The 144,179-nt window shown below is 40.3% G+C and overlaps 2 protein-coding genes across 6 annotated transcripts; both read right to left on the reverse strand.

Moving 5' to 3' along the window:
* Window positions 1–9,770: 9,770 nt before the first annotated feature.
* Window positions 9,771–12,996, reverse strand: CHST2 (carbohydrate sulfotransferase 2). The gene is made up of 2 exons (XM_060149153.1): window positions 12,211–12,996; window positions 9,771–12,119 (listed from the first exon to the last, which is right to left on the reverse strand). The coding sequence occupies exon 2, from the start codon at window positions 11,935–11,937 to the stop codon at window positions 10,345–10,347; it is 1,593 nt and encodes a 530-aa protein (XP_060005136.1). The 5' UTR covers window positions 11,938–12,119; window positions 12,211–12,996; the 3' UTR covers window positions 9,771–10,344.
* Window positions 12,997–56,302: 43,306 nt separating this feature from the next.
* On the reverse strand, window positions 56,303–112,161 carry U2SURP (U2 snRNP associated SURP domain containing). Of its 5 annotated transcripts, none has more exons than XM_060149684.1 (28): window positions 112,081–112,161; window positions 103,374–103,418; window positions 101,912–102,043; window positions 94,221–94,319; window positions 92,041–92,155; window positions 91,344–91,477; window positions 88,756–88,823; window positions 88,120–88,214; window positions 88,004–88,036; window positions 87,829–87,911; window positions 86,293–86,458; window positions 85,900–86,111; window positions 84,914–84,957; window positions 81,736–81,840; window positions 80,379–80,445; window positions 80,135–80,298; window positions 78,646–78,808; window positions 78,151–78,230; window positions 77,125–77,212; window positions 75,982–76,104; window positions 74,753–74,909; window positions 73,807–73,902; window positions 73,034–73,100; window positions 68,735–68,894; window positions 65,746–65,856; window positions 63,223–63,341; window positions 61,805–61,981; window positions 56,303–60,650 (listed from the first exon to the last, which is right to left on the reverse strand). In XM_060149684.1, the coding sequence occupies exons 1-28, from the start codon at window positions 112,123–112,125 to the stop codon at window positions 60,512–60,514; spliced, it is 3,087 nt and encodes a 1,028-aa protein (XP_060005667.1). In that variant the 5' UTR covers window positions 112,126–112,161; the 3' UTR covers window positions 56,303–60,511. The 5 variants fall into 5 exon arrangements, with proteins under 5 accessions (XP_060005667.1, XP_060005664.1, XP_060005665.1 ...); XM_060149681.1 differs by having other exon boundaries at window positions 88,001–88,036; XM_060149682.1 differs by having other exon boundaries at window positions 80,135–80,294; window positions 80,375–80,445; window positions 88,001–88,036.
* Between the last annotated feature and the right edge of the window lie 32,018 nt (window positions 112,162–144,179).

Consider the following 144,179-nt stretch of genomic DNA (forward strand, 5'->3'; position numbering starts at 1 on the left):
GCCAAGATGGATTCCAACACAGAGGCCTGAGAGAAGGTTGACACCACTTATTATGGGATGGTGAACCCTCCCTTTTTGACCCCCAAGGAGCCTTTCTGCGCATGTGTAGTCAGGAGGTCTCCTTGACCTCCAGAATGACAAATATGTCGTCTCTTTTATCTTCTATCTCGGCAGGACTCATCTCCTCCTGGCTCCCGCCATTATCTTTATCTTGGAGTATCTGTCCACAGGGGACAGACTTCAGCTGCTCAGCCTGGGGCCCATCTATCTCCTGCCTCAGTGGGACTGTCAGTCAAGGTGCCCTGCTCAGGTGCCCCAACCTCAGCCAGTGCAACTCTCTCTTCCTAGACGTTGAATTCTGAATGTGTGAAGCAAGGCAATTGAAAGAGAGAGAAAGGGAGAGGGAGAGGATGAGAAGAGGGAGAGAGGGAGTAAAAAGGAGTGGGGGGGGGAGTGGGGGAGGGATAAGGGGAGGGAGGGAGGGAAGGAGGGAGGGAGAGAGGGAGGAAATAAGGAAGGAAGGAAGGGAGGGAGGGAGGGAAAAAAGAAAGAAACAAGAAAGCCAGTGTATCCAGCCTTGCTTTTTAGCTGTTCTTCAATTCTGTGGCCTCCCAATATATTTTCCAGCTAATTTCCTGTTTTGCTTACTGTAATTGAGTCTGTTTTTCAACCAAAGAACCTTGACTGGTGCCTATGAGAATGACACTTGCAGACCACCCAGAAACTCAGCTCTCTGCTTTGGATTCAACCTCATCTCCTACTAAAACTTGACCAGAATCCCAAAGGACACTTCTTCTCTGATTCCCAGACATTTTATAGAGATATTGTGAAACACTGGAGTGGCCAAAAAACTGGTAGGCGCCAAGGAAATAAGTCTTAGGGCAAGGATGTGTCAGGAAACCAAGAGCTGTGATTTCTAGTTTGTGCGATTTCTCTGACTAGAGACACAGAGGACATCTTCCAGCCTCTCTGCACCTCGATTTCCACACCTGTAGATGACTGAGCTGTCTCTATCACATCAACCTTTACGACATGCCAGTATTTCCTAACTTCGCTAGGTCTCCACCTGCCCACTGAGTCCCTACCTGCAAAGCCTTAGAGTCACAAGCCATACATCCACCTCCTGGACATCCCTACTCCTTGAGCAGTGCTCACACCCCCTCATCCTTGAAATTTTAAATAAGATTGCCCAGAAGCTCCATCTCACAGTGGGAGAGAAATGTCCTTCCCTGCCCAATGCCTCCAGGGAGTCCTAGGGTAAGCCCACACTCCCACAGGTCAATTCTAGCTTGAGTTCCTGCTTCCACTGAATTTGCAATTGCCTCCCTGCCTTTCACCTCCTGTAGTTTTTTCACCCCATGTCATCCTGGGTGGCACTACTCTGATCCCTTCAGCCTGCAAAGCACCACCCACTCAAGGCAAAGCATGTAGCAGCCTTGCTGAAGGCTTGGAGTAACAGAGGCTACTACACACTGCAGCTGAGGAAAGCAAATACCTCCAGGCTGAACATGGCTCTTCCTGTTACTGGCCATTCCCTTCTCTTCCAGGAACATCACTGCAGGGTCCCCTCCTTGGGCTCCAGCATCCCATCGTGTTGCTTGTATCCTCCCTCCACCTCTTCCCCTCTCCTTTCAAACTCTTTCTCCCAATCCCCAAATTTCCTGTTCAGATTTTCCACGCCTTCTTCCCACCACCAAAATGGCCTATTACATGTTTTGCTAAACAAAGGTCATTCCAAGAGGAATTCTGACCAACAATTGCTTCTTTCTTTCTGCTGCAAAAAACGCATCTCTAACAATACTGATAACACCTGTTCCCTGGCTGAAGGCATAATGCCTCCAGCATTTAGGAAGCATTTCTCGGAAAGCATTTGGCTGGAATAAAAAGCTTTGCTATTTTGTTCGTATCCCTTATATGGAAATAGTGTGACCTCTCATGTACCAAGCAAAAAGAAAGAGGGTCTGTCACTTAAATAGCTGCGTGACCTGAGGAAAATTAAGCATCTAAACCTATATTTCCCTTCTGTAAAGTGGAGACACTCATCACAATGAAAAAAAAATCTATTTCTTTGTGTCTATATGAGATGATGGACGCTCACTAAACTTATTGTGGTAATTATTCCATCATGTATGTAAATCAAATCACTGTGCTGTACATATTTAACTTATACAGTGCTATATGTCGATTACACCTCAATAAAATTGGAAGGAAAAAATGGAGACAGTAATACTTATTCCACAGGATTGTTACGAGAATCAAATAGAATCATACATATAAAGTACTTTGCACAGTGACTAGCACATAACAAATGCTCTACAAAGGGTAAATGACAGTATTAGTATTATTATCACCATCACAATTAGGGCATTTGAAAGTGAAACTAAAATGGTGATAGAAAGTTATAAAAAGCACCACACATCGAGAAGTCACTTGGGAAATGTAAAAATATAAATGAAGACTTAACCTAAAAAAGTGCACTCAGAGCTCACAGCCTGGAAGGATACTGGTCTCACCAGCAAGTATGGCTGGTTAAATAACAGGGCTCAAAACTATAAATGTGAATGCCCGTTCTTTCAGAAAGAAAATGTGCTTCATTTCTATTTTTCTTTTAGAAAGAAATAACATAATACCCTCCTTTATCTAAAGATGCTGAGCACGAATATGAGAACATCAAATATTTTAATTCCTCCCAGGAGCTAGTTCAGTCCTAGAGAGAATAAGAGTTTGCCAGAGTAACTGGGACATCTGAAAATGGAAATGTAATATTCAGACCTCCACATTGTTCCTTGAAACCTTTCCAGTCCCTGAAAAAGTCAAAAGATGATCATACCAGTCATGAGCTCCACATGTCAAAATAAATACACGGGCTCAGCCTATATTACCGCAATACATTTTCCTAGTGGGCCCTTAAAAATTGTGTCATTTCTACAGGCACCCCCCAATGTTCATAGCAGCACTATTTACAAGAGCTGAGATATGGAACCTAAGTGTCGATCAACAGATGAATGGATAAACTGTGGTATATATATATATATTCCATTGTGTATATATCTATCTATATTAGAGATAGATTCCATTGTGTATATATATATTCCATTGTATATATATCTATATCTATAGATAGACACAATGGAATACTACTCAGCCATAAAAAAGAATGCAGTTTTGCCATTTGCAGCAACATGGATGGACTTTGGAGGGCATTAGGTTAAGTGAAGTAAGTCAGACAGAGAAAGACAAATACTGTATGAGCTCACTTATATGTGGAATCTAAGAAATACAACAAACTAGTGAATATAACAAAAAAGAAGCAGACTCACAGATACAGAGAACGAACTAGTGGTTACCAGTGAGGCAAGGCAAGTGGGGAGGGGCAGGTAGAGGTGGAGGAGGGGGAGGGGCAAACTATCAGGTGTAAGGTAGGCTCAAGGATGTATTGTCCAACACGGGGAATAGAGCCAGTATTCTGTAATAACTGTAAATGGAGAGTAACCTTTAAAAATTGTATTAAAATTTTTTTAATATGTAAAAAGAATACATATATATTACGTGCATGGGTAGGACCAAAAGAATTGTATCATTTCTATTGACTGTAATTCAGTTGTTACCTTTCTTTGGGAGGCTCCAATTTATTGTTCCTCTGTTTCAAACATTAATATGGAAAGACCACATTTGAGGCCTTCCACAGGAGTTTTGGGAATTCCTTTTCGTCCGTATTGATTTGTCTGGCTTTTTCCGCCTTCTGTCTGGCACACGTATGAATCTCAGACCATGGTGAAGTGTCACATCCCAACTCAAAAGCCTCTGACAGTGTCTGCTCCCCTCAATCCCTTCTGCTGCAGTGGCTTCTTGGATGATCTCTTTTATTTAGCACTCCACTTTTTTTTTTTTTTTTTTTGGCTGTGCCGGGTCTTAGTTGCAGCAGGCGGGCTCCTTAGTTGTGGCATGCAAACTCTTAGTTGCAGCATGCATGTGGGATCTAGTCCCCTGACCAAGGATCGAACCCAGGCCCCCTGTTTTGGGAGCACCGGAGTCTTAGCCACTGCGCCACCAGAGGAGTCCCCAGCGCTCACTTTTTAAAGACCTACGAGCAAGATGCTGCTTCAGTGTTGGGGAGACACACACACAGATAGGATCCAGTTTCTTTCCACTCGAAGGACCATGACTAGAAGAGGAAGTGGATTATAAACAAAGAATCCCAATCTGCAGGGATACATACCGATGGATCTATGCACGAGGCAGTCAGAGGGAATAGGAGACAGAAAGACACGTCTGCATCTTGGAGCAGGGCTGATAAATAAAATCTTCAAACATATCTAGGCTCTTAGATAATGAGTAGGAATTTACAAAGTAGAGAAGAAATGGCAGGCAGGAGAGGGTAAGAAAGGGCAGAGAAATTTCCCCAGAGAAGAGCGGGACATCCCACACTTATAATGAAATAAACTTAGCCAAACAGACTGGGCACAATAAGGAGGCTTAGCTGATGGCTTAGCATACCCTGCACCTTTACTCCTTGCGTTCACTGTAACTTGACCTGCTGCTTTTCTATACATAGACTCTCCCTCTCTATTATACACGAAGCAAATGCAGAGAGTCCCACAGTCGTTTCAGAAGGAAGGAAATATTGTTGTCAGCAGAAGTTGCTAGTATCCCCATGCTGAGGGCAAGGAGGTAAGCTCTGCATCCTCATGGAAGACTATCTGATGTGTTCTTGCCTGAAGGATTCCCCTGACGGCACAGGCTATATATTTATTTATTTATTTATTTATTTATTTATATTTATATATATTTATACATTTATATTTATATAAAGTTATAGAAAATAACTTCTTGAGCTTAGGAAGTAAATACTCAGATCAAATGGGCTTGATGAATACTAGACAAAATTAACATAAAGAGACTAGCTCTTGTGGTAGTTTGAAATTTTAATATTTCATAAAAAGAATTCTAGAAGACAGGAAGAAAACAAAATAAAACAAACAAAAAGAATAAACAAGTTAGCTACAAGGGAAGAAAAATCAGGACCAGAAGTTAATAAAGCAATATCCACCCTGAACAGGATTGGTCCCAAGTTGTCTCAAGCCCAACTGATGACTCAGAGGGCCTTGTCAGTCACTTGCTACAGTGATCAAGGATTATTTGTCATGTGCACACTCACCTCCTTAGAACTCCATCATGCAGAGTGCACTTGTCTCGCTAGGATGTCTGTGCTTTAATTATAGTTACACACGATACCCTGCAGCCACTTTCCAAGAAATTGTAGGCCACTGTTATTTATTCTCTCCTATAATTAAGCATTTCGTTTCTGTATCTGGATGCAGGACTGGCTTCGTGGTAAATACCCGTACAGTTTGTGGGCCCTACACTCAGAAGGGCCCATGCTTGATTTAATCCTCTGCTGCTGCAGAATTGAAACGCTTAAGAATTTTCTAACAGGAGGCCCTGCCTTTTCATTTTGCACGGAGCCCCACAAATTATGTAGCTGGTCCTGTCTCGAGGATTCACTGCCTCAAGGTGAATTTCTATCAAGCCCTGTCTACACACTCAGGATGGGAGCCATTACTGAATGGTTCTGAGTATAGCTTTTGGTTCCAGTGATCATTTTCACAGTCATTTACTTGGCAGGATGACTGTCACCAACCTGAAAGTTCAAACAGCCCCAGAACACATTTGATGTCTGATTACAAATAACTGGCTTGGTCAAAAGTTAAGCTTCGGCCTTGGCCATCCTCTCTCATCCTGCCAGGTATACAGACAGGCCCTATTTCTTCAAGGCTCCTTCAAGTTTATAAACAATACCACCCCCAACACTGGTTCATAAAGTTTCCCATTCTACAAACTTAATGTGTTATTCAGAATTGAACCATTTCCTTAGCATAATTTGATGAAGGGTGTGCAGAATTGTATCAGATGTAATAAAAGTCAAGCCCTGTAATTTCAATTATTAAACACTTGTACCAGAGCCCATACCCAAGCAGCTCAGTGGCTTGTACTTGAACTGCAAAAGTAGCAGCTGGATTGCCAGAAAGAAGGGAAGGTATGGAAACCAACTGTGTTCTTAGCCGTGATGGATTTGAAAGGGTCCTTCTCAAGGTGAGTGACAAAAGGGGTCTATAAGCTGTGCATTTACCTTGGGACATCCCATCACCTACCTCAAGCCGTTCTGCAGATTGCAACGGTCATTTTCTACCTGTCCACACTGGATCCTGACACAGAACTGTCACTGGTTCTGATAGAATCATCACCCACGAGCTCTCAGAGGCCTGCGATCAAACAGTGTCCCTCCCCACACACCCATTAGCTGGTATAAAAACATTCTCTCTTCCAGACCTCAAGACAGTGCACAAACACACTTGTATGTGCAGGCGGGCATGTGTGCTGTGTGTAGAGAGGGAAGGGAAGGAGGTCAGGGGAGGGTGGTAAAGTGACACCTCATCTTTATTCACGACTACAGATAAGACACGCCTTTTTACTTCCCTCTTAGTCTTTCTGAAGTCATCTCTAGAGACTGGGCTTCCAACATGTTTATTTCATTGTCCAGACCGAGGGAATATTCATTTAACGGCCTCACTCAGATTCCCAGTAATTTCAAACAGACAGCGTAATTCAGCCACAGCTCTCCAGCGTGCAACAGCAATCCTGGACAGAACTGGCCACGGCCAGGCAGGGGATGCATGGGGACAGGCAGCCATTGTCTCGTCCACTGTCCACAACAGGACTCACTTCCTGCAAGTAACTATTCTCTGCCTGGGTGAAATTCACAGCACTCGAAACCATAAATAAATATCACAGGCTTCTGCAATCATGAACAACATCCCTTAGGTACCAGGGCAGCATTTATTCTGCCGGCATGTTCTGATCCCTGCCTTTTATCTTGTTCATGCCGTTGGAAAAACAAATAATAGAAATAGAATTCCTCATTTGGAGACTTTTACCTCTCCGTGTTCAGAAATTCTAATTCATCAGCGGGAAATATTGAACTAAACACAGATCCTCCTGGAAAGCTTGAAGGTGTTCCTAGTGCCTATGCCCCACATCTAAATAGAGCCGAAGGCCCATTCTCTTCAGCAAACTTTGAAGAACAGCCTGGCACTTTCTCCAAACAGGTAACTCGTTTTGCCACTCTTTCCCTTCTGAGCACTTTCAAATTTGGATAGTTACATATTTCACTCACTTAATAAATAGTTATCAAGTACCCACTGTGTAGTAGACACTGAAGGGTGCAGGATTTGCCCCCATGCCCGCCCACAGGGTACCCACGGGTCAGTCTGAATGAGGCCTTTGAGTGCCCCTGAGCTCCCTGAAACTCAAGCACCCAGCCTGAGCTGCTGCCCTTGTTCCAAATTCATATTTGTTGGCTAAATGCACTGAGTCGACTTGGTTTTACAAATAGAGCTCTCTAATTAACAAAGGGATTCCAAAGTCAATGGGGTAAATCAGGCGTGCTATCAGTCAAGCAGAATTTGAAAATAAAAATCACTCTGATAAGCTGCTCTAAAGAATATGTCCTCCTGCTGATGGACATATTGCCAAGTTGGGAACGGTGAAAGGAACTCCTTCACGTTTGCTGCTTCAGAAATGGTCACAGGCTCTGTCACAAATTGTTGTGGCACAAGTCTGCTTGCTCCAGGGGCTGACAGAAGCTGATTAACACCCCAAACTGCTTCTCTCCTTCTCAGACTTGTAGAAGGAGAATGTCACTGATATGACGATCTCGGCTGTTTGTGGGAATTACACCTGTCTCGCTTTCCTAGAATGCAGCGAGGTACAAATCTTCAGGAGCAACAATTCACCCTGTCAAATTCCCGAGCCCAGGAGTGGCAGAGTGGAGAGAAGGCAGCTGCTACAAAACAAGGATATTATGGGCGGAAACCTCGTTCAAACACAGCAAGGGGAGAACTGTTGGTGTTTAGCTTAAAATTTCATTGGAGCAGAGACCGTGAACGTGCTGCAGGCTACAAAGCCTCTACGTGGCATCTCACATTTTTTAAATACAAGATCCAAAAACATCGTGATTCCACTTTAATGCAATCAAAGTCCTTAGCTATCCAGAGAGAAGAATGAATTCAACTGCCTAAAGATCCTTCACTCAAACACTAAGCATGAATTTTACTGTGATTAAGTGAAACGAGTTGATTCTAATGTCACATGAAATTTGTTTTTAAATGGTTCTTTAATTCAGAGTGGTTGCCTTTTAATGATGCTGCCTTAATTTCCCGCTAAACCTGTTTCATCTCTAGTCATCCAACATTAATATTTATTTTGTTCATTTACTTTGAAAGTACTCTTAAATTAAAGTTGTTACAAATATTCTACTGCTGCTGAAGATAATTCAGCATAGGCGCTACCATGAAAATATCATAGAAACCATGATCAACGTGTTATAGCTGTAATCTGGATTAATAAACACAATTACTATAAAAAATTTTAGTAAATTAAGAAATAACCATTCTAGAATGTGTTATAAAATCCACTGCTAAATACATCCCTTTTTTTAACCTCTGTGCTTTTAAACTCTCGGAATTCTTAACAGTGTAGTTAGATATCACATTGTAATAAAAATTATACTTAAAGTATTTCCCATGTACATATTCCTTTTCATTATATTTGCCTTAAAATGAAATCCTCAGCATTTAACCTATACAGATTGGCTTGCACAAATCTCACAATAAATTACAGTAAAATAAAATTATGATGAACTTGAACTTGTATCGTGTTTAATGTAATGTACAACTACACTCTCTTGTTCCTATTTAGCTTCATAACTTATCAAAATACAACATTCTGCAGAACGCTTCAGTACAAATGGGCTCAGGACAGCAGCAACACCATTACCACTACAGGAAAATTGCAATGCTTTTTTCCCTGGAAAATACCAAATCTCAAAATCCAACATACAAACTCATAACTCATTTTCATTTCCTCTTTCCCATAATTTATTTTCATATCTAAAAGAAGCTCTTGGTTGAAGACTTATACTGTCAGCAACACGTAGCTTTTTTGCAATTTTCTACTTTCAGAAAACATAAAAAGAAAAGCAATGTATCCCCACAAGCAACCTAAGTAAACCATTATAAATTCACATTCTCTTTTGCACTAATTTGGGTGGGCAGCCAGGAATAAGGGGGATAACCTGTGGGTGCCCTTACAGTTCCCAGATCAAACTTCCCTTTTCATATGCCTCCGTGGACTGTGTCAGAGGCAGAAAAACGCTCCAAACTCAAACACTTCTGTCACTTTTCTAACCAAAGAACTTGCTACCGTTGCCAACAAAACGTTCACACTAATTTTTGAGGTTTGTGTTCTTATCATCAGAAGTTTTTTGAACTACATACTTCTCTTTTTTAAAAAATCCTTTTTCTGAACTAACCTCAGGACCAAAACACTGGTCTCTGCTTCAAGGTTTCCCAGTGTTAACTCAAGAGTAATCAAAACCGAATGCCTTCAGATCCTCAAGGGGTTGCTTCTTCCTTTCTGTGCTCCAAGTGGAACAGGAAAGTAGCGCTGTGCTTTTTCCTCCACTGCCCTGCTTGCTTTTTGCCTTTAGAATCTGAAGATTTGTCCCCATTCCTGGGCACCTGACAGGCTGTGATTTACATGGGAGAACACAACTCCAAGGCTCTTATCAAGGAGTCTGAAGCTGCTCCCACCCATCTTAGCTGTTTTCTAGGAAACAGACAGGAAAAGGGGGTGGGGGGAGGAGAAGCAGATTCTGTCTGAAGCTGCACAGGACAAGGAACACAGGCAAATCCAAGTAATGGAGGCAAATATAAAAAAGAATATTATTTATTATTTTCTTTATTAATACTCACATATAACCTTTGCTTTTTACACAAAAGTCTACTTAGAAGAATGCCTCCTTGGTTTAGCGTGCCCAGTGGGGCTTTTGCTCCTGGACCACTTCCCCTTTCTCCACCCTCCCACACCTCCCACCCTACCCCCGACATCCAAATGACTCTTCTACGTGTTCACAGATACCACGAAAATTTTGGAAACAAGATTTGGGTTACTGGATCTTGATTTAATCAACATCCCACTTCAAAATGGAAGGCAGGTAGGGGAGAGGGTAGGAAAAGGGAGAAAAGGCAGGGGAGAGAAGAGGAAGGGCGGCGGGTCAGCACTTTCAAGCCTTGCCTTTTCTGAGATGTGTGTGTATTGTGGCTGTTCCTTGAAATTCAATGACTCAAAACACTGACAGTAAGTGCCTGTGTGGTTATTTATATTATGTATCTATAACAGAATGTGTGGGCTTCCTCAGTTTGGATCTGGGCTGTTTTTGTTGAAACACACCACAATCCTTCTGTGGGTGTCCCCACAGGGAGTCTGGTCTCCCGGGAACCCGTCTCAGAGCCGGGGTTTCCGGAGCAGGGTCTTGCTGAGGTCTCTGACCTCTTCAGGGCTACTGACCCGCTCGTAGCCCAGCACGGCCATGGGCTGGTAGCAAAACTCCTCCACCTGTTTGATCTGCTGGAAGGTGAGGGCGGTCCGCCAGGCATTGGCGGCCTGCGTGGCGTTGCGTGCTGACACCACGAAAGGCTTGGAGGAGGAGCCTGAGCCACTGGTCATGTTGAGGGCAAACTGCTCCATTTCAGGGCTCACCAATAGCCCCACAAAGTCATACACCCTCCGTAGGGTCTTGACGGGGTCTCCCACCAGGTCCTCGTACCGCACCACCAGGTAGTGGCCTTGCAGCCAGTCAGGGGGCTGCAGGGCCGTCTGCAGCGTCTTGGCCATGCTGTGGCAGATGACCTCCATGGCGCCAAGGGCGTGGTAGTCTGCAGGCCCACCCATGCTCTCCTTCTTGGCGCCCAGCTTATGGCCAGCGGCCTCCAGGAAGGGCATGCGGTGCGCTCGGGGGTCCCGGCTGCGCACCACCTGCAGGCTTTCGCGGATGAGACCATGGCGCGAGCGGATGCGTGAACTGGCCACGGCGCGGGGATCCCGCACCAGGTGAATGACCTTGAGGTCCAGGGCCGGGTCGCGCAGAAGTGGCGCCAACACGGCCACGTCGAAGACGCGCACGCCCTTGATGACCAGAGTGCGGTACTTGCGGCACTCCTCCTCGAAGCGCGCCAGGCGCTGCGGGGGGCACTTCTTGCACACGCGATCGTCTACCAGCCCAACGACCTCCTTCCGGTAGGCGGGGCAAAGTGGCGACGAGCACACCACCTTGTTGGTGGCCGCGCCGAAAATGCCCAGCGTGGTGAGGTTGCGCCCCCCGCTGCCAGCGGGACTGTACAGCTGGAAGACAGAGAGGTCGCAGCGGTAGAGAGCGCTCAGCATGTCCCGTGCCGCCCCTTGCAGGGAAACGGCGTCCCCTGGGTACAGTTTTTGCCACACGTGCCACACTGGCTCGTAGAGGAAGAACACTTCGGGGTTCTGGTTGAAAAGCTCGCCGAAGAAGGACGAGCCCGAGCGCCACGTGGTGAACACGTACACCAACTGCCTCTTGTCCCCGCCATCCCCGGTGCCCCGAGTGCCATTACCCGGAGGGGCTGCGGCCCCCGCCGCCCCCGCCCCAGCTGCCGGAGCCGCCCGGACGGGGGCGACGGGAGAGCGGTATGGGGTACGGGGGTCCAAGCGGGTGTGTGCGCGGGGCTGCACGGCCGGAGGAGGCCCCGGATGCCCCCAGCCGCCCCCAGCCGCCCCCGCCGCGGCACCGAGTGGCCCGTCGGGGCTGCACTGCTGCAACGGCTCCTTGTGCCACTTGTAGTCCAGGAGGTTGAGCATGGTGAGCACCAGCAGCAGCGCGTAGCCCGCGCACAGCACCAGCGCCTTCCTGCGGAACACCTTCATTCCGAGCGGGGACGGGGGCCAGCGGCGACCCGGGCGCCGGGGCCACGGCGGGAGCAAGGCGCGCGGCCCGGCGGCAGGCGCGGCCGCGAGCAACCGGGGGGGCGCGCCCGCGGGCAGGGCTCGCGGCGGGCTGCGGCTCATCACAGGCACAACCCGGGCCGGCAGCGCGGCGGAGGCGGCCCTGCAACCCGGGAGGAGGACGCAGCGGCCCGGATTCGGGCGCTGGGACTTGGGCCGCGACTCCGAGGCGGGCGCGGCAGCAGCGGCGGCTGGTCCCCGGCGCCCAGGGTTGGCTCTCCCATGGCAGCGGCTCTGAGAAGGACCTGCGAGGGGAAGCGGAGTAAGCTCGTGCGCCCCAATCCTCCTCCCCCTAATTAACGCCCACCCTCGGGTCTGCCTGGCTACCCCGCTAACCTGGAGCCGCGGGCGCTCCCCGGAGCGGCCCGGGAGCACGGCCCGGCGGTCAGTCCTGCTGTCACTCGTTCCCCGCCTTCTCGAGCGCTGTTTTCCGCCCGGGGTCCGCGCGCCTCCGAGGGGGCCGAGGGACTTGGCAGCCCAAGCCCTGGGCAGAGTTTGCGGGCAGCGGGCGCCCTGCGGCTGGGGAAGGGAAACTTTCACCGGGCCCGAAGCCCTGCTCTGCGCTCCGCTGAGTCCAGTGCGCCCGGCTCCATCGGCGTCTCCGCCGCCCTCTCGGGACTGTAGCTTCCTTCCTCGCTCTGGCGGGGTGAAGCTGGCCGAGGGAGGGGAGGGGGAGGGGGCTTATACGGGACCCAGCTCCCGGCAAAGCGGCTCCGCCTCTCTTGCTCTCGGCCTCCGCGCCCCGAATCTTCCCATCTCTCTGGTGGTGGTAGATGGGGCGCAGCGCGACTCTGCAGCGGCGGCGGCAGCAGCTGCTTCTTCCATCACCCGAAGGATGCCCGGGCGGGCATTGCCGGCAGCCCCCGCCGCTCCTCAGCCTCCGACTGGCCCGGAAACCCCCTACACTCACACACACAGCTCTAGGCAAAGGAGCCGGGGTCCGCAGCGCTCCCTTGCCCGCCTCCCCCGCAGCACCAGCCTCTTCGGGTCAACGAGGCACCGGGGCAGAGAAAACCCCGCCGCCGCCGCCGCAGCCGCCGCGCGAAAGCCGGCGCCGGGGAGGATGCTGCTACCCGACTCTCCCTACGCGGAGCGGCTGCAACGCGCTCCGTCCAGCCTCTGCGCGGCTCCTGCCAGCCGGCGCCGGGTTGGTGCGCGCCGCCGTCTGTCGCTGCGGCTCCTCCCCTTCGGCGCGCTGCCCTCCTCCTCCGCGCGTCCCGCGCCCGCCCCCCCCTCGCAGCGCCCAGCTCCCGCCGCCGCCACCTTGGGGGTTGGAGATGCGGGGCCGATTTACAGCGGCGCCGCTTGGGCCGCCGTCCGCGCGGCGTAGGCCGTAGCAATCCGTGCGCCAAGCGCCAGGGTACGGGCGCGGGGTTCGGAGCGCTCGGGCGTCCCGACCTCTGGGAAACTTGGATTCTCCGTGCCGCTACCGGGCTCAACCGCACAGTTTTGCTCTCGGAAAAGAGTTGGTGATAAAGTTTGGGCAGAAATCCCCCAGCGGCCTCCCACTCCGCTCTCCCCCCGGGGTCGGCACCGCCGGAGGGAGCGCACCCGCGCCCCGGAGCGCTCCGAGGAGGCCGAGCGCGGCTCTCAGGCTCCCCACTCCCGGCTTGTCCCTTCCAGCTGGCCTGAGGCTTCTCCCTCACCGAGGAAGTAATAAATCTTTCTGACCCCGGGGTCAAAGAAGCAGCTTCAGTTTTCCGGAGGTGTGTGCCAGCGGGGCGTCTTCTCCCAGCTCTCCTCCACCCATGGAGAGGGCCTCTTCGGTTTTATGAGCCCCCAGCAGACGCTCTCCCCACCTCCGATCGTAATGACGCGTCCGCTGTGACTGACGTCCTCAGGAATTGGGGTGATGGGGGTTCGGGGGTAACTCTTTGTTCCAATTTACAGTAAAATACTTGTTTTGCTCCTTGGTGTTAGAGATGAGATCAAACGATTTCACCCTAAAGGAAACGCAGTTTTTGGAAGTAGATCATTTTTTAAGTTAAGGTTTAAGTACTTTTTTTTTTAGGATAATGAGGAACAGCCCTCCCTCCCTCCCTCCCTCCCTCCCCCCCTCCTCTCTCTTTCTCTCTCAGTCTCTCACCAAAAGAGACTAAGCCGTAGCTCAATTTCATCCGCAAAATGGGGACAATTATAATAGCCTCCAGTAATTGAACGGTGATGGGGAGCTAGACGCCCAGATGATTAAACCCCACTCGAGTCCTGGGCTGAATCGCTACGAACTGCGACCGGTCTTGAAGCTCACGGGCCGCTGGTAACAGACTGATCTCCTGGAGACGTTTTGCAGCCTCCTGTCCTGATGGAGTTTTTAGAAATTTGACAAAGTTAACTGCGAATTTATGTTTGTACTATTTGGGGCAGCCTTTCTCTGCAAGATTCTTCTAAATTAAAAAAATGTTGTTTGCGCCATTATTCTTCAGTGAGTCTTACTGAAGTACGAATCTTCGGAGTGCAAGGAGTGCACTTAATTCCATTCTTAATTCCGAAAGTGACTTAATTCATATGAGTTTTCAGGGTAGAAATATGTTCCAAGAACTTGACCTAGCCTCATTTTCCAGAAAAATCCATAATGCCACGGGTAGAGTTCAGATAATATTTCCCCCCCCTCCCGTGGTTCTGATAAAATGTAAGGGTGAGACGTTTCTGGGACAGATTTTGTGCAAATGGAGGGAGAGTAGAGATCGAATTTTATTCACAGCTTTCTCAAGCAGCATGGCATTTCCCCTGGGAGCGTGTCAGGACAGACAGACGTTTTTAATCCCTGTTTACAGACGAAGATGATAGTTTAATGGAGTGACTTCCCATCTCTCCATTTCTGGGCCCACCCACTGCCCTTCCCCCTACTGTCTCTACCCCTCTCCCTTTTTCCCTCTACCCTTTCCCCACGAAACTGAAGTGATATTGACACATTAAAAGACTGGTGGAAGAGAGGGAGTTAGGGAGGCAAGAAAACCTCGACGTCAGTATTCAGCCTGGTTCCAAGAAAAATAATGTCGAATATTTAAAATTTAGTCCCTGGCTTTGTGGTTACTCAGAAAGCCCCTGAATTGCAGTTATTTGCTGTAAGGACCCTTTTCTAAACAATTGTTTGCATAGAAACAGTTTTGTCTGCCATTCTGTAACACTTTCCTGAAGTTGGCAAAATAGTAAATCCATTTGCTGGACACCCCCCCCACAGTGAGTGCTCAGCTAGCATCAATTTACAGGTTCCAGCATCTCCACCCTCTCCTTGCTTGCAAATGTTTAAACCGTTTTGCACAGTGTCATGATTAATTCCAGCCTTCGTCACAACTAATGTCACCCAAAGACTTGATAATGCCTGTCTTCCCACGTGGGTTCAGGATGTCCTTTCATTTTAAGCCACTTATCCCGTTAGCATAGCAATGACCCAGACCTATAAGAAGTCACATAATTTTGTTGTCAGAGGAGTCAGGCCACAGGGCTGTCCTTAATTTCAGCTCACTGTTGAGTTTATTGCAATTCAGAGTCTTTTCCACGAGGCTTCTCAGTCCATCCTCTGCGGTCTGGGCTGTGGAAAGGAAACTGCTGTTGGAAACTTGCTGTGGCATTTACCTAATCCTGGACAGATAGGAGGCCAAACGTTTTGAGGTGCTGTAGGCCCAGGGCCCAGCCTGTGGGATGTGGCAGAGAGATCTTCCCAGACCTTCCTCCATAGTCTGTCGAGAAAAGACGTAAGGCTGGGTTACCCGGCCAGTTTCCATCCAGGCCTGTCTGTGTCACTGTGGACCCACAAGATTCCCCTCTGGGGAATGCCTGCCCCCCCCCCCCCGCTGGGCACCAAGATAGATTCAGTCAGTCATCGTTTCAGTGAATATGCATTGTCAGGGGAACTTGAGTACACAGAATTGGATTAATCATAATCCTTGATTTAAAACACACTGTTGTCATTTGTCCAAGGGTGGCTCTTTTCTTTTTTATATGATTTTAAATAATATAATGAATACTCATGAACCCACTGCAGAGCCCATGAACCTCCAGAGGTAACCGCTCTGCTTAATTGAGTTTAAAAGCTGAAATGAAATAGTCAAGTTTGGGGTGGCGGGGAGAGGCGCTTGCCTTAACTGTCAAAAAAGAAAATAACCTGAATCGTCTGACGGCTGTGAAGGAACTCTTTCGAGTTCCCACCTTCAAATTCTAGTACGTAGCCACCAGTCATCCTGAGGAACTCCAGCCCAGCCTCTACAACAGCACCGGTGACCTCACCGCTCACACCTCTCCCTGGCCTTATTTATCACCAGCTGGATGAGAAGAACCCACAGGTTCCCACCTGTGTCTTTCTCCTCCACAGAACACTCTGCTACTCACTTCACTTCTGACACTCCAGGTCACCAAAAGTGTGGATTCTTTCCCCAACACCAAGCAATTCTGTGGCACCCGCTGGGTGTCTAGCAACTTTACTCAATTCTGACACTCTTTGCCTGGAGATAGTGTCAGATCCCAGAGGTTAAGGGCTCAGTCCCACTAGACTGCCCCCCACTTCTGATGCCAATCGCAAATCCAGATTGCCACCTGGGATTCCGACCAATCGGTCCTAAGTGAGAGGTTTCCCACAACCCCCTCCTCGGGTTCACTTAATTTGCTAGAACGGATCACAGAACTCAGGAGAAGTTTACTTACGTTTATCGGTTTATCGTAAAAGGATACGATAAAGTATATGGGTGAACAGCCCGATGGCAGAGATGCACAGGGCAAGGTATGTGGGAAGGGGCACGGAGCTTGCACACCCTCTCTGGGCTCACCACTCTCCCGGCACCAACACATGTTCACCGGCGAGGAGTTCTTTGAACCCCCTCCTGTTGGAATGTATGGAGGCTTCTCATGTTGTCATGACCAATGATTAACTCCATTTCCCTCGCTGGAAGATGGGGGCTGGGGCTGAGAATTCTAAGTTTCTAATACGGCTTGTCCTTCTGGTGACCAGCCCTTATCCAGGAGCCACTCAGAAACCCACCCAGAGTCACCTCATTAGAACAAAAGATGCTCCTAGTACTCTTATCACTTAGGAAATTGCAAGGGTTTTAGGAGTCCTGTGCCGGGAACCAAGGACAGAGACCAATATATGTATATTTCTCATTATCTCACACTAACACTGATTGGGCTGCTCACTCATAACCCCTGATCTGCTGGGCTCTTTTATTATTATTTAATTATAACCTCCCATTCAAAAAAAAAATAGCAGGAATGTGAGGTAGCCCACAGAGATAAACACAAGAAAAATGATCAAAGGGGAAAATAACATGAAGCCAGGGGTATGGTCTGTACAACAATTCATTTCATGAGGTCCTGTGCAATTGCAAGAGGTGAGTCCAAAAATTGGCTCTGAGCTTCCTAGTAGGCATTGTAAAGAAGGAAAGTTGCTAGGAGATTGAGAGCTTTGCCTGACATAGAGAACTAAGAAAATAATTTCTCTTCTTTGTATTGTAAGACTCATTCATGTGATTTCTTTGTTCACTGCTTTTTTCCTAATACTAGCACCCTATCTGGCATATAAGTGTTCAATAAATATTTGTTGGCTAATTACTGTGGGTCCTTAAAAAGGAATTACGCAGCATGGAAAGTGTACTATGTCCTTAAATATGTCTCCACGATCTACAATTTAAAAAAACTATAGAGTTGGGGCAGTAGGTGCTGGTTCTTATAAGCCCAGTCAATGCAATCTAATGTCATAATATCAATGCTCAGTTCAGGAAAGGTAGACTAGTGTGGGCTACACCTACCACTCTGATGGTCTGGCCTGATGGCTCATCTCAGCACGCTGCATTAAGCTATTTCTCATGCCCAAGTGTGTAGGGATGAATCCCTTCTAGGAAGAGGCTTCTTGGAGAAATGACTGCCTGGAAACAAGAGACTCAGCTTCTGTCAACTCTTTTCACAGCTCCATGCCAAACATCTCCCAACAGCAGTAAGAGCTGTGTCTTGTGCTATCCTCAGCTAGAAAGTGGTCTTGAAGCATTTGGAAAATCATTTCATTTCCCCCTCCCCACCCCCGCTCTCCCCCTCAGTTGCCCAGCACTTGTGAGCTATGAACACACTAAATGGAGTTGAACTGGGAGTGGGCAGCCACTGGGAGTGGTGCCTTGCTGCAGCCACCACCCTCATCCCCAGGCTGGAGCTCCAGTTTGCAGGAATTGCTCCTTGGAGCAAATCTGTTCTCTCCATGGAGAGCCTGTCCCCCAACAGTTGGATGCCTGGAAGTTGGACCTTCCTATAGGCCCTGAGAGATGGCCAACTGCCTCACCGTGGACCTTCTGGACACATCACTCACCTGGCCCCAGTCGGTCAGGAGCAATGACTTTCACTGTATTTTTGAAACACAACATTTGAAAAACTGGAGAAGCTTTGCCACTGGGGTTTTAGTCCATGATCGGAAGTACTTTAAAAGTAATCAACCAGTCACCAAAATCAACTGTCATGAGGAAGAAGAGATAATGTCACACTGGTAGAAACTCCGTGGGACATCCACATGTCTGTGCAGTAATAGAATTCTGCTTAAAACAAATAAAGAGCTGTCTAGTGTAATACCCCCATGCCTTCCATGTGACTTCTACCACAGGTAACACAGTCTCTGATAAAAGGCCGTCAATTGGAAAACCTTCTCTTTATTGACAGAAGAAATTAAGTTCCTTGAGATGGAGAAGCAAGATATAGTGGCTCATGGGGCTTCCCTGGTGGCGCAGTGGTTAAGAATCCGCCTGCCAATGCAGGGGACAGGGGTTCGAGCCCTGGTCCAGGAAGATCCCACAGGCTGCGGAGCAGCTAAGCCCGTGTGCCACAGCTACTGAGCCTGCGCTCTAGAGCCTGCGAGCCACAACTATTGAAGCCCGCGTGCCTAGAGCCCGTGCTCCACAAGAGAAGCCACCACAATGAGAAGCCCGCGCATCACAACAAAGAGTAGCCCCCGCTCGCTGCAACTAGAGAAAGCCTGCGCACAGCAACGAAGACCCAACGCAGCCAAAAATTAAATAAATAAATAAATTTATAAAATAAAAAATAAATGAAAAATAAAAAGATATGGTGGTTCATGTACAGAATTTGAAATCAGCCCTGGATTCAATTCCCTGCAAGTTTACTTACTGGTTCTATGTTCCCAGAAAAAGTATGTCATCTCCTCGGGCCTCAGTTTTCCATCTGTAGTAATGGGATAATAATAGCCGTCTCCTCGAATGGCTAGTAAAAGCCAGGGCAAGTGCAGGAGGAAGACACACAGCGTGGCTCCGAGCTGTTAGTAAATAACAGTCCCTGCCCCCCACCCCAGGTGAAGGGCATCTTCTCCTTGACGTCCCCTGGGCCTTGCTACTCAAAATATGGTCAGTGGATTGGCTGAATCAAGGTCACCTGAGAGCTTGTTAGAAATGCAAAATCTCAGGCCTCCCAATGGCTTCCATCAGAATCTGCATTTTAACAAGATCGCTGAGTGACTGGTCTGCACATTAGAGTTTGGGAAGCCCGGTAGCAACCATTCTGGTGTTAATGAATGAACACCTAAATAAATAACTTAAGGTCACGCAGGTGGGTGACTGGTTTTTCACTCCCTTTTCTGTCGCACAGGATTATCAGGTGGCTAGTACAGGCTCCTTCTGGAGCAGTTGCTAGCACACATATTAATAAGAAATGCTTCCTCCCCACCGTCCCCACCCCAGGTACAGCCCCAGGCCAGGGTGCGCAGCCAACGGAGCAGATGCTGGAAACTGTGCAGAATACAACCTGCACAACCACACGAGAGAATGTTCTTGGCACAAAAATAAGTAAAAATAATACAAATTTCCAGAACTAGTCCTTCACTCTCAACTTCTGTATTTACCTAAAGCCATAGAGATAGCTGCTTTGCTGACATTAAATAGAAACAAAAAAAGAAACTATGCCCGCACTTGATGACGGTAGCAACCCATAGTGACATCAGTTTTTTCTGAAGAAAGATGAGTGCTTTGGGCATGTTGTGAGTCTCAGGGTACTCAGCGCCATGCACAAAAGCAAATTCTATTCCGGGCCAAGTTATCTCCGTCCTTGTAACTTATAGACAAACTATGATGCAGAGAGCCAGTGATTTTCCATGGGTCACCTCCATGCTTATGTGAGTAATTTCTATGGTGTGTCGCTGAATGCAGGGGAATGTAGAATTTCATGCATACATTGTTTTGGCAGTCACAAGATAGAAAATCCAACCGGGGAAAATATCGGAGAAAGAAAGTAGGTCTTAACCTAGATAGTTTCATTCTGCATCTCCTCCGTCTATAGTTGGTCTTCCCCCCTCCCTGCCCCACGCCCTGCTTTCATCTTCTATGGCAGCTTCTGAGTTCTGAATTCCCAAAGTTTTAGGTCAACTCTTTATACTTTGGCTCAGATCTTGCCCAGTTACACGCTGAAAAGTGGGATGCAATTTTGGCTCAGAATGTAACGTCTCATTAGTTTTCAGATGATATATCCTTGTCTTTCGACAGATTTCTCTTTTCTCAGTTGCGACATTACAAGTGGCTTTACTTCCTTCAAAGGAGCAACCTTTTGGCTTAAGCATGGTTTCTGCCACTTCCATTTTGAGAGCACAAAATGTTCTGTTGATCTGTTGAGTGTTTCTTTTCCTTCGCCTTGTTAGCTGTCTATTTTTATGCAAGATTTCATTGTTAGGACACAACTTTTTATGCAGAAAAGTTTCTTCTGCAAATCCGTGCCCCACTTACAGTTTTGGGAGACAATCTACATTTTAATGCCACAGGTCAAATTCCAATCCAATAAATGTCTAAACTCCTAGCCTTCGTACAAAAGTACATCCTTCTCTTCATCTCCAGCCAATGCCCCACTTCTCATTTATTTCAGGATCTAATTGACTCGATGAAATTTCAGTACAACATAAGAAATTAGGAATTTATTATACTAAACTATCTGTTTTGATTTTTATGACAAACATCTGGGTTCATCCAGATTTATTTTTCCATTATCGTTTTAATGATTGATGTTTTGTTTCTTTTTCCCTCAAATCTCCTCTGCCCAGACCATAGTCGTCATGGCTTTATACTTATTATAGAGGCGCAACGTTCAGCCATTGCCACTGCCTGGACTCTGTACCCAGAGAATGAAGATATGATGGACAGCATCATAGCATATGATGATATGCTGGACAGAATGGCAGTACCAACAAAGTGGGAATAATGGTCACTAATGACAGAAGAAAGCCCTCTCCTTCTGGTGAAAATTAATCCTTCTCAATTAATATGCATGGCACTGCTCTGCAAGCTTTTGGATCCCTGGCCTGTTGAACTCTGTCCATAATGACGTGAACGCCACAACATCTTCCCCTATTTGCAGCATTTTTGCCGGTGTCACCACATCAGAGCACTTGGGTATCCATGGCTCAAGTTTTGCCCTTCTGCCTGGTGTGCTGTGTTGGAGAAGAACCCAAGAGAGATGGTGCCATTTGGTATGTTTTGGCTGGACGACATTGTTTCTGCACACAGCTGCATATGTCCAACCACGTTGGCCATCACCTTAAGTATTTATGGCTATTATGAAACTCCCATATCACTCAGGCAGGCAATTGTTTACTTATGTTCTGCGGGAAACCCTTAGAAATATGTACTCAATAGCTGCAGATGTGCCCACAGCTTTCCCACAGTTCCAGCCTGGGTCAGCAATCTTTTACATCCTTTTAAATAACCCACTCAGAATATCGCCTAACAGATTACTATCCATCTGGTAGTTCAAGTCAAAGTGCTGAATATGCACTGTGTGCTTTGGGAGCTCACATTTAGTCTAATCCCATGGTTCCTCCTGATTCGAAAAGTCTTTATTTACCTGCAAGACTCCCCACATCACCAATTCTTGCTGTCAGTAGAAGGTAGATAATGTCATCTGTTTGCATAATCATGGTTCACTTTCAAAGCACTTTACAGAAGCTCGTCCTTATAACCTCCCACCAGAGAAGGATAGAAATTTCACAAAGACTGGAAATGAGGCACTAATTTTACCCATGAATAGCTAGGTCCAGCAGAATTTTAGCATCCTTATTTCATCCTGTCCTCCAGGGACCCAGTACTGGATGCCTAGCCCTGCATGAGGCTTATATAGAAAGCATGAACAGAAAACTCATAGCAGATCTTCTCTCTCCATCTTCCCACATCCAAGCATTCTCCTCCCAATCTCACCCACAAAAACACCACCAAACCGGTAGCAAATATGTGTATAAGCCTCATGGGTCACGTGAGAGTGCTGAAGCTGATGTTAGCCGGGATTGCAGTGAAGACACAGGAAAGTGGAAGCAGCCCAGCCATGTTGCAAGTTTATGACCACAAGAGGGATGCTGACTCAGTGCTCAATGGGCTCTGACCTCCAGGTCTGTGTTTAGTCTCTAGATTCACAGGCCCTCTCAAATTGTGGTCCAAGGACCTGCTCAAAGTGAGGTTTAAACACTCCCCTCCTCCGACCCACAGCATCATTATCTATCTCCAAGGGCAGGGTCCTGGAAAAGCTCTCCAGCTAATTCTGATGCACTTAAATGGGGGGACCACTGTCAACTGCAGCACACGCCTTGACCCTCAGGCTTTCAGTCATTTCCCCCGTTTTGCAAGGCCCTTGGCTCCAATGCTAGTCCCCATCCATAGATAGGCTGAAAAGCCTCCTCCAGGGAGCCTTCCATGATTACTACAGGAAGAAAAGCAGCCAATGCCCAGAGCTCTTTCTGTCTGTAGCTCATGTCTGAAGCACTGAGTTAGCTGAGCAGATATGTATGTGCGTGTCTTACTTCTCCTCTGGCAGGTTACCAAACCTCATTCATTCCTCTTCCACTTTCACTCCTTGTCATGGCCAGATACCACCTGTTTTATTGTTTATTTAATATTTTATTTTATCTGATTCACTGTTCAAGAGCTAACCTATATTTATTTTAGAGAGAAATTGTATATCACCACTATAGATGGAAAACCATTATCAATTTTTACAAATGAAAAGTAACCAAATATAAATGTGACAAAAAACAAAAGAAAGTTATTAAATTCAATTAGATTATAGCCTTTCTTTGTTTTTGGTTTCTTTTTTGTTTTGTTTTTTTGTGTTTTTATTGTTTTTGTTGTCCTGTTTTGTTTTGTTTTTGCTTTTTTGTTTTGTTTTTAAAAGGAGGGGGAAATTAGTAAGTATTAAAGACAGACCAGCCCCAGACAAAGATTGAAAATTATTCCTCATTTTCCTGAAAACAATCTGACATACCATGAGTGGTAGGGTTCCTAGTATTTAATAAACACCATGTCAGAAATTGAAGTTTCTCAAAGACAAGGACTGTATTTTATGGGAAATGTAACAATTTAAAAGTAGATTGCCACTGAAGAAATCTGTCTGAACGTTTTATAATACCATCATGTACATCTTTAAAACTGCTTTAGGACTTAGCACAAGTGCCTTGCTTATGGAGGCACTGAACAAAGATTGAATATTTGTTGAGTGAATGAATGAGGGAATGTACAAACATCTTGACTGTAAAATTTGATTTTACAACTTTCCTCCATTTAATTACTCCATTAACATTTAGGGGTTCAGTTCAGGGTCTTCCTGGTACAATGCAGATTCTACCCCATGAATTCCTTCCCCTGTGTGGTGAGTTCCTGATTTGCATGTGATTAGATTAGGGTCAGAATGCTCATTAACAGAGACTGAAGTGGGGTTTTTTGTTTGTTTATTACACTTTGCATCTGGCATCCCAGATCACCCCATTCACTTATGTTAGGTCATGAACCACACGGTTTATTAGAGCCACTGATTGGTTTCTATGTTCCGGTTTTCGTTTAGGATTGTATGTCTAATATTAATCCTCCAGTTTCTAGCTTCTCCGTTGCTGAGGGCTTGTGTCTACGCCTGTGCAACCCAAAGCAGTTATGCTCAACCTGCAGCCCTGGCTCCAGCTCACTGAACAACTTCATGCTATTTCCTTCTTAACTTAACAGTAAACATTTCCATTCCAGGCTCATGAGCGTTGCAAAAGATTCTGGCAAACTCCATGCACCCCAAATCTGATAATTCCATTGAAACGCTTCTGTCAACTGTATACATACATACAACTGGCTTTTGTTGTTAAGGTTTGGAGTTAAGAAAGACCTTTTTAAAACAATTTGCTTTTAAGTGTATCTCGTTCTTCTTTTCAGAATAGTATATAATCAATTATTTTCAAACATCAAAACCACATGAGTACCACACACATACAGTTACAATGAGAAGGGAAAACACATTCTGCTTGCCATTACACTCGGTATTTCTATTCATACAAAAGATTCTTATATTCAGCACATACTTTTTGAACAGCTACTAGAGGCATGAGGTCAACATTATACCACTACCTAAATTAAATCACAAAACATATAAATGGTCCTTCTCCATGCTAAATCTTGTTCTGACCTGCTTTGGGGGGTGCACATTTGTATCGTGTTTTCTAGAGTGCCATTTGGGGGTAACATATGCAAATCCTTATAAATGTTCTACTCAGAAGGTACTGCTTTCATTAGTGACAAACTTGGTTATTCGGATTAACATACCCACTTACTGAAAGTTCGTGGTGTCAACTGAAAAAAAAATGCACAGCCTAAAAGTTGAGAATTATGTTTTATTTGGCAGAAAAAACTGAGGAGTTAACCCTGGGATGCAGCCAATAGATAGGTCTGAGGGACTGACTGGAGGAAGAAAGGGAGGGAACTTCCCCGGTAGCCCAGTGGCTAAGGCTCTGCACTCCCAATGCAGGCAGCCTGGGTTAGATCCCTGGTCAGGCAATGAGATCCCACAGGCATGCTGCAACTAAGGAGTCTGCCTGCCGCAACTAAGACCTGGCACAACCAAATAAAATAAATAAATAAAGGAAGGAAGGAAGGAAGGACCCAGGATACATAGGGGCTTTTGCAACAAAACACCAGGTAGTTGGAACATCAAAAGATTACTGCTAATTAAAGAAAACCAGGCACCTCAAGTTAATGAAATTAGCACTTTCCTAATGTATGGGAAGATGCAAGAGTCTGGGCTCATTGAAATCATTCCTTTGATATGTATCTCAGCTAGCTAGGTAAGGTCACTATCCTGTGCTTTCCCAGCCCGAGTCCCCTCAGGGTGCACCATAGGGGGTGACTTCATGGGCAGCCTGTTTGTCTCCATCCTGAGTTCCCTCAAGGCTCACCGTCACCGGCGGCTGTAGTGACTTGATGGCTACAGCATCCTTTATTTACTGAGAAGGCAAGCACCATTTTTCATTCACAGTGGATACACAGTGTAGAGGACCAAGCAAAGCCAAGCAAACCTCAAAGAAGAACAAGTAGGGAGACTTGCTGTTGCAGATATCAAGACTTGGTATAAAGCTCTCCTTATTAAGACAGGGTGATATTGGTGCAGGAACAGAAAAATCGAGCATGGACTGGAATAGACCAGGTAGCTCCTTCACAGACTCATACATATATGGACCTGAGCTGTGACGTAGTTGCCACTGCAAAGGGGTAGAACAGAGACAGTCTCTCAATAGATGATGCTAGGGCAATTGAATGTCCATATGGAAAAAGATGACATTGAACACCTATCTCATACAATACATAAAATTCAAGCCCAGCTAAATTACAAACCTGAATGTGAAAGGTAAAACACTAATCCTCTTAGGATATAACATAGAAGAATAGCTTAATGATCTCAATAGAGAAAAAAAAAATTGTAAACATAAAAAAGCACTAACCATGAAGAAAATATATATATATATATATATATATATATGTATTTAACTACATTAAAAATAAGAGCTTCTGTTCAGCAGAAAAATAGCATAAAGGAAATGGAAATACAAACCGTGGAATGAGAGAAGATATTGCAACACATGTAAGTCTCAAAGGACTTCAATCCACTTTACACAAAGAATTCTCACAGCTCGGTAAGAAAAAGGCAGGTGGCCTAATAGAAAAAACTGCAAAAGATTTGAATTGGCTCTTCACAAAGGAATAAACTGAAATTGCCAATATACACGAAAAGATGCTCAATCTTATTAGTAATCAAGGAGATGCAATTAAAGACCAGAAAGCAATATTACTACACACCACAAAAGTGCTAAAAACATAAAAAATCTGGCAGTGCCAACTGTTGGTAAGGAAGGGAACTCTCATTCGCTGCTGGTGGGGATCATAAACTATTGCTACTTTGGAAAAAAGTTTTGACATTATCTAATAAACTTGAAAAAGTTCATTGCTCTGACCCAGCAGTTCTACTCATAGGGCATATTTGCTAGAGCGTCTGTGGACATGGGCACCAGGAGACAGACCAGAAGTGTTTATAAAATCCAAAACATCAAAACAGATCAATAAATTATATGGTCAGACAATGGAATATGACATGAAAAGAAATGAACTAGAGTATAAACAAAAACATGAATCTTACAGACACTGTTGAGTAAAAATGAAGCAAGACATACAGTATTGTCTCATTCCTATGAAGTTCAAGAACAGGAGAAATTACACTATGTTCTTTACATATTTTTTAATTATATATTTTTTAAATCAAGAAAATACTTTCCACTAAAGTCAGTAGTGGTTACCTCTGTGGAGGAGAAAGCAAATGATGATTGAGAAGGCATGTTGGGGTGCTTTCAAGGAGCTCACGATATTACATTCCTTAACGTAGAAGGTGTTTGTTATAATGTATATTTTATGTACTTTTCTTATGTGTGGTATATTTTATAAGAGGGAGTAAAATGAGAAGAAGATAAAGCAAGAAAAGGAAGGAAAGAAAGGAGAGGGGGATGGAGGGGAAGAGAAGGAAAGAAGGAGTGAGGGAGGGAGAAATGAGAGCCATCAAAGGCAGAAAGACTGCAGCTGCAGAGATGCTGGACCACAGACAGGCTGGTGACCCAGCTTTGATTGTGCAGTTAAGGACGGTCCCCTAAGGGATGGCAGAGCAAGATGGAGGGAGCATGGTCCCTGAATGACCATGTGGAGCTCAGCTGGCCCCCAACCTCCCAGCCCACCAGCCTGGGCCACAACCTCAGAGAAATAAATGTCCGTCTTCTTAAAGCCACTGTATTTTGAAATGTATTTGTTACAGCAGCATTGCCTTTTACCATAACTAATACAGTTGTCTACATTGCCAATCCAGAGATTTCACATAAAAATTCAGATTTCTGTTCAAAAATCAGAAGATCTAGCAACACTGGAGTTGTATTCTCATAAGGTAATCTTCCAGAGCTTAGGGGTGGCTGTCCCCTCAGTGGGACCATGTGATGGACAGCTCACCAGAGCCCACACCTGGTGCACTTCATTCGTTCATGGTACCTGCCTAGCTTTGGAGAAATTTGCAATCCCAGCATCAAATGCACTTTTATCAATCCGTTCTCCTGACCCAAAGATTTCATTCGCTCCCCACTGCCAAGATTTGCCTCAGCCCCCTCAGCCCAGCATGGGCAGTGCTGCATTCTCACCCCTCCTGTGTTACCCCTGCACTCCTGTACTCCCGGAGCCCCACTTCCAGGCCCTGACTCGGCAGGTCGCCCTGCCCAGGAAAGACACCCTCCTCCTCTCTGCTCAGGTGACATCCCGCATAAAGCTCCTCGGTGTCCAGTGACCTGGTCATGCTCTAAACTGCTAAGACACAAATTAACTGTGTGTGCTTCTCAAAAGATCATAGAATGTCAGAGCTAGAAAGAACGATAATAAAAGAAGAGAGAGATGTAACGAGAGCGTTTGAAATGAAAAAACTAATTCATGGTCAATTTCTGGATGGAAAAACCTAGACTCCCCAACACCTAGCCCTTTTCACTCCATCTCATTCATTAACTTCTCCAAGCCAGAGTTTTACAAACATTTTTTAAAATCACAACTCACAGTAGGAAACCGATTTTCCATTACAACCCTGTACACAGACACAGACGCACACACACACACAAACTCTTGTGCATGTGTGCCACTCATGAAACATGAGAGGTCCTCTGATATTTTCTAGTCTATTCTACTTTTTTAATACTGTCCTTAACCTCTGAATTATTTTCGTGACCCATAAATTGTTTGTAACACAGACCAAAAAACAGTCTGCTCCATGATTCCTCTTTGGCCAGGTGGCAAAGAGCTCTGCTTGTCTCCAATTCTGGATCAACCGCTTAGGGAGCTCTGAGGCCTTGGGAAAATTGCCTAACTTCTTTGAGTCTCAGTGTTCTCATCTGTAATATGGGATAATAATGTCTACTAGGTTGTCATAAGAGTCAAGATAGTGTATATAAGTATTTTATCACAGCACCTCAGACATAACAAGTTGTCAATAAACAGTGGCTTTGTTGTCAGTTTTTCTTTAACGTTTTTGTATCATTCTTCAACTGCATGGCAATTTTCATTAGAATGTCACGGCACCCAGAGAGCTGCTGTGCACCCGCCAGGATCTCAGTGAGTGCATCAGGGACAGTGTCCTGTCACCTCCTGGATCTTTGCCTTGAGGTCCCAACTTCAGGAATCAACTGGGAGAGTTCAAATGGAAATCAGGGGATGCGGAAGTGTGGGAAGAGGGGAGGAGAAGAGGTAGAGTTGTCCCTTCTCCGATGTGTGTGATGACCGGCCACTGTCCTCCTAAACACTGATTTAGAGGCTGTCAGAACTGCAGTCTTCAAGGTGATCAGAACAAAATTCCTCATGTGGGGACCAAAGGAGACATTCCCTGGCAGCCGCAGGAAGGATGGGTTAGAACAGTGGTACTCAATTCGAGGAGGAGCAATTTTGAGGAGGGCAGCTTTTAGAATTTACACACACACACACACACACACACACACACACATGCACAAAGACACATGTACACGTGCACACACATACGCACACACTGAGTTGTCTGGTGAGAGTAATAGTATAATGTGGTACGACAGCTCCATTTTACAGATGAGGACGCTAAAGTCCACAGAATAACTGGCTGAAGGTCACAAGCTCCCCCCGATCCGCACCCGGGACAGAGTTCTTTTCTCAGCCAACGCCTTTTCCCCTGTGCAACCGCCAGCTCCGTGCTTCCAAGCGTCCCTCAGATGCCCACTCTGCCTCTCTCCCCCGGATACAGTCAGGTTACACATTGGTTTTGGAAAGTCGTGGCCGCTTAACCCTCTGTTCCTGTTTTCCATAAGAACCAAGGCTGGTTTTGGTTATTTTTTGTTTTTGACATTCTCTGGGGGAAGTAACATTGATGATGTGATATGGAAGTATAACCAATCTACTGGCCTCTCCATAAGCAGCCCCAAAGCATCAACAGTGGAAACATCTCTACTGGTGATCTCTTCTGAAGGCATTGCAGTTGGCCATGTAAAAATTGTCTTTCTTCCCATCCTCACATTTGCCTCATTTTTTGATTCCGGAAATCAGAAAATAACTGCTGACCCATTAAAATATGGTTGAATCACTGACTGATGAGGAACCAAGTAATTTCATTGGCAGCTCGCTCTGCTGGCATCCCATCCAGCCTGGGGAAACACCGAATGTTCAGGCCCTGAAGTACAGGCCAGGCCCAACCCACTCAGTCTGCAAAATGCAGGAATTTCTCGTATACGGGAGGCTGAACAACAGCCTGGCCTCTAAGTTTCTAAGCTTTTGTCAGTTTAAGTTAGGACTTTAATGCAATTTTAATAAGTAGTGATTTTATTTTGTATCTAATGAAATCAACGGAGCGTGAAAATAGACATCAGAATTTGGAAGATAATGAGTCTGTTAGCTCGGCTGCCAGCGTCGCTGAGCGAGAGGTACAGTACTTGAGGTACGAAGAATAGCCCGCTTCAGAGGAGGCTTTTATTAGCTTCATTAGGTGGACATCAAATGAATGATTTCATAGCAGATCTAATTAACCAAAGAATGTGCAGAGGCTGCATCTTCTTCCTGATAATTGGGCATCTAGACGCAAGGCATATTAGCTACCTTAGAAATTCAGCATACAGATAAAACGGATAGATTCTTTGTGGGAAAGTGTTCCGTGCCGGGGATGTTTTATAAGCAGAATTTTGAAAAACCCGGGATAAACACTTTCTAACCTTTTGGTTAGACCGAGGACACTGAAGCCACGTTGAGAAAGCGTCAGAATACTTGGGAGTCAAGAAACAGGAACAGAGTCTGACCATCATAAATGAAAGCTATGGGGGTGGTTGGGAGAGAGGGGAGGGCAGTGTCACAGGAGAGAGGAAGGCGGAAGTCCAAGGCTCACAAGGGACAGAGCCAGTCCCGTCTGGTCAGGGGACAGGGGGTGCCCAGGAGACTGTGTTCCAGCCTCCGCCAGGCACAGCCCCGCTGGAGTGAATGACGCCAAGCATTTTCTGTCCCTAGGTCAAATCAAAAAGTGATTCAAATTCCAGGGAGGGAAGTCCCTTCATCCTGCTTGGGTCCCTTGCCCACCTCGTAGTAACTGGTTCAGGTGCAATGATAAAATGGGTACTGCACCATCAAAAAACCCACCGTCCACTCTTGTTTCCTTCTTTACTGAAAACTGCCTCTGCAGAAATATTCATGGGTAGAGTATTTCACCAACTTTATTCTGAAGGTGGAAATACTTTTGTGTCTTTTGCGCAGACTTGGTTCTTTTGGGGAAATCTTATGTTGTTTATTGGTTTGATGTTGGAGTCTTTTAGGAGGAAGATTACATCACAGAGGACATTTAATAACACTATAACTATCCAGCTTTTAAAAATAAATCTGATTTAAATAGGTTAAAAGTACTCTGATCATCACAATCTACTGATTACCTGGACCCAAAAGAAATCCCTTCTGTCTCACATTTCGAAGACCTCCTCATTTAACCAGAAAGTTCAGAGCCAAACTTTGGTCCACGGACGGAAACTGTAGGTTTTAGCCTCACTCCATTTTTATATATTCATGCTTGTTTTTCTTGTTTGTATCACTCCTTCCTAAACTCTACCTACTTCCTTTTACGTCATATTATTCGCTTTTTGTATCCTTCAAGGGTACCTTAAATATGATACAGAACCAGCTGGGAGGTGATGATGACGAAGATACAAATACAATATACACACACAACAGAATGTTAAGATGGGCCTCTTTCAGTCTCAGGTTTGGCCAAAACTCCATATGGTCAGGAACAAATGAATAGGTTGAAGAATACAATATACATTATGATATCGAAGGCTTGTGTATTACTGTAATATTTGTCAACATAGCTCTTTTAAATGTCAAATAAAACTGAAATTTATAAAATTTAAAAAAAAAGAACAAATCAATAAGTGTCAAGTACTCTCCACATTTCACAGGTTGCTACTAGACACCCCCATACAAGACTTGCAAAAGAGGGGCTCAAAAATGGCAATCTTTAGCCCAATGCCACCTTAAGGGTACTAAAGGGGTGAAGCTGAGAGATGATGGAGAAAGCTCTTAGAGAGATGAGAGAATATTTCTCTCCCTCCTCCTATGGGAAGAAGTCAGAGGCTTGTAAGGGACAAGATGAGAGAATAAGTGGTTTCTTAGTCCTCGGCACTCCTACGCTCTCAACACACCAGAAACTCACAGTCGTTTTTTTACGAAAAAGATGCTTCGGTTGTTCTTTTTTATTTCCTTGACTATACATTAATTTTGGTGATTTAGCCCAGTAATTTTAAATAACTAAGGAAGTAGGATTTTACCTATTCAACTTCAGATCATTTTTTCTTGTAATTTATTTGTTTTTCTCTTTTATAGTCTTTTCCATTAGGCTTTATTACAGGATATTGAATAGAGTTCCCTGGGCTATACAGTAGGACCTTGTTGTTTATCCATTCTTTATACAGTAGTTTGCATCTGCTAATCCCAAACTCCCAATCCATCCCTTCTCCATCCCCCAGTCCCCTTGGCAACCACAGGTCTGTTCTCTATGTCTGTGAGTCTATGAAGGCACCGTGGAAGATGAGACGAGCTGGAGCATTTCGGAGAGTGGTCAGAGGTGCGTCTCTGAGGAAGGGACGTCCAGGACACCAAGATGGAAGGATGGGTGGAGCTGGCCAAGCACAGGCTGGGCGAGAGTGCAGGAGTGAGATAGGGAAGAACGCTTGGCATATTCTAAGTCTGTGAGTCCGTTTGTGTCGCAAACTCACAATCTTAACCCACAGAGTTGAGATCATAGGAATCAACTCTTCACACAGCATTGGTGCCAGAGCCCCTGGATACAAGTGTACGGAGGTTTCCACGAGAAAGCCTATCACGGAACGAAATGAAAACTCTTACCTGTAATCGGACCAGAGAACTGGTCTACACCTAGCAAAACGCCACTCCACCAAGATGCCCAGGGAATCTTCGGATTTTGTTTCTTGATCTGGGAGCTATCTGAGTTTTCCCTTGTTTGCATTGGGCCTGCACTGGCCCTTTGAGGCGAAGGACTGGACAGCTCCTCCCCTTTTCTCAGGCAGCATGCTGACAGAGGGCACTGCCCTGGGGCTGACAGGTATGTGCAGAGTCTGAAGAGGGAAAGGGGGAGGGAGAAAGTAGAGGAGCAGAATGGTGGTGGGCCCAGGAAGCAGGGAAATGTCAAGATATAACCCTTAGAAAAGCCTGTGAAATATCTTGACCAGGTCCTCAAGCCGGAAATCGAGTGGTGAGGTCCTTGCCTGACTTCTCCAAGGCTGGGAGGTTCAGCAACCTCGCTCCTTCATGAACTGCAGTAGCTAAATGCAGGGCTCTCACGGGGAACCGACTCAGTTCAACTAATTGGTAAACACTTCGAGATCGGGTGTTTCTACGTCTCCTTAATGATAGGTTGTACTGAATGTTCGATACATGTTCATAGATGCGGTAGGAAGAATGGATTGTGCAGTTGAAACAAGTGGTATGAAATTCTAGCAGATCAATGCACTCTGGGTTAAGTGTTTTATTACAATTACAGAAAAACTAAGAGATTCAAAGAAGGGACTCCAAACAAACTGTTCCTTAGTTTTCTGAGGTTATGCCTTGAGAACATTACCTTTTCTGAAAATAAAAAACACAGCAAATGCGATTCTTTTTCTCCAGTTGTTTAATTATTTTTTGTTCATCCCTGGGATTGTGCCTGATAACTAGAAAAATGAGAGATCAAGGCATCTCAGGGCCCCTTATTAATTCTACACACCAAACATTCCCCAATAACCCTATATAATACACCACTGACAATAAATATTTTAGTCTGAGAAATAAATATATTTAATTATAAATGTATGGTTTAGGGATAAGCTAGCTCTCAGCTTCTTAAGCTTTTTATTGTTTCCCAGAAATTTCCCAAAGATAGATGTTGAAGAACTTTTCAGAAAGAATTTTTTTTAATGAGTTATCAACTCAATAAAGAAATGGGCAAAAGGTATGAACAGATACTTCACCAGCAACCAAATCCCTTTCCCATATTCGAAATCTTCCCCAACATGAGTCCATTCCACTAGAGGAGCCAAAGGGGGGCTGAAATTCACGTTCGCCAGCTCTGTACGGAGGGCCCGGGACTCTGACTACAGTTCTACTAACCAGCCTCGCAGACGCAGAACAGATGAGAACCCAGCCCAACAGCTGTCTGTGCCCTTAGCACCTCTATTCCCACTCATGCTGTGTGCCTGGCTCACTGCCGTCCTGGGGATTCTAGGAGGTGCCCAGTAACTGTTTTCCCCACTAATCAGCACTAGTCAGTTTCTGTTGCATCCAACTAAAAACCCTGGCTTATTTGGCAAAGATGTGGAGAAAAGGGAACCCTCATACACTGTTGGTAGGAATGAAAACTAGTATAGCCACTATGGAAAACAGTATGGCGGTTCCTCAAAAAATTAAAAATAGAACTACCATATGATCCAGCAATTCCACACTGGGTATTTATCCAAAGAACACGAAAACACTAATTCAAAAAGATATATGCACTCCAATGTTCATAGCAGCATTATTTACAATAGCCAAGACATCAAAGCAACCTAAATGTCCATCAACAGATGAATGGATAAAGAAGATGTGGTACCTATATGCAATGGAATACTACTCAGCCATAAAAACGATGAAACCTTGCCATTTGCAACAACATGGATGGACCTTGAGGGTATTATGCTAAGTGAAATAAGTCAGAAGGAGAAAGACAAATACTATATGATTTCACTCATATTTGGGATCTAAAAAACAAACAAACAAAATAAATGAACAAGCCAAACCAAACAGACATAAACATGTAGATACAGAGAACAGAGTAGTGGTTACCAGAGAGGAGGGGGCCATGGGGGTGGCGGGGGAGAATAGATAAAGGTGATGGATGGAAACTAAATTTCTCATGGTGAGTATGCTACAGGGTATCCTGAAATAGAAACATAAAGTTGTACACATGAAATTTATATAACATTATAAACCAATGTTACCTCAATAAAAAAATTAAAAACAAAAAAAAACCTGACTCGTTCATTTTTGAACAAGGAATGTGAGAACACTGTGCTGGGACAAGACACCAGACCTCAAATGTGCCTCTGTTTCCCACCTAAAACATGGAGCTACTAACACCACTCTGTTTCACTGAATTCTTGAAAAGAATAACTTGTAAAAATGCAAACATTTTTTAAATTAAGTAACATAGACAAAACACATACGTGTACATGTTTTTGTACCAGCATGTTTTATTAAAAGGAATGCAAATTTCAAAGCTAGAGGAGAAAACAAAAGCCTCCATACAGAAACGCCACACAGAATATCCTTGTTCTAGATCCTTCAGGCAGTAAGTGGAAATCCAGCCCGCACTGCTACCTGACTGGACTTCAGAATTTATGGAGCCCCCTAGGAGAAGAGACAGGTTTTTTTCACAGACCCAACAAAGCCATCTAAAGCTTTGAAAAGCATCCCACCTAGCCATAATTCCACCTGTGTGTCACAGCATCTCTGTGTTTCCCTTCCCTGTATCTTTTTTAAGCTGCTGAGATAAATACAGAACCTCAGTCTCTTAAGAATTCATCTGGTGGAGGCTTTTTCTTCTCACCAGCTGTAACCTCCAATTGTAGCATCCAAGGTAGAGGCTAGGGACATGCTAATAAAGTCATGAAGAATGAGCCCAGAAGGAAAAAAAAAAAAAGAAAGCAGCAAACACAAGAAAACCTTGCACATCAGAAGCCCATTCTTAGAAGAAAAGGTCACTTACAGGTAAAAATAAAAAAGGAAATGAGCATCTGGAGACTATTGCTTCATTAAGACTTTCTTTTAAAGCCTGTAAGGTCAAGGTACCCACAACCTTTAGAGAATATCACACACTTTGATTTGCAAATCCATCCAAGGACATCGTGTCCCCTCTCGCTGCACATGTGTTGCAGACAAGGAACAAGAGGCAGCCCTGGGTGACCCCACGGGGAGGAGGGAGCCCCAGGGAGTGCGGGACATCAGACCAGAACAAGCTGCTGGGACCAGAGGTAACATTTCCTGCCGGTGTCAATGACTTGGAAAGTCACGTCTATTCCACTGAGCCTTGTTCCTCTGTTATGATGCTCTGAACCCATCTTCTTTTCACACCTGCAGCTTAGGGACAATTCTGTGAATCAGTCTGTCACCAGCTCACCCTCTGCACATCTCTAACAGGCACAGATGGGGCTGCAGCAGCTGGCTGGAGGCAAAGAGAGATTCCTTTTAGGGGAAGGTGGCTACCAAAAGATTGTCAAGGCCCGGGCCCCCAAAAGGGATCTGCAGACCTCCTGCTGTCTGCACAGAACCAGACCCCGGGCACAGGGCCCGAGGGGAGAGAGAGGACCGCTGGGCTCCCCCTCAGAGGCTGACTTTGTTCATCCCTCCACACTCCTGGAGGGAGTGCCCAGCAGACGGACAAACTCACAAGCACTTGTAGGATTAAGAGGAAGGAAGACAGGGACTTTCCTGGCAATTCGGTGGTTAAGACTCTGCACTTCCAATGCAGGGGGTGCAGGTTTGGTCCCTGGTCGGGGAACTAAGATCCCACATGCAGGCAGGAAAAAAAAAAAAAAAAAGGAAGACAGGCAGTGGCAGGGTCCAGCTCCAACTTCTCCCTGCACCTTTGAAGTCATCAGCTGAACGTGGTGCAAGAGGCCTGGGGTGCCCCAGCTCCCAGAATAGGGGATACCGGGAGCCCCAGCTTTGTCCTCAGCCTACAGTGCCCCTCGCCCAGGCACAGTGAAAGGCCCCCACTCAGTCAGAGATGGGCACTCCCCTCGCCTGCATTCAAAACATGCGCAGCCCAGAGCGTCAGCCTCTACAAGTTCAAATAGCTTCGGCTCTCCCTAGCCCAAGGAGATGTGGAGGGGGCCGTGCAGACCTGGACTCAACATAGGGCCCAATACGTGCCTGTAATTTCCATTCTATACAGTCCGTCCTGACTCTTCAGAGAGTTTAAACCATTCGTGTTAGCAGTTTTCAATATTATTCCTCGATGAGAGACAACTTTATTACCATCTCTAGCTGCCCTTTCTAATTCTAATAGTCTCATATTCCGTGCATCCCAAGAGGCCCCTTTCCTGACAAAGATATTTACCTTAGATATGTGCAACTTCCAGGAGTCTAAAAGACGATCATAAAGCTATTAGCAAATGCAGTGGTTTTTAGCTTCTCCAAAGCAGAACGCACATAATTAATATGTCTTTTAGGATATTCATCTCCGCCTAGCTTTCCTCTGTCTCCCTATGTGAGGAAGACTTATTATAGACTTTATCTTGGATCCACCAGGGGACCACAGAAATGAGGTCTGCATAGCATTTCATTAGCCCAATAGATTATGTTCATGATGGAGAAGGAGAAAAAGCACACTGATACCCCAGGAGACTTGTCATGGTCCAAACCTTTTCCCTCAGGCTGAAGCAGGAGGGAGAAGCCCCAGCCTGGGCAAGAAAAAAGGCAGGCTCCCTCATTGGGCTCACTTCTGCTTTTCAGAGGCCAGAAGGTTTAGGCTATTCTGGAAACCAGCTCCAAGAGGAGTCCTGAGGACCAGAGTTGGTCTAGACGGGGGTTCTCATACTTCAGGGCCCATCAGAACCCCTGGAGGGCTGGCGGGGGCATAGATGGTTGGGCCCCACCAGAGTCTCTGATTCTGTTCGTCTGGGGCTGGGCATTAGAATCTGAGGGGTTTTTTTGTGTTTTTTTTAACATCTTTATTGGGGTATAATTGCTTTACAATGGTGTGTTAGTTTCTGCTTTATAACAAAGTGAATCAGTTATACATATACATATGTTCCCATATCTCTTCCCTCTTGCGTCTCCCTCCCTCCCACCCTCCCTATCCCACCCCTCTAGGCAGTCACCGAGCTGATCTCCCTGTGCTATGCGGCTGCTTCCCACTAGCTATCTACCTTACTTTTGGTAGTGTATATATGGGGAGGGGGAAGGGTGAGCTGTGACAAAGCAAGAGAGAGGCATGGACATAGAATCTGCGTTTTTAACCAGTCGCCAGGGATGCTGCCTCTGCTGGCCTGGGGACCACACTCTAGAACCAGTGGGGTTCCAAGATGGGTCACTGGTTTAGGACACTCTAAGGGGGCCAGTGGACACAGGTTCTGCGGGGCGCCCCAATCCAGCTTCTCTTCAGGGCCCCCCTGCTCACTGTGAGCCCCCCTCCTGAGGAGTCCAGATATCCCTGGACTGGCCCAAGTCCCATTCGCTTTGACCTCAGGGCCAAGGGCTGTCCATGCAGCACCCCGTCACCTCAGGGCCAAGGGCTGTCCATGCAGCACCCCGAGCACCACAAGCGCTCACTGGCTCTGCCCCTGTTTCCTCCTTCGCCAGGCCCAGCTACATAATTTGTGGACCCCAGAGCAAAATAAAAACGGGGGGCCCCTTGTTAAAAATTAAGAGCTTCGGTACAGTGACAACAGAGCATCAAGCCAAGCACGCACCCTTCTTCCCAGGGCTTGGTCCCTGGGCCCCAGGCGGCAGGCAGGCAAGTCCTGAGTCTTTCTCTGCCCCATCCTCCTGTCTCCCTCATGCCTCCACACAAAAATCCACCCTCCCTCCACACCACGCCCCACGTCCTTGACTCCACAACTTCTGTCCCTCAAAAAGGGGATATTGGTATATTTTTTGGAGGGAAACTTAAATACCTGTGAAAGTTATAAAGTGTTTCTACACTTTGACATGGCAATCCCACTCCAAGGGGTTTATTTGTCCTGCAGTGTATAGATTCCTTGAAGTGGTCTCCCAGGGCTCAAAGGATGTTCACTGATATGGTGTCTGGAATCAAATGTTTATCAATTGTAGTTAAAGAATGAGGCAGATTTATAGGTAATGACAAGGAAGTATATTCAAGATCTAGTTAGTATAAAAAGCAAGTTGAAAATGGGTGTGTGTGTGTTAGCACATGAATAGAAAAAAAATCAGAAAATCGAAACAATACATTGTTAGCCATTGCCACCAGGAATTTTCACTCTTACACTCTAAATTTTAAACTTTTAAAGTTACTTCTTTTATTATTTCTGAGCTTATGTAGAACTAAAAAAATACTTAAAACCCTCACCAAAACTGTTTTCAGCCAGAAACCTTGACCACCAGCCAGGCTGCTACCCCCCCGCTCCCCCCTCTTCCTTTCAGCCCTGTCCCTTTTCTCTCTTCTTTTGCACGTCCCAGCCCCGTAACTCTCCACTCGCTGCCACGAAGCCTCTCAGGTGCCTGACTGAAGCAAGACTACAGCTGAATCTGCTGCATCTAAATACACGCAGTACTTCCCAGAAATGGGCTCCTCTAAAAACCCAGTGAGGATATTGAAAGGAGAAGCAGCATTTATAGAATGTCTTTCAGACCTTTTGCCTTAGTTAGCTTTCACTCTGAGATATGGATGTATTCTTTCTTTAATATTTTAATTTTATTGGAGTATAGTTGATTGACAATGTTGTGTTGGTTTCAGGTGTACAGCAAAGTGATCCAGTTATACATATACATATATTCATTCTTTTTTAGATTCTTTTCTCATATAGGTTGTCACAGAATATTGAGTAGAGTTCCCTGTGCTACAGTAGGTCCTTGTTGGCTATCTGTCTTATGTATGGTAGCGTGTGTGTTTATGGATACCTTCTTATTTTCACATGTGGACTTCGGATATGGAACAGGACACCCACCCGACACCTCAGTCAAAAGTGTCTCAAGGTACACCCCAAATTGAATCTTTATCTTCACTAAGGGCCTCCAGCCTCCCCACCTCCTAAGACTCTAAACCATCCCTCTGTCTCCCTCTCAATACTGAATAACAGTCAGCCAGTTGAGGTATTAGGGTAAGTGATGCTAACAGCAAACTCCCAAATTTCAGTGGCGTAACACAGAAGTTTATTTTTCACTCAACTAGGTCCAATGTGGCTGTTCCTTGGTGGCAGATGGCTTTCTGCTTGGCCATCCAGGGTCCCAGGTACGTACATCTCTGCCTTTTTTTTTTTTTTTTTTTGCGGTACACGGGCCTCTCACTGTTGTGGCCTCTCCCGTTGCGGAGCACAGGCTCGGGACGCGCAGGCTCAGCGGCCATGGCTCACGGGCCCAGCCGCTCCGCGGCATGTGGGATCTTCCCGGACCGGGGCACGAAACCCGTGTCCCCTGCATCGGCAGGCGGACTCTCAACCACTGCGCCACCAGGGAAGTCCCCATCTCTGCCTTTTCCTTCCTTTGTGTCCTCAGCACAGGAAAAGGGAGAGTATGGAGGGCAACAAGGGAGACTTTATGTCCAGGCCTGGAAGGGAAGAGTAGAAATCACATCATCTGGTCACATTCCAATGGCTGGGATTTGGCCTCATAACCCCACCTAACTGTGGGAGCCTGGGGTGAGTGGTGTGTAGGCAGATGATGGCCCCAAGACGTCGCCAGAACCTGTGTTCTATGTTCCATGCCACAGGGACTTCGCAGGTGCGATTCAGTTAAAAATCCTGCTATGAAGAGATTGTCCCGGATGACATGGGTGAGCCCAGTGTAATCACAGTGTCCTAAGAAGAGACAGGCAAGAGGGTGAAAGTCAGGAAAAGGAGATGTGAAGATGAAAGCAGAGGTTGGAGTAACGTCCTTGAAGATGGAGGAAGTAGCGCAAGCCAAGGTGGTGCCTCTAGAAGCTGGAAAAGACAAGGACACGGAGTCTCTCTGCAACATCTGGATTTTCGACTTCTGGCCTCCAGAACTGGAAGAGAACAAATCTGTGTTGGGTTAAGCCACTAAGTTTGTGGTCCTTTGTTACAGCAGCACTGGGACTAATACACGTGGCCCAGCTGTGTGCCAAGGAGGAAAAGGCAACAGACGCTGGTAAATAATCTCAGCCTTTTCCCTCGGTGGGAAATCCATGCTGCCCTTTCTGCTGCTGCCATGTCCGTCCAAGCTCCCTTTGTTCACCTGGCCCCTGGCTCTGGCTCCCCTCCCACTGACTTTACCTCATGCCAGTGTCTTTCCTTCTCAGCTGCCAGAGTGGTTTTCCTAAATTATAGGTCAGATTGCATCACTTCTTTGCTCAAAACCCCCTGTAGTCCCTAGAGAAGAAAGTCCAAAATTCTCAGCGTGGCATTCCAAGTCCAGTAATGTGGCTTCTCTCTGCTTTTCCATCCCAGCCTCTCGTGTCTTTTCTCCCGTGAGGGGGAAATCCTGGGGCTATAAGGGCACATGACTAGAGTTCAAAAGATGGGGTCAAAGGGTGCTGGCCGTTGGCCTGGGCTCACCCCTTTCCTCACCCTCAGCTTCCCCTCCGGCACCACCTCCTAACAAGAGAGAGAGAAAGCCAGGGGAGGGCCTTCCAGATGTGAGGAGCGGTTTGAGAAAAGATGCTTCACCTCCCGATAAATACAACCCAAAGGCGCTTGTTCTAAGTCTAAATGATTGAAAGGGCAAACCCCAAACAAATGTTCATTTGTTCCCTTGGTTACCCGAATATATTGAAGCCAAATTCCTCAGGCTGCGAGGCTGGACAGTCATCCCTGCCATCAAGCCCCGATGAAATGCCTGAGGGTCCACCAAGGAGACTAGGAGCTTGGAAAGATTCCAAGCCCATGCTTGTAGCTGCACTGTTCGTGAACATGATGGAGACAAAGCTCAGGTAAGACCGAAGGGGAGCCACAGTCGCGTCCACTGTCACCCCTACTGGCCCTTCTCAGCCTGGTGGTTGTGTCCCCTCCCCCATCACTCCCTAGGTAACACCCCCCCTCCCACCGACTCTGGGCTGTGCCTTATGCTCTGTGCCCCTTTTCCCCAAGCCCTGTTGTTTCTAAGTGACAGGGCACTGCAAGTCAGTTAACCATGAAATATCACAGACTCGTAGAACTTTTAAATACGCGTTTAAGTAACTTTGGAAAAGGGGGAGAGCAGAGAGAAGTCACCCGTAAGTCTACTAACCTACTGCTCTCATTCTGATATATTCAATTTTAAACATTTTCGTATGCATATTTTAACATAATGTCATAAATACAATTTTGCATCTAGATGCACAGTCCTCCCAGGCATTATTTAATGGCCTCATAATACTCCTTCCAGTAAATTCTCCACAATCTACCAAACTGCTCCCCCATTTTTGGATGTTCAAGCTATGTCTAAATTTTTTTACAGTTTGCAAATAAAGTGTTGGTGCATGCATCTTTTTCCAGATTCATATATATTTTTTACTATTTCCTTAAACCAGATTTCTAAAAGTGGGATTTCTGGGTCAAAGTGTAGGACAATATTCAGGGTGTGGTCAAAGTGCATTTTAAAAAGTTGTACCAATTTAAAGTGCAGTGAGCAAAGGAAAAGGATATCAGGTATGGAAATATATTTGTATTTCATATAAATATTTTAAAATCACTTCAAATATATTTTTGCTACTGTAATTAGCAAGAAGAAAAAAATAGCATTTTGGAGCTGGAAGGAATCTCATACAACCCAGTGGTTCCCAAACTTTGCTGCAAATCAGAATTACCTGAGGAGTCTTTTAATAATATGAGTTCCACTAAAGCTTGAGAAATGGCTGTTTTAGGTCTGGGGGTAAAAAATGCACAAGATGAGTCTCGAGACTCTGTCATTTCAGAAAACAAGGAAGCTATGAAAAACCAATGTCATGTGTCAAAAAGACTCAGAAAGAAATGGATAAAAGCACATCAAACATGTTAAAAATCCATGAGGTTATAATGATGTTAATAATAATAATAATAAAACTTTAATGGTCACTTTGGAGGATGGTAGTGATATTTCCTGCATTGAGATGATTTTGCAAACTGGAAAATAAAGGGAAAGAATCAAGCATTTAGGCTGCCTTTCCTATCTGAACTGTACTGTGGCCTGAGCAAACAGTAGATGAGGGGAAGTTTCTCTGTATCATCTCAGCTAACAAATGGAAAAGGAATGATAAATTTAGGACATCACCATATGCAACCATAATGGATTAATAGACATAGGCAATGGCCATCAGTGGCGGCTAATGTCACAAAAAGAGACACAAGTAGACATTATGTACTCCTAATGGAAGTGCACACCACCTCTTATGAAGTTTCCTTGCCAAAGTTTTTGAACCCAAGGCATCAAACCTCTAGATCAAATGACTGCTTTACAGAGAATAAACCTGGTAGGAGGCAGAGGTGCCGTCAGCCAAATCCAGACTATGGGAAAGTCTTGAGGACAAACAACCCAGCTTTAAGGGGAAAAAAATTAAAATGAGGGACACCAATGGATTAAAAGTTACTTAAGAGATACATTAGCCAATCATAATGCAGGATCCTTACTTGAGTTTCAATTCAAACACACAGGAAAAAAACACATTTTTTAATAAAACAATTGTGGATTTGTGAACACTGACAGGATTTTTAATGATATTAAGGGATTACTGTTAATTTCTTTTCTGGTGTATAATGGCATAGTGGATATTTTTAAAGTCTGTATCTTGTAGAGAAACATTGATACTATGTATAAAATAGGTAACTAATGAGAACCTACTGTATAGCACAGGGAACTCTACACAATGCTCTGTGGTGACCTAAATAGGAAGGAAATCCAAAAAGAGAGGGGATTTATGTATGCGTATAGCTGATTCACCTTGGTATGCAGTAGAAATTAACACAATATTGTAAAGCAACTATACTCCAATAAAATTTTTTTTTAATATGTATGATTAAAATAACATGTCTGGGATTTATACAGATTAAAGTGGCTGTGAAGGGATAATTGTTGAAGCCGGGTGACGTAGTCAGGGGGTTCATTATACTATTTTTTCTACTTTTGCATATGTTTGAATTTTCTAACTTAAAAGTAAAGCCATATATATATATATCAGGTCTTAAGTCCCACCTCAGACCTGCTGAACCAGGATCTCAGAGGTGGGACCTGGAATCTGAGTTCTGAGATCTCCCCAGTGATTCTGATGTGGCTGGTCTGTGGTCTGGTGTTTGGGAAACTGTGGTTTGACTCACAAGGACCCTGAGGCGCAAGGACAGCACATTTCTTGCCCAAGTCACACAGCTGGTTCATGGAAGAACCCAAGTTGCCTGACTCTGGCCCAGGATCATTTTCAGAATAAGAGGCAGCCTCTTGAATGCAAATGCCTTCACTCCTCAATGTATTCCCCTCTTAGGCAACATGATGCTTTGACCCAGTTTAAATACACGTGGCCAGAAGTCACCCTGGGAAGTGTCTAGGATCTTTCATCACTCTGTAATCATAGTCCCATGGGGCTACCTGATCCGTGAGGACCTCAGTGTCTATCATGGAGAAGAAGAGGACTTTCGAGCCACATCTGCACACAGGAACTCAAATTTAAGACCTCCGATGTTAGAGGGCAGACAGCAGAAGAGAAAAGAACTACAATCCTGCAGCCTGTGGAACAAAGACCACATTCACAGAAAGACAGACAAGATGAAAAGGCAGAGGGCTATGTACCAGATGAAGGAACAAGATAAAACAAGATAAAACCAGAAAAACAACTAAATGAAGTGGAGATAGGCACCTTCCAGAAAAAGAATTCAGAATAATGATAGTGAAGATGATCCAGGACCTCGGAAAAAAAATGGAGGCAAAGATTGAGAAGGTGCAAGAAATGTTTAACAAACACCTAGAAGAATTAAAGAACAAACAAAAAGAGATGAATAATACAATAACTGAAATGAAAAATACACTAGAAGGAATCAAGAGCAGAATAACTGAGGCAGAAGAATGGATAAGTGACCTGGAAGATAGAATGGTGGAATTCACTGCTGCAGAACAGAATAAAGAAAAAAGAATGAAAAGAAATGAAGTCAGCCTAAGAGACCTCTGGGACAACATTGAAAGCAAGAACATTCGCATTATAGGGGTCGCAGAGGGAGAAGAGAGACAGAAAGGACCTGAGAAAATATTTGAAGAGATTATAGTCGAAAACTTCCCTAACATGGGAAAGGAAATAGCCACCAAAGTCCAGGAAGCACAGAGAGTCCCAGGCAGGATAAACCCAAGGAGAAAAAAGTGAGACACATAGTAATCAAACTGACAAAAATTAAAGACAAAGAAAAATTATTGAAAGCAACAAGGGAATTCCCATAAGGTTAACAGCTGATGTCTCAGTAGAAACTCTACAAGCCAGAAGGGAGTGGCATGATATACTTAAAGTGATGAAAGGGAAGAACCTACAGCCAAGAATACTCTACCCGGCAAGGATCTCATTCAGATTCAATGGAGAAATCAAAAGCTTTACAGACGAGCAAAAGCTAAGAGAATTCAGCACCACCAAACCAGCTCTACAACAAATGCTAAAGGAACTTCTCTAAGTGGGAAACACAAGAGAAGAGAAGGACCTACAAAAACAAACCCAAAACAATTAAGAAGATGGTCATAGGAACATACATATCGATAATTACCTTAAACGTGAACGGATTAAATGCTCCAACCAAAAGACATAGGCTCGCTGAATGGATACAAAAACAAGACCCATATAGATGCTGTCTACAAGAGACCCACTTCAGACCTAGAGACACATACAGACTGAAAGTGAGGGGATGGAAAAAGATATTCCATGCAAATGGAAATCAAAAGAAAGCTGGAGTAGCAATACTCATATCAGAACAAATAGACTTTAAAATAAAGAAACTTAAAAGAGACAAGGAAGGACACTACATAAGGATCAAGGGATCAATCCAAGAAGAAGATATAACAGTTATAAATATATATGCACCCAATATAGGAGCACCTCAACACATATAGCAACTGCTAACAGCTATAAAAGAGGAAATCAACAGTAACACAATAATGGTGGGGGACTTTAACACCTCACTTACACCAATGGACAGATCATCCAAACAGAAAATTAATATGGAAACAAAAACTTTAAATGACACAATAGATCAGATAGATATAATTAATATTTATAGGACACTCCATCCCAAAACAGCAGATTACACTTTCTTCTCAAGTGTGCATGGAACATTCTCCAGGATAGATCACATCTTGGGCCACAAATCAAGACACAGTAAATTAAAGAAAGTTGAAATCATATTAAGCATCTTTTCTGACCACAATGCTATGAGATTAGAAATCAATTACAGGGAAAAAACCACAAAAAACACAAACATATGGAGGCTAAACAATACATTACTAAATAACCAAGAGATCACTGAAAAAATCAAAGAGGAAATCAAAAAATACCTAGAGACAAATGACAATGAAAACACGATGATCCAAAACCTATGGAATGCAGCAAAAGCAGTTCTAAGAGGAAGTTTATAGCAATACAATCCTACCTCAAGAAACAACAAACATCTCAAATAAACACTCTAATCTTATGCCTAAAGGAACTAGAGAAAGAAGAGCAAACAAAACCCAAAGTTAGTAGAAGGAAAGAAATCATAAAGATCAGAGCAGAAATAAATGAAATAGAAATGAAGAAAACAATAGCAAAGATCAATAAAACTAAAAGCTGATTCTTTGAGAAGATAAAAAAAATTGATAAACCATTAGCCAGACTCATCAAGAAAAAGAGGGAGAGGACTCAAATCAATAAAATTAGAAATGAAAAAGGAGAAGTTACAACAGACACCACAGAAATACAAAGCATCTTAAGAGACTACTACAAGCAACTCTGTGCCAATAAAATGGACAACTTGGAAGAAATGGACAAATTTTTCAAAAGGTATAACCTTCCAAGATTGAACCAGGAAGAAATAGAAAACATGAACAGACCAATCACAAGTAATGAAATTGAAACTGTGATTAAAAATCTTCCAAAAAACAAAAGTCCAGGACCAGATGGCTTCACAGGTGAATTCTATCAAACCTTTAGAGAAGAGCTAACACCCATCCTTCTCAAACTCTTCCAAAAAATTGCAGAGGAAGGAACACTCCCAAACTCATTCTAGGAGGCCACAATCACCCTGATACCAAAACCAAAAAAAGATACTACAAAAAAAAGAAAATTACACACCGATATCACTGATGAATATAGATGCAAAAATCCTCAACAAAATACTAGCAAACAGAATCCAACAGCACATTAAAAGGATCATACACCATGATCAAGTGATTTATCCCCGTGATGCAAGGATTCTTCAATATATGCAAACCAATCAATGTGATACACCATGTTAACAAACTGAAGAAGAAAAACCATATGATCATCTCAATAGATGCAGAAAAAGCTTTTGACAAAATTCAACACCCATTTATGAGAAAAACTCTCCAGAAAGGGGGCATAGAGGGAACCTACCTCAACATAATAAAGGCCATATGTGACAAACCCACAGCAAACATCATTCTCAATGGTGAAAAACTGAAAGCATTTCCTCTAAGATCGGGAACAAGACAAGGATGTCCACTCTCACCACTATTATTCAACATGGTTTTGGAAGTCCTAGCCACAGCAATCAGAGAAGAAAAAGAAATAAAAGGAATACAAATTGGAAAAGAAGACGTAAAACTGTCACTGTTTGCAGATGACATTATACTATACATAGAGAATCCTAAAGATGCCACCAGAAAACTACTAGAGCTAATCAATGAATTTGGTAAAGTTGCAGGATACAAAATTAATGCACAGAAATCCCTTGCATTCCTATATGCTAATGATGAAAAATCTGAAAGAGAAATTAAGGAACCACTCCCATTTACCACTGCAACAAAAAGAATAAAATACCTAGGAATAAACATACCTAAGGTGAAAAAAGACCTGTATGCAGAAAACTATGACACTGATGAAAGAAATTAAAGATGATACCAACAGATGGAGAGGTATACCATGTTCTTGGATTGGAAGAATCAATATTGTGAAAATGACTATACTACCCAAAGCAATCTACAGATTCAAAGCAATCCCTATCAAACTACAACTGGCATTTTTCACAGAACTAGAACCAAAAATTTCACAATTTGTTTGGAAACACAAAAGACCCCGAATAGCCAAAGCAATCTTGAGAAAGAGAAACGGAGCTGGAGGAATCAGGCTCCCTGACTTCAGACTATACTCTAAAGCTACAGTAATCAAGAGAGTATGGTACCGGCACAAAAACAGAAATATAGATCAATGTAACAGGATAGAAAACCCAGAGATAAACCCACGCACCTATGGTCAACTAATTTATGACAAAGGAGGCAAAGATATACAATGGAGAAAAGACAGTCCCTTCAATAAGTGGTGCTGGGAAAACTGGACAGCTACATGTAAAAGAATGAAATTAGAATACTCTCTAACAGCATACACAAAAATAAACTCCAAATGGATTAGAGACCTAAATGTAAGACCAGACACTATAAAACTCTTAGAGGAAAACATCGGCAGAACACTCTTTGACATAAATCACAGCAAGATCTTTTTTGCTCCACCTCCTACAGTAATGGAAATAAAAACAAAAATAAACAAATGGGACCTAATGAACCTTAAAAGCTTTTGCAAAGCAAAGGAAACTACAAACAAGATGAAAAGACAACCCTCAGAATGGGAGAAAATATTTGCAAACAAATCAATGGACAAAGGATTAATCTCCAAAATATATAAACAGCTCATGCAGCTCAATATTAAAAGAAACAAACAACCCAATCAAAAACTGGGCAGAAGACCTAAATAGACATTTCTCCAAAGAAGACATACAGATGGCCAAGAAGCACATGTAAAGCTACTCAACATCACTAATTATTAGAGAAATGCAAATCAAAACTACAATGAGGTATCAGCGAACCCCAGTTAGAATGGGCATCATCAGAAAATCTACAAACAACAAATGCTGGAGAGGGTGTGGAGAAAAGGGAACCCCTTGCACTGCTGGTGGGAATGTAAATTGATACAGCCACTATGGAGAACAGTATGGAGATTCCTTAAAAAACGAAAAATAGAATTACCATATGACCCAGAAATCCCACTACTGGGCATATACCCAGAGAAAACCATAATTCAAAAAGACACATGCACCCCAATGTTCACTGCAGCACTACTTACAATAGCCAGGTCATGGAAGTAACCTAAATGCCCATTGACAGATGAATGGATAAAGATGTGGTCCATATATACAATGGAATATTACTCAGCCATAAAAAGGAACAAAACTGGGTCATTTGTAGAGACGTGGATGGGTCTAGAGACTGTCATACAGAGTGAAGTAAGTCAGAAAGAGAAAAACAAATATATATTAACGCATATATGTGGAACCTAGAAAAATGGTACAGATGAACCAGTTTGCAGGGCAAAAATTGAGACAGAGATGTAGAGAATAAAGTAAATAAAATAAAATTCAAAAATTCAAAAAAAAAAAAGACCTCCAATGTTATTTCCAAATGAGATTATACACAGAGGTCATAAACCTTGTCCTCCTGGATTCACAGTCCAACAGTAGCAAAATCTCCTGTATCTGCAACATCTTTTCTGAATGTTCCTATTACATTCTGCTCAGATGAAAACCAGAAGGCAGCAGGAACATTCAGAAAGGAGACTGAGAACATTGGGGATTTTGTTTCTGTTGGTCCGTGAATCCTGAACAGAACAGGGAATATTCAGCCTGAGGTGTATTAGAATGTTGGAGGTGAAGGGTGACGTGGGAGTCTGGGGCTCCTCATGATAACTGACATAACCCGGGCTGAAGGATTGGGAAAATTCAGTCTTGGTGGAAGAAAGAAAAATAATGGTCGAATCAGTTGTGAGAAGCTGTGAGAAGGGAAAGGGAGAGAGGGAGAGTTGGGTATCTGTGGTTTTCTTTGGACCACAGGAGATGTGAGGACCTCTTCTTGACATTTGGTGATGGGGGTAGAGGCTTAAGGGAGGTTCACTGCTGATCTGACCCCTGTTGTTAAAGGGGCAAACCCACACCAAAAGCACTGGCTCCTTCCTGGCCCAGAAGCTGGGGGTATCTCATAACTGGGTGCATGGTGATGGGGGTAGGAAGCTTGGGAGGTATGGTTCCCCTTTCCACCTTGCTATCTACCATGCTTAACATTCAATATTGCTATTCTTTAGCTTAATCAAACACAAGATTTGGAAGATAAGAACCTTAAGGTTCAACTTTTTATTGACTCAGTGAGGGAGGATCTCGCAGTTTTCCATCTTGAGTCATCTGGGAGGAGAAGTTTCCTCTTAACCACATACCAGGATATAGTAGAAAAATGGAAACCTGCCTAGGTGGTCCCTGGTCTGGAAAAGAGGACACACAGCATTGCTTGGCTTGATTTTTTCATGTACCAGAGGTGTCTTCCTTTCTATCTCCCCCAGCCCCCTTCTGTAACACATAACCATACTCAGACACGTATGCACATGGAAAACTAACTTGCCAAAATTACACAAAAAATTGAAAACAGCTAAAGCCACCCAAAGACTTACATTTATTATATATAATGTCTCTCCTTTCTAAAGATAATATAAAATAGTGATTTTTTTTAAAAAAACTGAGTTACAATTGATTCATATCAGGAGTATTTGGCCTTTTGCCTCAGATGTCAGAGGAAATTAGTGTGGCTCTAGGGATATGGCTGCCACACAGTATGGCTCCTGCAAGTGGAATTGCTTTAAACCTACACGTTTCTCCAGATGACTGGACCAGTTACCTCATTCATCTATATAGCCTGCCAAAATCACCCTCTGTTTTATGGATTCCAGAAATCTCCCCAGCTGGGAGCAAGTAATTTCATCCAATTTGAATTAATTTTTTAAATTGTACGTCACAAGTTCCCAGTGGTGGCAAATGTGTGGTGAAATACCCATCCCCCAACATTACATAAAGTCTAAAATGGTACCTATTTGGAAAGAAAGTTGGCAACATGCATCACATGAGCTTTAAAATGTTTACATTCTTTGACCCAATTATTCCATATCTGGGAATAATCCAAAAGGTTTTTTGAAGAATGAAAACAAAAATGTTATATACATGGTGATGTTCATCACAGCATTGTTTAGAAAAAAGTGGAAACAACCCAAGTTTCTAACAACAGGGTCTTGGCAAACTACAGTAAAGGATTGTTTGTAGCCATTAAAGTTATATATTTTCTAAAAGCTTATGACTGGAAAGCTAGGTCCATCAGGTGCCCCCTTCCTGGAACCCAAACCTCCAGGAGAAGAACAAAGAGGCTGAAGAAGGCTGGAGCTGTGATCCTTCCTGGTAGGAGCCTGGCCAGACTGCCCACCACTGTGATTCCAGCTCCCTTGCCTGCTGCGCTCTACATCCTGCTGAATTGAATTCCTTTTTGCTTAATTTAGCAAGAGACGGTCTCACTGACTTGTGCCCAAGGACACTGACTAATCTAACCAACCCATCAATCAGTTCATCAGACTCCAAAAAATAAAGTTGCCCAATCACAGTTTGAAAGTGTTTTCCAAAGTATGTTCAGTGGAACTTTAGCCCTCTGAGATCAGATACGTTTGGGAAATGACATAACGTCTCCTGCCTGGGCATACATAGTCCATAGTCAAGGTTCTGAGAAGGACTGCTGTAAAGAAGCCTATTTAGCCTGGTGTTTCTCAACTGATTTGACCACACAACTCCCTTTTCCAAGTAGTACCTATTAACACCCTGCAGTGCAGTAGGCAGTAGTAGCAGCGGGTGGCAGTGAAGGAATGCTATGTAGTCTACACAATTTATAATTTCCTCATATACCAGCAACAGGGGTGCTGTGTCCTGATCTGGTTGAATTTGTTTAAGAGAGGTCAAGTGAAGTTAATCTTAAAGTGAATGCTTAGCCTCTGCTGGGAAGAAAGGAATCATAAGATCCAAGAAAATGATGAGAGGAGAGGTTGAATTATTAGAGAGCTGCTATGTGCTCGGGGCAATGCCAGATACTTCACTTTACACGATCTCATTTAATTTTCACAGCCAAGAACTTCCTAAGTTCCGTTTCCCCTCTTGCCTCTCCGCACAGTGGCCAGTGATCTGAAACTACATCACTCCCTTGCTTAAAACTGTCAAGTTCTTCCTAACCTCACCTCATTCCACGCCTTCCTTTCCTCACTGCACTGGCGCCACACTGACTGCTTTCCATTCCTCATCACACCAACACTGTTCCTTCCTTAACACAGCCATACTTGCAGCTCCCTGGGCCTGGAGCACTCAGTGCCCTATCTTCACACAGCCAGTCCTACCTTATTATTCAGTTCTCAGCTCAAACATTACCACCACTACGAGGCCCTCCTTGACTACCCTATCTAAAAGAGGCACCTCTCATCCACTTTCTGTCTCACTGCCCGCTTTTTGTTTTTCAGGACCTTGAACCACTGGAAATGATCTTGTTTGATTTTCTGTCTGGCTCCTCCCATTAAGATGTAAATTCCACGAGAAAGACCTTGTTCTATCATCACCATATACCCCCTGCGCCTAGAACAATGCCAGGTGTGCAGCAAATGCTCAGTTTGTTGATGAACCCTATAAAGGGGATGGTGCACTTGTGCCGATAAGGAAAGAGGCATCGTGACCAAGGCCACACAGCTGGGAAGTGATTGGAAGCCACGTTTTGCAACGAAGCAAAGTTGAAGGGAGGCTTTGGAGTCCGGGTATTGTATTATATTGTTTGGCCAAGTCCTGCTGGGCTACAAAATACAAAGAACTCGGTTCTCAAGGAGGCACTCAGCTTTTGTAAACTTTCTATCAAGCCCTGTAGGAGCTAATCTAGATTTCTTAAAGATGATCAAGGTCAGAAATTCTTCTTTAGAAATCACATTCCACCCAAAATATCCAAAAAGCTCTAAGGTCTTGAGGTCTGACAACTAGACTCATTCATACATGAGATGAAGGAAGTGATTATGTCTAATATCTTGTGTCTTCGCCTCAAGTCTTCCTTCTTGCCCTGGGCAGTGTTTGGGTCAGAGGTAAGCATCTGTACAGATCAATGAGAAATATCATTTTAGCCACGATCAGATATTTTATCATGTTTACCTTGTTGTCTTCAACACATTCTGCAAGGAAAGAACTAAAAACTTCAGAGAAAGTGGGGAGGGAAAAAAAAAAAGCACTACAAGGCAATCAGAAGAGGTAAGGAGGTCAGGCAAGTCCTCTATTTTCTCCAAAAGTACATTATATCCTCCTCCATATTCAACAAAAGGGTCTGTTTCAACAGAGGTAAAACACCTTCCACGCAGACATGAGTTTTGCAAGGTCTTCAAGGGCCTTTGGATCCCCAATGGGTGCATGTAAGGACATCAAGATAAACTGACAAAAGGCCAAAGTCTAGGATAAAGAGGGGTAGGTACTAGTATACTCAGGCACTAAAAATAACTTGAAGGCTTTTTTTCCATTATTCCAAGGACGTATGAGGTACAAGGAAAGCCATGATGTGGTGATCTCTGTAGCTAAGTACTTTGAATTCCATTGTGATAGGCTATGGTACCTGAAGAGAATCATTTGAACTATTCACTGAGTAGGACAGTATCAGTGTATGTGCCGTGACTGTTAATCATGAAGACTATTATAAGATAAGCTGTTCTGGAAACACACGGAAACAGATCTAGTAGAATTCTGCAACTTGTTGTGAATGGTACCATAAGCTCTGAAACATACAGCAGGCAGAGTAATTCTTTATCTTAGCACCAAAACTTTCTCTCGTTCTTCATAAATTGTTAGTCACCATTTATTATGTAATAGAAAAAGAATACATCAGATTTCATAATACATGCAAATGAAGAATATTCTGACAGGTTTCGACAAGTTCCACGTCAGTCAAGAGAACAGGTAAAAAGATGATTCCCTGCTTAAAGACGTTCTCTAACATATGCCTACTATTTGAGTAAAATTAAGCATGCTCTTAGGGCAATCAATTCAGCATTCAACAGGTACTTGTAGACGCTGATGCCTCTTGAGAAGTACTTGATGATACTTCTGCTTTGTGGCACACGTATATAGTATTTGGCGCAGACTCGGACATGCTGCTGCTTTTTCTGGAGAGGACACATTCTTAAAGTAAGATGGATATATCAGGAGAAGTTAAGGATAAGCACCCTATGAAATACATAAGGTACATATGTGATCTTGAAATTTAGAGTTGAAATTCCCATTAGCTAAATGTTGTGATTAGAGACTATAAAGATTAGAAAACCTACTCAGAACACCTTTTCGTTTTTGATACCACACTACACCCTGTAAGGGAGGCCTGTATTAGGCCCAGATAGCTAACTTTCCCAGAAGTGAGTGAAGAGTTTGACACATCCTTTATTAAAACTTTAGCATGGGGGCTTCCCTGGTGGCGCAGTGGTTGAGAGTCCGCCTGCCGATGCAGGGGACACGGGTTCACGCCCTGGTCCGGGAAGATCCCATATGCCGCGGAGTGGCTGGGTCCGTGAGCCATGGCCGCTGAGCCTGCGCGTCCAGAGACTGTGCTCCGCAACAGGACAGGCCACAGCAGTGAGAGGCCTGAAAACTTTAGCATGGCTAAAAACCATCTGAAAAGCATCTTCCTAAATGCTGTTTAACAAACTGCTCACACCCAATAGCTATTGCAGCAATGAAACAAAATATGCTGAAAGAAAAATCATCTAATAGCAACTTCATGTAACAGGACTATTTAAGCTGCTTAAGGTAGCCAATGGATAGTGAGGTACTTGTTTCGATTTCAATGTTTCAGCTATATGGAGAACGAAATAGTGTTTTTAAGCAAAGTTTTGCTCTTCAGATTCATGTTGGTGCAGCTGCTGAGAACTCCAAAGATCATTACAAATGTCCTGAAAGGTATTTTACTACAAAGCCATTACTTCTGAGTAGAATTTAAAGTGTAATTTCCTTTTCAAATTCTATATAGTTTCAGCTCTCCTTTCTAAAAGTAGTTTTAGGGTACATTTCTTATTTCTGCATAATCTGAAAATACAAATCGTAACTTGTAAATATACACAAAACACAGGAGTTCAATTACCCTCACATCACTAACCCTCTTTTTGGTCTTCCCTCATGCTGTTCCCTGTCCACACGTTCTGTGAATATCGCATACTGTTGCTCAGCTCTGGTAACTGGTATAGCTTTTGTTTGTTTTAACTTTGAACTTGGTCAAAGAATCCAGTGAGTGCTTCATCCTATTTTATACTATTTTCCAGGCTCTTTCCACCATATACCCTATTTAAGCTGTTTACATTTGGATTTTGCTTTATGAGCTTCCTTTCAGGAACTTTGGTTAGTGGAATTCCATAATAATAAATGACAATTTAAAAAGTATCTTTAAAAACCTGCTTAATGAAAATGTTTTTCTCAAAGGAGATCAAGAATTAAACGTCATCTATAAGACTTGACAGCAAATTATGAAGTGATATTCAGTGTGCAACAAAGCAACATATCCCCAAGTGTAAGTCCACAAAATCTGTTAACTAAATACAAATCAAGTACACAAATGTATCTTTTAAAGGTACCAGTACTACAGAATTGTAGTGTTGATCTATTTTTAGTTAAAAGATGTTCCCATCACTAGTGTCCAGGAATACTGAAAGTTTATTAAACTACCACCGCATGACAATTACACGTCAGTCATTTACATGTGATTTCATCCTTAAAATAAACAGGCAAGGTTATTGCCATCTTATAGGCAAGAATAGATTCCAAAGGATCACACAGCTAATAGTGGGGAAGAGCTGGTATTCAAGTTCAAATAAGTTCAAATATAAGGCCACAGACCAGCCTCTTCCTCTTCCTCCATTATGCTATGCCACATCTCATTTAAAAATCAAAAAGTAGGGCTTCCCTGGTGGTGCAGTGGTTGAGAGTCCGCCTGCATCGACACGGGTTCGTGCCCTGGTCCGGGAAGATCCCACATGCCGCGGAGCGGCTGGGCCCGTGAGCCATGGCCGCTGAGCCTGCGTGTCCGGAGCCTGTGCTCCACAACTCGAGAGGCCACGACAGTGAGAGGCCCACGTACCGCAGAAAAAAAAAAATCAAAAAGTAAGTTCTTTATTCCAAACAGTTTCATGCTCTGTGTTTTCTAATAGGAAAAAATAACTAAAAAAAATTAAAACAAAAGTTTTTTTTTTCCTTTGTGGCAAAATGAGTGTCTAATCTAAACACTGAGTATACTAAATGCCAGAATTTTAGTTTCCTTTTCATCAGGCAATAAATAAGCTAAAAAAGCATTTGAGTATGGTCATTTATATTAATACACTACAATTTCAAAATCACATATGCTTTGAAAGTGTATTTTGCACCCCATGCTATGATATGTTGATGTGAAATCATATCATACATAATCATTTAAAGAGAACACAGCACAAAAGTGATAAAAAAAGTCAGTGGTTGGCATATATACTTGGTATTACTCTGTTTTCTTTTTTAAGTTTTTACTCAAAATAGAAAATGCTAATGTGCCATTTGCAGAAAAAACTTTTCAAATTCTATAAGAAAATATAGAAATTTTAAAAGAAAAAGTAGGCTTTAAAAAAGAACCAATGCACATGCTACCACATGGATGAACCTGAAGGGACATTATGCTAAGTGAAATATGCTAGTCACAAAAAGACAAGTTCTGTATGATTCCACTTACTTGCATGCAGTATCTGAAGTAGTCAAACTCACAGAAAGTAAAAAATGGTGGTTGCTGGGTGTGGGGATGGGGGAGTAATGTTTAATAGGTACACAGTTTCAGTTTTGTACCATGAAAAGTTCTGGAGACAGGTTGCATAACAATGTGAACATACTTCACACGACTAAACTGTACACCCAAAAATGGTTAGGATGGTAAATTTTGTTATGAGTATTTTACCACAATTTAAAAGATTTTAAAGGAACCAATAAATTATTTTTAATGTGATAATGATACTGTGGTTGTTTTAAAAAAGAAAACACTTAGAGACATTTAGAGACTAATAACTTGGTATTTGCAGACCGATGGGTACTAGGAATACTCATCCTATTATTCTACTTTCATATATGTTTGAAAATTGCCTCCATAAAACAGAACAAACTCTCTTTAAAAAGTGGAACCGATAAGGAACTAAAATTTCCTTATCAAAAAAATCATCTAGGGCTTCCCTGGTGGCGCAGTGCTTAAGAGTCCGCCTGCCGATGCAGGGGACACGGGTTCGTGCCCCGGTCCGCGAAGATCCCACGTGCCGCGGAGCGGCTGGACCCGTGAGCCATGGCCGCTGAGCCTGCGCGTCCAGAGCCTGTGCTCCGCAACGGGAGAGACCACAGCAGTGAGAGGCCCGCGTACCACACACACAAAAAAAAATCATCTATCATGACAATATTTTATTATGGTTTAAACATGTAAAATGTAGTAACATTTTAGCTATAACTGATAAATATGACACATCACTTATTTCACTTGGGATAACGCTGCTGAAAACTAGATATGGTTTGCTGGGCTTACATTAGAAAAACTGTATGGAGAAAATTACATGAACAGTCTAAAGTTTGCTATGAAAACAACGTATTTTATTAAAGTAATTAAAAGTCAAAAAACAACAACAAAAAGGAAATTCCACAACCTTTGTTTCCAACTATATAATCTTTATGTAGAAAAACTATAAAGTGACAGTCTGGAAAGCAACTCCACAATAAACTGAATCCTTACATCAAGAGTAATTAATTATGGAATCAGTTCACCCAAAAGAAATTGTCTTGCTATAGAATATTTCAGCTAACCTGATTTCAACTGTATTATTCTCATTTCTGAAAATTTGTCTTTCCTGATATTTCAAATCACCAAAGATATAACGTACAAGACCCTGTTGAAGTCAAAGAATAAAACACAAAAATACTCCAAGCACAATTACATATAAAAATGAATGAGGGCATTTATCTACAGATCTACAAAACTATATAAATAACCAATTATACATATAATCCGTGTACACTGACGCTCCATGAGGTGGTACTGAATAAACACTGAGGCATTGAATTTTCAACACTGGAACATGGCTCACTCTGGACAGCAGCGCATTCCCACCTTTTAGTCCAGCATCACACAACACATCCCCTGGGATCTGTATTTGTGTATCATCTAAGTCCTGGGAAGTTGATAACAAAATAAAGAAAAATGCCAAAAGGAAAATGAATTAAATACTCCCTAAAATCTATTCTAAAACATGCATGTGGAATATGAAGAAACCAAGCACTTCATGAGTTTTTACAGTCATATGTTCCTTTAAACTTACACTAGTGTCTTCATTAGTACCTGCACTGAATTTTCTGTAGCTTTTCCATTAATATATAATAGAAGAGGAAAACAACAAAGCAAAAAGAAGCTCTTATTTTCTTAGAAAAGTGGTACTATTTATTTTTAAAAACAACTTTCTCTGCTAAAGAAATCACACTGTTGTGGTCATCAGAACAGGTTAAGTCACTTGGACAATACTTATTTCATGTCATTTTTAATAATCATATACTATTATGTCCATGTAATTTTTTCAGAACTTATACCACAATGGAGGCAAATATGAGCAGAGTATTTCTAATAAACTGTATTAGCTCACGATTAGAATTTCTTTAAAATATTTTCAAGTGCTCAAGAATATTAAAGTTTGTGGGAAAAAATGTGAAAGTCATAAGCAAGTATTTCCTCCCTCTAAGATCCTTTAATTGGGATAAAAGTCTCAGGAATGGTCTGCAATAAAGAAAAACTAGGTCAGTGTATAGTACTTTCTGCAAACTTTAGCAGAAATGCCAAGAACACTCTGAGCCAAATAAAAGTGATCTTTTGGGTCAGGGCTTTTTGTTTTAGTTCTTTAGTCTCTAACTTCTCAACATGTTGCAGTCCAGAAGTGCCCATAAGCTTATTAACAGTAATAAGGAAATACAAAGTCAAAGAAAAGATTCACAAACATGATTTACTTTCTCTCACCTGTCAAAGAATGAGAGATTAAGTGGTATTAACCTGGTAAGGAATCCCTGTGCATGTTAGAGAGTGAAGGGTTTAAGCCACGCCCTTTATAAAAAGAGTAGCCATCAGAGGATTTCCTCCTACATGTAGCTGTGGTGGAGGATAACTGTCTATCACAGAGCTGAAACACGGTATTTCCTATAACTGGATGGCCACACCTACAAACATTTTAGTCAACCTGTAGAAGTTTTGCTATCTAATTAAGTGTTCTTTAGACAGGAAACAGGAATAACATGCTATTATAAAAATATGGTAGAGAATATCTCCTCCCTTACAATCACCAATTTCTGACCGTTAAGCTTTCACAGAATCCATGGAGAATTAAACACACTTACTCTGGATATTTTCTCATTAAGTTGGAAATAACCTATCTAACAATACCATTTGCAATTCCAGGGGAAAAAAATCCAATACAATCTAATACGAACATTAGCAAACTTCACAGAATACATATTCTACCAAGCCTACACAATCCCCACCCATCACCCAAAAGGAAGCCAGTCTCACCCACTCTAAGATAGATAAACGATGTTCATTATATCTGGACGCAGATTAAAAGAACTGCTATGTCCCACTGCAGTAGAAAAAATACTAAATATAAGCACCCGAAACTGACCTAACAATTTCTACACACTCCTGCTTCTCCAGGATATTTTTTTAAAGAGAGAAAAAGAAGTACTCCTTGCAACTTGACTGGCAAAATCATTTCCTGACTTATCATTTCTAAGCCTATACTAGATACCAATGAATGACAGAGTGCCCGCAATCACCAGCAACTCAACATTGTTATTTCTGCAAAGAAAGGTAATTATATAAAATTCCATTCTCCCAGGCAATGAACAGGGGAGAAAAACATGCTCTTTAAAAATGGCTATATTTGTAGGTTTTTAAAAACCAGCACCAAATGTTCATGTTTAATTATTCTGAGCAACATTTAGTAATTAACACCCTAACAATACGGACAAACAAAAGAGTGCATGATAAGGGAATAACTTTCAAGCAATATTGCATGTTGATAAGAACCACTAAGTAAAATAATCTGATTGGCTCATTTCTACAGCTATTGTAGGTCTGCCCAGTTTGGCAATAACATGCCTCACTGCTCAGCTGATATTCCTACTCCTCAAATCATGAGTACAGCTTTTTTATTTTGTGACTAGGCAAGACTAAGTAAAACAACTTGAAAAGGTATTTTTAAAAAAACAAGCTAACTCAAAACAATCCATTATTAGAACAGTTTTCTACTCTATTAAGAGGGGGAAAAAACATCAACCATTGTATAAAGTGCCTAAATGAAAAACTGAAAGCAAGATTCACAAATAGTAGTAGTGTCAGTTCAAGTCTACATAACCCTTTATTACATTATAGCAATATTATATTCAATGTCACACAAGTTTTCTTATTTCTTCCTCATACTGCAATTTATTACCACTGTATTACAGATTTCAACTCTGCAAATGGTTTAAATCAACTTTTTGCCCCTTTAATTTACAAACCACTGGATGTTAAGTTTCCTGAAAATTATTTTATTTTTAAATTTTACTTAAAGCTAAACCTAAAACTAAATTCTTTAAAAACAAACCAAAAAAACCCAACAAAGGTGCTTTACACTGAACCTTGTAGAAATATTCTGATACCAGTGTTTGAAAGACAGCCTACAGAGGGCTGTAAAAGGGTAACCTTCAAAAAAAAATTCTATGGCCAACTATGATTAGAAAACTTTTAAATAAACTTTTCTAATGAGAGAAGATGAAATCGAAAGATGGAAATTTAATTTTTCCCTGAAAATAAGTAGTTGCTCAGGACACAGGTTAAGTCTATTGAAACCATATTGCTTCTCTGAAAAAAGAAAAAAATATTCTAACCAGGCATTGCATTAACAAAAGACTACACCACATTTGCCTAGTCTTTTGATCTCTGGGTACTAGTATTACTTAAGGGAACCTTACCAAAGAAACTGGTTGGCAAACCTACCAAATGTAAGTCTCAGGTCCCTAAATTTTGACAGTCATCTTAGTAAATATAAAACTTTAGCTACCTGAACAATGGAGCTTGTAAAGTGCATTAGGTATAAGAAACACAGCAGAAGTGCTAAACTCACTTAAGTAGGACTTTAAGGGACTTGATGTCATCGATAGGGCAAAAAAACAACGTTATAGTTTTCTGTTCAGATTTTATTTGAAATCTAATTCAAATTGTCAAAGCTACAAAAGGGGGGAAGACATCTGTATTATTTTTTGCTAAGTCACAACATCCTAAAACAAAATATTACTACTGCCAGCAGATCCATTATACACATTTTTGATGAAGTTCATTAGCACAATAAAAATCTCATCTTGAGAAACAGCCACAATGAAAGTAATTTATACAATATAAAACAACGACAGGTCTACAGATGCAGTTACTTATGAGTTTACACATGCATTCACAAACAAAGAAAAACCCCAGGAATGCTCTTTCATTAGATTTTTTGTTTTTTTGTTTTTTTTTTAAAAAACAGACCGTTCAGGCACAAAACAAAATCGCATTTCCAATAAGTGACAGCATCTTAAAAATTTATGTCAGTGTTTGTTTTTCTTTGACTTTTTATGAGACCTGTGTGGAGATCGGGACTGGGATCTGGATTTCTTCCCTGATTTTTTAGGGGATCTAGACCGTGATCGTCTAGACCTTTTAGGTGTCCTTGAACCAGATGGAGATCTGAGGAAACAAACAAAAACAATTTAACCAAAGTACTCATGTGATCAAAACTGACTATCCTTAAATTATCTAAAGTGATCTTTAAGAGAGCACAATGAAAGTCACTGAAATAAAAAAGGATGTAAACTTTCCAAGTTTATGCTTCGCCTACCGTGTGCACACACACACACAGATTTTGTACTTCCTAGGCGCTGCATCAGTGATCATTGGTGGTATGCATGCTTAGAAAGACAGACTCCTGAGCCTTACTACTGCTCTACTGAATCAAAATCTCAAGAGGCAGGGACTGGGAATTTGCATTTTAACAAGCTCCCCAGATTATTATAAGCCAAAGTTCAAAATGGCATCCAAGATCATTCACAAACTTTTAAACGCAGCAGCTTTGCAGCCTATCTTCTTGTAGGGAAAAGAACCAACTACTGCAATATCATTTGAGGAAATCATTTAAGACAGCATAACTCTGTAAGTGCTATTCATGAAAATTACCAAAACAAATAATTATATATACATATATATAATTTTCATGAACATGTATATAAATATATGCACAAGCACCATTTAGAAAAAGAGACTTATCTGTTGTATAAAGATTTTACTAAAAATGGTTACAATAAAAACGTTTTAGGATAAAAAGCAGTTTTAGCTCTCAGAAAAATTCTTCTATAAAACACTAGATAAATAAAACATTTCTGAACCACCTTTCTGGAACTAGGAGGAGAAAGGTATATAACACACTAAATTAAACACTGAAGAAATGGTATCTATGTCCATAAGTCTCTACCCAAGAACTTGCTAATAAGATTACTGTTGGGTGGGGAGGGAGAATGTATTTTTCTTTCAGCCTTGACAAAAATCAAAGAATATTCTATAGAAGCTAAAGAACAGAAAGGAAAGGAAAGCAGCTATCCCTACTCCACAGGAAACTGATGTTTAAAATTCTTGGCTGGTCTTTCCTTGTTGGAAGCTTTCTTGTGCTTTAGTCATGACAAGGATGGGGTGGTGAGATGGGAAGGAAGATTCTAAAATGAAAGTATATCTGTTTGGTTTTCTAAAATCCTTTAAAAAATGGCTGCCAACCAAATTATTTTCAAAAGCTGGTGGAATGACAAGGAAACTGGCATTTCAAATATTACAAAAAAATGACTTGCGTTTACCTTTTGGCCTTTTTGCTAACATCTCTAGGAGAATCTTTGTGAGATGACCTGGACCGTGAGCTCTCTTTATGAGATCTTTCTGAACGCTCTGATCGCTCCGATTTTGGTGATGGGGATTTCACTCGTCTACCACTGCTACTGCGAGATGGGCTAGGGGACGTACTGTGTCGCCTTTTCCTATGGAACAAAGCCCCCAAAACATTCCATAAGTGAGCAAAGGATCAGGTATTCATTTTCTTTCTACTAAATTAGCTTTTAATTCCTACCAGCTTACACTATCTTTATTTTCACTAACCTTATTAATGTTATTTTCCAACAACATTCAAAGCCTTTTATACTAAGAACAAATAAGTCTTAAAGATAGGTTGATCTAGACAAAAACTGAATTCAACTAAATTAGATTTTCTCCTGCTCTAAGAAAGATTATTGGAACAATGGACCAAATTTCATAAAGGTCTCTGATTAGACAATCGTGTTTTTTAAAATGTTAATTTCCTGCTCTTGAAACCTTTTGTTGTTGTTTGATCTTGAAACTCTTACTGTAGTTAAGTATGAAAATGGAGCATCATGTAGGCACACTACTCTTAAATGATTGGGGACGAGGGGGGAAGGAAGAGGAAGAAGAAAATAAAGCAAAAGGAGAAATATTTTAACATTGGGGGAATATGGGTGAAGGATATCTGGGAATTCTTTATACTATTCTTGCAACTTTTCTATAAATCTGAAATTATATCAAGATAATAATAGAAAACAAAAAAGTGATAGATTTACTACTTAAGCAATTAGTATAACTGTTATTTGTAACTATATGTAGGGTGACTGAGCCAAATTTTTTTCTTGGCATTTGTTTGGTTTTTATTAGGAAAACCTCAATTCTGTTAACTGAAGTAATTTTCTCTACTAATCAGAGATTTAGGAACTGTGCAAGTAAGGAATAAAAACTAAAAGAGAAATGATTTTGATTAGAATAAAGCCTTAAAGTGAGGACCAAGTCCCTATGGCCTATATACACAAACTCCCTTTACAAACAGGACCAGGAGACTCAAGTTTACAGATATCAGCCTCAGCACAGAAGAAAAGCTTATATTGGAGGCAACAGGTAGGATCTAGCAAGTTGTTTAGTTATTTAAGCCTTAGGTTTGATACCTAATACGGTAACTGAATTCTTGCACCGAACTAAGGCTAAGGTACCATACGAACCATGTAAAGGGATGATGTCCCAGATAACTAAGCCAAGTGCCAACTGACTGCCCCATTTCTCAGCTAATTCTGCCTCCTGCAGGCAGAGGCCAAACATGTTTACCACACACACAAAAATACTTTTCCAGTTTGTTGGCACCAGTAATGAAAATATTACAAAATGAAACATGATTCCAAATCCTGAAACCAGTATAGGCATTAAATGAGAAATGTTATACCTTTCTTTCCTTGTTGGAGTACACTCATCCTTTTCCTTCTTGTCTTTGGATCGAGATTCCAATTTTTCTTTATCCTTCTTATCTCTTTCTCGTTCTCTTTCTAATTCTTTCTCTTTCTCCTGTTGTTTTTTTTTTTAAAGAGAAAGTATTTAGCCATTAAAAACACCAACCTGGTTAATCTCATTTATGAAACAATACTGCCTCTTCTAGTTAACTATTTTTTAAATTACTACTGAAGGTATAACTATTTTTTTAAAATACCTACTCTTCCAGAAAACCAGTCATTTCTTCTACTCTTCTACTTATACTGAATAATAATAGTGATGCCAATGACAGCAGCTAAACATTTTCTGAGTGCCTACCACAGGCCAAGCAATTAATAAACAATTTTCCATATACCATTTCATGTAATTCCTCGAAACATGCCTAAGAATAGCATTATCCTCATTCTAGAGATGAAAAATGGGACTCAGAAAGGCTAAGTACCATGCCTGTGGTCATACAGGATGGTGAAGTCAGGATTTGAGCCAAAGCTCCAGAGCCAGGGCTCTCTTAGCTACTACCTAGAGTGCTGTCCCTCCACTTGAAAACACAATTGGAAAAAGCTAACAGAACAATGACCTTTCCAACTCAGACTGCAATAAAATTGTCAATAGTGATTCTAATGGTACAGCAAGTCGATTTAATCAAAGGAAAGCCCTTACAAAGTATTATGTTGAAAAGGAGAAAGAGCTATTCACAATACTCGTCCATCAGAAAATACTATACTATCAGAAAATACTATTAAAATACTATTAATACTCAATACTAATACTATTGAGAAACAAGTACCAATCATATTGGAAATGTTAAATCCTAATTTATAAAAGTACAAACTGACTACATGACTATATTATTATATAAACCAAAAAATAACTTATTTGCTTATCCCCAACTGCTACAACTGCCACTTCTCACTTGAAATTATGATTTCTATTGATAATTAAAGGAGTGGCTATAGACAATGAACCCACAAAGCCAACTTAGCTTTCCACTAACAGGAATTAAATTTCTCTATGATTTGTATGCATCAAGAAAGCTAACTGATATCTGATAAAAAGCCTACACCAGATGCTGGCACATGTTTTCCATAAGGGCCAGGTGGTGAATATTTTCTTTGTGGGCCACAACCGGTCTACTCTACCGCTTTAGTCGCCACAGTAGATAATACACATTTAATAAGTGAAGGGGTATGGCTGTGTTTTAATAAGTTTATTTACAAAAATGAGGTGATGGCCATAGTCTGCTGACCCCTAGTATGTACCTTCAAAAAGTACATTCTTCCCTCCAATTACAACAATGGAATGCAAGGAGACTAAAATGGTAATACATGTATTATTACATTAGACCCAGTGGGCATCTCAAGGTGTAGTCTTCCATGCAGATCAAACATCTACCACCATCTCCAAAGGGACTCATGGGCTTCAGACACATAACATCTTTTTTTTAAAAAAAAAAACTCATTTATCTTTTTTCCAAATACAACATACTGAGCACAAATTTAAAAAGTGATGCTGAGGAGACTGACTTCCTCTGGTGACCTGTAGGATACATTTTCCTGATTGACACTTTCATAGGAATCAGACTACAGTTAAAACACTCAAGATATTTTAAACATTTTAATTCAGTAATAAAGAGTTAATATAGCTATTATCTAATTCATAATCCTGCAAAATTGGGACTTATCAACCCAGTTTTACAGAGTAAAAGCAGGTTTCAGTGACGTGCCTGGGAGTGCACAGCAGACAGTGGCACCAGGAGTCCACAGTGTTGTACAGCAACAAGCTGCTTTACCACACTGTTGTGCTCCCGTCACCATTAATAGGTTTGTATGATTTTAAGCTCCCTTCTAGTTGTTTCTATTTCTCTCTATAATCTTTTATTTGTAATGACAGTCAAGATATAGGTAAAAATTAATAGCAGTCCCGATAAAATTCTTAGGTTCTTTCAACAATTATCATGTAGGCCTCCTTGTTCTAAAATTCTCTGTATATCCCTAAACACTTTTTTATGTATAAGAATACGAGGTCCCTCAAAAGCTTAGAATTCACAGATGATATATTCTACCACTTGCTGTCCCTCCTTGGACACAATGGAAAAGGAGTCCTAAATGAAATTCCCAAACCCTAACACCATCTCTGACTCTGTGCTACTTCTCACGGTTCTTGGTGTCTCACTGTCACAAATGTGACTCTTTCTATAGTATCTTCCAGTTCTGAAAGCATGTTCTTAGCAGGATTTCATGCTCCACAGGTAGTATCAGGAATAAAACAGTGTGCTGTTGCCCTAAGACTGCTTTCCATGCTGAAATAACTGTAAAACGTCAAGTTTCAAACATTCCGAATTAGCTACCAATATTCAGCATGTAGACAAAGGATATAATTTAAATATTCTTTTCCTCAAATATGCCAATATATCAATATTGTAGGCAATCAAACAAATAACTCTGGAAAATGCATATTACTGCGTATACTTATTCCTTACTCGTTGAAGAAGTTTATCTCTGTAGTGTTCTACTTGTTCCTGAAAGCTCTGGCCTGGTTTTTTAGGTCTTTTTCCAGATTCCAATTCATCTTGAAACTTCATAACTTTGAGCTGTGAAATAACACATATTTAAAATAAATCTTTTTATCACTATAGTTTCTCAAGGAGTGCTTTGCTCCTTTAAAAAAAACTCTCTTCTTTGAAACAAGTGTATAAAAACGAAAAGCATAAGTATAGCAACATAAAACATAAAAACATACAGTAACCGATTAAGGACTCAGTCAAAATATAACATCAATGTGTAACTCCCTCATCGGAAGGCCACTTGTCAGACAAGCCCAACTATGCAGAATTCAAGTAATCAGACATTGGTCCACGTGCTCTCTGCACAGCCACACGAGATGACTTGACAAAAATGACTGTTCTAATTTGTGGTAAATCAGTTTAAGAGGTAAGCATCCAAGAGTCAAACAACAGACCTGAATGCTACTTTGATGAAAGAAAGGCATTCCTAGAGCACCTTTTGAAGATCATTATAAAATCCCTAGCTACAGTTCCTGCTGATGTGGCCTAACTCAGGCACAAGCACAAGTCCAGGGCGCCCAGAAAACAGGTCACAAAGGGTCCCAACTCAAAAGACAGTAGCCCACGGAATGGCTTGTTAGCCATCTATCCCCTGGCTGCCCTGGGACAGTGCCAAGTATATCACCTTTCCCCTCAACTATTCACTCTTTCCTCAGGGATGAGGGCAGAAAAGGGATCTTTCTACTTCAACAACAAAGAAGACCCTTCACCTGGCTCCCCACCTAGTGTTCCACTCCTCCAACCCTTATTGATAGAAACGGAGACAACAGCAGAATGAGAAAAGAAAATGCCAGCCTAGGCACTGCTCTAAGCAGAATCTGAAAGATTAAGAACTTGCTTCCAGTAAACACTGTAATTTATGGCTGCGTGTTTTCTAAGTGTTTTGCAGAGAATGTCAATATTTTATAACACAAATCCTTTGGTTTTTATTAATCCCGTGGTAAAAAAAGATTCAGCTATAGACATCTTTATTACGACACATGTGGGGAAGAAAAGAGCATTTAGAAAGAAAAACTACACAATAAATATACATTATACATACTATATATCCTATAGTATATAATAAAACTAATTAGAACTTAATTCTTTATTTAAGGGTTCTCCAATAAAAAGGTACTCACTGAATTCTAAATTCAAAAACTGACATTTGAATTTAGGGGCAGAGAAGAGAGCGCGCATGAATAAAGCTCATGAGCCCTGAGTTCTAGTTCAAATTTGCCACCAGTTGTGGACCTTTACTCCACACGACTAAATCTCAGAGTAAATAAGGGAGAAGAATAGATAATTCTATAACAAACCCAAGATCTACATTTTAAAATCAGGATTTGGCTCACGTCCAAATCCCAATTGCGATAGGGTAGCCACTACGAGAGTAGGATGAACCACCGCTGAGTATCTAACAAAGAGAGAGGCCAGATTCTCAAAGAACATATGAAGTAGGGAAATGTACATATATAAGGTGTGTTGCTATGTGCACCTCTGTGTATGCATGTATAGCACAAATCAGTATATACATATACAGTGTAGAACCATCCAAATTAACAAAAGTTGTATCACATGGTTTTCTTTCAAGTCAATAAGAAAACAGAACATTTAGAAACAGTCTGTTTTGGCATTTATAAGAGGGTAATTCAATTATCAAGAAAATACATTTTTTATTGAACTCAATCTTTGTTTCTACTCCAATAGATCCATCAGGTCAGTAAGGCAGAGTTCAGTAAGACTGGGAGAAGTTCTGAGAGTTAAGGGCCATGTGCAGCTTGAAAAAGGTCCACAGGTGAGCACATTCACTGATAACACATCTTATTCCCCTACAATTTTATAAAGAATGTATATAAATATACCTCAGGAAAAATGAATCAACTTACTAACTCTGAAAATCCCTCCTCTCTACTTAAAATTGACATCACACTGATTCTGTGTAAGGCTGAAACAAAACGTTTTCTCTATTAACTTTCTGGCTTGGTGATATCGAGAAAGAGGTGGGCAAGAACTTGTACCAGCCCAGCAGTGAGTAAGTGGAGAAGTGGAAATTAAGGTGGTAGGTATTATAAGTTAGTAAGAGGAAAAGCACTGACAACCAGTAGGCATATAAAATACTGTTAAATGAACGGACAGAGTATTAAAATTCACCCTCACGTACACTTTTGAGATTCTGGACTGACTGCTACACGACTGCTAATATTTACTGGGAATGTTCTACCACCTTGGGGCAAGAAATAAGGAAGGCTCCCATTATACAACCCTCCCCTCACTTACGTGTCTGAATACCTTTGGTAATTTTAAAAAGGCACTATAATAGAAAAGGGAATGGAGAGAGAGAAGTCTTGAGAGTTTGGATTCCCGCAATAAGTTATTCCCCTTCTTATTGTTAAGCCCCAATCAACATCTACTCTCTCCCCATCACTCGTGCAGACACTGAAAATGAGCCTACTACAGTACCACGTATACATAACTTGAACGTGTCAGAAAATATCTCACTTTTTTTGTTACATACTATTTATGCTCAACATGTGATGGATTTCATAATGCGAGATATAATCTATTCATTACATCAATATCTGCAGAGGATCTCCTATGTGCCAGGCACTGGAGATATGATGATGAACAGACAACAGACATGGTCCCTTACTCTTGCAGAAATCACAGCCTAGTGGGGAACACACTAAACAAGCAAGCAAGAAAAAAAAAAAAAAACACACACCACAACACATGTAAAATCGTAACAGAAAGACAGAAGAGATGCTTGAACTAAGAGGCCTGAAGGAAGACAGCTGGTATGAAGGTTTCCAGGCAGAGAGGGAACAGTATGGACCAAGGTATGATGCTAAGAGGAAGCACAGTTTGGTGGGAAAAGTGAAAGAAGGCCAGTGTAGTGTAGTTTAAACTTCAATGCAATACTAACCTCAATTTCACGGAGTTTAGCTCGTTTTTCCTCACTCATTTCAGAGTACTTAGAGAACTTGGACTCAGTCATTTCTTCTTTGATTGGATTAGAGTACAAATGATGTTCTTCAGATTTGGAACTTTGAGTATCTTCTTCATCTTCACTTTCTTCTTCTTGACTTTGGAAATAAATAAGCAGAATACGTTGTATGTCACGACACCAAGGAAAAAAATTACATTTTACAGTACAGCTTTTTGATTTTTCACTGCCTTAGAGCTTAAATAATGTTAACAAAAATAAGAGGACAATTCATCACTAAAACATTTTTTACTAAATATCTGATCAAATAACAATTTTATAAAACTCTTATGTTTCCTCCATAGAAAAAATTTGAGCTTCAACATAATCACACTTCTAAAAATTCTGCTTATGTTAATGTTATTTCTGTGGCTTTCATTCTGCCACAAACTTTCCTTGCAACAGTTAAATGAAATGACTAATCAATCAGTGATTTCTGCATACTTCATAGTTCAGAGTGATTTCATGATGGTTAATGTTTAAAAAGCCAAATGTTTACCCTTCCTTCAGCAGAGCCTGTAAGCTAGAGAATACATAAGTTTGAGTCACAGAGTTTCTATGCAGCAAGTAAAAGACCTTATCTAATTAACACATAACCCTAAGAACAAAACAGTGTATTAATTTTAAATTTTAGCACACATTAGTATTCATGTCATAGTTGATTTATGAAAGTTGTATTGGTTCTATGTCAGATAAAAAGAAAATGATAAACTAAGTGACTACCATAGCTAAGGATACAACAAAGAAAAATTCTCCTGTCCTTCCAGAAGCAATTGAGTAGAAACAGACAGGGGAGCAACTATGACAAGCTGCTCATCATTGCCAGGATAGGATTAACAAATGTTCTTCAATGTTCTTGAAGCACAAAGAATGATGGGACTTAAAAAAAAAAAAAGGTTGTATGCTCTGGGACTGGGCCTTTTGAGTGTAAATGTTGGATCTGGGCAAAACAAGTCTTCCATGTACAAACTCAAAATGTTTGTGTATATACAAACAAAATTCCTCATAAACAATACTGTGATATGAACATTACTGGCACAGCCTAGAATATATGCCATTTTCCCTTAATATTTGAACCTGATAAGCCCTTATATATTGGTATTTGAGTACTAACTACCCTCTACCATGAATAAGAGGAGTTCTTTTAGTATATATTTAAAACTATTCATAATAATATAAAAACAATTATAACCAAATCCTTTCCAAATAAAATTTTAATTATTTTAGAGTCACACACTGAATGAGAAAAATTTAAGCAAGGTAGATAAAAATAAAGAGACTACTAGCTTTTTAATTTCTCATTTAAAGGTCCTTTCTAGAATACTAATAAAATACTTTTCACACTTTATACTCTCAGAGCCCCACAAATCATTAGTAGCACATATAGGCACAACTCAATACAATACTCAGGTGACGAAAAAAAGAGGAAAAAGTCAAAACCAACGATTAAAAAACATATTCTTTTCGGAAATAAACTTTTACTTAATATTTCTCATTAATTTGTCAGAAACTTCCTAAATGCAGTTCTTAGCTAATTTTTTAGAAGAACGAGAATTTCTTGTTTTATGGTGCAAAATAGTTTTACAAGTGTCTCAGATGCTTTTAGTGGTTAAAGTGTGTGTGTGTGCGTGTGTGTGTGTGTGTGTAAATACAGATTTACTGAAGGATTATTCTGGAAAGAGTTAATCAACAAAGATGCAACACAGCTAATGAAACTGTGTTATCTATTCAATGGAGATTACTTAACCAATTCCAGCCTGTTATTTACAATTTTTTCAAAAAAAATTTTTTGCAATTTGAAATATTCCTTGATAAACTTCCTTGCACACTTATCTGAATGCTTGCTTTCAACCACAGATGAATACAGAGCAGATAAACATATGGACTAACATGGAATAACAAAACCCATGACACTTGAGTGAAAAACATGGGTCACAAAATAGTATGTACAACATTACATAATTTATGCTTTAAATAGATATGCATGTTTTTATACATACAGAGAAAGAATATAGGTGGCTAGACACTAAACACTAATCATATTATTTAAGACTTTTAAAATGAACTACACTACAATTTGAGAATTTAAAATACACACATACTTTACAGCTGCTATTTAAATTTTGTAAGGCCTGAGTGATCTGTTCTAATTGGCTTTGACTTTAGCTCTTAGTTACCAGTTCTAGGTTCAGATCTCATCACAGCCTCATCTTGCTCTTCTTGTAAAGAACTGGAAATTCAAGACTAAACCCATACAGAATTCATTACAAACGAATTAAATTACTATTGGAACTTTTCTCCAAAGCATTAGTAGTGCTATATATATTTTTTAATCACCCTTCTGCCGCAAAGACAATAATTACTAGTGTCAAAAAGCAGCTCCAGGGCTTCCCTGGTGGCACAGTGGTTGGGAATCCGCCTGCCAATGCAGGGGACACGGGTTCAAGCCCTGGTCCGGGAATATCCCACATGCCGCGGAGCAACTAAGCCCGGAAGCCACAGCTACCAAGCCTGTGCTCTAGAGCCCGCAAGCCACAGCTACTGAAGCCCGCGTGCCTAGAGCCCGTGCTCCACAAGAGAAGCCACCACAATGAGAAGCCCGTGCACCACAACGAAGAGTAACCCCCGCTCACTGCAACTAGAGAAAGCCTGCGTGCAGCAACGAAGACCCAATGCAGCACCCTGACCTGCCCCCGCCCAAAAAAAGCAGCTCCTTGGTAAAAAGGCATTTTGGATTCAGCCACTAGAGGGCAGCAGTGAGGCGCAAGAAAATTTCAAGGACCAGAAAGCAGTAATATGTGAAAAAGTATTTTTCCCTGTTTTCAAAAAGTTATTTTCATGTTATCATGACTTATTTGGAGCTCCTAGGAAAAATCAAAAATATAAATTATATTTTCAGTGATCCGTGCTTCACTGTATGAATGTACAATTACCATCAACACAAAAATGCTTTCACATTTCAAACATTAACATAAATATCAAATTCAATGCAAAAAAATTAGCACCTTTAGAAACAAAACCACTTGAACAATATTTGGGTTCTGCAATGGCTTTTCTACCCTTCCCTTCCCTTAAATAATTATTTTATGAATACACATACTCATTTTAAAAAGCAGTGATCCTACAATGGTGAGAGATGTTACTAATGATGGGACTGCAGACATAAAAATGAAAACAAACTGGACTGTTTCCAATTCCTGTACTCCTAAACAGCTTCAGAGAGGTACTTCCATCAGCGAACCACATCTATATTTTGTAAACATGTTGTCATAATCATTGCTGACTTGTTCTGATCACACTGTTTCTGGAAAGACATCACCATTGCCAAGTTTTCTTCCTCATACCAAACTGTGTTTCCACAAATGCTGATCAATCATACTGCCTTAAATCTAAATGCTAACACCCACTTATTGAATCCACACAAATGCTCAAATTGTGCTGGGACACAAAGGGACTTTTCCTTTTGTGCACTCTTCCATATGAAAACAATAAAAGAAGATTTTAAAAAAACCCAAAAACCAGAAACCTCTGCTTTGATGCCATCTCTTTCCCTATTAAAAAAAAAATTAACTTTTTTTGCAATGATTTTTAAAGGTGTCAAGTGCTATCTTAAAAAAAAAAAAAACTACCAGCATAAACTTGCAGGAGAATTTGGGAGCAGGAATTCCTATAATCACATTCAGTGTTAAACTCAAAATCAACCGGGGGTAATTACCAAAGAGCAAAACTGAAACTATAATTTCTCCATAAAATAAAGGTAAAATGGTTTTTTTCTTTTAGTTATTCTTAGTTCTTCTGAGGTGTTAACATTTAAATAACATAACGGTCATAATGGTCATAATGCATTATTTTTCTTAGCAAGGCACAATCCCCCCCAAAAAGGAGCATAACCTTCCCATTCACATTTTAAAAAACACTTTTTGTGGAGCCAAAACAATACTTGATGACAAAGATTTAAAATAAATGCAGTCGACCATTTAGTAACTACAAAGTAAGAATGTATAACCTAGCATAGGAAAACAAACTCAAAAGCAAAGTGAAACCAGATGCGTCAAAACCAGAAAGCAAAAGCTCTTTATTCACTGGAAAAACAATGAAGAACTAAAAATGATCCTCTTAAAACAAGTTTTTTTAAGAGTTAAGTTTTCCTCTTCACTATTATTTCAAGCATACCTCTTAATGAAAAAGGGAGTGTATATGCAATAAGAAACTGAGTATATTCGAAACTTAGATTCTTACTTTTGATTTTCTTCTTCTTCTGATTCTTCATGCTGGTCAAATAACTCCCATTTAGAAGTTGTTACAGCTGAATGGAAGGAAAAAAAGGATGTAATTCCATAAGGTAAATCAGCATTTTTGCAGCAGCACAGTAGAAGCCCAGCTTTAGAACTGAAAGTTTATATTACAGAAGTTATCTACATTTATCTTTTCTTTGAATAGCCATTTCTATGTACTAAATGTATTTCTTTCCTCACACCTACACTATAATTTTATTCAAATTCATGAGGTGACAACTAACGTTGTCATCCTTATTTCTATGCTAGATGGTAAGATTTATTTCATTAGAACTTACAAATACTAAATTAACAATTACAGATTATAAGCGCTAGGATACATGTCCAAACAAGTATGAAAGACAGGTCTAAACTACATCTAAGAAGTCAAGCATTATAAAAGAGACAAAGCTTTGTTTTTTCTGAAACTGACCTCTAAGTAAACTTCCAAATAGGTACAGCTTCCCATCTACATTTTCTACTGAAATGGCTTAACCTAAAAGGTTTTTAGTGATTTCTCTGATTACTCTTGAAGCATCCAAACTGAAGGATCTAAGAAAATTTAAACAGCAACCACAATGAAAACTTAGCCACTAGACATAAAATATGACAACACTGGGTCTTAAGGTTGAAACATGTTATAAAATACAAAAGGAAAATGTACACACACACAACGATTTGGTAAAATTTTAAGTACTCAAGTTTTTAAAGCTTTGTATTTATTGTATTTTTACTTACCCTGTGCTTCCAATTCAGATTCATCTACAGCTTCCCATTTTGATGGGGCAACCTTAAATATAGGCTCATTCTTCTTTGAGTCTTCAGTCGCATCCACTATTGAAGAAAGATGAGCCATTAATTCTGACTACTAGAGGATGACTTAAGGAGTTCATGAGTATTCACTTATTATTAAAAAGTAAAATTAAATAAGGTCACACATGGACTAATAATGACAAGGATTATATAAGATATAATCCTTGTCAAGAATAAGGATTATGACTAATCCAACTCTCTGCACCTGAGGTCCAATTTTTAAATATAAATATAATTTATACATACGCATATGCATGTGTGTGTGTGTGTGTGTATATACACACACACACACACACACACACATACTCAGAACACAGAGGTGGTTATTGCAAGCAAATGGAGAAGCTGAGGAAGTAAAAGAAACTTTAGTGCCTTTATCTAATTATTGTTTAAACTGCAGAATTCATATATTATTCAATATTTTAACATATAATCCAAATGTACTAAAGATTATGTATACTTCCTATTTCCAAAAATGATTTCAGGCAAACAGGAAAACTGAATCTATAAGTTAGGAAAACTAATAATAAAAATAGAACTGATAAAACCAAGCACCTGGGATTATGCATACAATTGAACACAAGATTTTGCCTATAGTTTCCTAACAAGACAGGAAAAACCTGCTAATATTGTAAGAGGCTGACTGCCCCAACAAATAAATGTGACCAGAAAGGAAACCTTTTTCTTGGCACAAATGTATTACTGGGTTGTTCAATTCTGAAAAGTCAGAAATAAAAGACAGAAAAAAGTTAATGACTGACAATCTTACTGAGAAATTATAACCTTTTTCCATATCAGCATGTGTGGAAATTAAAGAGGCTTGGAATCAAACTTATTAGCTAGATTTAATGAGTTTGAAATTTGAACTTACAAGGCACTCCATCAAGATCATCATCAAGGCTCTTTATAGGGACTCCATCAAGGTCATCAATGGGAGTAGCATCAATAGGAATTCCATCCACATCTTCTAGAGGTGCACCATCAAGCTCTTCCTCAATGGGGGCACCATCAAGGTCATCTGGTACATCCTATAAAAACACATGCTACTGTAACATTTTCTTTTGCTTGCTAAAGTCATATTGCTAAAAGATTAACTTGCAATCCAGTATAAACCAACCAACATTCCCAGGTACAATGTGAGGATATAATAAGAATATATTTTTATCATCCAGCTGACAAAGACGCATTCATCTGTGCAATATTTATCAAATAGTTACCAAGTACTTAATTACGCCAGGTACCATGTGAGGCACTGAGGATACAATGATGAGCAAAAATGAGCCTTGGTGCCCTAGTCCCTCCTGTCATAGAGCTTAGTACAATTAGGGGGTGGGGGGGACAGGGGGGCAGAGAAGGAGCCAGACAATCAGATAATCACAACAATACACGATGACTGCTATAACAAAGAGGTGCACTGTGTTATTAGAATGTGTAATAAGTAGGTTCCACCTAAAGAGGTCTGAGAAGGCTCAATGAATTTATGCTCAAACTGAGATCCGAAGTGTCTCAGATAAAGAAGAGATGTTCCAGAAAGAGGAAAGAACATGTACAAAGATGTATGGTAGGAGGAAACATATTTAAGAAACTGAAACAAGGACCATGTGGTTGGAGCAGTAAAAGTGAAAATATGATAGCTGGATTAGGATGGTAGAAATGAAGATGATGGATTTAAGAACTATTGAGGAGGTTAAAAAAACAAAAACAAAAACACAGAATGGTGATGAATACAATCTGCTACCACTGTGGTGCATCTTTTCAGGTATATGTTTACTTACACAGCTATCTTTAATTTAACAAAACGAAATCATGCTATATACATTACTCTATTACTTGGTTTTTTCCTACTAATATACTATAAATCCTTTCATGTCATCAAATAAAAAAGTCACCAATTTTCACATAAGGACACAAAACAGAGAATTCCTGTTACATGTAATTTCAAGTCCTGGGCTCCAGCAATCCCAGCAACAAAAATCCACTGTTTAGTGGTAAGCAGTAGGCATTTTCCACAAAGAAATGTTACATTTGTAACATATGATACCTCCACAGCATTCCAGAAATAAATTTTAAGATAATCGGACAAATACACTGAATACCTACCTCTGTCTCCTTTTCTTCAATAATATTTACAAGTCCTAAGAAAATATTTTGTAGTTTGATCAAAAATGGTTCTGGATAAATTGCCCAATCTTCCCATGCTCTAAAGCAGGTCATTACCCGTTGCTAACAGGAAAAAGACAATGAATTATCATTTAGGGCAATAACTATCCAATGTCATCTCATGATAATGACCATCACAATTTGCTAAATTTTCCTTTAAACCAATATTCTTTTTTAAAGTTTAAGGGAAATATCTATTCATCATTACAATATTTTTTTAAAAAATCAGTATTACCTCCCCATTAAAAGAGGAAATAAACTAAGAATAAATGTAATAAAAAAATAAACAGTAACTGTTTGCTCTCAGTCACCTAAGATCAAGGTCCCATACCACTGGTGGTACACATGAGGCCACATTCTGGGAAACACTAGCTTAGAAACTTATGAAAGCTGGATATCAAGGTAGCCCACATTTTGATCTGAATTCCTTTATGGTCCGATGAAGTACTTCTTGATTCTGGCTAACACTTCTCTCTGTCCCCTCCTTAAACTCTTCTATAATCTCTGTCTTATGGTCAAAATTTGAGGTCAAAAAAAATTTTAATGGAGTTGTTTGTCTGAATCCCCTAAATGAGTAGGGTCACTGGGCATCTTCCCAAGCTAAAAATTTCCTTAGTGAGTATTCTTCCCATGAAAGTGTATCTATTTTTTCAACTATAAGTAAGGTATTCTGTTTGGCTTTTCTTAACATTGGTCTACAGCTTGAGAGTTAATAAAAAATTAACAACTGAATATACTTTCAACATGAATAACTATATTCCTAATCCAGCCAAATAATATATACCACTACAAAACAAGTGATCTTCTGAGTGTTTTCTGTGAAAAGACCAATATTTAAAATGTTTAAATAAAACCCTTAAAACTAAAACAGACACCCAACAAAACATTAGACATATTTTAAAATTTCAGACTTTTTTTGACACTGAAGGTAAAATGGCAGTAAATTTTAAAACAATAATTTCTGAAACATCTAAGTTATGTCTTACACTTACTTAACATACTCTTTCAGCCCTCTAATGTGCTTCCCGGCGCCTACTTCCCATTTAAAACACTAGGGCAAAAATACCCAAACAATAAACGTACCTTAAAGTTTTCAGACTGTAAATGGCCTTGAATTGTACGATAGGTAGCATTGAGGTCTGAAAATATCTGACACAACTTTGTTTCAAAACTGAAATTCAAATAATATGTTTTTTACAATAGAATGTGTTTAAAAATCCTTATCTACTTCAACAAGCTAGCCAATGAAAACCACTCTGGACTTTTAATTTTATAAATAAATTAATCAAGTAAATCTTTAAAAATAAGAATTAGGTGTTTAAACTCTAAAACTATAACTTTAACTCCTATTATTCTGAATTTTTCTTCTGCAAAATCGCATGAAGAGCCTTAAGAACTAGTTCCCTTAATTAAAAAGGAACTTTTACATCTAGGATACCTTGAGCCATCTAGTCCAACCTCTTTGTTTTATAAAATAGGAAATAGAAAAGGTAAGTGACCTGTCCAAGGCAAAAGAAGGAATAGCAGAGCTAAGATTAGGGCCCAAACCTCCAAATTTCCCTTCAGAGCCAGTTCCTAAAGAAAAGCTTCCCTAATTCATAAAATAAACACCAAAAAGAAACTGTGGGGAACTGAGGAAGAGCTATATATCAATATACAGCAACATAATTTCCTATTGCCTAGGAAAACATTAACAATGAACTACAACCAATACAATGATGATCAGAGAACACTGATTCTATAAATAGTTAATGCTCCTTTGTTTTCTTCCTTTGTTGGCCACTATTTCTAGTGTTTCAGCTTATTTATTACACAAGTGGCTAAATACACAATAGGAATAAAGTGATTTTTAACTCTTCCTATTTGTTCTTTTATTAATAGTTAATCAAGAAACTGACAGAAAAACTTTCAAAAGATTATAATAATTTACCTTAAAGTGGTTTACTTCAATGAATACAATCCAATTTTTAGAATATTAAACAAACTATGAAGAAGTTCAAATTATTTCTTATTATTGAGGGTATTAATTAACAAAACTATCCTCTTTTCTGAGCTCCTTACCCTTAAATATTTTAGTTCAGGCATATCAACTTACATCACTATACTTACAATTTTCTATAATAGGAAGCATTGGCAACTTTGGCTGAAGAGTTGTACAAAACATCAGAAACCAAATATAATCTGGCAATCTAGAATACCAAAAGATAGCATAAAATGGATTAAAAATAAAAACCAACAGCAAAAAACATTACTAAAAATATTTCCATATTGAAATTTTTTGAATCAACAGCATAAGGCCAATGTTTAGCCATAATTTAATAATCCTAACTAATGAGAAGGGTTTTAAGAAATTCAGTATCACCACAACCATGACTTGGACAGGGATAGAAGTTGTAACTCATTTACATTTCAATCTGTTGATAATTTGTGTGTTAATAACTAAGATAAGTTTCCCAGGCAGTAGGAAAATGAAACTCCACGAGAAAGATTTCTTCAGTCAACTTCTTCATTCAAAAAGGAAACCAATTTCAATTCAAATAGAAGTCAACTATTACCTCTCCTTTACTTAACTGAACGTTCCATTAGGAGAAAGTATTCCCATACCTTTTTGGGGAGGGGTGTCTTTAAGATGGACAATGACTCGGTAATGCAATCCACTATTTCTTCAGCAGCTTCAGCATTATTAAGACAGAAAACCATTGCATCTCCAATATCATTTTTCCTTGGAGTTAACCCCCGCAGAATTTCTTCTAATTTGTCCCTCTGTCTGAATACGAATTTTTTAACTTGTAAGTATTTATAAATACAAATTTCAAATGCCATTATACTTTCTGCTCGCAAGTTAATTTCTTTAAAACCCACTCAGATAAAACTCTGAAGACTAAATTGTGTTAAGTCTGATTTGTGTTACATATTCCAAATATGTTACCTTTTTTTAAAGAATTTATATGGGGAAGAAAACTATCCCAGGAACTAATAAATTATTTTAGTGACTTTTAGTTTACAAATTAAGTAAATTTAAAATTATAGGCATTTTTTCAAGAGTCTTCGCGAATGTCCCACTCCTATTATCCTATTACACTGAAGAACCTTCATGGTCTTCACTCTCCTTTGAAGGAAGTTTGTTACTTTAGCACTTCTGCATAGGATTAGGACAGGATACAAAGCAAGGGTTGACAAACTTTTTCTGTAAAGGATCACAGAGTGAATATTTTAGGCTTTGAAAGTCATAGTCTCTGTCACAGTTACTCAGCTTTGCTGCTATAACACCAAAGCAACCACAGAGTACATGTAAAAGGATAGCTATGGCCATGTTCAAATAAAAATTTATTTACAAAAATAGGAGGTAGCCAGATTTAGCCTATGGGCTGAGTATGCAGATCCCTGGGCAAAAGTAATGATGAACATACACCTTCAGAAGCAAATATACTCTCAAATGCTATAGTTCTCTATCAGCAATGCTCTCACAAACAATGCATCAATGCAACTAGCATTAAGATTTATTGACAGTGAAGTATATAATCCTATAAACTAAAAATTATTTTGGCCTTTTTTTCCCCTTCAGGTATACAGAATTTCCTCTAAACATTTCAACAGTTAAATTTGTTTTTGCTTCTTAAACCAGGCTAACTGCCCTGAAGCAGTGCTGACTGAGCACTAATAATAACATGTTTCCATGGTGGCCGCACACGGCACTTCATGGAGCAGCTTTGCAGTCACCCATTTGACTTCACTAAGCCATAAAATAACTTTACCTCTACGTTGCATTCAAAGAGGCAAGAGTTCTAAGGGCCATGAAATAATTTCTATAAGAATATATGAAGTATTCCACTGCTGGAGTACCATCACTTAAGAGATCATCAATAATTTTTATCAGTAGGAAGAGGTCAGGTTGAGTAGGACACACACTTATAATACTTGCCAAGATTTTTAAAATTACAATGCATATGTTAAGAGATGTTACTATTTTAAACAATCACAACTTTTAAAAACCATTTTATTTTAGGGTTAACACATCTTATTAAGACCATTAATTAAAGTGACCATTAAAGCAACTTTTCTGAATATAAAACAAGAAAGGTAAAAATCTTACTCTTCCTTAAGTGCTCCCTTTTTACTAGGCTCCTCTACAAAAGCTTCTGTTTCCTGCTCTTCTGACATCCCATGCAGATATGGATTTAACGGTGGTGGCCTCCAAAAAGATCCGTTTTTGAACATACGAAAATCTTCCGTCCGCCACTTAGTCGGAGAATCTCCCTAGTTAAGTGTCCAGAATGCTATTAGAAAGATCTAATACCTCAGAGTCAAAATTAAAAAAAGTAGTTGATTATACTTGCCTGCAGAATAGAATAAAGCTTCCACCTATAGTAAACATGGGCTGGTGTCTGGTTTTCAAATAAGAATCTAAAACAAAAACAAACAAAAAATTAAACATTGGATTCTTTAATGGAGAACTATCTTCAAGTAAATATGAACAAATGAGAAATATTATTTGTCTATTTACTTCTAAAGAAAACCAAAAGCAAAGATCCCTGAAGAGAAATCCTCACCGACTACCATCTATCCCCTTCCTCACCCCAACCCCAGACTGCCTTTGTGACTGACACTAATACTCAGAAGGTATGTATGCATCTTGCTGAGTCTTACAATCAGTTTTATTGAACACTATGTGTCAGGTACTGTGTCGGGCAATGGAGAGATCTTCCCAAAACATAATTTCAAAAGCAGTGTTTTTTGTTTTGTTTTTTGCGGTACGCGGGCCTCTCACTGTTGTGGCCTCTCCCCTTGTGGAGCACAGGCTCGACGCACAGGCTCAGCAGCCATGGCTCACGGGCCCAGCCGCTCCGCAGCATGCAGGATCTTCCCGGACCGGGGCACGAACCCGTGTCCCCTGCATCGGCAGGCGGACTCTCAACCACTGCGCCACCAGGGAAGCCCAAAAGCAGTGGTTTTTAAATGACTTAAGTAAATTGCAAATGAAGTGTTAGATATAACTATTCAGAAGATAAGTAGTTTCTTATAAACCTCATTTATTCTACCGTATTTTGCTTATGAAAGACTCTTTCATTGAAAAACACAATGAAAAATATTTTCCTCCTAGAGAATGCTAAAAACAAAGCTATTTAATTAATCAAACCATGGAAATCACTGGAAAATTGACCCAGGCACATTCTAGTCTAATTATTAAAACTGCCTTCTCACCCCATTACGAAAATAACCTCATACTTTTAGGACTTTTTTCTTTGAGTATTTTTAATTTTAAAGTATTTTTAAAAATGCACATCTGAGGATACACAAAATGTGGTATATACATGCAATGGAATATTATTCAGCCTTAAAAGGTAAGGAAATTCTGACACATGCTATATACCAAGGATGAACCTTGAAGACATTAAGCTAAGTGAAATAAGCCAGTTTCAAAAGCACAAATAAGGTATGACTCCACTTAGATGAGGTACCTAGGGTAATCAAATTCACAGAAAGTAGAATGGTGGTTGCCAGGGGCTGAGGGACCAAAGGAATGGGGAGTTATTGTTTAAGGGGTACAGAGTTTCAGTTATGGAAAATGTGAAAAGTTATGGTGATGGTTGCACAACAACATGAATGTACTTAATGCCACTGAACTGTACATATATAAATGGTCAGTTGTATGTTACATGTAAATGTTATTACCACAATAAAAAAAATGCACACCTGAACATAGGATTGTTGATCTCTCTGTTCATAATCATAGCTTCAAACATTGGCCCTTCACGTACAACAAACTCTATCATTCGATGTATCAGGGCGAGCAAATTCCTACAACAACAACACAGTTAAAGAAAATGGATTCAGACCTACCACTAAATAAAACTACACTTGACCTAAGTTACTATAATTGTGCAGAAAAAGATTATTCTGCTGACTAATACAGAATTTTATACCAAGAAAGTAACCTGGAGCATAGTTAATACCTTGTGCATTAAGAGGGAGTGGGGCAATGGGGATAAGGGAGTGGGAGGGGAAGGGAAGGGAAGGGAGGGTGGGAAACCACAACACAGCTTCACAGTAATAAAGATTTCAATGTCTAAATACCCACTTAATTTTACTTTCCAAATGCAAAACATTAAATTATGAATCACAACTAACTGGAAAGCTGCAAATATATAAAATCAGTAACTTAAAGCTTACATGTTATCATAACCATCTAAAAACTTACACACTATCTCAGTTTTAAAAGAAAACATTCCTAAACCAAGCACTTTTGTAGTGATATTGAAATGTTATATACATGACTATAATTTATAAAAATGCACAACTATTAACAAGTTTAAGGTCTGAGTTAATAATAATAAAAAAAAAATCCATCCAACTCCTGTGCTTTTCTGGTACACATATAGCAGATGGAGTTTTTATTGAATGTGACCTTTAATGAGGCAACATCCCTTTGGACCACACTTCAAACTAGTTCACATAGTTCATGACATGTATAATTCTGCCTGTGTGTTCTGAATCAATAAAGCAATTATATTGCCAAAGCCTTAAACGAATGGAGTCCTGTTTCCAAAATATTCTGAAATAAGGGACATTGGTGATATGCCCTTCCCATTTTTCATAACAATTACTTCCCAATATTTAAGCCAAAAATAAACATATGTAACTTTTTAGTCGTCATTTTGTTGACTGGGCTTATACAAAGTCTTTATTTTTAAAATCTGATACCTTATTAGGCTCCAAACACAATTTTAGACATTGATTACAGTGTCAGGCAAAAATGATTCAGCTTATGACAGCTACTTCTGATTTCTCATTTCACCAGTCTCCACCATATAGAGTTGGCAAATAACAAATGGGAAAAGCAAAAGGATATTGGCTCTTGGTACAAGGCACACACTAAATTACACCTTTAGCATTCCCAGCTCAAATTAAGTTCATATAACTGCTAGAATATAAATAAATATACAGTTATAGAATAAGACACTTTTTTTGCTCTATAAAGCCCTGCTTCAGAGTACATGAACAGTAAAATAATTTATCTCATGCTGATTATAATTATTTTCTCAGTTTTCAAACAAACCTACTTAAGTGGACACTAAAATCTCTACATAGTGAAAAAATGAATTTTTTTGACCTCCTAAAAGAGGTCAAAGAAAAATATGAAGGTTTAATAAATCTTTAACAGAGGGAAAACTATATATTAAAATTATTAATTCAACCTCAAACTGTTAAAGCAAAAACCCAAAAGTATCAATTTTAAATCTAAAAATTCTTTCACAGAAGTACTAACTGGTCTGCAAATATGCAGGTCTTGATAACCAAATGAGAATGTATTCTCAACATCCATGTGGTTAATGACATTGTTTTAAAAGAAGGGAGATATGGTATTGATTCAGTCCCAAAACTCCCACTGGTATATGTCAAATTAAAGGGAAAGTTTATGTATCATAATATATAAAATCAATGACTAGGTGGACAAATACTACACATCCAGAAACTTGTATGAATTAAGTCAAAAGCAATTTGACTTGCATATTAAAGATAGATGAAAAATGATTTAGCAAGTTTAAAACAAAGGATTCATTGTAATGGTGAGTCAAGACTTTACAGCAAAATGTACACTCAAAATTTTGTTTAGAAATAAGCTGAGCCACATGTAAAGCTAATACTGGATATATGCTTTTTAAGTGATGCCAATATACTACTTTCCTGTGAGTGCTTTACCAGTGGAAAAAAAAACCCACTATAGTTTTAAACAGGCTTGTAACTGATACATCTATTTTTAGAAAATTTAAAGTTTAAAAGAAGTTTTAATATGTTTCATGATTATTTAAAATCAAAATCTGACAATTAACTTTAATTCAAGATTCTTAAGAACTGTAATCACTCTTTTTTCCTTAAGGATTATGTGCTTATTTTTAAAAAGGTGACTTTTCTATCAGAATGAAACAGTGTAGTACAAAAAGATGGTATAATTTAAAGTGCATTATTTTATTTTAAAATGGTAATTATCTTATTCTGGGCAACAACAACAAAAATTGTCTCTCAGTTATAATAAAACCACATTTATTGGAGTCGATCGTACCAATGTCTGGTCAAAAACTGTATACTTTCCCAATCCATCCCATGATGTTTTCCTGGTCCCCCGCTGCCGCAGACAGTTCAGCTGGTGTTGCTCACCAAGGCCAATGTCAAAGAGAATTTGGTATTCTTTTGTGTTATTATTCAACCAGTGTTGTGTTCCTGTGTTTGGGAAAAGGCTTAGCTTGACTGAGCAAGAGCATACCTACAGCATGAATTCTTCCGCTTTAACATTATGTTGAAAAAGAAAAAAAGGAAGAAAGGAAAATAAAAGAATTCCAAACACCTTTGTTATCATGAAAAAAGTTTCTAGTTATGGTCAGTGTTCATGAGAATAATAGAAATTCCTTCTTAAAATCATTTAGGAAAAATAAAGGTATGCTTTCAGTAAGGAAAACTCAAACTAAGGTTGCATATTAAACACAGACAATTCAGAAACCAAGGAAAAAAATAACAGATTGGGTCAAAATGTAACATTATCTAAAATTTAAGATACATTTAAAACACCTATTTTCCCATCCCAATAGTCTAATGTTATTAGACTAACAACTCCAGATTAAATCTATTAAACACATTCTAACTACTAAAGCTACAAAACACCCTACATTGGTAACAATAAAACAAAAAAGATAATGACATAAAATTGCAAAGTATATTAAAGTTAGTTAAATTTCACATATCCCCCCCAAAAAGTACTGGGAAGGAACCATTGCTCAGTCAAGATACTACCTTTTCCTCAACACCATTTTTTTTTTTAATTCAGAAGGGGATATTGTCTATATTTAGATCAGTAATAATAAAGAAAAACATGTACCTTTCTGTTGGGATAACCACTTTGACTATGGCTTGCGACAGAGTCTGTATATGAAGTCACATCAGATAATAAACATAGAATATGTGAGTATTGTTAACAAGTAACAAGCAAAAATATACATATGCATTGAAAATACTACACATCTAATCACAAGTTTTGCAGGCAATCACTGCATTTGAAGTAATTATACACTAAGCAATTACATAAATGCAAATGGATGTGTTCAGTGAACAGTAAACGTTCACCAAATGCAAAGAATCAGAACATTCCTGCCAGAATGCACATCAATGCACTGAAATAGGTACTACACTGAGAATTATCAGATAAAGATTTTAATTTGTGAAATCATTAACTGTTTGCCTCTGACCATACAGTTTGCTACTTTGTTCCCAAGCCTTTAAAACCAGCCCTGTCATTTTAAGTGTAATTAATTCATAATAGAACCAACAAATTCTTATAACTTGAAATTAAGTTGGTTTTATGTTTAATAAAAAGAAAATACTCACCCTTTGCTTTTGCTAGAGTAGCTAACTTTTTAAAAACCATATATGCTCTCAAATATTCTAATACCTTAGATCTTGAAAACGAAGTTATTAGCTAGCTGCCATCCAAACAATTTAACTATTTAGGAGTCTTTCTAACTGAAAAGGCACTTAACCAAATACAAAGTATCACTTTCTCAAAACAAAGTAAATTTAGATACTACACTTAAGCAAACCTGGATACAACAGTGGACAAAGGAAAAAAAAAAAAACTTAATAAGTGGTCAAAAAAGGAATGATAGCCACAAATAAAAATATGACCTAGCATCCCAATACAGGGTTTCCATGGGCTAAGGCAGGGAACACATCTAAGTTATTTCATTTTCTTTAAGAGTTGCCAAACAGAATTACACACACACTTTCTATAAATTGTTGAAAAGAAATACTACCACAGATTTAGTATTTACAAATTAGATGCGGCCCTATATACATTTTTTAAATTACCTTCTCAAAATCCTCCTTGTTTTTAGGTGGTGGTAACATGGGAGCATTGGGGTTTTTTAATCGCTCTCTAGGCTGCGCATTAAAAGGCAGTCCTGACGGAGGTGGGGGAAGCGTATGTTCCATCATGGAAGGCGGAATGTATATTGGATGTGGAGGAATAGGCACAGCTTTACCCCAACCTAACTTCATTTCAAAAGACATAATCATCTTTCCTAAAAGAAAGAAAAGAAAAGTCACCCTGGTAACTCTCAGAAGAAAATAAGGGCTCTCTGGTGATTTAAATTAATTTTCATGTTTAACCTTTACCTTTCTGGTCCATTTTTCCCCTCGAGTTTTTATAAATACTTTTCAAAACCAAAGCAATATCTGAGTTCTACAGATGGGCTTCCTTACCATTTAAGTTTTTTAAAGCTCTTTCAGCATCTCTTCTATTCATAAAGGCCACAAAGCCACAATTTCTCTCTCTTGCCCTTTCTTCATCAGTTCTGGGCCACATAATTTTCACGCTGGCCAGGGGCCCAAATCTTCCAAACTCCTGGCACAACATTTCTTCATTCATCTATTATAAGGCATAAGATATTTTTGGTAAGCAAAGAGGAAAGAAGAAAGAACTCTATGCAGCACAGAGCAGTTTTTGCAAAATGAGAAGAGATCTATCAATGCTACAGCTTTCCATTCAAGTACTGGGACCTCTACAAGGGTAAAATCCTGCCTTCATGGGGCACGCGCAAATCTTTTCACACCAGAAACATTCTGTTTTACGTAAGTAGCCGGGTGAAGAGGCTGGGTGGCTGGAGAAATCAAAAGCACACCTTTACCTTCACTCTTCCTCCTTCTGAGATCCTGCACCTAAAATACGCTTTCTACAGCAATGGTTTGTTCAGCATTTAGCAACCTTTTTCAGGCAGCAATGATTACCACACTTAAGTCAAGGAGGAAATATTTGTTGGCAATGAAAGAAATAAAGAATCTGGTCACTTTTTCTTTTTCCAGCACCCAGCTGCCAGTGTAATCAAGAACAGAGAAAACAAAAAAGGGTAAGTATGCAATGAGATCCAAAATATATATTATTATTTAAAAGATCTTATTATGCAGAGCAACCACTACATTCCCCATAACAATTAAGAATGAAGCAGGGAAAAGAATTAAAATATAAAAGACAAAGCAGAAATATTAGTTTGCTATTATTAAGATGAAAAAAGAAAAAAATCCATAAGGAAGTAGGCTATGCATCAGAAAGGGACAGTCTCAAAAGAATATTGTCTACCACTGGTCATATCCTGATAAATAAAATCAGCACCTAGCAAAACATTTCAAAATCAGAGGACAGTCCAGTTACAGCAAGAGGAGACAGGGACTTCCCTGGCGGTGCAGTGGTTAAGAATCTGCCTGCCAATGCACGGAACACAGGTTTGAGCCCTGGTGTGGGAAGATCCCACATGCCGCGGAGCAACTAAGCCTGTGTGCCACAACTACAGTGCCCTGGTGCTGCAACTACCACATGCCTAGAGCACGTGCTCCACAACAGAGAAGCCACCACAAGAAGCCCGCACACCACCACGAAGAGTAGCCCCCGCTCACTGCAACTAGAGCAAGCCTGCACACAGCAAGGAAGACCCAACGCAGCCAAAAGCTTTTAAAAGAAATAAGAAGAAGAAGAAAAGCAAAGCTAAATAAATGTATTTTTTTAAAAAAAAAGAAAAGGAGAAGAAAAAAAGAGGAGACAAGCCCTTAGGAATTGTAGCAAGAAAATTCGGCCCATACCGCTAAGGCTCAATTTCACAAGATAATTTTAGAGACTTATCTAGTTCCACCAAATCTGCTTACTTCAGATTCTTGACTTCATTTTTTTTAATGACTGACAAAGCAGTTTTCCTACAAAAGTATACAGCATATGAGCCAACATTCATCTTACTTTTCTAATATTACCTGTGGATTAATGTTTCCAAGGTATAAATTAGTAGTGCTTGGATCTCCAACATCATGTGAGCCAGGTGCATAATCATCGAGAACTAGGACAAAGAGAAGAAAAAATTATAACCTGCAAAATACACAGTTTGGACAATTTCTATGAATTAAAAAAAGCAAAAAACTGTATTACCACCAGATGATCTATTTCTTCTTGAAGGCGCATCCACTTTAAAAGGGGGAAAAGAAAACAATTCTTAGTTTTTGGAATAGTTCGTCACAAAAACAAACATTAAAATAAATGTCACTTACTAGAACGACGCTGACCATCAGAATCTGACTGAGGCGGCTCAAATCGACTTAATCTGCCTTTTGTTTTATGTCTCTCATCACGCTCTTCTTGAATTCTGTTGAAAATATATATAATCACTAATAACGAGCCAAAATCTGTTTGTTCACATTTAATAACAGAACTTATCCAGATATCATCTTGAAATAACCTGAAATATTTGTGTGTAATGCCAGTACTGACAACCAAGATTAAAGAGTCCCTCAGCTACAAGTCATGAGCAAACTTCTGATATATCAAGCAGTGGAATATAAAGCCCACTTCTAAGGTGAGAAGGAAATTCAACAATAAAACCACTTAATTTGTTCTTTCTTAGATAAAGGTTGACCACTCCTCTCAGTGACTATATTGTTTCCACTGCAAACAGGACTCCGGACATTAGTTAAATCAATTTAATTGCATCCACATAACAGAAGCAACCTAGATGCTGGACAAAATGCTAATTTCATTTTCAAACATAACCCACAAAATAATCTAAAACAGCCTCATGGTAAGCCAGTTAGTAAAAACGAATTGGTAGACTACATTCTTCATACCTGCATCTATAAGTATCAGCTCAAAATACCTATGAGAGCCATTCTCAACACTATAAAACTTACTGTTTCAATTCTTCTTTGAAGAGTTCCAAATTGCTTTTTTTCTTTTCTTTCTCGCCTTTCTTCAGTGGCTACGAAGGATATGATAAGTTATACTTCAAAGAAAACAAGGTTAAACAAAACTGATGGTTCGATAATCAGATCACTTTAAATAAACTTTTATTTTAGTGCCAATTATGATCTAATTATTTAAATTAAAAAGAAAGAATGCTTCTGTTACCACTGAACTTTCCTTCCTATTTTCTAAAACTGAGAATTTAGTACATTATTAAAACAACAAGCAGCAGTCTTAAAGGAGCCACCAACTCTATCCCCTGCCCCGCCCCTGTCCCAAAGCCTACAATACTTAGGCTAGAAAACTGTTGGAAGGGTACTGGAGGGAAAATTAATAAACATAAGGTAACTGAACTGCCACGTAAATAACTGCCGTGAACAACTACAAAAAATATGCACCCTTCAAAACAATCACCTTAGAAGGAAATGAATTACTGAAACAAACAGTAACACCGCTGGAATTCCTCTCTTAAAACTGCTTCCAGGGCTTCCCTGGTGGTGCAGTGGTTGAGAGTCCGCCTGCCAATGCAGGGGACACGGGCTCGTGCCCCGGTCCGATATGCCGCGGAGCGGCTGGGCCCGTGAGCCATGGCCGCTGAGCCTGCGCGTCCAGAGCCTGTGCTCCGCAACGGGAGAGGCCACAACAGTGAGAGGCCCGCGTACCGCAAAAAAAAAAAAAAAAACTGCTTCCAAAAATGCTTTTGGAATCCCTCTTTTGAAAGTGCCAAAATAATTCAATGGGGGAGAATAGTCTTTTTAACAAATGGAAGTACGGAAATTGAATATCCACCCATAAAAAAGAATGAAGTTGGACCTCTACCTCATACCATATACAAAAATTAACTCAAATCGTTCACAGACCTAAATATAAGACCTAAAAACATAGGAGTGAATCATCATGAGCCTGAATTCGGCAATAGTTTCTTAGATATGACACCATGAGAAACAAAAGAAAAGGCAACAACAACAAAAACCTGATAAACTAAACTTCATTAAAATTAAAAGCTTTTGTTCTTCAAAGGACACTAACAAAAAAAGGGCAAAGCCAACCCACAAACTGGGAGAAAACAACATAGCTGATAAGAGACTTGACTCTAGAAGCTGTAAAATACTCTTACAACTCAACAATAAAAAGACAAATAACTCAATTAAAAAAATGCATGAAGGATCTGAAAAGACATTTCTTTACAGAAGACTCCAAGTGGATGATAAATAAAATGATGCTCAACATCACTAGGCAAGTGCAAATCAAAACCACAATTAGGTACAACTTCACACCCACTAAGTTGACTAAAATAATTTTAGCAAGTGGTGATGAAGATGTAGAAAAATTGGAACACTCATATACACTATTGATGGATGGGACTGTAAAGTGGTACAGCTACTTTGGAAAACAGTATGGCAGTTTCTCAAAAGGTTAAACAATTAGTGACCATATGACCAGCAATTCCACTCCTAGGAATATAAAAGAATTAAAAATATATGTCCACACAGAAGCCTATACATGAATGTTTTCAGAAGCATTACTCATAATAGCCAAAAAGCAGAAACAACCCAAATGTCCATCAAGTAATAAACGGATCAGCAATATGAGGTATATCTGCAAAATGGAATGTTATTCAACCATAAAAAGTAATAAAGGACTGACATATATACCAAAATGTAGATGAACTTTGAAACATTGTGCTAAAAAGCTAGACACGAAAGGCCATATGCTGTATGATTCCATGTGCATGAAATGTCCAGAACAGGCAAATCCAAAGAGATAGAAAGTAGATTAGTGGTTGCCAGAGGTTAGGGATGACTGAAATTAAGTATAAGGTTTCCTTCTGGGATGATAAAAATGCTTCAAAATTAGAGATTAGTGACTGTTGCACAACTGTCAACATACGTTAAAAAAAACACTTAATAAAGCTGTTTTTAAAATTGCTTTCAGAGCTATTTTAAAAGTCATACAAGAAAACTCAGTCTCACTATTCAGCATAATCACATTTCCTCAAATCTGGCTCCAAATGACAAGACCCACATCTACCTACCATCCCCCATGAAAAATCCCACTCTCAAAACATAAAGACTTTCTAACACCGAGAATATTTAAAGGAAAGTGTCACTAGTTCTGATAGTAAATCCAAATAAATTCCAAAAATGTTCCAGGCAACAGACACATTGTTGGAGTACACAGTCTTCCAAAGTAATTGATACTACACATGCTGATACTTAAATACCCAAGTTCAGCATTGCTTAAAAAGACAATCCCATTATTTTACATTTATGCCTAAACTATAGTTAACTTTCAACTTGCAGTATGCTGTGAGTAACAGCGAATGTTCACTGCTCAACAAACATAAAAAGAGTATCATCTATGTGTCCTAATTTATTGTCTCTCATCTAGGAAGGTTAAGCATCAAAACTCAACATCTACTACCAAAATAATTAGAAACGAGAAACCAAAGTCCTGCTTACAGTGGAAGTACAGAAAATATTATTGGCAGTGTCATCTCTGAACATAAATGGTCACTTATTTAAGTATGACTTACAGGTTTTTTGGTTTCTATCACAAGAAGAGATGGTGGTCTTTCATTGGATGACTGATTTGGAGGATTTTTTTGATCTGCAAATCTTGAAGATGGCTTATAGATTTTACCTCTTTTTTCATCTGTTTCATGTTCTTCTGAAATTTAAGATACTAAGTTTCAAAACTAATTTCGCATTATGTGGATTTTGTTTACTTACTATTTTTATTAAAAATAAACACAACTTAGTAAAATGCTTTTAGTATTAAGATATATCACTAGTGACAAAATATGAAATTTAATTCAAATATTATTCAAATATTACTGCCTTACTCTCAGAACTACTAATTTAATCATTTTATAGTAAAACTATAAAACCTGTAAAATGGTACCGCTACTTTGGAAAACAGTACAGCAGTTTCTCAAAAGGTTAAACAAATAGTTACCATATGAGTAGCAACCCCACTCCTAGGAATATACAGTAAAACTATAAAATACTTGAAAATGTTTGCAAAGTTCTCTGCCATCTTGAAACCTGAAAGGTACTAAAACATTTTTTAAACTTATCTGGCTCCAATTTGTCATTAATCCACATTTGGCCATTAATTTTACTAATCATTATCACCACTAGAGGGTGCTGATAGAAAGGAAACATGAAACTCAAAAGCAATTCAACCAAGACTTTTTGGGTTTGCTCAAGGACTATAATATTCACACTAACCTTTAGCTGCATTAACAACACCTCCGCGCACAAACGTTTTCACTTTATTACCATCACTTCCTTCAAAGGCAGCAAGAAATTCCTCATAAATTTCAGCAGCCGCCTTTTCATCCTCCTAAATACACACAAAAATATTAACATCACTTGATATAAAAATTACTGTACATACGGTGAAACTCATCCAAGAATAATGTAAACAAAACCTCTCCCTCCAATGGGGAAAGCAGGTTAATAAGCAACCTTAACAGGCAGTAATATCTAATGCTTAGTAGATATTTAACATACTAATTAACACTGGAATTAAGAGGGGCTTTGCTCCTCTACAGGTAATTTGTGGAACAAGAAAAGGACCCACTAAGTAAATCTGTTCAGAGACAATTCAAGGGTCCAACTGTATGACAACAGACTACACAAAATATATTATTCTATTAACGTTTATGACATTTCTAAGGCACAAAAATTTAACTCTGAATATAAACATTTCCTTCACAAACCACTGAAGACATGAGTATTAGAAGTCTGAAGAAGCAATATCTCCAGACAGTTGGCATTAGAGGAAAAAAAACCTCAAAATTATAATTATATGTAATTATAATTACAATTATAATTATTCTAAATGTCCCCAAAACATGCATGAATAGGAAGGCCAACAGAACAGAAAATATAGAAATAAATCCAATAGCACGTGGAAATTTAGTATTCAATAAAAGGGGCCTCTCAAAACAGTGGAGAATAGAGGGACTTCTCAATGAATGATGGTGGGATAATTTGATAGTTATTTGAAAAAAAGATAAAAATGAACCAATTCTTCACATCACATACCAGGAGAAATTGCAAATGAATCACATTTAATTTTTTTTTAATGTAAGTATTGGGAAAAACATGAGGAAATTCCTTTAAAAGGTTGGAGTAAAAAAATGTAAACTAGGGGCTTCCCTGGTGGCGCAGTGGTTGAGAGTCCACCTGCCGATGCAGGGGACACGGGTTCGTGCCCCGGTCTGGGAAGATCCCACGTGCCGCAGAGCCATGGTTGCTGAGCCTGCGCGTCCGGAGCCTGTGCTCCGCAACGGGAGAGGCCACAACAGTGAGAGGCCCACATACCGAAAAAAAAAAAAAAGTAAACTGAAAAATCGTAAGACTGATAATAAATCTGACCATATAACAAAAAATAGTTTCTGCATGGAAAAAAAACACCAGAAGCAAGATAAAAAGGCAATCAACAAACTGAATAAGAACACTGTACCTTATGTCATAGACAAGTGTTACAATATACTTAATACAGGAGTTTCTAAAAACAGAGATATCCTACTAACTTAGAGAAATATTGGTTTAGATATGAGCAGACAGTTCACAAAATCAAACACAAGAAAAGTTGTTCAACCTTACTTATAAAAGAAATGCAAATTTAAAACTGCACCAAGATACAATTTTTCACTTAGCAGATGGGCAAAAGTCCTTCAAAAATAATGGCAAGGCTATGGGGAACCAACCTCTCAAACACTGCTTATAAGGATGCAAAATGGACCTGCCCATATATACGAGAGACCAATTTAACACTATCTAGCAGAATTACAGCTATGCATTTACCATTCAACCCAGTAATTTCACTTATAGAAATATACCCTAAAGATACACTAGGAATAAACCCATATGCCTAACACTATCCCTAAGTGCACTACCGGAAACAGCCAAAGACCAAAACACAAATGCCCTCAATAGGCACTGTAGTGAATGTAGGATTTCAGTGAATAAACTATGGCATATCTATAGAGCTATATAAAAAGAACAAGCAATATTTCAATATACTTCCAGTAATCTCTGAGATATAATGTTAAGTGAAAAAAGCAAGGTGGAGAAAAGTGTACTGAATATAGCAAGCTATTGTTCATCTAAGAAAGAGCAGGCACAACATACATTTATACAAACTTGCTTATACAAAAAGAATAGACCAGAAAACAATCAAAACTCTTACTTACACAGAAGAGAGGAAATGGTGGAGGGGACAGGGATAAAGCTGGACTTCTCCGAATATATCTTGTGTTATAGACTTAACTTGGGGTGGGAGCTGAGAATACCCTGGAGGACAAGAATCTCTGAAAAACATTTCTCTACTGTCCATACACTTAACGCCTCCGTAGACACACTTATAAAGATAACTAAAAATACATTTTAAGCATTACCTTCTTCTTTAATTCTTCTTGCTCCTTCTTACTTAAAGTTCGCTTAGCTGTACTCATTTTTCCAATACTGAATGCTTTAAGTTTGTTTTCTAGAAGAGGCTGTGAAAAGAAATAAAAAGCATACCTTTACACACACATTCTCAATTTAACTTGTTATTAACCTCAAGGCTAATAACTTACAAAAGCCATTTTTAAATACATAAAGTAAAAATACAACACAAAGAGAGACACAAAGGCTTAGAACTCATTCAACCTACTTGGCGGCAAGAATAAAAGCACTTGAGGAAGGAAAGTATCGATGTTTCTGGGCAAAAGAAGCAGTGATAGAAAAAAGACATTCAAATAGGGAGAAAGAGGCATCTATGTTCAGTAGCAGGAATCATTACCATCTAGAACCCCCAATTCAGGCACAAAAATCACATCACTTCCTTTTGTAATTCAGTAAATTACCTAATTCTTCATCAACAAAACTGATGTTTATGAACAAAATAATTTCATTTTCATTGCTGGGAAAATATCACATACTGTGTTCTAGGTTTCACACAAGTAAACAGTCATCAATTAATTTTGAATATGAGAAAATAGTATTTTAATGAATTCTTCATTTATGTAACTTAGAAGCAATTTCCTTGTAAATATGGTTTGAACAAATTGTAGACTCTTAATTGTTCAGTTATTTATTTGAATGATAATTTTGAGTCATAAACTTTTAAAAGAGAGGAATGTTTATTAAATACAGCCTAGAATGCTTCAAGATGGCGGAGTAGAAGGCTAACTGCTGAGCAATCATCAACAGGAAGACACTGGAACTCACCATAAAGATACCCCACATCCAAAGACAAAGGAGAAGCCACATTGAGACGGTAGGAGGGGCACAATCACAATAAAATCAAATCCTATAACTGCTGGGTGGGTGACTCACAAACTGGAGAACACTTATACCACAGAAGTCCACCCACTGGCGTGAAAGTTCTGAGCCCCACATCAAGCTTCCCAACCTGGGGGTCCAGCAACTGGAGGAGGAATTCCTAGAGAATCAAACTTTGAAGGCTAGCGGGATTTGATTGCAGGACTTCCACAGGACTTGGGGAAACAGAGACTCCACCCTTGGAGGGCACGCACAAAGTAGTGTGCGCATCGGGACCCAGGGGAAGGAGCAGTGACCCCAAGGAAGACTGAACCAGACCTACCTGCTTGTGTTGAAGGGTCTCCTGTAGAGGCGGGGGGTGGCTATGGCTCACGTGAGGACAAGGACACTGGCAGCAGAAGTTCTAGGAAGTACTCTTTGGTGTAAGACTTCCCAGGGTCCACCATTAGCCCTACCAAAGAGCCCAGGTAGGCTCCAGTTTTGGGTCGCCTCAGGCCAAAAAGCCAACAGGGAGGGAATTCAGCCCCACCCATCAACAGACAAGAGGATCAAAGTTTTACTGAGCTCTGCCCACCAGAGCACACCCACCTCTACCCACCATCAGTCCCTCTCATCAGGAAACTTGCACAAGCCTCTTAGATAGCCTCATCCACCAGAGGGCAGAGAGCAGAAGCAAGAACAACTATAATCCTGCAGCCTGTGGAACAAAAACCACATTCACAGAAAGACAAGATGAAAAGGCAGAGGGCTATATACCAGATGAAGGGAACAAGATAAAACCCCAGAAAAACAACTAAATGAAGTGGAGATAGGCAACCTTCCAGAAAAAGAATTCAGAATAATGATAGTGAAGATGATCCAGGACCTTGGGAAAAGAATGGAGGCAAAGATCGAGAAGATGCAGGAAATGTTTAACAAAGACCTAGAAGAATTAACGAACAAACAAACAGAGATGAACAATACAATAATTGAAATGAAAAATACACTAGAAGGAATCAATAGCAGAATAACTGAGGCAGAAGAACAGATAAGTGACCTGGAAGACAGAATGGTGGAATTCACTGCCACAGAACAGAATAAAGAAAAAAGAATGAAAAGAAATGAAGACAGCCTAAGAGACCTCTGGGACACATTAAATGCAACAACATTCGATTATAGAGGTCCCAGAAGGAGAAGAGAGAGAGAAACGACCCCAGAAAATATCTGAAGAGATTATAGGTGAAAACTTCCCTAACATGGGAAAGGAAACAGCCACCTAAGTCCAAGAAGAGCAGAGAGTCCCAGGAAGGATAAACCCAAGGAGAAAGAGGCCAAGACACACAGTAATCAAATTGGCAAAAATTAAAGACAAAGAAAAATTATTGAAAGCAACAAGGGAAAAATGACAAATAACATACAAGGGAACTCCCATAAGGTTAACAGCTGATTCCTCAGCAGAAACTCTACAAGCCAGAAGGCAGTGGCATGATATACTTAAAGTGGTGAAAGGGAAGAAACTACAATCAAGATTACTCTACCCCGCAAGGATCTCATTCAGATTCGACGGAGAAATCAAAAGCTTTACAGACAAGCAAAAGCTAAGAGAATTCAGCACCACCAAACCAGCTCTACAACAAATGCTAAAGGAACTTCTCTAAGTGGGAAACACAAATGAAGAAAAGGACCTACAAAGACAAACCTGAAACAATTAAAAAAATGGTCATAAGAACATACATATCAATAATTACCTTAAACGTGAATGGATTAAATGCTCCAACGAAAAGACACAGGCTTGCTGAATGGATACAAAAACAAGACACATATATATGCTGTCTACAAGAGACCCACTTCATACCTAGGGACAACATACAGACTGAAAAAGATATTCCATGCAAATGGAAATCAAAAGAAAGCTGGAGTAGCAATACTCATATCAGACCAAATAGATTTTAAAATAAAGAATCTTACAAGAGACAAGGAAGGACATTACATAAGGATCAAGGGATCAATCCAAGAAGAAGAGATAACAATTATAAATATATATGCACCCAACATAGGAGCATCTCAATACATAAGGCAACTGCTAACAGCTATAAAAGTGGAAATCGAGAGTAACACAATAATAGTGGGGGACTTTAACACCTCACTTACACTATTGGACAGATCATCCAAACAGAAAATACCTAGAGACAAATGACAACAAAAACCTCGATCCAAAACCTATGGGATGCAGCAAAAGCAGTTCTGAGAGGGAAGTTTATAGCAATTCAAGCCTACCTCAAGAACAAGAAAAACGTCAAATAAACAACCTAACGTTACACCTAAAGGAACTAGAGAAAGAAGAACAAACAAAACCCAAAGTTAGCAGAAGGAAAGAAATCATAAAGATCAGAGCAGAAATAAATGAAATAGAAACAAGGAAAACAACAGCAAAGATCAATAAAACTAAAAGCTGGTTCTTTGAGAAGATAAATAAAATTGATAAACCATTAGCCAGACTCATCAAGAAAAAGAGGCAGAGGACTCAAATCAATAAAATTAGAAATGAAAAAGGGGAAGTTACAACAGACTAAGCATCCTAAGAGACTACTACAACAACTCTATGCCTATAAAATGGACAACTTGGAAGAAATGGACAAATTTTTCAAAAGGTATAACCTTCCAAGATTGAACCAGGAAGAAATAGAAAACATGAACAGACCAATCACAAGTAATGAAATTGAAACTGTGATTAAAAATCTTCCAACAAACAACAGTCCAGGACCAGATGGTTCCACAGGTGAATTCTATCCAACATTCAGAGAAGAGCTAACACCCATCCTTCTCAAACTCTTCCAAAAATTGCAGAGGAAGGAACACTCCCAAACTCATTCTAGGAGGCCACCATCACCCTGATACCAAAACCAGACAAAGATGCTACAAAAAAAGAAAACTACAGACCAATATCACTGATGAACATAGATGCAAAAATCTTCAAAAAAAATATTAGCAAACAGAATCCAACAACACATTAAAAGGATCATACACCACGGTCAAGTGGGATTTATCCTAGGGATGCGAGGATTCTTCAATATACGCAAATCAATCAATGTGATACACCATGTTAACAAACTGAAGAAGAAAAACCATATGATCATCTCAATAGATGCAGAAAAAGCTTCTGACAAAATTCAACACCCATTTATGATAAAAACTATCCAGAGAGTGGGCATAGAGGGAACCTACCTCAACATAATAAAGCCCATATATGACAAACCCACAGCAAACATCATTCTCAATGGTGAAAAACTGAAAGCATTTCCTCTAAGATCAGGAACAAGACAAGAATGTCCACTCTCACCACTATTATTCAACATAGTTTTAAAAGTCCTAGCCACAGCAATCAGAGAAGAAAAAGAAATAAAAGGAATACAAATTGGAAAAGAAGAAGTAAAACTGTCACTGTTTGCAGATGACATGATACTATACATAAAGAATCCTAAAGATGCCACCAGAAAACTACTAGAGCTAAGCAATGAATCTGGTAAAGTTGCAGGATACAAAACTAATGCACAGATATCTCTTGCATTCCTATACACTAATGATGAAAAATCTGAAAGAGAAATTAAGGAAACACTCCCATTTACCATTGCAACAAAAAGAATAAAATACCTAAGAATAAACGTACTTAGGGAGACAAAAGACCTGTATGCAGAAAACTATGACACTGATGAAAGAAATTAAAGATGATACAAACAGATGGAGAGATATACCATGTTCTTGTATTGGAAGAATCAATATTGTGAAAATGACTATACTACCCAAAGCAATCTATAGCTTCAATGCAATCCCTATCAAATTACCAATGGCATTTTTTACAGAACTAGAAAAAAAAATCTTAAAATTTGTATGGAGACACAAAAGGCCCCGAACAGCCCAAGCAGTCTTGAGGGGAAAAAAACGAAACTGGAGGAATCAGACTCCCTGACTTCAGACTGTACTACAAAGCTACAGTAATCAAGACAGTATGGTACGGGCACAAAAACAGAAACAGAGATCAATGGAACAGGATAGAAAACCCAGAGATAAACCCAAGCACCTGTGGTCAACTAATCTATGACAAAGGAGGCAACAATATACAATGGAGAAAAGACAGTCCCTTTAATAAATGGTGCTGGGAAAACTGGACAGCTACATGTAAAAGAATGAAATTAGAATACTCCCTAACACCATGAACAAAAATAAACTCAAAATGGATTAGAGACCTAAATATAAGACCAGACACCATAAAGCTCTTAAAGGAAAACATAGGAAGAACACTGACATAAATCACAGCAAGATCTTTTTTGATCCACCTCCTAGAGTAATGGAAATAAAAACAAAAGTAAACAAATGGGACCTAATGAACCTTAAAGCAAGGAAACTACAAACTTTTGCAAAGCAAAGGAAACTACAAACAAGACGAAGAGACAACCCTCAGAATGGGAGAAAATATTTGCAAACAAATCAATGGACATAGGATTAATCTCCAAAATATATAAACAGCTCATGCAGCTCAATATTAAAAAAAACAAACAACCCAATCAAAAAATGGACAGAAGACCTAAATAGACATTTCTCCAAAGACATACAGATGGCCAAGAAGCACATGAAAAGCTGCTCAACATTACTAATTACTAGAGAAATGCAAATCAAAACTACAATGAGGTATCACCTCACACCAGTTAGAATGGGTATCATCAGAAAATCTACAAACAACAAATGCTGGAGAGGGTGTGGAGAAAAGGGAACCCTCTTGCACTGTTGGTGGGAATGTAAATTGATATAGCCACTATGGAGAACAGTATGGAGGTTCCTTAAAAAACTAAAAACAGAATTACCATATGACCCAGCAATCCCACTACTGGGCATATACCCAGAGAAAACCATAATTCAAAAACACACATGCACCCCAATGTTCACTGCAGCACTATTTACAATAGCCAGGTTACGGAAGCAACTTAAATGCCCGCCGACAGACGAATGGATAAAGAAGACATGGTACATACATACAATGGAATATTACTCAGCCATAAAATGGAACAAAACTGGGTCATTCGTAGAGATGTGGATGGATCTAGAGACTGTCATACAGAGTGAAGTAAGTCAGAAAGAGAAAAACAAATATCATTTATTAACACGTATATGTGGAACCTAGAAAAATGGTGCAGGTGAACTGGTTTGCAGGGCAGAAATTGAAACACAGATGTAGAGAACAAACGTATGGACACCAAGGGTGGAAAGCGGTGATGGGTGGTGGTGGTGTGATGAATTGGGAGTTTGGGATTGACATATATACACTAATATGTATAAAATGGATAACTAATAAGAACCTGCTGTATAAAACAATAAATTAAATAAAATTCAAAAATACAGCGTAAAATATTAATCTGCAGTTGAAATCTGAAGGTTTCTCTCTCACCTACCAAAATGAGAAGTTAACCAATTATGAAATTAAACTATCAATCCCTTGGTTATTAAACGGGCTTGCCCTTGGCAAGATACAAAATGGAAAAGTAATATTGCTGCAAACTACTTCAAGGTTACATTAAAATCCCTTTAAAAAAAACAAAGCAGTTCATAACTCAAAAGTCAATACTGGGTTTCACAAACACACTCAAAGTAAATTTTTTCTCAAAATAGAAAGGAAAATGTTCTGCCATCATTCAGCACCTTTGATTTCAACTGCTGAAGTTTAAACAAATGGTAAAATTACATACAAATTCAATAAGAAACATAATTTTACAAAGCAAAATTTTTGTCCTCAATTTTATTTATATCCTAAGAGCCAAACTTAGACACCTAAGAGAGAAATGGTTAAGAAAATTATGGAATACTTACTCAAAATATATAATCACCCATTAAAGTTTGTTTATAGAGTTTTTCCTAAAATCAAAAAAAATTAGACCTGAAGAATCTTTTAAAATGTGTTCCTGTAAAATGGACCTCAGCAAAGTAAAAATATACTTATGCTTAAAAATATTAAACAAGGGGCTTCCCTGGTGGCGCAGTGGTTGAGAGTCTGCCTGCCGATGCAGGGGACACGGGTTCGTGCCCCGGTCCCGGAAGATCCCACATGCCGCAGAGCGGCTGGGCCCGTGAGCCATGGCCGCTGAGCCTGCGCGTCCGGAGCCTGTGCTCCGCAACGGGAGAGGCCACAACAGTGAGAGGCCCGCATACCGCAAAAAAAAAAAAAAAATTAAACAAGAAAAATAAAGTGTTATCAATATCAATACTGGCTGGTAATGACTGTCCTCCTTATTATATTTTCCAAATTTAACCACGACAAGAAAACATTATTTGAAATTTAAAAAAAGACTAAAAGAACACGAGAGTACTTTGCAGATACAGGCAGTGAAGATGCTCCTTCTCTGGGTGCTTGCAGCACCCTGGGAACTGCACTGACTAGAGTGAACAGCACCTGCTCCTGTTAGCTTCCCAGGCTGGGACTATGTGTAAGCTGAGAACAAGAAATGTGTTTTAATCACCTGTGTATTTCCAGTGACTGGCCTCTGGCACTTGGTTCAGTAAATGTTTGGCATAAGGGGAGAACAATAAATCTATTAACCATTTTACATTCAAAACACTCCTTGGTTTTTTAAAATAAAAATAAAATTTTTAAATGAAACATATCTTACATATGAGCTAAAAAACATTTCCTTAGATGAGTTTGAATTTCTTGTTAACCCAAATAGAATAATGAATGCTATTTTCAAATAGTACAAGATGAAACAACAAGCACAAAACCAAGATATTCAACTACCAAATTCAATCAAGGGCAGATCAAAATCATTATCTATCCTTTCTTATCTTTATCAATACTTACTCTTGAGAGATTCTGATGAGGAGAGTCACAAACGTTTTCACGGGTACTTTCATTCCTATAATTATGCTTTCTTGGGCTCTTAGGTCGTGTCCGACTTGGCATATCACTATCTGAGGGTCCAGATGCATCCATCTTCGAGAAAAGGAAAACGAGTTTTTAAAAATCATATATGTAGTACTGAAACTAGAATCAACCCAAATGTCCAAATATTGACAAACTTCATTTTACACTATCAAAATATTTCACTAATTATCCCTTAATACCTCTGATTTCATCAGAAAAGTTCTTAAGTACAGGAAGTTTTCAATAATTCTAACTTGCACTTGAAAGATCAAATTTTATATCACTAACAAATAGTTGTTTTCCTTAAAAGAACAGGTTAGTTTCCTTCATTTTCAAGAAAATATCTGCCAAACACCCAAGTCTGACTAACCACAGTTTGTCTGTCAGTTGTACCTTCAAGTAAAAATGGTATTCCATGAAAGAAGGAGCCAGTTTTATTCCACAACTTAAACAATCCCACAAGTAGTATACTTTTCCTCAAGACAAACACCACACTTTGGCAAGCAGAAGTGCCTTATATGTGTCTCCCATTTCATCACTCAGAACGTTAAAAACACTCATACACAAGGACAAGATTTAATAATTTTTACTGCTTCATCAAGAACATTCTTAAGTGAAACTAGCATATTTTTACTGTGTCTGGAGGGGAAGAACACAATGACTACTAGCACATTTTGGCGACATTGCCTTGATTCATGCTAAGGTGCCAACAATTTACCCATCAATTGTTTTTGCACCATTAGTGCAAATGTCAACACAGTGATGGCAAATGATGTCTTAGTGTTATTACAAAATAGTTCTGAATTCAGCCACCCTGAAAAATTCTCAGCAACCCCACGGGTCTGAAGACCACACTTTTAGCACTGCTATAATAACACATGTAAAGGAAAGTTTATCGCAGTATTATTCAAAATGTCAAAAAGCTTGAAACAAATCGTCTATGCCCATCAACAGAGAAATAGCTTAATAAATAATTGCACCTCCCCCGTGGAACATTAAGATACCATTAGAAAGACTAGATTAGAGCTGTATCTGTTGACTTGCAGGGATTTGCAATAGGTATACTGTGCACTGTGAAAAGAAATGTGTATAACGCAAAACTTGTTAAAAAAATGTATAAGCACACACACCTATGTATGTACAAAATTTTACAAGCACAGTAAAAAAGGGAAATATACACACTTGGTTTCTAACATGGTTTGAGGGGCCAACTTACGTAAATAACAGAACACAAAAAAAACACAGAACATCTAGCAAAAAAGGTTAAAGAAAATATGCACATACAACGCAATCATATTTATTTATCAAGTAAAATCATAAGGGACATATCAAGTAGGGATATATACAATAAGAAATTAAATTTTAAGGAAAAAAGGCAACGATTGCCTTTTATACTCACATGGGCATCTGAAGATCCAGATGAATGAACATCTGATGATCTGGTCTGCAAGCATTAAAAATAAAAGCCAACATTTAAATAATCAGAAAATGTATTATGCTAACAAAACAAGTATTTCTTGTGTTACACAATCTTTCCAAACTTGTAGCAATTTCTTCTCAGCTAATAAAACCAAACAAAGGCAATCTCTGACTTACAAAAAAAAAATTGTGATCCAAAATAAATGTGTCAGTCAAGTTCAGTCTTCAAATAATGGCACTTTCCAATAAGGTCAAGTGTTAAAGTTTCACCTGATTTTGTTTTAATTGATCTAAATTTCAGATTACATATGGCATATAATAATTTATTTGATTTTTCACTATGCAGCTAAGGATGAAGAAGCCAAGCTATAACACTATTAACTAAATAAATAATATGTGGTATCTTTCTGAAATTTTAATTGGAGGCCCAGAATTTAACTCTGGCACTGAGTTGTTTTTATTTTTCAAGGTATTGGGTAGTGAGATTTTACTTATTTTATATGTATATTTAAGTATTAAAAGTGAAATCAAGAATCTTGAGATCACAAGTACCTCATCGATCCTAGCTCCCAGTTCTAGATTTCAAATGTAATGCACAAGACAATATATTCATTTTTAAGAAAAAATTGAAGATTTGTATGATGTAGAAAAAAGCCAATAAGATTCCCATGGGTCCACACAGTACTGCTTTACTTATCTTGTTGAAACATAAGGCTAAGAACAGCTGACCGGATTTTCATACTGAATCAATTTATTCCTCTGAACTCCATACTGGACCCTAGGCAAAATCAGCCCAAGACAACCAAGCACTGAGCCACCAGCCATCTCCATTCTTTCTACCCATCTTTTTTCTGTCCCCAACTTTTACTGTGTCCCTCCTATTTCACTTTCTTCTCCCTGCTAACCTTTCCTAAAAGGCAAGGCATCATGAAAGAAAATTTTTTATATTTAAATTTAACCCTGTAAAACCTACTTTGAATCAGTTTGAAATGCACCCATTTGCAGACACTTAAAAAATACAAGACAATAAATAACTCCTCTTAAAAAAGATAAAAAGGGGGCTTCCCTGGTGGCTCAGTGGTTGAGAGTCCGCCTGCCAATGCAGGGGACACGGGTTCGTGCCCCGGTCCGGGAAGATCCCACATGCCCCGGAGCAGCTGGGCCCGTAGGCAATGGCCGCTGAGCCTGCGCGTCCGGAGCCTGTGCTCCGCAACGGGAGAAGCCACAACAGTGAGAGGGCCGCGTACCGCAAAAAAAAAAAGAAAGAAAAAGTTCCGTCAAGAGACTGAGTGAATTGGAGAGGAAAAAAAAATTCAATTGCCTTCTAATATACCAGTGTTAACCTGCTAGGTAACAAAAATAACAGGGTGATCGTAATAGTGAGAAAAAACATAAAACAACTAGAAACCAACTAAAGAAATATGTACCACCTGTGCGAAGAAAATACAAACTTCACAAAAGGGTTGTTATTCAAGTCAACTTTTGAAAAGATTCATCACATTCCTAGATGGGAAAACTCATTATTAAGACAAAGTCAACTACACCTAAATTTATTTATGCATTTAATGCAATTTCATTCCACAGCTCAAAATCCTAAAGGGAAGTCTCTGCAAGGGGACTAGGGGGATTGCCAAAAATAATTCTGAAGTTCACCCAGAAGAATAAGCACTAAAGAGCAGATAAGAAAGTGCTAGCCTTTCTTTCATCTATGCCACCACATCCAAATCATCATTTCTAGGATTTAAAAATAACAGCATGGCTTAGGACGATGCATCAGCTGATTTCAATTAACCTAAGATGGTCATATTTAGTGCAAACCAAACATTTTCCACGGATACGCTACACAGCATCAGAATGAAATTTTAGGCTTGAGAACAGTTAAAGAGATGGAAACAGTTAAAGAGATGGAAATAGTAGTGAATAAAAATTTTAAAGGAATAACCAACTTTTAAAGCTAATGGTCCAGGTAATCAGTAAACGTAACACTACTTCTGAAGAGTCTCTCCCTCTACTTAACCTGGAACTGCACTATGTTATTTGTCTTGGGTTTGGGTTTTATGTTTTTACTGAAGAACAGTAAATTAGTGATGCTTAAAGATCTTCTGAAGTCCACAGCACAATCCCTCATCCAAATGAAAAGACCCAAAAGCAAGAAATGAAAAGGCAAAATAAGGGAGATTTGAGGCAATAAAGAAGCAGACACAAGAAAAACTTATCTCAAGTTTGAGAAAGCAGATATAGTACAGATGTGGGGAAGGACAGCAAGGGAAAAAAAAAGGATCATACTGATGGCTGCTGAGGAGATAGAGGTGAAGCCAACTAAACGATACCATAAAATTTTTTTTCCAGCTGCTCCTACTTTACTTCAATTGAAAAACCGCCACACCTGAGTTTTCAAATTAGCAAGCTAACCACAGCAACATTCCTCCAACACCTCCACTCTGCCTAGTCCGCTCTCCATTCCCATCTGCCTCCTTCCTCCTCACATCCTCTAAAGCATCAACTTACATTTCCACAAGTTTAATAATCACTCCCATAGGAAGCATATCAACACTTTTATTGTGCTGAGATGACTCCCAATTCCTTATCTTCAACCTTGGTGCCTCTCCTGGGTTCCAATCTGTTCTTAAACAACTTCCTGGACATCTTCACCTGAATATCTGCAAGTTCCTCACATCCTATATATATAAAATATAGTTTCCTCCCAAACTAGCTTCTCCTGTTGACCTTCTTACTTCTAACACCGAATGGTAACTTTCAATCAGTCATAATACAGAAGTAGTAAAATGTTAAGAGCACAGACTCTGGAATCAGACTTCCTGTTTTTAGCACTTACCAGCTTTGTAACCTTGGGCCTAGTTCCTTCACCTGTAATGCTGAATAGCACCTGCCTTATAGGATTGTTGTGAAGGACAAAGACAGGTGAAGCACTAAGAACAGTGTTTGGTACATAAAAGTGCTCAATGAGTGTTAGCCAGCAGCATTATACCAAGGTCATCCTTGACTACTTCCCTCTCCCCCATAACCAACTGAGTCAAATTCTGTTCACCCCACCCCTACTGAAACTCTTCTCTGGGGACCCTTTTTACTAAAGACACTATTGTGGTTCAGATCTTCCCTTTATTCAACCCATTTACTGGGCAACCACTTACTGGTACTGTGCCTTACATCAGATATAAATGTTCTTAGGAGCTAATAAATAAGAGAGACAAGTAAAACAGTGTGGCTATACCACCAGAGCACAGAGGGCAAGCAAATCTTAGTGGGAGTGGGGACGATGTCAGAAAAGCTTCCCAAAGAGTATCTGAGGTGAGATTTTGAAGCAATCTTTAATATTTATCAGCAGCACTACAAAAATCTTCAAACTAATCCTCCTCAATCCCAAATTCTTCCTAAACTATGTCTCCAGAAGAGCTTTCCTAAAGGACTTTCCTGCCTTGAATCTTCCATGGCTCTCTAATTTTATTCCATAGGTTTTAAAGCCGCCACAATTTAGCTCAAACTTATCCTTCCATCTCAGAAACTTTTATCCCTATGCAAATGTCCTATATACATTGGCTAAACCAGAACATGTATCAATCCATTTGCCAGTGATTTATTTTCTTTACCTCACCCATCTCTTTTTTATACCTCTATGTCTACCCTTCAAAACTCTGTTCATTGTTCAAAAGACTCAAACTCCTCTATTCCTGAAGCCTCCCCACCCCACCCTCCAATCAACCAGCTGTCATTTCTTTCCCTAAAGTTTTAGACGCTTCTGATGGCTCTGCTTTGAACTATCATGTGTTGACTCTTTTTCCACTAGACAGCATGTTCCCCAAAACTGATTATCATCTTATTTAATTTTTTCTTCCTCAGAGTCAAACAAAATCTGGCAAGTGACGGAGCCTCAATAAACTTGCTGATGTACCAAGTTGGAACAAGTGCCTACACAACAAAATTGCACTTCTCACTATCAACATACTAAGCTGTCCACTCACCAGCAAGTAACAGCTACCTAGCTGAATACCACTTTCCAAGACAAACCAAAGTCTACCTCTCAAAAAAATTCATCAAATCTATTGAGTTAAATAATAAACCTGAAATTATCCTTAAAATTACATCCAAAACACTACCAACACATGAAAAGTTGTAAGTACATTTTGAATGATCTGTAATCTAAAATGAGGAAAGCCTGGTGAAAAAAATTAAGTGCTCAAGGAAGAGACATCTAACAGTACCAAATAGCCTCAACTGCTATTGGCAAATGCATCTTGCTTTTAAAAAAAATTATTTCAGCAAAATATCTAGCATGTGGCCAATCTGCAATAAACTGTTAAAGCTACTTAACAGTACAAGAGGCAAATTATTTGTAATATTAATATTTTTGAGTTTAATATCCTGTAGGAAGTTTTGGGCTCTTTTTTGTTTTTGTTTTTCAAAAATGATGTTCTTTGTAAAAAGTGATAGAGAGGCATGAGTCTTCAACTTGCATACCAAATGAGCCCTCCTCTCATTTGCCTTACTGGCAAATGAGTATTTTTTGTCAATTTATTATACTTTCTAGGGAAAAAAAAAGCTTCAGGAATAAAAGCTAGAAGAGAATAAAAACTAGAAGAGAATAAAAACTAGACTTTCAGGGCTTCCCTGGTGGCGCAGTGGTTGAGAGTCCGCCTGCCGATGCAGGGGACACGGGTTCGTGCCCCGGTCTGGGAGGATCCCACATGATTCCACATGCCGTGGAGCAACTGGGCCCCTGAGCCATGGCCGCTGAGCCTGCGAGTCCGGAGCCTGTGCTCCGCAACGGGAGAGGCCACAACAGTGAGAGGCCCGCGTACCGAGAAGAAAAAAAAAAAAAAAAAAGCTAGACTTTCAGAAAACAAATAATTCAATCCAATAAGATAGAAAATTTTTAAAACCATATTAATAGTCATATTCGAGCACCAGTGCTACAAATACTCGAATTTCTAAAAGACACCAATCAAGAAAATAAAAGTTCCTAATGCCTCTCTCCACCCCAAAACACAGCCTTCCACCCAGAAAACTAACCACCTTATATTTTAAGATAAGACTGTTATCTTATCTTACATCCATATCATAACAAAGATTCAGTTTAAACTAAAACTGGAGAACAAGAAGCCTAATTTTTCAAGGTTTGTGTTTTGTTTGGAGTTTTTGATCATATTTAATTCTTACATACCTTCAGGTACCACCAAAAAAATGTACACAAGCAGTAATATATACCTAAGGATGGTAAGTCTTGAATGGATACTCATCATAACAATACATATTTCGTACAACTGAAATACTTTTGTTAATCAGCAGTCAATTAAAATAGTTCCCACACCAATTTAGCACTGGGTGTCCAAGGAAGCCAGCAGTATTTCCTACTTAGCTCATTTACCTCTCTAACCCAATTTTTGACACTATGGCAAAAAATAAGCACTGTCACAGAGTGAAATAACAGGGCACACAATTCCATTATATTAGTAGTACTACCAGCACAGGAGCTGCAGAGGGAACGAGAATACCACATTCTCTTCATATCCTCATTGTGCTGAGCAAACAACTCTTACGATCAAAATAAATTAATTTTTATAAATTATATAAAGTTTATACATTATATATTTATATATTAAATTTAACATTTTAAATTATATAATAACATTTTAAATTATATAAAGTTTATATATTGTATATTTATATATTAAATTTAACATTTTTCTAAGCAAACAATCATAGGCTCTTTGCCTCTCCTCCCAAAATCAAAGCTACAACATGGTACCCCCTCCCCCAAAGCATCATTTTAGTCTGGTGATACAAGAATAAATGCACAGGAAATTTTTAGCTAATTCCTAAAACATTTACTGAATTTCTATATTTGTCAGGCTTTAAAATAAAAAGTACAGCAAAATTACACAGAAAATAAAGGGTCTCTTCATCAGGAACAACTACACATAAACGTTAAATCATTTGACTATACAAACTGAAAATGTAATTTTTAAAGCTAAAAGAAACTGTAGAGGTTATCTAATTTAATCTCTTCATTTTGTAATTAAGACACATCAAATAATTTTGCCATTGTCAATAGCAAAAACCCTATTATACATTTTATTTGTTAAATTACCTCAATACCTTAAATTACCTCAATTAGCTCCACTTTTTTTTACTGAGGTATAAATGACATACAACACTATTAGTTTTGGGTATACAACATAATGATTCAGTATTTGTATACACTGCAGAAATTTCATCACAATAAGTCTAGTTAATAGCCATCATCAAACATAGTTACAAAGTTTTTTCTTCTTGTGATGAGAACTTTTAAGATCTACTCTCTTCTTAGCTTTCAAATATGCAATACAGTATTATTAACTATAGTCACCATGCTGTACATTACATCCTCTTGTACATTTAAAAATTAACATTTTCCTCAGGGTCTAGAAATACGATTAACAAGCATCCCTACCCATAGCAATGGGAATTTAACTACCAAAGAGTAAGAATGAACATGAAACTAAAGAATATTTTACTCCATCTGTATGGTAGAATATGTCACTCATCTGCACTCCCCAGAGGAAGAAATCAAAACAGAGATCAAAGGCTAGAAATTCCAAACACTGTCATATTAACCAAAATGATCTTATACTCTCTCCAATAAATTCTGGACTTGTGTTAGAAATAGAAAGCAGTAATCTGAGCAGTCATTATGATAACTGATAACAGATTCTAAATCTCAGGATTAGAATTTAGCCTGACATTTTGAAAAGTAAGTACTTTTTACTTCCTCTAAGAACAAAGGGGAGAGGAAAGGAACTAAGTTTTTTTATGTACTTTATAGATATTCACTCATTTAACCCTTACATCAACCCTGCAGAAAAGGGATTATGTCCATATTACAAACAAGGAAATTGAGACTGAAAAGTTTAAGCAATTTGCCTTGATATCGCAAATATAATTTATTACCAAGTCAGGATTTGAATCCAAATACCTTTTATTTGTTATCAAAATCCATAATCTCTCCACTACATCACGCACCCTCCTGAGATATTTTACAGACATCGGTAGGAAATCTCTTAACAGCATCAACTGATTATAATCTAAAGCAATATAAACTAAAAAGATTACTGGAAGATCCAACAATTTACTTACAGGGAACAGGCACACAGTCACAACCGTGAGAAGTACTACTAGAGAAGGAGGCCTGAACATATATATACATTAATATGTTTCCAACGTAAGCCAAAGCCTCAAACAGAAGACACTTAAAATACTACTTCGAGTAGAAACAAAAATAGTGAGGCTTGTGCGTGAATTTTATGGATGCACTAGCTTTAGTAACAGTTCCCTAATAGTAAGCAGGGCTGTTTTTGTCAGAGTCCGCTGAGGAAGCGGGCAGTCATGTACCCAACCTGGTGAGCCCCTCCTCACCAAGGAGAAATGTACTGGGGAGGGGAGAAACAAACAAGGAGTGAACGCAGGTTGTAAAGCAGCCAAGACTGGCCCTCTACCACAGTTTCTACATAACTAAAAGATTTCTGGTAAATCCATTACTAATTACGAACTAATTATAAACATCATTCACCAAATGGCATAAAGACTATGATTTAATAGAAACCGAGAAAGCAGGTGTATAATAGCTTACGTTTCCCAGAACAAACTGTACACACAAGACTAGACCCCTCTACCGTAAACGTAACTTCCTCATAACCTACTTACTATCATACACACTCTTTAAGACGTAAGTCCTTAGAACCTTTAAGTATTACACTTCTTGCATCAGCATCAAAAAGCTTAACAACTACTTCGGGCACTATTACTTTTAATATCGTGTTGGAGATGAAAAACTCAAAGCAAAAAACGATTAAGTGACCCGTCCAGGACGGCAACTTAGGACCCGATGCTAATCACAACCTAACTAACGCTAAACGACTTCTACAGCTCAGTGGTTTCACAATACGTGCACACGGTTCCCTGTAAACTCAAAAGCAATTTACTAGTCTTAGGTGGCTTCCAAGTCTATTAAAGTTTTCCTTTCAGAAGAAGCGGAAGACCCCGAGTCCTCGAAAACGAGCCCTCCATGGAAGGGCTCATTTTACACTTCCTCTTATGTGAGCTAAGACCACGTGTAGAGCGTAGCATTAACCTTGGCGAGGCATCACCGCAAAGGAGAACTGCACTTCCCACCCCGCTTCCTTCCACTATTGGTCCTCCCCTCACAATTTGCGGCCCTAAAGATTATTTATTCCCTGGAGGACGTGAAGGAAATTGAGCGAGGCCGAAAGCATGCGAGAACCAAACCCAAAGAGCCGAGGAAACAGAGGCAGACACTTAAGCACCGGGAAGCATTCCCGCCTCTCCCAGGCTCTGTCCCGCGGCCTCAGAGCTCAGTAAGCTGAAATACAGGGGCGCGTTTTCCCGACTTCAGACCTCAGTCTAAATCACTGATTTCACTCCAGTTCTAAGCGGGAGCCGAACTACTCACGCCACCCGCCCTGGGCCCGCCAGTCTCGAGCCGAATCCAGGCTGGGACTAAGGGGAGATACCAGGCCTCTCAACCTGCGCACCACGGTGCGTCTGCGCCCGGCCTACCACCGCGACCAGAACGCGGACCCCCACCCCAATCTCCTCCCTCTGGCCAGAAGCGTCTGTAGTCCCCAGACGACAGTGATACACTCACTGACTTACTAAGTCCTCTAAGAAATTACCTTTGAACTGGCCTTCTGAGAACCGCCTGGCGTTTTGTCCGCCATCTTCAGCTTTGCCCCTCCTTCGGCAGCGGCAGCAGCGCGGGCGAGTTGAGCGCCGAAAGACTCGATCTCAGCGGAGCCCGCCTGAGGCGCGTGCAAGCCCGAATAGTCGACTGCCGACTTGGCGAAATTCAAGAGGAGCTTCGCCACGTGACTTCGGTGCTGGTCATTTCCCGGGCCCGCCCATTCCGCTGAATATTTGGGGGCGTCTCTGTGGCGTGTCGCGTTATTGGGCCCGAGAATTTAGAGAATCTTCTCGTCCTGGCTTTCAGGGCCGGTCGATAGTTCACTCTTTTTCCTGCACCAACCGTTGGTAGGTGCGAGCCAGTTGCACTTGCTGGGCGAGGAGGGAAAGTCTTCTTAAAGAAGAAATGCGTCGTCAGCTGGGGAGGAGCCTTTACTTCAACTCAGAAAATAAATCTGGAGCCGACCGGGGTCCGGCGCTCCGTGGACAGAGATGGTGTTCGCGCCACCTCTGTCGCTCACACCCTAGTGGGAAAGGCAAACTTGCAGTCTGTTCAAGTTAATTTAAAATAGAGTGGTGTTCGGAAGCGGAGGAGGGAAGCTTTTGACCCAACCTGAGGTTCCGTCAGTGGGGTTATCGGATAGACTCTGGGTCAAAACGGCTACATGCAGAGAGAGGGTGAATGAAAGAAAAATCATAAACAGATGGTATTCTAAATCTAGCATCCATGTAAGTTGTGTGTCATTTAAGAATTACATTTTATGGTTTTTTCATTTTTAATCACATAAATGGAGGGGAGCGCCATAAAGCTTTCTGTACTTAGCTTTTTGGGTTTTGGTTTTTTAAATTCTTAATAGGATCTATAGTCAAAGAAGGAAAGCTTGCTTGAGGTCATTCCTGAGCCAAACCAGGCAAGGAAAATGGAAAGGGCTTTCCAAGCAGAGGGAGTCGTTGAAATAAAAGCCTGGTGGCATGAATCAGGACAGCCCAGTCACGTTAAGCAGTCCCGTTTTATTAGACCAGGTTTTGGGAATCGACGTGGCTGGAGAAGTGGTTGGGAGCAAGCTCACACAGGACCCTGAGGTAACCAGTGTGCTTAGGGAATTAGAATTCTATTCCAAGGATGAAGAGCGGCCCTCAACACAGTTAAGTAGGGCTGTGATGTGGTCAGATTTTAAGTTTTAAAAGATTGCTCTGATCACTGGGGGAAGGGAGGAAGAAGGGTTCATGACCTTCTCCTGAATTCATTTATTCAAAATATTTTTGAGCCCGTGTTGTGTGTAAAAGCCTGCACGAAATGTTGAGAGGCTTACAGAGATGCCTAAAACACATTATCTTCATATGATTTAAGATTTAATGAGGAACAAAAAAAAAGATTTAATGAGGAATAGGGGAGAGAAGGGAACAGCAAACTAACTAACGCTGTAGAATTCAATTTATGCTGCAAGGAAGGGTCATTAGCTGTGGGAACCCTGAAAGAATTAATTCTAAAGGTAGGGGTTGGGCAAAGAGTTGGGGGGAGGTTTCACAGAGAAGGATGCATTTGAGCCAACTCTGAGGAAGTAGAATTTTGTCTGTTGGATGGTGTTGGGGGGGAGAGGGAGGGGAGGTTGGCGTGGTGGTGAGGGAAGCTGGATCTGACACATGGAAAGACTAACAGTCGTATGTGCCAGGCTGAGGAATCAGCAGGCCAGGTAGGGCTCCTGTTCTGTGTGAGGGGATGGGGGTAGAAGAACAGACAGTAAACAAATAAGCAAACAAGGAGTGGTCAGAAAGTAACAAGTGCTATACTTGAAATGGAATGATGCTTTAGAATCTCCAGTCCTGCTGAATTTATTTTCGAGCCCAGCTTTTTTCACTTCTGGGCTTCTCCCCCCTACCCTTGTCCTGACTACTAATTGAAGGCTAATCGATTTCTTTTTATACTCTTATTGAAGATATCCCTTCCTCCAGGAAGACTTACAGACCTCCCTCCCCTACCAAGCCTAAGAAAGAGACTGCTTCTGTTACCATAGGAACCTGTTTCGCGCTCAAGATGCTCATCGCACCAGATCTTCATTGTCTGTTTACAATCTAGGATTAGAAAATGAAATCATCAGCTGAGATGAAGGGAGGATTGTGGGCTTGGCCGTGCCAAGTCATGTTCTGGCAATGCTGCAGGCTGACTTTGTCACTGTAAAGTGAATATATACATACTTTTCATTTAGATCCCTAAAGTCCTACTTCACGTAAAAATCATTTTTATTAAATGTTTACGCCTAAAGACTTGAACATAAAGGAACATAGACTTCTTCTCTCTCTTCTTTTTCATACAGTAAAGCCCCAAAGGAAGTCAAACAAATATGACCTGACTAGAAATGGTACATAGGCTTTTATTAAGGCCTAATTAAGTACTCTTAAAAACTCACAATCACGATTCAGAGCAGAGTTCTCCTCAATAGGTACAGGTAAATGGCCCTGTTACTCAGGCCACAAATCAAGGAGGATGAAAGGGCATGAATATGAATATGAACGGAAGTTTACAGAACCTGAAATTTTTAATTAGATTCACAATTATTATTGCCAAATGACTACACATGAAGAGTAAGAAAATCATACAATTTACTGCAATTAGTATTACTTTTTTACAATCACACTGAACCCATACCATTCTTCTCTTCCTGGCGCGTTGGTTCTCTAGTCCTACACCTGTCATCTGTTTGCAAGGGTTCTCCCCAAAGCTACATTTGACCGAGATTACAAAGTAGTGCCAGATGCAGTCCGCAGAGGTGTTTTGTTTGGCTCAAGCAGGGAGGGTTTTTTCTTTGAATTTTGATCATTTTTTAATTGGGAGACTTGACTTTTTTCTACTCAGGATTTCCAGTTTTTCTTGAAAAATGGGCAAGTCTGGGAACAATCCGGTGGAGGTGAGCCACAGGGAGCTCTAGGGAAGGGGGGGTCCAGGGCTTCGCCACACACGGTGGACAAGTGCCCCACACAGGCCTGCTTGTAGGCCTATGAGTTATCTACTTCTCATGTACAATGTAAGTCTCAGCAGGGGTAATGATCAAAATATTTAACAATCAGTCCCCCGGCACCAAGAACAGACTTACCCGTTAGGCACAGAGGGCGCAGTGTCTAGGGCCCATTTACTTTTAAGGGCCTCCCAAAATGTTTTAATTTCTTTTAAAATAAGGGGGGGGAGGGAAAGATGGAGTGGAGAGGCTGAAACAATAGCAGCATTTCACAGTACACGCAGTGAAAGGTGGAGACCTTAAAAATGATTGCCCTCAGGCTAACGTCTCCTCTATTGTGCCAATGAACCGCTCCTACTTGGTGGCCCTTTCTAGAGAATGTTTAAGCAGCTCTCCCTGCTCTTTAGGCTTCAGGATATAGGTTGGTGAAAGGACAATCCCATCCATTTGTTCATTTGGCAGTTCTGAATTTCTAGCATGTGCCAGGTTCTGCAGAAAGAAGATAAAAGGGAGGAAGGGAGAGCTAAAAATCCAACTTAGCTTATCTGCTGAGAGATCCTAGCCGCTTCTAGGGATAGGTAACAGCCTCCAAGGCGGGTGTGGTCTGTGTGGACTGAAAGATTCTTTCTGATTAACCTGATCGCCTGCCCCACCCCACAATGCTACCCTGACAAGTAAAATTTCAGTGGCAATAACAGCTTCTCCCTTTTCTCCCCTCCGCCAGCAAAAAAAATGTACTTATTGATGATATATAGAATTCCTTTGACAATAGTAATTAGCAGTGGAATTTTTTTTAACTACAATGTCCAGGATGTAGGGAGGTAAGAAGTATATAAAAAAAAGTGTCAGGGGCTTCCCTGGTGGCGCAGTGGTTGAGAGTCCGCCCGCCGATGCAGGGGACGCGGGTTCGTGCCCCGGTCCGGGAGGATCCCACATGCCGCAGAGCGGCTGGGCCCGTGAGCCACGGCCGCTGGGCCTGCGCGTCCGGAGCCTGTGCTCCGCAACGGGAGAGGCCACAAGAGTGAGAGGCCTGCGTACCGCAAAAAAAAAACCAAAAAACAAAACAGTGTCAGAAAGCATATAGCCCAAGAATGGTCTGGTAACATGTTGAAGATAATAAAAATTGCTATTTTAGCTTTGATCCTGGGGAGATTCCCCTTACTGTGTAGCAATTATTGTATCAACAATATAGTAAAACCTCGGATGGTCCAGATAGGGTATTGTGGAAATGGGTGTTTCTAAGTTTGTGTGCGTGTGTGTGTGTGTGTGTGTGACAAAGGAGGACTGAAGGTGCCCAGCGCAAGTCACAACAACGAGCAGAGGGCAACAGCTCCTAGGGAGAACTCACTTGCATGGCCTGGCAGTCCAAAGGTGGGCTTGGCTTGGACCACCAGGTAATACAAAGGCTAGGTGGAGAATAAAGTTAGGGAGAGAAAATAAAACAAGACTTTTTCTCTGATCAGTTTCATTTGGTTGCCAACAACAGAAGCCCAGCTGCAGTGGTCTTAAGCACATAAGACTCCTTTCACAGTGCTATCACGGTAAGTCTTTCTCTTAAGGAACATGGCATACTTTTCTTCTTCTAAGTTTTTTTTTTTTTTTTTTTTTTTTGCGGTACGCGGGCCTCTCACTGTTGTGGCCTCTCCCGTTGCGGAGCACAGGCTCCGGACGCGCAGGCTCAGCAGTCATAGCTCATGGGCCCAGCCGCTCTGCGGCATGTGGGATCTTCCCGGACCGGGGCACAAACCCGTGTCCCCTGCATCGGCAGGCGGACTCTCAAACACTGCGCCACCAGGGAAGCCCTTCTTCTAAGTTTTGTTCTGTTTCCTTTGTATTGACTTTGCACATTTCTTGTTACCCTAATTCTTAGTTTTTTAAATTTTTTGTTACTGCAAATAGGATGTTTTTCCATTATTTATATGTGTCCTAGGTAATTTTATATGTTGATTACTATGCATGAATGTTGTACCTACCACTTTGCTGAATTCTTTTATTGGTTGTATAGTTTTTCACATTTTCTTTTGGACTTTCATTTCATTGGCAAATAACTATAAGTTTACCTCTTCTCGTCCCACTTTTTTTTTGCTATCTTTTGTGTAATAACCTTAGCCATGCATCCAGCATAACAATAAGTAAGAATGGTACTAATGGATATCCCTGTCTTGTTCCTGATTTTGATGAGAATGCTTTTAGTGTTCTTACGAGGATGAGGCTGACTTTGGGGTTGTAAGTTGAATTATTAATTAATATATATTAATTATATATTAATTATTTAGCCAAGCATGGAACTGAAAATACAGAATTTTTAATTCTCATAGATAACTTGGGGACCCTGAGGATATGCCAAAGACTGCCAATGGTCAGACAACCCTATGACAGAAACACTGTTACAGGCTTGTGTTAAGAAACCCCAGGACACATCCATAACTCGGGAAAGTAAGGGAACAGAGTAGAAATGTCCTGCTCTGTGCACCAGGGAGAATGGGCAGTGGGGTGAGCAGATTAGAGGGAGGACGGGTAGAAATCTCTATTAACTTCCTGTTGCTGCCAGAGCAATTACCTCAAAGTTAGCAGCTTATAGCAACACAAATGTATTATCTTATAGTTCTGTAGGTCAGAAGTGTAAAATGTGCCAGCAGGCCTGTGTTCATTTTGGAGGCTCTAGAGGAGAATCCATTTCCTTACCTTTTCCAGCCTCTAGAGTTCACCTACACTCCCTGGCTTGTGGCCCCTTCTCCGTCCTCAAAGCCAATAGCATAGCATCCTCTCTCTTCTCTGACCTCTGTTTCAAACTTATAATCTTCTCTCCAAGTCTGCCACCTCCCTCTTTTAAGGTCCTTCATGATTATACTGGGTCCTCCACAGCAATCCAGGATAATTTCCCATCTCAAAAACCTTAACTTAATCACGTCCACAAAGCCCCTTTGCCATGTAAATTAACGTATCTGGAGTTTCCGGGGATCAGGGTGTGGACATCTCTGGAGGGCTATATTCAGCCTACCACAGGATCTAAAATGAACTTTCTTCATCTTAGAAGAAAGCTGGCAGGCACAGCTTTGATCCGACCAGAACACTAACATGGGAATGGTCCTAATAAATACAGTCTTCTCAAAGCAACTGAGCTCTGAAATTGTTATTGGGGAATTAAAGGGGTAGAAGGTATGGTTCCAGTGAAATGGCATGAGACAGATCCCTGTTGTCAGAGGACTTACAGGGCATAATGGAGACAGATGTGTCACAACAAGTGTAATAAGATTGAAATTTTGGTCCGATTTGTTTACTGCTGTGTCTGCAGTGCCTGAAACAGAGTAAGCATCATGGAGGCACTCAATGACTATTTGCTAATGAATGAAATCCACAGCAGAGGTGGTTGTTTGGGAACACAGAAGACTGGTGCTGCATAAGAGGAGTCAGGGAAGGCCTCGTCAAAGAATCTGTAGAACTTTTGGGGGTATCTGTCCTGCTCTTAAGAGGTCACTTCTGGGGCTAACTCCCAGGAGTTACTAGAGGCTCTCAGAGAGCAGGATGGAGACCTTAGCACAATGTTATCTCATTTTAAGAAATTGCAGATGTTGCTCATTTTAAACAGACTGAAAAGTCTCCCTTCCTGTGCAAAGTTTGAAATAATACGAAGCTCTTCTCATCCTCAATTTAAAAAACTCTTTTCGAGGGCTTCCCTGGTGGTGCAGTGGTTGAGAGTCCGCCTGCCGATGCAGGGGACACGGGTTCGTGCCCCGGTCCGGGAGGATCCCACATGCCGCGGAGCGGCTGGGCCCGTGAGCCATGGCCGCTGGGCCTGCGCGTCCGGAGCCTGTGCTCCGCAACGGGAGAGGCCACAAGAGTGAGAGGCCCGCGTACGGCAAAAAAAAAAAAAATCTTCCTAGTGTCCTTTCATTGAGCAGTTGTGCTAGCTCCAGTGCTGAAAAAAAAAAAGTGCTAACGAAATAATGTAGAGGGGGAAGTTAAATACGATAGAACGATGGTATACTGTGTTGCTCATTGAGGAGGGAAGAGTTCACAAAATCTTAGAGATAACAAACATATTATAGATGACATTAGAGGTAATACCTTTTCAGTCTGGCTTGCTCTGTTTCTTGAGGAGGACAGGGACAGGGCTGAATCCCAGAACTTATTACTGTGCCTAGCACCCATAAGCAAACAATAAATGTTTGTTGAATAAATAATAAATGAACATGGAAGATGGCTACCTTGTAGCTCCCAAACATATATCCCCTCACCCTACACAGAGACTAACAAAAAGTTCCTGAAACCAAATTCCAAAATCACAGCCGTGAGTTTCTGAATAGTCCAGCTCGGATCAGCTGCTCATTCTTGGTCTAATCAGCTGCGCCCAGGGAAATAGGGCCACATAGTACAAACGGCTCCCAGAGGCTCCCAGTGTGATCGAATGAAGATTTCATGTCGGGTGTGGGGTTGAGGGGCCAAAACTAACTGTAGAGTGTATGAATAATAGGTCTCAGGCACATATACAATTTGTTTTTCAAGTGTTTGGAGATGCTGCTGTGACTGCTAGGATACAATTTGGTTTACTGTGGTAAAATACACATAACATACAATTTGCCATTTTAACCATTTTCAGGGTGCAGCGTAGTGGCATTAAATCCATTCATACTGTTGTGCAAACTCCCATCCATCTCCAGAATTTTTTCATCTTCCCCAGCTGAAACTCTACCCGTTCAACACTAACTTCCTTCCCATCTCCCCGCCCCCCACCCGGCACCAGGAAACCACCATTCTATTTTCTGTCTCTATAAATTTGACTACTCTGTATATCTCATATAAGTGAAATCAAACAGTATTGGTTCCTTTGTGACTCGCTTATTTCACTTAGCATAATGTCTCCTATAATGTAGCTATGATGTAGCACGTGTCAGAATTTCCTTCCATTTTAAGGCTGAATAATATTCCATTGTATGTCTACAGCACAGTTTGTTTAGCTGTTTATCCATCGATAAACATTTAGGTTGCTTCCAGCTTTCGGCTGTTGTGAATAATGCTGCTATGGACACTGTCAGAGCATTCTTGAATTCACAACAGCTCTTTGTCATTTATACATACCAGCAATCAGTGGTCTTAAAAGTATACCTACTATCAAGTGGGGATCAGCAGAAAAACTGGCAGTGTGGGTGCCCTCATGCTTGACATCTTTTTGAACCTTAGAATAGGAGTGTGTTCAGAGTAGAGGGATCAGTGTGGTGGTGGATCTGGAAATCAACTCCTGCGAAGAAGGAACGATACAAAATAAAGTCATTGGCCTGCAGGAGAGCAGACTGAAGGAAGCTACGGGAGCTGAGGAACAAAGACCTTTTCCTTGTTTCTCCCTAAGACAGATGAGGAAGCACTGGATAGAGGCACGAAACAACAAATTTCTGATTTCTACTCAATGTACAAAATACTTTTTAACCTCTAGAACTGTTTACCAGTGAAACAATCTACCTTAATGAAATAAGTACTTCTCTATGAAAATACACAGACAGAAGCTGATTGTAGAAAGGGTTCCAGAATTTGGAAGGCAGTTGGAGGAGAGCTATATCTGGGTTCTAAGACTTCTTTTACCCCAACATTCCCTGTCTTTCAAATGCTTGAAACATCCGTAGAGAAGACAAAACAGCCAAAGCTGTAAAGTTTCCAAAGTAAATAATTACTCATTATAAACTTGATTCGATATTCATGAGTGCCGTGTCCACAGATGCAGCTGGAATCTGAGAAGCTAACTGTTGAACGCTGTTAGCGGCCCACACAAACCTCAGAGAGGGAAGCATTATCTAAGATTATAGTGACGAGAGCCAGACATGATCAACAGGTACGCTGGGACCTCAACTCAAGAGTCCTTGCTCTTGTTTGTATATTACACTAGGAAAATACCCTGGTAAATCCAAATCAAAGTAAACAAATAGTGTCCCACCTTTTGTGACTAAAAATTAATGACTCCAATTAGTCTCACTTATTAGACTTAGGTTTCTAGTTTTTCTCCTGCGATTTCTCTTTTCTCTTTTCATTAAAACTTGTGGCAAAAAAAACGCCTCAAGAAGCTGTGGAGAAGTAGACAATTCTTCTGCTTTGGGGTTTGGATGGCCATTTGGCCATAGTTACTAAAATGTGAAGTGAACATACCCTTTGACCCAGCAATTCCACTTGTAAGAATGAATTTTCCTCCTGGATGCTTTCTCACTCCAGTAAAGAATATGTGCAGCAAAACATCAAAAATGCCCTGACCGTCCGTCACTAAGGGACTGTTTCATAAGTTATGGCACATCCATAGAATGTTCAGTTCTAATGTCCATAGAATGTTGGTGCAGGGCCAAAATGCTATGCCAAGAAGATCTTTATACACTGACTTGGAAATTGCTCCAAAATACACTGCTACATGACAAAAGCAAGGCAGGAAACTTTATGCTTAAAAAAAAAAAAGCCATCAATAGATAGAAATATGTACACATGTGAGCCAGGCGGCTTCTAAGATGACCTCCAATGCTCTCCAGCCCGTGGTAACCATGCCCTGTGTAATCCCCTCCCCTTGAGCATGGGTTCAACCTACTGACGTGCTTCTAATGAACAGAATACAGCAAGGGTGAGAGGATGTCACTTCTGAGATTCGGTTAAAAAATCTTTGGTTTCTTGTCTTCCTTGACTTTTCTAGCTCTTCTCAACTGTTGGCTCAGATGAAGTCAGCTGCCATGCTCTGAGGGGCCCAGTGGAGAGGCCCACGGGGCATGAAGCTGAGGGAGGCCTCAGGCCAAAATCCAGTGAAAAAATGAGGCCATCAGCCAAACAACCTGTGAGGAACTAAATCCTGCCAACAAGGCCTTGAACGAACTTGACAGCAGATGTTCCGGGGTGGAGCTATGAGGTGACTGCCTTCCCAGCTGACAGCTTGATGACATCCTTGTGACACACCCTGAGTCTGAGGGCCCAGCTAGGCCACTGGACTCCTGATCACAGAAAATGTGAGACAATAAACGTTTGTTGTTTTAAGCCACTAAGTTGTGGTGTAAATTGTTACACAGCAGTAGATAACTAATACAAAATGCTTGTTTGTTACGCATATATACAGTTCTTTAAACACTGGCCACTGTGCTCGCCATCAGGAAAGGAAATGTAAGATGCTGGGGCTCAGAGGCGGGAGGAAACTTACTTTTTAATATAGACCCTTTGGTCTATTTCAGTCTATTGTTCATTCAACAAATGAGCAAAGAGACAAATAATGACATTTTTAATATCCTCCAATAAACAATCGTTCCAAAGGCCCATTTCTAAAATTCTCATATGAACGTTTTTTCTATATCGACATACATTAGCTAACTCACAAAGAAGCGTTTTCATACTTTAACTTGAGCTCATATCACATCACTTCGCACAGAAAAAGAGACTCTTTCCTTTCACCTCTTTGGAGGAACAGGAAAATGCCTTCTTTTCAGCCCCATTCTCTGTGTCCTGATAACCTTGTGCTCCAGCCACACCAAGGGTTCGAGCTCCCCCTCGGGGGCCTGTTTCTGTCTCCATCGCTCTCTTTTTTTTTTTTTTTTTTTTTTTTTTTGCTGTACGCGGGCCTCTCACTGCTGTGGCCTCTCCCGTTGCGGAGCACAGGCTCCGGACGCGCAGGCTCAGCGGCCACGGCTCACGGGCCCAGCCGCTCCGCGGCATGTGGGATCTTCCCGGACCGGGGCACGAACCCGTGTCCCCTGCATCGGCAGGCGGACTCTCAACCACTGCGCCACCTGGGAAGCCCTGTCTCCATCTCCTAACGCACACCTCCTCTCAACTTGGAATACTGTTCCTCCCAGGCCTCCCCCAGATAATTCCTATGCACAACACCCAACTCAAGGCTCTTCCTCTGACACCTTAGCCCACTCCTGCCCCAACCATTCTCATGCCCTTACCTGATAATCCAGCAATTCTGTTCCCGGATATGCATCCCAGATAAGTGGGTCTCTCAATCCTTTGGGCTACCCTGTACTTTACACTTAGTCCCAGGCAGGTCTTCACCCACTGTCATGTCATGTTTCTGTCTTCCCTACTAGACAGTAAGCTCCTTGGAGATGAGAGGGGATGGGATAGAAGGCAGGCATATGGGAACTGTGGTACGACATGCCCTGTTCACTCCCCTACTCCCTACCTCGAGCAGGGGCAAGTGCATGTGGTTAGCCCATACAGAGGTCACATTCTTGACTTAAATTCACAAGAGATATTTGAGGACTTATACTTACATCACCTTAGGAAGCACGTATAGGATACCTTTAGCTGCAACTGACAGGAGCCTCATCACTTGTGTGACTTACACTGTAAGGAAATTTTATTATTTCACTCATCAAGAAGTTCAGAGGCAAGACTGTCCCAGGACTTGTTAATTTAGCAGCTCAGTCTCATCAAAGACCCAGGTTCTTTCCATCACTCTGCTCTGCCACCTTCAGTGGGTCAGCCTGCTCCTCAGGCTAATTTCCCTCACAGTCACAAAATGGCTACCACAGCTCCCAACATCACACCAGAGGAAAAAGTGTTCCTTTCTTCCTGAAAGCTTGTATATCATTTTTTTTTAAGAAGAAAACTTCCTAGAAGCCACCCTATCAGACTTTCTCTTCATGTCTTACTTGCCAGAAATGGGTTGATGCTCATACCTAAACCAACTGATGGCAAGGGGAGTAGAATGACCGTGATTGGCTTATATGCAGCACCTGGTTGACTAGGGTGTGCATTATCTGAATTAAAAAAATTTTTTTTTCTTGGCTGCCCTGCGCCTTGCAGAATCTTAGTTTCCTGATCAGGGATCGAACCCAGGCCCGCACAGTAAAAGCACCAAGTCCTAGCCACTGGACTGCCAGGGAATCCGCAATCATCTGAATAAAATCTGAGTTCTGCTGAAAAGGAAGAGAGTGGGTAATAACAACACTGTCTCCTACATTGTGAGGACCTAGGTTTCTGCCTTTTTTTTTAACTTTTTTTTTTTTTTGCGGAACACGGGCCTCTCACCGTTGTGGCCTCTCCCGCTGCAGAGCACAGGCTCCGGACGCGCAGGCTCAGCGGCCATGGCTCACGGGCCCAGCTGCTCCGCGGCACACGGGATCCTCCCAGACCGGGACACGAACCCGTGTCCCCTGCATCGGCAGGCGGACTCCCAACCACTGCGCCACCAGGGAAGCCCTGTCTTAACTATTGAGCTAAATTGCATATACTATAGTTAGAAAACACTACATCACTCCCAAGACCTGGAGCTTTACTTTTAAAATTATCACATAAGTGACCTAAATCTAGCTCAGAATATGGAGTTTTAAAACTTTGAGCATTGGTAGTACTGAGTGAAAAAAAAAATGAGGCAATTAAACCTAGAACCATGCCAGTGTTTGCCAAGAGACTGAGATGATGAATTTTTTCCCTTTCCCAATTGGTCAGGACTCTTCATTGAGCTTAAAGAGCAACCAGACCAGGAGCTGACAAGCTGGGCATGTTGTAGAAAGGAAAACACAGGCTCTCAAGCCAGATTGACTTAGTTTAAACCCTAGCTCCATCATTTAAGAATATACATGAACTTTAGGCAATGAAATTAAATTTTCTGGGCCTCTGTTTCCTTATGTGTAAAATACAGATAATAATACTGACCTAGATCATCACAATCATGGTAATAAAGTCACCTCCAAAAGTTAAAAAAATAAAAACGTAATACTGACCTTGCAGCTTTCTGAGAGAATTAAGTGAGAACCTGGAGTGAAAGCACGTGGCTGGGACTTCCCTGGTGGCGCAATGGTTAAGAATCCGCCTGCCAGGGCTTCCCTGGTGGCGCAGTGGTTGAGAGTCCGCCTGCCGATGCAGGGGACACGGGTTCGTGCCCCGGTCTGGGAGGATCCCACATGCCGCGGAGTGGCTGGGCCCGTGAGCCATGGCCGCTGAGCCTGCGCGTCCAGAGCCTGTGCTCCGCAATGGGAGAGGCCACAATAGTGAGAGGCACGCGTACCACAAAAAAGAATCCGCCTGCCAATGCAGGGGACACAGGTTCGATCCCTGGTCCTGGAAGATCCCACATGCCACGGAGCAACTGAGCCCGTGTGCCACAACTACTGAGCCTGCACTCTAGAGCCTGCAAGCCACAACTACTGAGCCCGCGTGCCATAACTACTGAAGACTGTGCACCAAAAGCCCGTGCTCCAACAAAGAGTAGCCCCCGCTCACAGCAACTAGAGAAAGCCCATGCACAGCAGTGAAGACCCAACGCAGCCAAAAATAATACAAACAAATAAATTTATTTAAAAAAAGAAAGCACATGGCTGAATGCCTAGAACATAAGAACAAAATATCAAACCTCCTGCCATTGTAAAAACAAAACAGAACAAACAAACAAAAACAGTGTTATATTAGCACAAGACTGAAAGATTGGCCAGTGGACTAGAAGAGCTAACGTAGTGCCATTTGCACATGAGAACTTAATACACAACAAAGGTGTCACCACAACTCAATGGGGGAAAGAATGCATTGCTCAACAGATGGTGTTAGGAGAACTGACTCATTATGAAGAAAAAGAAAATCCAGTTTGGTACATGGGACCAGGGTGGAAAATGCCCTTTTCACCTCTTAACTAGCAGAGTGGTTTCAAGATGAATGATGGTTCTAATTATCTGAGGGAGAACTCTAAAATTAATGGGGGAAATTGTAGTAGGATGTCTTTATGACCCTAGGAGTTAAGAAGCATTTCTTAAATAAACCTTGACAAACCTTGACAAACCTTGGCAGAGAAAGACAAATACTCTATGGTATCACCTATATGTGGAATCTAAAAAATACAACAAGCTAGTGAATATAACAAAACAGAAACAGACTCAGATATAGAGAACATACTAGTGGTTACCAGTGGGTGGGGAGAGGCAATATAGCGGTAGGGGATTAAGAGGGAGAAACTATTATATATAAAATAAGCTACAAGTATATATTGTATAACACAGAGAATATAGCCAATATTTTATAATAACTATAAATCGAGTATAACCTTTAAAACTTGTGAATCACTATACTGTAACACCTGTAACTTATATAATATTGTACATCAACTATACTTCAATTAAAAAAATTTACAAACACAAACCATAAGGCAAAAGCTTGAGGCATTTGATTACATAAAAATTAAGGAGTTTTACGTAAGGTAGACAGCTAGTGGGAAGCAGCCGCATAGCATAGAGAGATCAGCTCAGTGCTTTGTGACCACCTGGAGGGGTGGGATAGGGAGGGTGGGAGGGAGGGAGACGCAAGAGGGAAGAGATATGGGAACATATGTATATGTATAACTGATTCACTTTGTTATAAAGCAGAAACTAACACACCATTGTAAAGCAATTATACCCCAATAAAGATGTTAAAAAAAAATTAAGGGGCTTCCCTGGTGGCGCAGTGGTTGAGAGTCCGCCTGCCGATGCAGGGGACACGGGTTTGTGCCCCGGTCCGGGAAGATCCCACATGCCGCGGAGCGGCTGGGCCCGTGGGCCATGGCCGCTGAGCCTGCGCGTCCGGAGCCTGTGTTTCGCGACGGGAGAGGCTGCAACAGTGAGAGGCCCGCGTAACGCAAAAAAAAAAAAAAAAAAAAATTAAGGAGTTTTATTAAACAAAGCCCATCACGGATAAAAAATAATAGATTACAGAATAGTAGAAGATATTTATAGTGTCTAAAAATGGAAAAGGATTAATATCCCTAATATACAAGAACAAAAAATCATCAAGAAAAGTCAGCAATTTCATAAGAAAAAGGGGCAAAGAATATGAACAGGCAATTTAAGAAGAGGAAGCCCAAAGTCCACCAGGCACATGCAGAAATATTCAATTTTATTAGTATACTTCTAAAAATCCAAATTAAATAAAATATTATTTATACCTATAAGATGGATAAAAATAAGAAAGCTAGATTATGTCAAGTGTTGGTGGGAATATGAGATATGTCGGGGGGGGAAATATCACTTATCTATTGCTGCATAGCACAACACCCAAAACTTAGTAGCTTAAAACAACAAACATTTTATTTAGCTCACAATTCTATGGGTTTGCAATCTGGACTGGGCTCTGCCAGGCAGCCTATTCTCTGGTGCCACTACTCTCCACTCACTCCCATGTCTGGGGCCTCAGCCAAAGTGTCTGCGGCACCTGGGTCCTCTCTCTGCCTGGTCGCTCATCCTCCAGCAGGCTAGCCCGGGCTTGTTCACATGATGGTGGAAAGGTCCCAGCTCAGCAATAAGAGTTGCAAGAACTCTCAAGGCCCTAACTCAGAACTCAAATAATGTATTTTCTGCCATGTTCTACAGTTCAAAGTAAGTCACAAGTCAAATCAGATTCAAAGGGAAGAGAAACAGTTTCCACCTTTTGATGAGAATTTGTGAATACGTTTTTGGCCCTCTGCTATAGGAGGTACAGATTAGATCATCCATTCTGGAAAACAATCTGGAACTATAGTCAAATTAAACATATTCATATTCTACGGCACAGCATTTCCATCCCTCAGTATATATCGCAAAGACGTTCTCACTCAGATTCATTAAGAGACAGCATTATCTGTGGTAGCAGGGAGTTAGAGACAATTGGTTATCCATCTCTTGGCCAGTGGATTGTTAAAATGATAGATATGCATCATGGAATATTATGCAACAGTTAAAAACAATGGATGAAAAGTACACACCGCAATATAAATAGATCTCAGAGACATCTGCTGAAGCAAAAGAAAAGGAACAGAATGAGAGATATACTGCAGTACCACTCAATTAAAAATACATGTACACAAAACAATTATATATATTTTGCAAGAAACATACACACAGATACACATTAAACACATAATAATAGTTGCCTTTGGGGGAAGGCTTAAAGGGAAGCAGATAAGGGAAGAGGAGATAATAAGTAAACCATTTAAGAAATCAGTCAGTCACAAGAGGAACCCTACCCAGACGACAATGACAATGCGCCTTGAAATGAGAAGTATGATTATTTGAAACCTCTGAATCTGAGATCCAGGATGAAAAAGTTGGACATGATACCTCCTTCATCTCTTCCGTTCCTTCCTGTACTAGTGTTCCTTTCTGCCACTAAAGAATTGTCAACTTCAGAAAAGGCAAGAGCCAAGAGAAAGGAAGGGCTAGCCCAGGGACCAAGTCTATGCAAGGGCCTCTTTCACAGGTGGTAAATCCAAGAAAATGTGGCATGTTAATATCCTGTGCATTTTTGCCAGAGTAAAGACATTGGAACTGGGTGTTCTTCCTTGAAAAGAAGTCCACATCTATTCTGTTTTCCTTCCACTGACATGGGTGGAATTGTCAGTCACCTCCATCAAGACAGCCCCCATTCACCCAACTCTGAGCTGAACTTTCCATCTTGTTGGACAAAGCTGCTCTCGGAAGACCACATCCCAACACTCCTTAGGTTTCCAGTCTTCTTCAAAAAGACCCTGGTTTACCATCACCAGACCCAAGGAAACTTTGTAAACAAGGGCTTTGACCATCAAATCACCCTCTGTGACACACTTTCTGAAAAAATTCTATGACTTTTGTTCTTAGATCACTTACTAAAAGCAAGCATTCTTTCATTAACCAATTCCAATGGCTTTACTTTATGATGTATCCTTTGTTTCCTTCCTGGGCAAATTAAAGTTAGAGTTAGTTTTCTGCTTCCAATACAATTAAGTTATCTTTCTAACTAAAACTTTGGAAAGTCACCTTTGATCTGTGTATTTGGCTCCAGAGAGATGGATGGTAAAGCAAGTTAAATATGTTTTGATCGTTTTCTTCCTTAGCTACTATTTGTTTCTGATTTAAGAAATGTACCTACTGTTATGGGCTGAATATCCGTGTCCCCCCAAAGTTCACATGTTAAAATCCTAAACTTCAATGTGATGGTTATGGAGGTGGAACCTTTGGAAGGTGATTAGTTAGGCCATGAGGGTAGAGCCCTCATGAATGGAGTTAGTGCCCTCCTAAAAGAGACCCCAGAGAGCTCTCGCGTCCCTTCCACCATGTGAGGACACAGTGAAGAGACGCTTGTTTGTGAACTAGGAAGCAAGTCTTCACTAGATACCAAATCTGCCGGTACCTTGATCTTGGACTTCCCAGCCTACAGAACTATGAGAAATAAACATTTGTTGTTTAAATCACTCTGTCTATGGTGCTTTTGTTGTAGAAGCCTGAATAGACTGAGACATCTGCTATGTTTATGTTTCTCATAGCTTTTTTGTCTTTCACTTTAGAACTGAGTTTTCACTCATATTTTTAAAACACAGACATTCTTGTTTTATTAATTTATTTTTTATTGAAGTATAGTTGATTTACAATGTTGTGTTAATTTCTGCGGTACAGCAAAGTGACTCAGTTATACATATGTACATTTTTTTCATATTCTTTACTATTATGGTTTATCCCAGGATATTGAATATAGTTCCCTGTGCTATACAGTAGGACCTTATTGTTTATCCTTTCTATATGTAATAGTTTGCATCTACTGACCCCAAACTCCCAGTCCATCCCTCCCCTTAGCAACCACAAGTCTGTTCTCTATGTCTGTGAGTCTGTTTCTGTTTCATAGATAGGTTCATCTGTGCCTTATTTTAGATTCCACATATAAGTGATATCATATGGTATGTATTTGTCTTTCTCTTTCTGACTTACTTCACTTAGTATGATAATCTCTAGTTGCATCCATGTTGCTGCAAATGGCATTATTTTGTTCATTTTTATGGCCGAGTAGTATTCCATTGTATTATATATAGGTACCACATCTTCTTTTTTTTTTTTTTTTTTTTTTTTTGTGGCACGCGGGCCTCTCACTGCTGTGGCCTCTCCCATTGCGGAGCACAGGCTCCGGACGCGCAGGCTCAGCGGCCATGGCTCACGGGCCCAACCGCTCCGTGGCATGTGGGATCCTCCTAGACCAGGGCGCGAACCCATGTCCTCTGCATCGGCAGGCGGACTCTCAACCACTGCGCCACCAGGGAAGCCCTACCACATCTTCTTTATCAGTTCATCTGTTGATGGACCTTTAGCTTGTTTCCATGTCTTAGCTATTGTGAATAGTGCTGCAATGAACATTGGGGTGCATGTATCTTTTTGAACTATAGTTTTGTCTGGATATATGCCAGTGGGATTGCTGGATTTTATGGTAATTCTATTTTTAGTAAAACACAGAAGTTCTTGATTCTTGAGAAAAGAAGGGGCTGGTGAGTTTGTGAGTGTTTTCTTTAACCACTAGAGGGCACACTACATCGGGTATTTTGGTTTTATTCCACTTCTATGTAATTTTAAATGTTTATTTCAAGAGTACTCAAAGAATAAGAGGAAGAATAAGAGAACTTTGATTTTTCAATGTGAATATTTCTTTTTTTAGCATCCTTATTGAGGTATAATTGCTTTACATTGTTGTGTTAGCTGCTGCTGTTCAATGTGAATATTTTTAAAAACCCTCATTAACTTAACGATAAGCATGAAGAAAGGGACAAAATAAGAGGGAAAGAAATCAAAATCCTTCAAATCTAAAAATTGGTAAATCCAGATACTGTACTTGACAATCAAATAAATAAATACATACAATTTTTCTTTCAGTTGCTAAGTAGTAAGAGGGTAAATCTAACTCTCTAGAAAGCAAAGAGAGAGTTGCAGCACCCGGAAAGAGGTAAACTGTGAAGTGTAAGCAAAAGATGCTCTATGGTATTGTGATAAGAGGTAATTCCCTACTTAAAAAGTCATTAGATGTTTTATTTGGTTTTATTGGATTGACAATATATATGGGTCATAAAAAACTTAAAGGTACAAAATACAAAGTCTCTCTTCTTCACCCAATACAGTTCCCCTCCTTAGAAGCCACCATTGTTACTAGTTTCTTATACAACCTTCAAATAAATCTATACATGTGTAAACATAGAACTGAACAAATATATTGAGCTCCACCCCCGACGGAAATGGCAGTGTGCTACCTGCACTGTTCTCACTTTGCTTCTTTTCTTTTTTCTTCCTTTTTTTTTTTAACTTAATGCTATTCTCTTGGAGATCCTTCTCTGTACGTTTGGATCTGCTTTATATCTGCCTTACTATTTTTAGCGGTTGCCTGCTATTGAAGTTACATGATTATTCTATAATCCTATTGAAATTATACTCATCATGTATTTCATCACTCTCTAGTAATGAACATTTAAGTTATTCTCAATTATTTCTTGCATAAACATTATTGCAGTGAATACTCTTTTACAGAGGTTATTTTGCAGTGTGTATATTTGTAGAATAAATATCAGGATTGAGTCAAAGCAAATACACAATTAAAGGTTTTTTTTGTGTGTTTTTTTGGTGGTACGTGGGCCTCTCACTATTGTGGTCTCTCCCGTTGCGGAGCACAGGCTCCGGACGCGCAGGCTCAGCGGCCATGGCTCACGGGCCCAGCCGCTCCGTGGCATGTGGGATCCTCCCGGACCGCGGCACGAACCCGTGTCCCCTGCATCGGCCGGCGGACTCGCAACCACTGTGCCACCAGGCAGCCCACACAATTAAAGTCTTGATAGACACTATCAATTTGTCTTCTACAAAGGTTGTACTAACTAAATTCCCATAACCCTGTTTTCCTGTATCTTGCCCACACAGTTTATACTTAATTTTTTTTTTAAATCTTGACCAATCTGCTATGTGAAAAATATCTCCTTGTATTTTGCTTTGTGTTTCTCTTAATATAAGTGAGTTGAGCATCTTTTTTACATATTTAAGGAAAGGCTAGTCTCAATTAGGGTGAACTCTACTATATAAAGGGATAGGATGTGGAGACAGTATCACCCAAGTTAAGACTAGAGGGGAGCACACTTTCACAGGGAAAAGAGAATCTGGAAAGTCCTGAGCTGACCCCACAAACAAAGCCCTCGACATCACCCCAAGCCATACTACTGCTTTCTAGGCTGGGACCCCAGGCCCTCAGCCGGTCTCGTAGGGGCCCTTCCTGTCAAACTGAGAGAAGACCGGACACCACCTGGGACCAAAATGTACTAAAGCACCTCTTATCCCCACAATCCTCAGCCTTGCTCTGACCTGATCTCCCTCTCAATCTTTTCCCCTGCACTTTTTAGATCAACTCTGTCCAACAGAAATATAATACAAGCCACACATGTAACTTAAAATTTTCTAGGAGCTACTTTAAAAAAGAAGCAGCTGTAATTACTTTTTTAAAATGTTATTGAAGTATAGTTAATTTAGAATATTGTGTTAATTTCAGCTGTACAGCAAAGTGATTCAGTTATACATATATACATTCTTTTTTCATATTCTTTCCATTATGGTTTATCACAGGCTATTGAATATAGGTCCCTGTGCTATACACTACGACCTTGCTGTTTATCCATCCTGTATATAATAGTTTACATCTGCTAATCCCAAACTCCCAGTCTATCACTCACCTACCCTCCCTCCCCCTTTGTAATTACTTTAAATAATATTTTTATATGATGTAATATATGCAAAATATTATAATTTTATGTAATCAATATTTAAAGTTATTAATATTTTATATTCTTCTTTGGGGACTAAGTCTTTGTCATCCAGTGTGTATTTATGCTCACAGCACATCTCAAGGGCTCAGTAGCAGCATGTGGCTAGACTAACATTGTCCAGTAGAGCTTTCTGCAATGATGGAAATGTTAGATCCTTATTCCCATAAATACCTTCTAACCTCCAATATATTCAGTCTTTCCCCAGAGCACTTTTTTTCTTCTTCTTGCATCATTGGGATCCAGGTCCTCTCCTAAGGCCACTACACCACCCCTGGGCGTCTCTAGCAGAGGCCACTTATTCTTTTATACCTCAAACTACCAGAATCGGTTCCTCATGCAGCTTCAGGCTAGCTCCGAGTTGTCCAATGTGATAAACACAAATAAGCATGTGGCTACCTAAATTTAAGTTAATCAAAATAAAATTAAAAACTTCATTTCCTCAGTTGCACTAGCCACATTTCTAGTGCTCAAGGGCCACATGTGGCCAGTGGCTTCCATATTGGACAGTATTTCTCTTCTATTTCCCTTCCACCACCAGATAAAGCCAACTCTCCTTGGAGACCATTCAGTTCTAGAACCTCCAGCCATGACCTCGTGGGAGTCATGGAGCTGCCTCTCCTGATGAAGACTTTCAGAGGGTCTTCAGCCTTCAGAGCTGCCCCATGCTGTCCCAGCCCAGCTCCCAGCATCACACTGGGGCTTTTTACCATGTGTGTAGCTCTGGGTAAGAGCTTGACTGAACACATCTGGTACCTCCTTAACTCCAGCCTCACCTTCACTACATTTCAATCACCTACTCCCAGAACCCAACCCTTAATCTGGTCATCACTTGGCAGTACTCCACCCAAGATATATTTTTTATTCCTTTATTTATAACGAATTCATAAATAATGCATAGTACATTCTTCTTTTTAAAAAAGAATTGACCCATACAGCTAAAAGGAACGTTGCCTTTGGCCAGCCCACCCCTAAAAAATCAAGCCCCCCTCTTGCGCCCTTCTCCAAATCCCCTGTCCTTATATTTCTAAACCTTGATAAGTGTCTGCATGTTGTTTTGCAGCATGCTTGTTTTTCTTAACAATTTGTCTTGCAGACCTTTTCATGTCAGAATAGGTAGACCCACCTCTTCCTTGTTTTGTGTATGTAGGGGCGGGGGGAGGTAGTATATTCACATAGTTAAAGCCCCAAAAGTATTCATTTATTTATTTTTTAGCCCCGTGGCATACAGCATCTTAGCTCCCCGACCAGGGATCAAACCCGTGCCCCCTGCACTGGCAGCACTGAGTCTTTTTTTTTTAATATAAAATTTATTTATTTATTTATTGGCTGCGTTGTGTCTTTGCTGCTGCGCGCAGGCTTTCCCTAGTTGCAGCGAGCAGGGGCTACTCTTCGTTGCAGTGCACGGGCTTCTCATTGCGGGGGCTTCTCTTGTTGCGGAGCACGGGCTCTAGGCAAGCGAGCTTCAGTAGTTGTGGCGCGTGGGCTCAGTAGTTGTGGCGCGCCGGGCTTAGTTGCTCTGCGGCATGTGGGATCTTCCCGGACCAGGGCTCGAACTCGTGTCCCCTGCATTGGCAGGTGGATTCTTAACCACTGCACCACCAGGGAAGCCCGGAAGCACAGAGTCTTAACCACTGGACCACCGGGGAAGTCCCCCCAAAAGTATTTGAAAATGTACAGTGACGTTTTCCTCCCCATTCTTCCTCCTCATCTACACCATACAAGTTTCATAGGTAATCACTGTTGTTAGTTTCTTATTACCATCCGTTATTCTTCATGCATTTCAAGCAAATATGAATATAATTCCTATTTTCCTCCCATTTTATGCACTATTCTGCCCCTTGAAGTGACTTTACATATCTTGAAAACCCTTCCATATCAGAGTATTGAGAATATCTTCATCCTTTTTTCAGCACCATGGTGTTCCACTGTATGGCTGCCATAATTTACTCAGCCCCCTGGATGGATGTTGATGGAGTCCTGGGTTGTTTTCAATGTTTACTATTACAATGAGTGCTACAATAAAGAACTTTGTACCTGTGTCACTTTCCATGTGGAAGTATACCTGTAGGGTTAATTTCCAAAAGGGAAACTGTACAAAGGGTTTTTTAATTGCTAATTTTGATAGATACTGTCAAATTGCCTTCCACAGGTACTGTACCAATGTATACCCCCATCAGCATGTATCTCAGTGTTTCCAACTGCTGCATAATGTTCTGAAGACGATGATCTCCCGGTATCCGCAGATAAGGAGCACCGGCTGTACAGAAGATATACATTGTAGGCCCTTTTCTACTGATGCAGGACATTAGGTTGTTTTCAGTTGTTGTATTTCAAAGTTGCCTCAATAAACGTCCTTGCACATGCTTCCTTGTACATGTATTTCTCTGAGATAATTAAAACAAAGAGCAAAGGAAGCAGCTGCGCAAAGGCTCCAGGGTGGAACTGTGGGACTGGAGGGACATTGTTCCAGCTAATGATTAAGAACTCTCCAGACAATAGGGCCTTCTTAGACAATGGGTGAATTTCCAGGATGTCCGGCCCCCTTCCGAGAAGGAGGGAGATAAACAAAATAGGTGTCTGTCAAAGACCAATCAGGCAGCTGGGGAGAAGGAGGGAGATAAACAAAAAAGGTGTCTGTCAAAGACCAATCAGGCAGCTGGGGCAAGTTCCCTCTCTGGTCCGAGCCTAAGCCGGGACCAATCAGCAGGAGAACACAACCAAATCTATAATTTACATACGGGGAAGTGGGAACCTATAAAACTGACATATTCGCGCCCAAAAGGGTTCCTTCTTCGACCTCCTGCGTGAGGACCAAGGAACCCCGGTGCACCCGCCTTCAATAAAGCTCTTGCGTTTTGCATCGACTTCCGACTCTTCTTGTTTCCTGGGCGAATCGAAACTCTTAGGAGACCGCGCCGGTCTAACAGAACAAAGCTCAGAGTGATGAGAAACGGGAAGAGAGCCACTGTGCCCGGAGCACAGGCACGAGGCTGGAGTCCCGAGGGCACATGTTCACAGGGGCCGTAACTGGGCCAGGAGGCCATGGGTAAGATTTTGGATTTTATTCAAAGATCAAGACTACCTGCTTTACATTTCAAAAGATCGGTCTGGCTGCTGCACGAAAAATGGTTTCCAGGGAAAGAGTGGAAGCAGAAGACCAAGAAAGGATGAATGTCAGAAGGCGCACCAGAGGCCTGGCTAAAGTGAAGGAATAAATTCCTAGCAGGTTGCACCAAATGGGAAGTAAATGGAACAGGAAGTGCCCTGCTCCCAACAGAGGACTCTGTAGAGGGCAATGAGGGACACCTGGATTCACAGGGGGACACAGCCTCTGCCCTCAAGGAGCTTACTCTCTAGCAAGGGATTCAGAGATTAAGCAAATAATTTCAAGGGTAGACAACAGTCCACACACAGTGTGACAGAGAATAGAGCTCTGGCTTTGACCTCAGATCGCTCCACTGCATTCAGAACTCTGCTCTCCCACTTACTAGCTGTGCTACATTCGGCAAGTATCTCTCTCTCTTTCTCTCTCATCTGATTTCTTCATCTGTAAGGGTTAGTCAGAGGATTAAATGCAATCCTTTTTGAAAAGCACCTAACACTGGTAAAAAGGAGGTACTTAATTACATTTGGTAAATGCACAAAAAAACACATTCCCTTTTCTCTGCCATCTGTCTTCTTGTGCCCCTGCTGCCTTTCCAGGCAATCATTTTGGTTCTAAATTCCTGCCACCCCCTTCAACTACGGAATGCGGCTACCAACTGAGTCAACCCAGCTCATTAACCCTTTGCGTGTGGTTTGCCAGAAGCAGGAGCTGCCAAAGTAATGCAAATTAATAGTGTACCCTCCTTTGGATCTATTCTTTTCCCAAAGTTATCCTTTTTAAATTGTAAATATACTCGAAACCGTGGATGGATGAATTAATTTATTTGATTAATGGATACCAAATTACTATGGCTAAGTTTATTGTTTCAGACCACAGCTCCACGGGGACATTAATAAATGTGATTGCTTTTGCTAGAATATTCGTTAATCCTGTGGTTTAGTGTGCTGATAATGGAACATGCTGTTCCCCTGACTTTTAATGAGTGCGCTCCACTGACTAGCAGAGAAGCAAAGAAAATAATTTTATAAATGTATACACATTAAGAAGAATAAGGTAGTTTTTAAATCTCCTTATGCTCTCAGAACATGGCACAAAGGTGCTCTTAAATGTAATTTCCTTTTCCTATAGGTTTTTACCTATAGATTTTTTTAAAATTTAAACTAGAAATGTGAGGAACAGTGCTCTTAAATTCTGAAACAAGGTGCGTTATTCCTAGCTATTGGGATTTTAAAAGACTTTCTTTGGCTTGGAGGCCTTAATTAACATGATGTGTTTTGTCAGTTACGGGGTTTTACCTTCTCTGTGAGTATATAATTCAAAACTGACCAATTAATATGATGATAATAGATATTGTACCTTAGTTGATGCAGGTCACTGAATCAGTTTACAACTGAATCAGATTCAGTCCGTTGACAACAGATATCCACAGTTGTAAAGTGAAATAATGTTATTTACAAAATCATGGGAGCTTTTCCACTCAAGGACAATAGATTGCAAATGCGTCAATTCAAATGTTAAGACTCAATTGTGTACTCTTTCCTACTTTCCTCTGCCCTCATACAAATCTATGTAAATCAAAGCATGTAAATGCAGGGCAGCTTTTTCCCCCTTGTTTAACAACATGAAATTAAAGGATTCTGCTTCAAGAGAGTGGACCAAGCATTTGTCTCCTGTTGTTCCAGAGACAATCTGTATAGATAATTGGGGGGGGCGGGGCGGGGAGAGGGATAAAATTAAAACAACAAAGAGAACAGATAAGGAAGTCACCAATGGACAATACTTTCTGGAAGACAATTCAGATAAAACAGAGCAGAGAAAGCCAAACCCCGGAATACACCAGGAAGGAGGATGCAGATCCGGTGAGAGAGAACCCTGACAACGATGTTTAATGAAGAGACCATATTTAAATGGCTTAGCACGTTGTAAGTGCTCAATAAATATCAGCCATCATGTCATGACTCAGGAACTTGCTTTTGTTACTCCAGATCAATACATAACATGGAATGTATTCTTTGTAGACATAATAGTCCATCTCTTGTTCATCCATTTCTCTATTTGAGAAACCTTCAGATTATTTCCAGTGGTTTTTTTTCTTTTTTTGGGGGGGGGGATGGTCTAAAAAATTGGTGTACCAAATTCCCTTATACACCTATCCTTTAATTATTTGTGCTCTCATTTCTATCGGCTAGAGTTGCAAAAGTGGGATTGCTGGGTCAGAAGGTATGTGGAAGTTTAATTTTAACTAATTAGCTAACTGATTTAACTTTACAAAGTGTTGTAGCAGACACACTCTGGCCGGCAACACTGGGCACCACCTGTTTCTCTATCCTCCAGCCAGAGCTGGAGGATAAATTTACAGATTTTTGTCAGTCTGTTGGATTAAAAAAAAGTCAACTCAGTACTATTATAATTTGCATTTCACCGGCCTAGTGTAGTTGAGCATCTTTTCAGACATTTCTCAGCTATATAAAGTTCTTAATTTGTGACCTGATCATTCATACCCTTTGCCCATTTTTTCTTTTTCTATTTTCTTATCAGATTGTAGGAGTTCTCTGTATTTTAAAGATATTAATTTCTTGTCTGTTCTATACTGACTTTTTTTTTTTTTTTTTTTTTTGCGGTACGTGGGCCTCTCACTGTTGTGGCCTCTCCCGTTGCGGAGCACAGGCTCCGGATGCGCAGGCTCAGCGGCCACGGCTCACGGGCCCAGCCGCTCCGCGGCATGTGGGATCTTCCCGGACCGGGGCACGAACCCGTGTCCCCTGCATCGGCAGGCGGACTCTCAACCACTGCGCCACCAGGGAAGCCCCTATACTGACTTTGATTACCATTTTTTCCTAGGCAGAAGTTTCTAATTTTTATGCTGTCAAACTCATCAGATTTTTCTTTTATGGCTCTGGGTTTTCTGTCTTCCTGCAGGCTGTCTCCCTCAAACTGAGATTACACAAATATTTTCCTATATTTCCTTCTGTTATTTTTATTGTTTTACATTTGAAACAGATCTTTAATCCCTCTGGGATTTTTTGTTATTTATTTATTTATTTTGAGGGGGAGAATACAATCTTTTTTATTGAAGTATAGTTGATTTACAATGTTGTGTTCGTTTCAGGTGTACAGCAAAGTGATTCAGTTATACATATATTTATATTCTTTTTCAGATTCTTTTCCATTATAGGTTATTACAAGATACCCCTGTGCTATACAGTAAGTCCTTGCTGTTTATTTTATATACAGTAGTGTATATCTGTTAATCCCAAACTCCTAATTTATTGCCCCCCCTTCCCCTTTGGTAACCGTAAGTTTGTTTTCTATGTCTATAAGTCTATTTCTGTTTTGTAAATAAATTCATTTGTATCACTTTTTTCGATTCCACATATAAGTGATATCATATGACATTTGTCTTTATCTGGCTTACTTCACTTAGAGAATCTCTAGGTCTATCCATGTTGCTGCAAATGGCATTATTTCACTCTTTTTTATGGCTGAGTAATATTGCATTGTCTATATGTACCACCTCTTCTTTATCCATTCATCTGTTGATGGACATTTAGGTTGCTTTCCATGTCTTGGCTACTGTAAATAGTGCTGCAAAGAACACTGGGGTGCATGTACATTTTTGAATTAGAGTTTTTGTCTTTTCTGAATATATGCCCCCATCTGGGCTTTATTTTTATACAGTGAGAAGAAATAATAATAATGAGCAGCAATAACAGCTAAAATTTACTGAGCAATTTCCATATGCCAGGAGCTCTGTAAGAACTTGATTCACTTCACATAGATAAGAAAATTAAGGATTAGAGAATTTAAGGAACCAGCCAAGTTTACACAGCTACTAAGACACAAAAATGAAATTTTAACCCAAGCAATCTCACTCAAGACCTTATCCTTCCAAAATCCAGATGAACAGTTAATTGTGCTAATCCCATTTAAGAAACATCCTTCCCATTTAACTGAAACACACATTTCATGGCACAAGTTCTCAAATATAGCCTGACTAGTCTATCTCTGGATTCTATTGTAGTTGCGTCACATCTATATTGTTTTGATTTTCGTTGTTTTATAGTACGTTTTCTCTCTCTGGTAAGGCGAGTACTCCCTTACTACCCTTCTAAATTTATCCAATAAATTTTAAATATTTTTATTCCATACAAAGGTTTAAATCATTTGTTCAATTTCAAAGAAAATATATTTTCACATTTTGATTTGGATTGTATTAAATATGCCTATTAATTTGTTCAGAAACTGACACATATATTAAATCTATCCATGGACATGGTGTAATGCCCCATTTATTTAGGTTCTTCAAGAAAATGTTAGAGTTTTTAAAAATAAAATTCTTGCGCCTTTATCATTGAATCTTCTCTTTCTGTCACTGTTTTGAATGGGATTTTTCTCCCATATCTAATAGACAATTGCTAATATAGAAGAAACAATGATTTGGGCATATTTACCTGGCATTCAGCAACTGAGCTAAAATCTCTAATTGTTCTTATTGGTTTTTAACGGAGTCTTGAATTTTCTAGGTATATAGTCACACCACTGCAAAAAGTTTATCCTCTTTTCCAATATTTATACCACTTGTTAACTTTATGGAAGAGTCCCAAATACATTAGTTAAAACTTTCAAAAAATGTTGAATCGTGGTGAATGTGCCTATCCCAGCTCTGTCCCTGATTTTAATGACAGTAGCTTTGATTTTTCACTCAATAATATGATGTTGACGATTGTAATTCATAGTTATTCGCAAATTTAAGTAGCTTCCTTTTGTTCCTATTACATTTGGAATTTTTATTAGAAAACCTACTTTGTCAAAGTTTTTTCATCTGCCTCACCCTAATCACATAAATTTTAACCTTTAATGTTATAATATTCTTGACAACGTTGATATATTTCCTAATGTTATAAAATGATATAATTCTGGAATAAGCACTACATAATTATTCCTATCCTTCCCAAACCACCCCAGACCATGGAAAAAGACAGAAAGCACTTTATTTCACTGCATGATTTTACCATATCCTTAATACCAAAACCTACTACAAAATACACAACACAAAAATGATGGAACAATTATACTTATGAAGATGGGGATAAACAATTCTAAATAAAATATTAGCAAATTAAATCTAGCAGTGTGTTAAAAGGATGATAGCAAATGATGTGAGAGTATAATGAGAAGACATAAGAGATTCAACAACAAAAATATACTAAAGGATTTTGAAAAAAATGGCTAGATATCGAAAATTAATAATATCGAAAATCAATAGCTATTCTATACATTTACAACAACCAGTTGGAACTGGAAATGGAAAAGAAATCCTATTCATGCCATAGTTTTATGTTTTTAATAGATTTTTTGGAAGAAAAATTATTTTCTGTGTTATTTGGGGATTTGTGAAACATAATCTTGCAAATGGAAAGTAAACATGGGTGGGGCCCTGCATGTGGTCTAACGATTAATTCACGAAAGACCATTTAGAGATAGAGCCCTGGCTGCACGGCTGACTCATCAGATCTTCATTCCCTCAACCAGAACCCATGCACCAGCCAAATTCAAAATAATCCTGCAGGTTCCCTAAAAAGTATTGATTAAATAGCATTTCACAAGAGAATTTCTGGAAGTAACTTCCTTTTGTTTGGGCTGGTCTTTACATCAGGGCAAGGCTGATGTTCACTTTACATCTGCTAAATGTTGTGCTGTCACTGCTATTAGAGGAAAGAAAGAAAGCTTCTTGGGTAGAAAGTCCCCTGGAGAAAAAGAGCCGGGTTGTCTCATTGATTTCCTATTTCTGGGAATACATTCATTCATTTATGAATTTAACAGGTATTTCCTGCACTTCAGGTGCTGTACCAGGTGCTGGGAATAGAGAGGCAGCACAGCTGGACAGGGACCCACCCTCATGGAGCTTACAGACACATTTGGGATGAAATTGTGATGTGCTCACCACTTTCCTTTGGAACAACCAAACGGAGAGCAGTTGGTGAATGAAGAATCGGTTATCTCCACTTCTAAACGAACAAATAGGATCTTTTATCATTAAAAGACCTGATAACAGTATAGTACAGTAAATTCTGTTACTACACATAGGAGAGACCTTTTCCAGTTCAGTTCTGTATCCTGTTTCCCTCTACCGTATGTTTTCTAAGAATCAATAGAAACAGAAGCAGCATTTCTTCTCTGCCTTCTCTCTCAGGCTGAGGTCAGCCTTGGGCCGAGGCCAGCATAAGTCAGCTTGCCCAGCACCAACTCTTACCTCTGCCTTGAACCTGGCCTTGCTAAAACCTTGATGCACACATGAAGTGTGTCTATCCAGGGTCCAGGGCAAAGATGGGGTCATGTCCCTGTGGAATATGGGAGGTGAGACCTATGTGGGCTTTGGGTTGACAGGGCATTGAGGAGGGAGATCTCGGAGGTTTTTGCAAAAGACATTTGTCAATCATGTCAGAAGCCACCAAACTGTTCATATATTTGATCTCATAATTCTGTTTTGGGGAATTTATGGCAAAGAAACAATGTAAAATAAAAAAATGGCCAAAGACATTCTCATAATAGTGCAATTGGTAATTATGATAAATTCTTAGCATCCCCAGTACTTCCAGTGGGGAACTGTGATATAATCTGGATGAAAGATTACAGAGGTATTAAAAATGGAAAGGATGTGTACTATGTTAATTCATGGAAATATCTACATTTAGAACAGAAGACGGAATTCACACATGGATTATAATTATGTGAAACATCTGTAGGAATATTGAGAAAGATTAGAAGAGCATTTAGACTATTTCTAACGGTTTAGAATTTAATTCGTTTTTTTCCCCAGAATTCTCTATTTCTAAAAAAATGCTTTTATGCAAATAAAAATAAATGGCAACTGACACATCGACATACACAAGCTACTCTTGCCAGACTTAAAAGGGAAGCACAGAAGCAGTTGTCTGCCTGTTGGGATTTGTCGGTCTGCCCACCGCCAACCTCTCTAGGACTGAACATGAGAACAGGTGCTGTGGTCTCCCCACCTCCTGACGGATCGCCCTGATGTCAGCTACTCAGACTTACAAGTGTGCATCTCAACTCCTCCAAATTTCTGGTTGCTGTGCCGTGTCCCTCCTCAGGCTAGCTAGATGCCTAGCTACCTGCCCTAAGGCTGCCTGCCTGCCTGGACTTATCTGTCTTCATGTGTTCACGCGTACTCCTCGCACTGGCTCCCTCCCGGCACCGTCAGGGGAAACTGTTCCCCTAACACTTAACCCATCCCCCTGCATGTATCTGGACCATGCCCAGATGTCCACCCCATTACTAAAGTTCATCCCTTTATATCTCAGTGGCTTTTTATTTTCAAGGATCTCTACTAAAAAATAAACACTCTTGAAAGCTCTACCATCTTAAACTAGTGTTTTGTAATATCTGTGGCTGTGTTTGTTTTTCCTTGACTAAGGTTTTGGGGGGAGGGCATAGGAACAACAGTAACAGCTACACTTTATTGATACCTAGTCTGTATCTAGCACTTTTTATGCATCAATCTTCCCAACAAACTTGCAAGACAACATTACGGGTTCCCTTTGCAGATCAGAGAGGTTAAACAACTTGCCCAAGGTCACACAGTCGATATATAACAAAGCCATGTTGCAAGCCCAGGCCATATGATCTAGCAAGTTCACTCCTGGGTATATATCCAGAAAAGATAAAAACTTTAATTAAAAAAGATACAGGGCTTCCCTGGCGGCGCAGTGGTTGAGAGTCCGCCTGCCGATGCAGGGGACACGGGTTCGTGCCCCGGTCCGGGAAGATCCTACATGCCGCGGAGCGGCAGGGCCCGTGAGCCATGGCCGCTGAGCCTGCGTGTCCGGAGACTGTGTTCCGCAACGGGAGAGGCCACAGCAGTGAGAGGCCCGCGTACCACAAAAAAAAAAAAAAAAAAAGATACACACACCCCAATGTTCATAATAGCACTATTTGCAACATCCAAGACATGGAAACAACCCAAGTGCCCATCAACAGATGAATGGCTTAAGAAGATGTGGTATATATACACAATGGACTATTACTCAGCCATGAAAAAGAATGAAATTCTGCCATTTGCAACAACGTGGATGGACCTGGAGGGTATTATACTTAGTGAAATAAGTCAGAGAGAGAAAGACAAATACTGTATCTTATCACTTATATGTGGAATCGGAAAAATAAAAAACAAATGAATAGAACAAAACAAATAAGACTCACAGATGTAGAGAACAAACTAGTGGTTACTAGTGGGGAGGGGAAGAAGAGAGGGGCAAGATATGGGTAAGGAATTAGGAGGTACAAACTATTAAATATAAAATAAATAAGTTACAAGGATATATTGTAAAGCACAGGGGATATAGCCAATATTTTATAATAATTTTAAATGGAGTATAATCTATAAAAATATTGAATCACTACCCTGTACACCTGAAACTAGTATAATATTGTCAATCAACTATACTTAAATTTAAAAAAAAATTTTTAATTAGTGTTGTGGTCCTAAAAGCTCTTTAAAATTTGCAAACCTCCAAGCATTTT

This window comes from Lagenorhynchus albirostris, chromosome 5, assembly GCF_949774975.1.
Source record: "Lagenorhynchus albirostris chromosome 5, mLagAlb1.1, whole genome shotgun sequence".
Classification (NCBI taxonomy): Eukaryota; Metazoa; Chordata; class Mammalia; order Artiodactyla; family Delphinidae; genus Lagenorhynchus; species Lagenorhynchus albirostris.

Excerpts from the sequence above, each read along its gene's own strand:
- CHST2 (XM_060149153.1), bottom strand. The coding sequence starts at position 11,937 with ATGAGCCGCAGCCCGCCGCGAGCCCTGCCCGCGGGCGCGCCCCCCCGG.
- U2SURP (XM_060149681.1), bottom strand. The coding sequence starts at position 112,125 with ATGGCGGACAAAACGCCAGGCGGTTCTCAGAAGGCCAGTTCAAAG. Across the intron at positions 94,320-101,911 it reads CTCATCAGAATCTCTCAAGA|CCTCTTCTAGAAAACAAACT; the intron begins GTAAGTATTGAT and ends TTCTTTTCACAG. Across the intron at positions 88,215-88,755 it reads TTCAAAGAAGAATTGAAACA|AATTCAAGAAGAGCGTGATG; the intron begins GTAAGTTTTATA and ends TATTTTCAACAG.